Source organism: Cricetulus griseus, chromosome X, assembly GCF_003668045.3.
Source record: "Cricetulus griseus strain 17A/GY chromosome X, alternate assembly CriGri-PICRH-1.0, whole genome shotgun sequence".
Classification (NCBI taxonomy): Eukaryota; Metazoa; Chordata; class Mammalia; order Rodentia; family Cricetidae; genus Cricetulus; species Cricetulus griseus.
This window is the reverse complement of record NC_048604.1, coordinates 116,194,701-116,338,715: the sequence shown is the minus strand read 5'-3', so window position 1 is coordinate 116,338,715 and position 144,015 is coordinate 116,194,701. Positions and strand designations below refer to the sequence as shown.

Here is a 144,015-nt window from a genome sequence, read left to right as displayed (position 1 = left end):
GATTCAGGATCCCCATTCCTAAGAAGCAAAGCACTTTCTTTCTAATGTACGATCTTTCCCACTTCCCTCTCTGACTTCTAGCTAAGCAATATACTATCCACATCACTGTGATCTCACACAGAACTTTCTTTCTTTCCTTCTTTCTTTCTTTCTTTCTTTCTTTCTTTCTTTCTTCCTTCCTTCCTTCCTTCCTTTTATCTATCTATCTATCTATCTATCTATCTATCTATCTATCTATCTATCTATCTATCCCTATCTATTGTAATGTCAAATTGTTAGGATCTATCAACACATAGGGAGTAAACCTCTGGGCATGTTTATGGAAGTATCTAGATTGGGATAATTGAGGTGGGAAAAGGCATCATTCCATGGGTTGGGATCCCAGGAGAAATAAAAAGTAAAAACCAAGCCAAGCATCAACTTCATCACTCTCTGCTTCCTGATTGTGAAATCATGTGACCAGTTGCCTCACTGTCCTATCACCATGACCCACCCTACACACACAATGTAATGGTCCTTTAAGCTGTAAGCCAAAATAAGCCCTTTCCTTTCTTGAGTTGCTTTTGTCAGATGTTTTGACATAGACATAAGAAAAAATAGTTTACATTTCTCCATTTCTGAATTTGACTTGTCACTAGTTGAGAGCTCCATGAGAAAAGGACACACATATTTTTACATATATGCACTAAGTATTTAGCTTTCTGAGTGAAAAACCACCAGTTTTGTTCTTCAAAACACACACACACAGTAGTGATGTGTGGAAGAGATGGAATATTTTATAATTGGTTTCTGTTTATAATAGGTTATAAAATCATACATGGTTGTAGGTTTACTTGAAATAGAATTTTCAAAAACTGGCACTAATGCCATGTCCTATGTCTTGTGTTTGTCATTGAGTCTGATCTTTTAAATTTTTATAAACTTTTCATCATTTGAGAATTTCATAATACACATAATGTGTTTTGATAAAATCCACCATGCATTGCCTCCCCTAAAATTCCTCCCTTGTTCTCCCAACCCCTTTCCCTTTCCAACTTCATGTGCTTTTCTGAAACCCCATGGAGTCTACTTTGTGTTACTTCTGAGGGCATGGGTATAGGCTCACCAACTGGAGCATCAGTAGCTTCCCTGGAGCTGCATCCCTGTAGAAAACTAATTCCCCCCACCCCCAGAAGCCATCAATTGCCAGCTACCCAGGAGTAGAATTTTGTGAGCCCTCCCCCATTCATGTTGGGATTTTGGCTGGCCTAATCTGTTGTAAGTCTTGTGCATGCAGTCACAGCTGCTGTGAGTTCATGTGTGAAATGGCCCTGTCATGTCCAGTAAATACTGTTTCAGAGAAGATGTCTGCCACCTCTGCCACTTATACTCTTTCTGCCCACCTTCTACATGATGAGCCTTGAGGAGAGAGAATGTGATACCGATAACCCATCTGGAACCGGGTACATAACAGTCTCTTATTCTCTGCACCTTGACCAGTCGTGGGTCACTTTTCTTAGTCACCATTTACAGCAAAAAGAAGCTTCTCTGATGGGGGGCGAGAGATGCATTAATCTATAGTATAAAGCTAAGAACTATGTCCATTTAGCAGAACAATAGAAGTAATTTCTTCTCTAGGGCCTATTATCTAGTAGGCCACAGGATTTGGCCCTAGCAAACAAGAGTTCCATCTGGAACAGACCGTAAATCCAATCAGAAAGCACTTCACTGCTTTCCTAACATTTGTCCAATGGCTGAACCAGTAGGCAAGTCTTGCCAGGACTGTCATTGTCATTGCTCCAAGGAGTTACAAATGGGTCAAATGTTGATTACTCCCCTTGCCAGTAGTGTGCATAGACTCTCTCGGCTCCATCACAGATAGCCTATGGAGGCATGGCATTTTCAGATCTGTTCTGGCTTCATTTCTTCATGCCTTATGACAAGGTGTGATATCTCCAGTAATAGAGTCTTACTGACAAGGTATGGCAGTTAACCAAGAGCACTAGCAGTAGCTTGTGATGTCTGGGGGTATGTGGGACCCCATTGACCATCAACTCTAAAGGAGGTAACCCATTCCTAGTACTGGTCTTTTTTTAATTTGATAGGCAATGGGGTCTGGGATAAGAATTGTCTCTACTCTCTTGTTATGAGATACTTTCATATAAACTCTTTTTATGTATGTATAGATTTTAGGAATTTTCTACATTAAGTTTCCATATAACATTTCAAGGGTCTTTTTTGTTAGTGATCCCTCTGTATGCTCCTTCTTCTATTCTGCCCTACTATCCTCCACTATATTTAACCCCTTCCTGGTTCATTGAGCCCCTTCCCCCCATACCACCTGTGTTCAATTCCCCTTCTATTTAAGTCCCTACCCTGCTCCCTGAGTTTCCTTACTCCTATGAGTACTCCAGTTTAAACATATCTATCTAAAGATTTAATCTAACATTCACATATGAGAGAGAACATGATATGTTTGTCTTTCCTGGCCTTGGCTACTTCACTTAGTGTAATACTTCTGCTGTATACAAGAAACGCACCTCAACTTCAAAGACAGACATTATCTTAGAGTAAAGGGTTGGAATAAGACTTTCCAATCAAAGGGAACCAAGAAACAAGCTGGTGAAGCTATCCTAATATCTAGCAAATTAGACTTCAAACTAAAATCAATCAAAAGAGATAAAGAAGGTCATTTCATATTCACAGGAAAAATCCAGTAGGATGAAGTCTCAATTCTGAGCATCTATGCCCCAAATACAAAGAAACATAACTAAAATGCAAATCACACATAAAACCTCACACACATTTACAGGGGGAGGCTTCAACACCCCACTCTCACCACTGGACAGGACAACCAGACAGAAACTTAAGAAAGAAACAAAAGAACTAAGAGAAGTTATGGCCCAATTGGGTTTAACAGACATCTATAGAACATTCCATACAACAAAAAAAAGAATATACTTTCTTCTCAGCACCACATGGAACCGTCTCTAAAATGGACCACATACTTGGCAACTTAGCAAACCTCAACAGGTACAAAAAAATTGGAATAACCCCCTGTATCCTATCAGATCACCATGCTTTAAAGTTAGAATTCAACAACAACACAAATTGCAGAAACTCATGGAAACTGAACAACTCACAATTGCACCATTCCTGGGTCAAGGAATAAATAAAGAAATTAAAGACTTCCTAGAATTCAATGAAAATGAAGACACAACATACCCAAACTTATGGGGCACTTTGAATGTAGTACTAAGAGGAAAGTTCATAGCACTAAGTGCCCACATGAAGAAACTAGAGAATAGTCACACTAGAGAATTAACGGCATGACTGGAAGCTCTAGAAGAAAAGGAAGCAAACTCTCCCCGGAGGAGTAGACCCCAGGAAATAATCAACCTGAGGGCTGAAATCAATAAAGTAGAAACTAGGAAAACAATACGAAGAATCAATGTAACAAAGAGTTGGTTCTTCGAGAAAATCCACAAGATAGACAAACCTTTATCCAAGCTAACCAAAAGGCAGAGAGGGAACATACAAATTAACAAAATCAGAAATGCAAAGGGGGACATAACAACGGACACTAAGGAAATCCAGAGAATCGTCAGGTCATACTTTGAAAACATGTACTCCACAAAATTCGAAAATTTAAAGGAAATCAACAATTTCCTGGATGGATATCTGTTAGGATAAATTTTTCCACCACCCGCTTGAGTTCTGCCCACCACGTGGGTGGCCAAAATAATAAACAAGATTTATATTAGGTACAAATGCTGCTTGGCCAATGGCTAGGATTTCTCATCTGCTAGCTCAGTCTTAATTATCATAAATCTATATATTTTATAAGACTTATCTTATTGGACGCTAGTGGCAAGTGTCCTGTCTTCCTTGGCTCACATGGTGACTCTGGAGGAAGAGAGAAGAGGCCTACTTCCTTTCTACCCTTATTTATATATGAGACTCCCTGCTATATCACTTCCTAACTGGATCACCACTTCTTTACTACATTTCCCAGAATCCTCCTTGACGCCTAGTCCCAACTAACTTGCTGACTCATTGGCCAAACAGTACTTTATTTATCATCCAATAAGAAAAACACATTCCCAGAAGCACTTCCCTCAACAGATATCACTTACCAAAATTAAATCAATTTAATTAAAGATAAGCAATTTAAAAGACCTATAAGCACTAATGAAATAGAAGCAGTCATCAAAAGTTTCCCAACCAAAAAAAAAAAAAAAAAAAAGGCCCAGGGCCAGATGGTTTCAGTGCAGAATTCTACCAGAAATTCAAAGAAGAGCTAATACCAATACTCTTCAAATTGTTCTACACAATAGAAGCAGAGGGTTCATTGCCAAACTCTTTTTTTGCTTTTAATATTTTTATTTTAGAAATAATCTTATTTCATATATCAATCTGCCCATTCCTTCGCCCTCCCATCCTTCCACGCCCCCCCCCCACAGTCACCCACAACCCACCCCACACCCACACTCCAAGGATAGTGAGGCCTTCCATGGAGTATCATCAAAGTCTGTCACAACATTTTGGAGGGCCTAGGTCCTCGTTCCTGTATCTGGGCTGCAATAGTATCCCTCCATAGGGAATGGGGTCCCAAGGTCCATTTGTGCACTAGTCAAAAAGACTGGCTCCACTTTAGAGGTCCCATAGACTGCCCAGACCTCCTAGCTAGCACCCACATTCAGAGGACTTGGTTCGGTCCAATGCTGGTTCCCCACCTTTATGACTAGGGTCTCTGTGCTCTCACTAGGTCAGATCAACTGTTTCTGCAGATTTCTCCAGCATGGTCTTGACTCTTTTGTTCATCCCTCCTCCCTCTCCACAACTGGATTCCAGGAGTAACCTCAGAGCTTAGCTGCAGGTTCCTGCTTCTGCTTCCATTAGCTGCTGGATGAAGGCTCTAGGATAGCAATTAAGATAGTCATCAATCTGGTTATAGAGGAAGGGCATCAAAGGCAGCCTCTCCACTACTGCCTAGATTCTTAGGTGGGGTCATCCTTGTGGATCTCTGAACATTACCCTAGTGCCAGATTTCTCTTTAAAACTATACTGGCTCACTCTATTAAGGTATGTCTTTTATTACACTTCTCTATTCCTCCCCTGTCCCAGTCTTCCTGATCCCTCCTGTTATCCTTCCCCTCCTCTTCTCCCCTTCTCTTTTTCCTACCTCTGCCCTCTCCCCCCACAACATGCTTGAATTTTGGAAGCAACCTAGATGCTCCTCAACTTAAAAAAGGATGAAGAAAATATGGTACATTTACACAATGGAGTATTACTCAGCGGAAAATAACAACGAAATCTTGAAATTCTCAGGCAAATTGATGGAACTGGAAGAAAACATCCTGAATGAGGTAACCCAATCACAGAAAGACAAACATGGTATGTACTCACTTATATATAGATATTATACACAGAGCAAAGGACTACCAGCCTACAATCCACACTACCAGAGAAACTAGGAAATAAGGAGAACCCTAGGACAGAAAAACATAGTCCTCCAAAGAAGGGGAAAGGGACAAGAACCCCTGAGCAGATTGCCAAACTCTTCTTACGAGGCTACATTTGCCTTGGTACCCAAGTCACAAAAAGACACAACTAAGAAAGAGAACTACAGACCAATATCCCTCATGAACAATGACGCAAAAATACTCAATAAAATACTGGCAAATCGAATCCAAGAACACATCAGAGAAATCATCCAACATGATCAAGTAGGCTTCATCCCAGGGATGCAGGGATGGTTCAACATATGAAAATCTATCAATGTAATCTACCATATAAACAAACTGAAAAAAAAACCCACATGATCATCTCACTAGATGATGAAAAAACCTTTAAAAAATCCAACATCCCTTCATAATAAAGGTCTTGGAGAGATCAGGGATAACAGGAACCTACCTTAACATAATAAAAGCAATATACAGCAAACCGGCAACCAACATCAAATTTAATGGAGAGAAACTCAACGCAAATCCTCTAAAATCGGGGACAAGACAAGGCTGTCCAGTATCTCTCTATCTTTACAATATTGTACTTGAATTTCTAGCTAGAGCAATAAGACAAGAAAAGGAGATCAAGGGGATACAAATGGGAAAAGAAGAAGTCAAATTTATGATAGTTTACATAAGTGACCTGAAAAATTCTACCAGGGAACTCCTACAGCTGATAAACACTTTCAGCAAAGTGGCAGGTACAAGATTAACTCAAAAAAATCAGTAGTCCTACTATAAACAGATGATAAATGGGCTGAGAAAGAAATCAGAGAAACAGCACACTTCACAATAGCCACAAACAACATACAATATTTTGGGATAATGGTAACCAAACAAGTGAAAGACCTGTATAGCAAGAACTTTGAGTGTTTAAAGAAAGAAATTAAAGAAGATACCAGAAAATGGAAAGACCTCCCATGCTCTTGGATAGGTAAGGTCAACATAGCAAAAATAGCAATCTTGCCAAAAGCAATCTACAGATTCAATGCAATCCCCATCAAAATACCGGCACAATTCTTCACAGACCTTGAAAGAATAATACTCAACTTTATATGGAAAAAGAAAGAGCCAGGATAGCCCAAAAACCCTGTACAATAAAGGAACTTCTGGAGGCATCACCATCCCTGACTTCAAGTGATATTATACAGTTATAGTCCTGAAAACAGCTTGGTATTGGCACAAAAATAGACAGGTAGACCAATGGAATAGAAAACCCTGGTATTAACCCACACACCTACAAACACCTGATTTTGACAAAGAAGCTAAAATTATACATTGGAAAAAAGAAAGCATCTTCAACAAATGGTGCTGGCATAACAGAAAGATCCATATCTATCCCCATGCACAAAACTTAAGTGCAAATGGATCAAATACCTCAACATAAATCCAGCCACATGGAACCTCTTAGAAGAGAAAGTGGAAAGTACCTTTAAACGAATTGGTACAGGAGACTGCTTTCAGTAGCAGAGACACTGAGATCAACAATGAATAAATTGGACCTCCTGAAACTTAGAAGCTTCTGTAAGGCAAAGGACACAGTTTAGAAGACAAAACAGCAGCTCACATAATGGGAAAAGATATTCACCAACCCCACATCTGACAGAGGGCTGATTTCCAAAATATGCAAAGAACTCGAGAAGCTAGTAACCAAAACACCAAGCAATCCAATTAAAAAGTGGAGTCCAGAACTAAATAGAGAATTCTCAATAGAGGAATCTAAAATGGCTGACATACACTTAAGAAAGTTCTCAACATCCTTAGTCATCAGGGAAATGCAAATCAAAACAACTCTGAGTTACCTTCTTACTCCTGTCAGAATGGCTAAAATTCAATGACAGTTTATTCTGGAGAGAAGGTGGAGAAAGGGGAACAGTCCTCCATTGCTGGTGGGAGTGCCAACTCGTACAGCCACTTTGGAAATCAGTATGGTGGTTCCTCAGGAAAATGGGAATTATTCTACCAAAAGATCCATCAATTCCACTCTTAGGCATATACCCAAAGGATGCACATTCATACAACAAGGACATCTGTTCAGTTATGTTCATATCAGCATTATTTGTAATAGCAAGAACCTGGAAGCAACCTAGATACCACTCAACTAAAGAATGGATAAAGAAAATGTGGTACATTTACACAATGGAGTACCACTCAGCGGGAAAGAAAAACAATGGAGTCTTGAAAGTTGCAGGCAAATGGATGGAACTAGAAGAAACCATCCTGAGTGAGGTAACCCAGTCACAAAAAGAAAAACATAGTATGTACTCATGTATGGATTTTAGACACAGAGCAAATGATTATCAGCCTACAATCCACACCTCCAGAGAAGCTAAGAAACAAAGAGGACCCTACGAGAGATATATGTGGTCCCCAGAGAAGGAAGAAGGGACAAGATCTCATGAGCAAATTGGGAGCATGGGGGGAGAAGAGAGGGAGTTAAGGGAAAGAGGAGAGGAGAGGAGGACATGAGGGAGCAGGAAGATTGAGTCAGGGGGAGAATAGAGGAGAGCAAAAAAAGAGATACCCTAATAGAGTGAGCCATTATAGGTTTAAAGAGAAATCTGGCACTAGGGAAGTGTCCAGAGATCTACAAGGATGACACCCCAACTTACAATCTAATCAATAGTGGAGAGACTACCTTAAATGCCCTTGCCCGATAATGAAATTGATGATTACCTTATATGCCATCCTAGAGCCTTCATCTAGCAGTTGATGGAAGCAGAAGCAGACACCCACAGCTAAGCACTGAATCCAGTTGTGGAGAGTTTGGAGTGATGAACAAAGTGGTCAAGACCAGCCTGGATAAACCCATAGAAAATGGTGACCTGAACAAGGGGGATCTCATGGACCCCAGACTGATAGCTGCGAAATCAGCATTGGACCAACCCAGATCCCCTGAATGTGGGTGTCATTTAGGAGGAGTGGGCAATCTATGGGGCCCCTGGTAGTGGATCAGTATTTATCCCTAGTATACAAATGGACTTTGGGAGCCCACTGCACGTAGAGGGATACTCTCTCAGCCTAGACACACGGGGGAGGGTCTAGGCCCTGCTCCAAATGATATGACAGACTTTGAAGATCCCCCATGGAAGGCCTCACTCTCCCTGGGGAGCAGCAAGGGGTTGGGATGGGGAGCCTATGGGGGGGCAGGGGAGAAGGGGAGGGAGAGGGAACTGGGGTTGACATGTAAAACAAGCTTGTTTCAAATTTAAATTAAAAAGAGGGAAAAAGAGTAAACCAGCCATGATTGGCTTTTAACAAGATGATAATATTACAATCAGGATAAAGAGGAACCAAAGGCAAGCCAGGATCCTCTGTGCCTTCACACCACAACTGCTGTGGCCCCTGGGCCAATAAGTCCTGCCAATGGTTACTTAAGTATCCTACCAGGTAGAAGTGATCTCTCAATTATACATTGATGCCTGGCTTTTATTTTCATTTCGTGTGTGTGTGTGTGTGTGTGTGTGTGTGTGTGTGTGTGTGTGTGTGTGCGTGCGCGCGCGGACACATGCGTGTAAGTCTATGATGTTTGGTGTGAGATTTGTGTAAGTGTATGATATGTGTATATTCATGCTTTTTCATGTGTATGAATGTAGGTATGCATATGTCAGAGTGCATGTGTTGTCAGAGGACAAATTCCAGTGTCAGTCCTTATCTTTCACCTTGTTGGAGACAGGGTTTCTTGTTGTTTGCTGCTGCATACACCTAGGGTACCTGGCCTGTAAACTTCTGGGGATTCTTCTGTCTTTGACTCCTGTGTCATTGAAGCAGTACTAGAACTGCAGAAGTGCTCCATCACGTTCAAATTTACATGGGTTCTGGAGATTTGAACTCATGCTTGTACACTAAGCATTTTACTCACTGAACCATCTCCCCAGGTGTGTCCTGGACTTTTACAGAGAAGTAAGATACAAAGTCTATTTGAATTCTATGGGGCAATTGCAGCAGTTTGAAGCCACCAGTTCAGGATGAATTTGAATAACCCAGGAGCCAGCTTGTTTGTTTCTGCCCCCTAGCGGTTCATTTGGAGTGGCTGATATGTAACTTGAGCTGCTTTGAACGCTTTCTTGTCTATTGTTCAGGAAAGTGGAGAGAATTTTTCCTAGAAATGAAGAAAAGAATGTATTTGTGCTTAGATTTTTTCAACTAAAAACATGAATTTATGGAGCATATTTCATTTATTTGGTCTCCACCCATACGGACTCACTCCTTAACCTATAAAGAGCTACTTCAACTTTCACTTTACACAGCCTGGCCATACTTTCAAAACCTATCATGGTTTCTTCATTCTGATGAAACGTTTGGCACACTGGATTCATCACCTTCAGCCTGTTTAGAATTATTAGGGTGTGCTAGTCTGCTTGATCTCCCTTCTCTCTTAATCTTGGCCAGATTTGTGATTTGTAATCGTTATGTAACCAGCATTCTCAAATGATGTACATTTTGTTTTACATTAATCTGAAATGGAATGCTATTGGGTAAAATACCCCCTAGGGGTATAATGAAAGGGATCCATTAATTTTCAGAGCAAGAAGGCCAATTACTCCCCTCCCCCTTAAGTCTGTACTAATTGCTAATAACTTTTTATAGAATTGAGTACATGAAGCTAATTTTGATTTTTCTATTCAATGTACAGTATATCTGAAATGTTTGTACAGAATAAAAAGTTTTCGAAGTGCTTAACAAACAGGCTTTATGGTATTGCAGTTTGTAAATTAGTCAAAATTGAGCGAAATTTGGGGCTTTAAGAGGAAATAATCATGTTTTTAATGAAATGGAATGGTAATGGGGGTAACCTGAACATTTATGAGTGCATGTGTGAGCAATGCTTAATAGAGACCCTTTTTAAAAAATAAAGATGATGCAGTAGAGCATTCTGGGTAAGTTTCCATTGCTGTTCCTACTGATTCAGTGGGACCAGCTCCACCGCTGTAACCTCATGGAAAGTGGTTTCATTACTTGGTTTATTCATCTGTAAAATGGGAAGAAAAACACTCCCTAATTCATGTCCTTGTCATGAATATTAAATGAGATTTGCAAATCCTTGAAAACGCTAGCAAATATTGGGACCAACAATTTTAGCTATCAGTAGTAGTAGTATTCTTATAGTTATAGCATTTCCGATAGTCAACAGGTAGAATGTCCCCGGATGGACAAAATGTGTCAAACCAAATGAAACACACAATGTGGACTATCATTCATATTCAGCATAAAAGGAAAGCTAGTGTCTGTGACAACACATAGAAGCCTCCTGGAGGGAATTACACTAAGTGAAATAAGTTCACAAGGCCCAGTGCTACAGGATTGGATGTACATAAATCCTGTAATCAAATTGCTATAGACAGGGGAGTGATGCTTCACAGGGTCTCCGGAGAGGGGAGGGAAGGGATTTGATTAATGGATACAAAGTTTCAGGTCCCCAAGATGAAAAGGTTGCAGCATTCTGTTTCACAACTGTATGAATACACTTAACACTGTTAACCTTACACCAATAATGGGTAAGGTGGTAAAAATTATATAAGTAGTTTTACCAACAATAGAAAAAAAGGCATTTTGTTCTGAAAACCTGGGAGTTTCTGGGAACCTGTAATTATTTTGCTCTTGACATTGGTCGAAGTTTTTGGGTGTTGTGGGTTGTGAAATTTTGTCAAAACATGTTTTTAATCTTTTTAAAAAAGGAATCCCTATATGTCCTTTACACTAGTGAAAAGTTTTCAAAGAAAGGAATTCCCTTCCCTCATTGACTGGAGCTTGCAACCATGCAGCTAGGAAAAGTACCCAACTGTTGTAGAAACAATTTTCAATGTATTTACATACAGAAGTGATCATTCAGAGTCAGCATATTTGCTCAGAGTGTGAAGAGTTCCCACACATATCACATGCTATTACAATAAACCAAAGACAATGTGACAGTGCAACGGAGATAGAATTCTTACTCACTATGCAAAGGAGTTTTATTTGCTTTTCTTCTTTTTGGTTAAGACAGGGTTTCTCAATATAGCCCTGGCTGCCCTGGAGCTGGCTTTGTAGACCAGGCTGGACTTGAACTCACAGAGATACACCTGCCTCTGACTCCCAAGTGCTGGGATTAAAGGCGTGAACCACCACCACCACCTGGTTTATTTACTTTCTAAAAACCAATCGCTTGTAGGGAAAGACTCAGAAGAATTCAGTGACAAAACTATTTCCTTTAAAAAATCATTAATGATCATTAGTTGACACACTATTTTATAACAGCTTTCCTTTGTAGCACTATATTATGAACCATGTAAAGGCTATGATCCATGATTTTCACAGGTTCTCAGAGTTGGAGAGCTATTGGAACAACTAACTGTAGACCACTTTTATCATCTCATGGAGAAACTCCACACTCTACAGCAGTCTCCATTTCTCTCCAGTATTCACCACCACCCACTACAGGCAAGCACTACTATTTTCTGAGTTTATAAATATTATTTATAGCACAAGTAGAATCATACAGTACTTACCTTTCTGAATCTGGTGTCATGATTCTTCAAGGTTCATCCATGTACCAGTATTTCACTTCTTTGAGTAGTTGGGAAAATAGTCTATGGACATGCCATTCAAGTTATTTCAACTTTTTGGCTATAATGAAAAGTGCCATTGTGACCCTTTATGTTTGGAGAAGAGACGGTTTCATTTCCATCTAGTAGAATATACATATACATATTTGACATACAATAAATGAACCTACCAAAATGTATAAATTGGTAAGTGATGATGGGTATATACACACTTGAAACCAGAATAATCATGATCAGGAACTCATCTATCATGTCTACTTCCAAATCTCCCCATTCCCTTTCATCACTCTTTATCACCAGCACTACACTCAGACAATCTTTATTCTGGTTTTCATCACTATGAGGGGATTTATACTTTCCATAGTTTTATGTAAATGGAATCATAAAATATATACTCTTCTTTTGGCTGACTTCTTATGCTTGGTATTATGAAAGTAACCTGTGTTCCTTTTTGTATTAGTTGTTCATCACATTTTATTGTCCAATGTATAAATATTCTATAATTTGTTCACTCATTTACCTGCTAATGGACAATTCTATCTATAAAGGCATACCAAATGGTATGGTGGGTATGGTAATTAGCATTATATGGTAAAACTGTAGGCCAAGCTTTCGTAATTAATAAGAAATCTCTGTGTTGTGATTTGGGAGTTGGCTGGTGGGACAGAGAAATACTTGCTACACTATTAGGTATTGGTTTATACAATTATTATTTAAATTTCCATTTTCCTAGTGACTAATGTTATCAAGCATATCTGTATGCACTTATGTAGTATCTATGTGTCTTCCTTAGGGAAATGTCTGTTCAACTATTTTGCCCATGCTACTAGGATTGATTTCTTATTTGGTTTTGGGACTTTTAAAATATATTCAAGACCCAAGTCATTTATTTTACATGATTTTCAAAGACTTTATTCTAATCTATAGCTTGTCTTTTCATTTCTTTATTCTAAATTTATTTCATTTCATTTATTTCTTGTCTAAGAAATATTTCTGTGACATATGGTCCTATATTTTCCTGTAATTTTGCCACATTCAGCGTGGCTTGGTCCTGGAAATTTGACAAGGAAGATGAAGCAATGAAGAAAGGACAGACACACACAGAGAAAAGGGATCAAGGGGGCAGTGTTCACTCTGATGGTTCACACAACAACCCAGAATCTCAGAACACTTATCAAGTTCAGCATGAGAAGAAGGGGTTAGCTAGTCTTGTTGGAGATCTCTGTAGGAAAGCCATATTAGGTTGTAGTCATTCAGGAAGAAGCTATGCTTTTGCACACACTGGTCCATCATTTGTAAACAGTTGTATTTGAACCATAGGAAGGTTTTGCTATGCTCCTGAGCCTCATAGGTAGGAAAGCTTTTCCAGTTTCCATGATTCTGAGGTGTATTGGTCCTTGTCAATAATACACATTCACTCAGGACTTCATCCACTCCTTACACATTCACTCAAGACTTCCTTGGCTCCCACAGAGCTATTATAGTTTTAGGTATTACATTAAATGTATAATTAATTTTTATGACAGTGTGATTGTAAGTTCTTTGTGCATATAGCCATTCAAACCTTTTCACACTGTTTGATGAAAAGACAGTTATTTGTCCCTTTGCTTTTGAATCTTTGTGAAAACTCAGCCATCTGACATCTGTGTTTCTCTATTATTCAGACTTCCAAATCTCTTCAATTTTGTCAAAATTATTTTGGCTATTCTGAGTCTTTCATATTTCTATATGAGTTTTAATATCAAACATACATTTTTACAAAAGATAAGAAGCTTTTGAGAGTTTTTATTGATACTATATTGAATTTGTTAATTTATAGGAACTGACATCACTTTTGAGTCTTTAGAACAATTAACATGTATATATATCAATATATATTGATCTTCTATAATTTGTCAGCAATGATTTTTTAGTTTTCAGCTTATAGGTTTTGTAATCTTTTGTCAATTTTATCATTAAGACTTTAATTTTATTTGTTTTAAATTATTTTTCTACTTTTATCGATTCTTTGAAGATTTTGCATCATGCATTCTGATCCCACTCATCTCCCCATCCCTTGTATCCAATGTCTGCTCTTACAACTTCCCCAAAAAACTTTAAAGAAAAACCCAAACCAACTAAACCAAACCAAACACAAGAAAACAAATATAAACAAATCAGAACAACAACAAAAACAAGAAAAAGGGGCTCTCCCTGGGGCTCCTCTTTTATGTCCTGTTGCTGTCTTGTGGGGAACAGGGCTGGCTCACCTGCACCACTGCCAACAGGGTCAACTCTAGTGTACAGCTTTGGTGGGGTGGATGAAGAATTGAATTGAAGAAAAGAATTTTAAGTGATGTTTTTAAGATTTCAATTTCAGATTACTCATTGGCGATTCATTTATTTGTTCATAGCTCATGAGATTTCATCAGATTTCCTATATAGAAAATGCCTATGGTTGTTTCTTTGAGGAGATTTGGAAGTACACATGAAAGATGTGTTTATTCATGACTTCGATGACTTCAAGTGTGTATATACACATCATCAGATATCAATTTATACACTTTAGATAGGTTTATTTACTGTATATCAAACATGTATATGTGTATTCTAATCAGGTAAATATACAAGAGAAGTATAGGCCATAGGCCACACGGAATTTTCTTAGGAAAGTCATTGATAAGGAGATGAAAAGACTAGCTACTCTATCTGGAAAACTCTACTTACTTTGGTCTCCTGGAATCATCAACTGTCTGTTCACTTCAGGGCCTTGACTTCAGAGAGTTCCTTCTTCCTATATGATGACATCGAAACTCTCCAGAAGTAACCTGAGGATATCACAGGGTTCATCTCCTTTGATTCCTGCTTCTGGAGTTTCTGTTCCCATTTAAAAGTGACCTGAGGTATTGCTGTTTCTCATCACTTGATTTCAGCATCTTGACAACACTGTTCCATGCAGTTAGCTTGGTTTGCCATTTGTTTCAGGCACGAGGGTAAATCATTTTTTTGTTGAAATTGATAATTCCTTTTCTATAGTTCTTTTAAAATAGAAACAATCTTTTCCTTCTAACCCTTCCCTTCAAGGTAACATTCTTTCAATAATACATCGTCTTATTTAATTTATGCTGCTGTTACTATGAGTTTTGTGTTTTATAAATAATGTATCATTTTAATTAATGATTTTACACTTTGTACTTCCCTATCAGACATGGATTCATGCAAAAAGATAATACTCAAAAGATATCTTTCACTTTAGAAAGGTGCTTTATTGGAAACCCCGCCTATACTTGTGTGTCTGTGGATGTGCAGTGCCAGAAAAGCTGTACAAATGTTGATTTTTAAAACCTGTATGAATGGAAGCTCAATCTATACTGTCGTGCTCACTTTCTGGTCAGGGAGTTCTCACTTGGTTCCTGATTGTCTTAAGAACAAAGGATCCTGAAAGAACTTGAGAAGTCATTAGTTCAGGGTGTTTAGAACCATCTGTTTCCATTCTTATTTTGTAGATGAAGAATAGAAGTGTAAAACACTTAAAAGAGTCTGCAAGACTCAGAAAATTATTAGGCCTAAACTGAGACTTGTGTCTCTCTCAGCTCATTTCCTGGTCATATTCTGGATAGATGGTACCACAGCTCTCCTCACTAAACATGAATATGCTACAGTCTCAGTAATGACATTTCTGACACATTGCTACTTACTGACTGGTGTTGAATTTAACCTCCTTTTTGGTGCTACCTCACTTCTTGCTTGTGAGTAATTTAAGCACTGGATTTTGGTATATTATGCTTTGGCCTAAGAGCAGAAGAATGATGCATTTCCCAATCCTGAAGCAGAGTGGTCTAAAAACTAGACATTAGTGAAAATTGAATCAGGGATGTTTCTGAGGAGTTCATTTGGGAAGTACGGGTTCTCAAGATAGGATTTTAAAAATCTTTCCTCCCCATGTCTCAGTTAATGATGCATAATTGTCAATAAAAGTTATATATTTGAGGTATACAGTATGCTCCTTTGATATATGCATACATTGTGAAATGATTACCACAATCAAGGTAATTATCATTTCCATCCCCTCAGCTACTTTTGTGTATGTGATGAGAACATTAAGATCTCTCAGCATAGTTGAAGTATACATTATCAATTATAATCACTCTGCTATACATTCAACATCCAGAACTTACTGAAATTGAGCTTGTTCTATTAACCATAAAACCTATAACCCCTGCATCCTACCACTCTTTTCTATTTCCACACAGTTCACCAAGTTTGGATTTTTAAAACTCTAGCTGTAAAGTGAAATCATGCAATCAGGAGTTGTCATGTGATGTCTGGCTTATTTCACTTAGCATGCCTTCCAGGTTCATCTGTGTTATCAAACGCTAACGTTTCTCTATTTAAAAGACTTAATATTCCAACACACACACACACACACACACACACACACACACACACACACACACACACACACACACACACTTTCTTATCCATCCATCTTTGATGGACACATATGTGGTTTCCATATCTTGGTTTTATTGATAGTGCTGCAATGAGCATGAAAGACACATATTTCATTTTCTCTGGATATATAACCAGAAGTGGTATTGCTGGATCATATGGCAGTTCTAATTTCTTTTTCTGGCTCTTTGTAACCACTCTTGTGACTTCTAAGTATTGCTTAGATTTATCTACTCTTGAATTTCATATTATTAGAATAACATCCTCTTTTGTGTATTCTTTCACTTTATATTTTGCCTAAGATATTCATCCACATCACTGTGTGAAGGTTTGTTTTCTGTTATTGTTGTGTACAATTTGATTCATATAGTATAGTTTATTTATCCATTCTTCTATTAATGAATACTTGAGTTGATTCTAGTATGGGACCCTTGTAAATAAAGCTGCTATGAATATCCTTACTACAAAATTTTATTGAAAGTACACATTGAATATTTTACAACCTCTAAGGATGTATTTGGGCCTGTGTAGTGTCCCCTACATCTATCCTAATTCCTTATATCTCGCAATCAGCCTTGGAGGTTTTAAAATGAATCCATGTTTGGTTTTTGTTTGTTTTCACATGGATGGGATAGATGACAGCAGATCTTCAAAAATATGCCAGTGAACAAAACTGAATTGTTATCATCAGGGAAAAATGAAATGCCTGATTTTCTTCAGTTGAGACAGATATAGAGAAACAGCAAGCCAAATGCAAATGGTCATCAACATGATTATCTCTTCTCTGTAGGGAGGCCACCTTATCGTGGTTAATAAGTCATGGAACCTGAGGAACTTTGACTTGCTAGTTATGATTGTTTTTCTATTTGAAGGCACAAAACACTCAAGGCTGGGTGTACAGTTGCTGATTTCATTTCAGAGTGTGTCCCACATTTATTCATCAAGCACTGTTCAGAAGACAATACTGAATTTAGATCAACATCTGCTATGGTCAGAAAGCTCATCTCTTTATAATTTATGGCACTCTCTAGCTTATCTTGATTAATTTTCATAAGTAGTTATTTTGCACTTTGATTCTAGTATGGACCCCTTGTAAATAAAGCTGCTATGAATATCCTCACTACAAAATTTTATTGAAAGTACACATTGAATATTTTACAACCTCCTTTCCCCTAAATTTTAGGACTCTGTGAAATAGCCGCGTATCTTAAGTATTTCCATTGCCACCCTTCTCTTTTTCCTACTGCACTTTTTGGGTAGTCTCTACGACTAGTAGTGTGCAGGCTTAAATGTAAGAGATGGGTTGTAAAAGAGAAAGGTCTTTGGAGCTACACTTGGGCTCTCCTGCTGAAAGAATCCTTTTCCTTAGAACTTTAGTACAGTAGGTAGAATTGATGCTAGAAACAACTTGCTAAGTCTTGGGCTGACAGCTCAGACTCCATCACTGTATTTCAACTGTTGGCTGACAATCATGTTGCAGTGGATTGTTGGCTCAGAGAAACATGCTGGTATCTGGAATAGTCTACAAAATGGTTCACTTGCACAACTACATCCTCAAGGTAGCTAGGAGGACTGTTAGTCACCTAAAACTCATCAGGAAAGTGTAATGGTGACCTGGAACATGGTACATAATGTACTATGTGTTGGGAATTTTCAAACTCCTACAACTGACTCTATTTCTGATGGACTTTCCATTGGCAATGCTAACTTTGGCTTCATTTTTCTTTCTACCCATATTGACCACAACCTACCCTATGGAATTTAGTATATTGAATTGTTCAAAAACATCTTGTAATTTATTTTTAATGTTAAAACATGAACAGGGCTACAACTTTGTATGTATTCACCTCAGTGGTCAAATCACCCACCTCTGATTAATCTCTCCTCGTCCCTATGCCCCAGCTCATCATCCAGAAGCTTCCTAATTATTTTGCATGTTCACAAGAGTGTGGGTGCACAATTGTTTGGGTACACATGCATGTACATACGAAGACCAGAGATTCATGTCAGGTGTTGCCCTCCATCACTCTTTGCTAAGGCATGCTCTTTCACAGAACCTGAAGCTCACTGATTTGGCTAGTCTATCTACCCATCTTTTTATATGGATGCTGGGGATAATAAACTCTGATCCTCACGATTGCATGGCAAGTACTTTACACAACAGAGCCATCTCACTTTTGCTTCCTTTTCCCGATTCTTTCATTCAGTGTCATGAAGAGGGTATATGAAACATCAATAAGCAAAGTTTATACAAACAAATTTTATAATTAACATGCATAATTTTGTTTTCAGTATACAAAAACAATGGTGTTGCCATCTCCCTTTCTCACCACCACCACCATTTTTTGATCCGTTGAAAGCATAGATTCCTTGCGACAGTAAAGATATAAAGGAACTAGAATCACCAGGAAAACAAAATGTGAGAAATCTTCCATTCAGAATTCTATGCTATATACATTGTCTAGACGGGACTAAATGAAACAAAGGATACTGGGGAAACTGAAATTATTTTTTATACATTCTTGTTTTACTTTTATTTTTAGAAGATTGCTCTGTTTTTAATTGTGGTGTGTGTGTGTGTGTGTGTGTGTGTGTGTGTGTGTGTGTGTGTGTTCATCCATGGGAACTTAGACAAGGGAACTGGGAATTAGATCCCCTCGAACTGGAGTTATAGATTTTGGTGAGCCACGCACACTGGGTGCTGGGAACTAATTTTGGGTCCTGGGAAAGAAGAGTACACACTCTTAACCACTGAGACATCTCTCCAGCCCTATTTAAAAAGATCTTCATTGAAAACAATCTCATAGGATGCATGTTACTTGAGAGAAGAGTCAGGGTTGAGTCTTTTAGTGTCCGGCTTATGAAAAGTCCCAACACTTACCTCTAAAGAAGAACCACAGACATCATGGGAATGAATGATAAGACTGTGGAGAAAGTGGGTGGGGTCAAAAGCACTTGTAATAACCTATTTCCAGTGGGTCAGTTATGCTATATTTATTTATGAACCTAATGGGCAGTAGTAGACTTGCAGTGGGTATTTCCATGGTAAACTTACATTTAAAAAAATGGGACACATATCTGAGTTATGAATCCCAGAGTTGCTGTGTAAGCACATTTTGGCATTTTCACCCACCATGGACATTCAGTTTGGAAGACCACTGCGCTCAGAGGTATTAGTACTATCTTATCTGTCACATAAAGAACATTTACTCTCAATACCAGTTTTCACTTGTTATTACAAGCGTACATGCTTGAATCACAATGGAAAGCTCACTGTAGCCTGTCTTCTGAGCATCAAGATAAAATTTCATATATGCCTCCTTCTCACAATGTCTCTGTTAATGTAGCTTTAGGACCATGGGGAATTGAATATATTAGAATTCTTAAAGTAGTGTGTGGCTTGCGTGTTTCTATGATTTGATATTCATTTAAAAACCTGGAAGTACTCATATAGATTTAATTGTTCATATCACACTTCTGGGGGACAGACGGAGATGGAAGAAGGGTGCCCAGACCCAAAGGTATCCTTTTATGAATGTTTAGTAACTACTTTCCCTTGTCCACCAATCCTCTGCAGTTTGCTTTATGACTTAATGAATGCATAAGACCTTTCTATTTACTGTCTTCAGCAGCTTGAGCTAGCCATGTGGCTTCTTTCCCTGGAGGAATTTCACAGATAAATTATTGCATACAATTACATAAAATAAATTTGAACTGAATAGGGCGAGTAGCAGGCAGGCTAGTTTTTCTGAGTGTTTCTGTGGAGTTAATCCCTAGTGAAGAGGGAAAAAAATCACTGCATATAAATGAGATATCGCTGCTGTCTAATGCTGCTGATAAATGATTCCATCTGCTGGAAAGGAATTCTCAATGCCCTTGACACTTGTCCCACCCAGTTACCAGAATAGCCATTCTCCATTACTTACCAGCTTTCATGTGAAATGCTGAGGTTGGGTGAGGGGCTGTTATTTTCCTTCATTGGTAGTGGCTTGTGGCTGATATACTCACACTATAAATCTGCTTCTTTGGGTAGCCACGCAGCCCACATTTTTAGACACCAATCATATTAGGGCTCAAACTGTGGTCTAAATAGTACCCTAAAACTTGGCTGCACATCAGAATTCTCTGGAGAGCTAAACAAACAAACAAAAACAAAAACAAAACCATGCCCAGCCAATTACTCAGCTCTCAGGTCATTCTGAAGTACAGCTAAGTTTGGAAAACAGTGGCCTAAATCCTAAATAAGTACTTGTCAACTTTTTGTGAATATGAATCTCTAAAGTCTTTCCAAAACATGTAGATCCTAATTGAGTGTGGCTTGGGATTCTGCTGTTCAAACCAGGCTCTCACGTGATGCACAACACTGCTGATCAAGATCACATTTGTGTAGCTCGGAATCCTCTCACTAGCATCATAATCTAGCACAATGGTTTGAAGAAACACCTCTTCTTAAGGCTATTGGCATCCTTTCTTTAAATCCTCCCTCACAACAAAGCCTTATATGTAAAAAGAACACAGCTGGGGTAGTTCCAGGGGTGACAGGGCAGGGCTAGTGCACTAAGCTAATCAAGCAAGATCATAATATACTTCCATTTAACAATATTCTCACATGAACAGTAACTCATCCTTTACTGTCTGAAGTCAATTCTTCTATGCAACAGGATATCTAAGTATTGATTGACCTTCTTTCTGGAAGATCATTCAGGCTCCAAATTTGTGGGAGTTGTTAGCCTTGTTTATATTATTGTAAATAGCTTGTTTTAATACTTGTATTCCTTTGTAGCCAAATTGTCTCAGCCAAACCTTAGGTATATACCATCTGATTCCAGCCCAATTTTAAATGAACTCAGATGAGATAACAGAGCTTGACTGTCCAGATTCATGAATGAAACAGAAAGTTCAACTGCTAAAGTAGGGTCACTGATGCCACTCATTTACATTTATTACTTTAAAAAAATTTACTTGTTATATATACAGTGTTCTGCCTGCATATATGCCTGTAGGCCAGATCTAATTATGGATGGTTGTGAGCCACCATGTGGTTGCTGGTACTTGAACCTAAGACCTCTGGAAGAGTAGCCAGTGCTCTTAACTTCTAAGCCATCTCTCCAGTCCATTTATGCTATTTTTAAAGTATATCACTAGCTTTATTGAGCCCCACATTATTTGCCATCTTCTCTTTTAAAAAAAATAGTTTTTAAAAATTTTATATGTCTTGGTGTTTTGCCTGCATGTATGTCTATGTGATGGTGTCAGATTCCCTGGAACTAGAGTTTACAGTTGTGAGCGGCCATGTGGGTGCTTGGAATTGAACCCAGGTCCTCTGGAGTCAGACGCGCTACTATTGCATGATGAGGTCACGAACCCAGGTCCTCTGCAGCCAGTGCTCATAAGTCTGAGCCATTTCTTCAGCCCCTTGCCGTCTTTCACTAAAACATAAATTCCATATGGATAATGGCCTCACCTGTCTCGTCACCACTGTAGTCCCACACTGAAAGTGGTAGCTAGCACATAGCATTTGCCTTCAGAATTATTACAAAAAGGAGATCTACCCAAATTCTCATATCTTTTAGTTCAAATCACACTGATCTGGACCTCTCCTGGATTTGAGCCTGTTAGTCACATCATTATCCACACTCTCGATTTCTAGGCTCTTTCTGCATTGTGGTTGTTGGCAGCTGAACTATACACATTTGCAGTTCCCAAGAAGAGTGTGAGTTGGATAAATGAAAATGAAAGACATGGCCATCTATATGGTAATTGAAACAACCTGGATGGATAAAATTGACCAGGAGGTGATGACCAAGTTTGATTCCTCATGAACTCAATGTTTAAAAAAGAAAATAATTTTCTTCATTAACAGGTCCCATTGTCATATACACAAACCTGTCCAATGAGACTTGTCCTTCGCCTCAAAGATGACCCTCACAATTCTGAAACATACTTTTGACATCACTTTCCAGCTTGCCAATGTCCTCTTTCCAGTAGGATCTTACAGAGAGAAAATAACTCCAACATTTATTTGAATGCATCAACCATCATGTAAGAACATGAGTCCTAATAAAATAAAACTCATGAAGAAAGGATAAGATCAAACACCAAATAATTTACTTTTAATGAGTTCTTTGTGGGGGATATTTTTATCATGACATGTGTGGGAGTATGTAACTAAGTTCATTACTATATTTTTTTTAAAAAAATGAGAACACAGATATCCAGAAATTCAAAAATATTCCATGATAATAGAAAAATGGTTTTGATATATTTTTGGAACTTGTAGCATTTTATTCATTTACTTGAACTTTTAAATTCTGAAGAGATTTTTTGTTTTTGTTTTTGTTTTTTTGTTTTTTCGAGACAGGGTTTCTCTATGTAGCTTTGTAGCCTATTCTGGCACTCGCTCTGGAGAACAGGCTGGCCTCTGAACTCACGGAGATCTGCCTGCCTCTGCCTCTCGAGTGCTGAGATTAAAGGCGTGCACCACCAATGCCCAGCAAATTCTGAAGTGATTATTTGAGATTATTTTTAAAAAGCCTTGAGTCATCATAAAAGAAATAGAAAGCATTAAGATCCATGCCAATGTAGTATAAAGTTGGTGCAAAACATGCTTCTTGCTTAGTTTAGATCTATGTGAGTTTTGCAAAATCAAGTATAATTGTGGTAGCCCAGTGATCCTAACTGCCTAAGAACTCCAACTGTGCATCAACTTCTTCCCCATTTGTGAGCTACATTTATTCAAAGACTTCTAACAAATGAGTACTACAGAAGTGATATTAGGATAGAAAATCGTGCCTTCTGTCTCAGATACTCTTGCTTTGATTGCTCATCCAGGGGCAAAGCAACTGTTTAGTCAAAAGGTTACACTGTGGAGAATCACACATGGCAAGGGACCAAAGGCTGTCAACAAGTGACTGAGCTTAGAAGCTGATGTGCTCACCTCAAGTTGAGCTTTCACAGTAGGTTACAGTCCCAACCAACGGCATCACTATTACCTCATCAAAGAATTCTAGGGCCAGAAACTCTAGTTAAGCCAGACCAGGATGGTGATTCCCTCAAATCCATAATAACAAGTAGTTGTTATTTTAAAGTGATAAGAGATGGAATATGCTGTTATAAAGCAATAGATACCCAATGCAGTTGTACTTATAGATGGTATTGTATAAGATTTTTCACAGTCAACTGTTTAGTTCTGAATTACTCGAGCAGAAAGTCTATTAGCTTTCATAAGCTACACTATACACAGTAATTAATCACCATTGCTTGAAGGTGCATGCGATATTCTTTTTCACATGTCCTGCAGTCTAAATTCAGGACATTTTCAAATAGTCATTTTGAAGTTAAATTGTATGGCTCTTTGGAAACTATCTTGACTAAAATTTCTGTGCATGTATTGTATAGTACTATTTTCTGCAGATAGCCACTAGCACTAGTTCATTTGCCAATTCTCTCCTTTTCTTCTTGTCCATTAGCCAATTTATACATACCAGGTTCTGTTACAGGGCAGAACCTACCACATTTCCTCACTCAAGAAACAAAATCTAAAAAGTAAAATCTAGGGATATACTGTTAAGTCTACATAAAAGTTCAGATTGGATCATACCAGTATTACTCAAGCTCTTTATTGTGAAGGCGATGTTAAAAAAAAATGCCATACCAAGGAAGTAAAGATATGATTCATTAACCAGTAAAGAGGACACAACACAAAATAGAATACTATAGAATTCAAAATTCTAGAGTTAAAGCCACAAATAAGAAGCAAGGAAGAAACGAAACAAAGAAAATATATCCACATAAGACAAGTTAGTCTCCTGGCACACACCTAAAGATTGGGAGTGCATTCATTCATTATTCATGAAGAATCTGAGAACCCCAAAAGTGCTCAGTTCTGCATGTCATTGTAGGGATATAAAGGCACTGTTAGAGTGTCTTTGTTCTCAAGAAAACTATTCAAATATTTCCATCAAATGCCAGTGAAATTGCATGAGAAACAATTAGGGAAACCAGCAAGCACACTATGATACATTGAAAAGAATGTAAATAATAGGTCCTGGTAACAGGACATCCTGAAGAAAGATGGAACTACCTATCAAAGCAGAACTTTACAAGCTGGATAAAAATATGCTGGGCCATTCAATATGTATTGATAAATAAAACGTAAAGCAGACCATTGTTTTAGACTGAGGCCTTCTTTGTACTAGGTTCTAAAAGGTGAAACCAAAACAGAATGAAGTCACTCTTGTTAAACTAAATTTTCAAATGAGGACAATTTTCCAAACAAACTGTGGTCCTCCTTAAGAGCAGTTATGTGCACTTAAACACTAAGACAATGCTTCATCCCCTTAATTTAAAACTATCTTATCTTATCTTTTCTATGTTAGTATCTATCTATCTATCTATCTATCTATCTATCTATCTATCTATCTATCTATCTATCTATCTGTTTTAATTAAGTGTGTGTAAGGTGGCTACAAAGGCCAGAAAAGGGTTTTGGATCCCTGGAACTGGAATTAAGGTCATGTCTTAGCTACCTGGTGCTGGGAACCAAACTCTGGTCCTTTCCAAGAGTAGCAAGCACTCTTTAAGATAATCTCCCCCCACAACACACACACACCTAAAATGCAAAGGACTGAGATGAAAGAAGCAACCAGGAAGATGAGAGTGATACTCATTTAGGGATATTTAAATTATAAAGTCACTAATAGGATTAATTTTACACAATTGTAGAAATAAAATGTCAGGCAACAAGACCATGCCTGTGTCAGTTGATTGGGATCAAAATATTCCTGTCTTGGTGTCATTTTAGAGGAAGATGGTGATTCTGATTAACTTTAAATTTCAAATATACAAGTTAAGAAATTAATGTTAATCACTGAAGTGTAAATTACCTTATACTATAAATATGTAATGCATATTTTTTTCAAAAAAGAAATAGGATGACACCACAATTCAAGAGAAGACAAAAAGAGAAACACAATGTTGGAAAAAGTAACATGGTAGAAATAAAGTCAAGTGTGTCAGTAACAATAATGCCTAACTAGACCCAGCTGTCAATTAAGGCTGCCTCACACTGACCTACAGATCTAGTCATATGCCACTTGAAAAGCATATCTGAACTACACAGAAACACACATTCTTTTGGTAAATATAATTCAAAAGAAAGTGACTAGAACAACTCTAAGTTCAAACAAAGTGAACATTAAAGATAAATCAGTTAGTGGTAAATGGAAGCAAGTTCACCAAGAAGACATTAAACTTGCACATCTTCAACAGTACAGCTTAAAAATAAAGCAAAATGTGGCAAAATCCACATTTTTTTGTTTTGTTATTGTTGTTGTTGTTTTGAGACAGGGTTTCTCTGTGTAGTCCTGGCTGTCCTGGAACTCATCTATAGACCAGGCTGGTCTCGCATCAGAGATCCACCTGCCTCTGCTTCCCAAGTGCCACCACAGTCTGACTAAAATCCACAGTCTTAGTGGGGAGTCTTAAATATACATTCCCAGAAATGTATTAAACAGCTGACCCTTCATAAGAACATGGACTCAATATTTTAAGATTTATAAAATTTATTATTTGAATGTAGTTGCAGCTTCTTCTCACCTGACACCCAGCAACCAGAGAGCATATGTACTGTTAGGCACATATAAAACAAACATTGTACCCACTAGGGTGCAAAGCAGACCTCAACAAAAGGAGTTACTTCTTTCTGTGTAAAAAGGGGAAAACCAATTCCATCATAATAAGTACACAACAAATAAACGGCAAAATTTCATGAATTACCAATCAGTACTGTGGCATAACATATTACTCTTGCTAAGAAGAAAGGCCTTTTGCTATTTTGGACTATCTGTATCACTGTTTATCTTCTCTTGACAATTATAATTAAGTTCTCAGATAGGAAGTCCCTAGGGAGAAGAGCATTGTGGGACAATATTTTTGTACACTGTGAAGATGTGTCTCTGCCAAAGCACCTTCTGATTGGTTTAATAAACAGCTGAATGGCCAATAGATAGGCAAGAGAGGATAGGTGGGATTTCTGGGCAGAGATAGGAACTCTGGGAAGAAGAAAGGCAGGACTACATTAGCCAGACACAGAGGAAGTGGGACATACAGTACTGAGAAGAGGTAACAGGATTTGTGGCAGAACATTGATTAATATAAATGGGTTAATTTAAGTTTTAAGAGCTAGTTGAGAACAAGCCTAAGCTAAGGCCAAGATTTCATACTTGATAAGTTGTCAATGATAATCATCATTATTTGGGAGTTGGCAGTCCAAGACCTGCTACAGAAGAGATTTGCCACACATGCATCCAAGAGAGGACCTGTATCTAGAATATATGAATCAATGTATCTAGAATATACAAATCAATAAAGACAGATGAACTGTAGACAATCAAAAATACTTGAACACCTGTCAAGGGGATATCAAAATGGCTAATGGGAAGAAAATAAGTATTCAGTATTGTTACTCACAAGGAGAAGAGAAGTTAAAATAAGATTCCACTATGTATCCACTGGATAGCTAAAATAAAACATTGAGAAGAGTAAATGATAGGGAGGATATGGAACTAGAGAGCTTTTTGTACTGCTGGTTGGATTATTAGATCTATTTTAGAAAAAGTGTTAAGCAGTACCTTCTAACTTGGGAACATATATTACTTTGAAGTAATTCTACACATGTGTTTATGGTCATAGAGAAGGATGTGCCATAGTGTCCATTCTAGTTCCATTCATACTATCTAAAAACTGAAATAATGTCAATGCAGAATAATAAAACAGACAAATTGTGTCATATTTATGGAGTGGAATCCTATATGGCAATGAAGATGAGAGAATATACATGGAACAGTCCATATATATATATATATATATATATATATATATATATATATATATATATTATATTTTCATGACGTTTAAGAACAGACAAAAGCAACCTTTGGTAATAGCATACAGAGAAGTGGCTACTCCTAAGTGGGGATATGGAGTGTGGTTGCTAACAGAAGAAGAAACTTCAAGAGTGCTGAGAATATTTTGTACACTGGCTTCCACCATGTATAAGTTCAAAATGTATATTTAGCAACTTGTCTACCATTTCATTTCTAATGACTCAAAAAAGATACTAAATTTGTGTCTTTCAAATTTTTAAAGGGAGAATGTACATTGTTATTCAGAGTTGAAATGTGAATTCTTTAAATTTTGAAGTAAAACCAATCTCAGTCCAAAAGTTTCATATTAAAAGTATGTAATACAGAGATCTGAATTTAATTTTCAAAGGTTTCTTACCAAAACACATAAAATGCAAATTTAAAAATAAAAGTGAAAATGTTTTGGGAGGCGTATGTTTCTAAGACAGACCTTCCAAAGGGGACATCTGAATGTTTGGGCAATGTCCTTTGTATATCTTGTAGAGTTTATGGTGTACAAGAGTTCAGACTCACAAATGTATTAGCTGGAAAGCCACTGTTGTCCTAATTCCAGGCTGTTGTACAGGGAATAAGGGGGATTTCCAAATCCACTACCTTGCTAACTAATCAATTTAGGTTTTTACTGGCACTTCTCTTTTTGACGACTCATCAAAAAACAATGATTGGTGCTGGTTGTGGTGGCCCACGCCGGTAGGATCTGCTGAAAAACCAATGATTGGAATTAATGTGTCATACTATAACTATGCTAAAATGTCATTGATATAAAATGTGAGCATTTTATACTTTAATACAGATTAGGGCACTGGGGCATTGAATTGTGCCTTAGATCATGTATACTCAATCTGATCTAGAGGAGAACGTAAAGATAGAAGAACATATATTTATAGAAAGAAAGAAAGAAATAACAGATACTAATTTCATTTTAAAGCAGAATTGAGACTTTCAAAACCTGGATGAAGTCTTTGTATTTCTTTCAAGAATTGCAGAGGCATGAAGTACTTACTATGAAGTCTAACTCTGTGGCTAACAGTCTATCTTATTCTTGATAACATTTCAAGTTTCTGAGATATCCATGATAAAAAAAACCCCAACCCTCCAGCATTTTGGTTAGGTGGGAATACATGCAGAAAGCCCCATGTATAAAATGGGGCTTTCCCCTAATCCTTCAAAGAACAGGACAGAAAGGGAATATGTGTTCAAAGATTTTCATAACAACCAAAGAAGAAAACTATAACACAGCCATTTGTAATTGCTCTATTTATTAATACATATATCACAAATGTTCACAATATCAATGCATTCTTGTTGGCATGCTAGACAGAGGCATTATTTTTAGGATCTTTAAAAAATATTTTGACTTTCTTTTCCCCTCTACATTCACTTTTAAATTGATCTGATGAGGTCCTCCAAGTCTATAACATCAGTGCAAGGAAAAAAATACAGGAAGAAAAAGAAAGTAAAATAATAGAAATTAGTTGGGGCAAATCAGAAGCAGTATTTGTGCCTTCAGGGGGAGCAACAACATAACCTTGTAACAGGATTATACAGGTTTCATCTGAGAGGAAATCCTATACTAAGCTGTCTCTATACACCCACGTGTGGAACAATTATGAGCAAGGAGGCCACCTAATGCTTAACAACAGTTTCCACCATGCATGCCACATGCTGTTTTCTCCTCACAAATAACTCCTACTATGTCTCTCCACATGTCCTAGGCAGCCTAGAGAAGGTAGGAAAGAATCCCAGGAAAGGGAAAACCAAATCAAATCAGATTAAGCCAAAAAGATAACTACCATCTGCTTATTTACGGAAAGGTGCGTGGCATTCATGGACCACAGCGAGGGGCTGACTAAAACCCCCCTACTACATGCAGGGCCACAAGGGGCCAGTGATGATGTGATAACCAGTCACCTACAGTTGGACCAAGTACATGTGAGAGAGCTGGCACTCAAGGGGCCTTAGGGTGGGGTTCACTATGACTAGCTGCAGGGGGCATGGCTACACTGTGTGGCATAACAGGGCTTCACAAGATGGACACTACACATGATGTGGGCTGAAAGGCAGAGCATAGACTGGATAGGAGTGTCAGTTGCACACGGGGGTGGGCTTTGGGGAGTGGGTAGTGGGAGCAGGGCAGGGATGTTATGTACTGTGCTCTAACATTCTTTGGAAGTCTTTCAGAGATAGCGGCAGTTCCTTTTAAAAACAGGCCTCTTATTCCATAGTTCTTGAAAGACTGTGAGAAAGAGAAAGAGAAAATATGGGAGTTATTCGTATGCAAGGTGAAGGAAGAGTAAGCATCCCCAAGGTTTCACAACGGCATTTACCCCACCTCCTCCCCAGCATATGGATAGGAGATTTCCATACATGGATAACACCAGGTAGCTCAGCAGCTGAGCACTCTTCCTCCCACTTGAAGGGTAGTATGGGCACCAAATGGAAAAATATTCTCCACTGCCACTTACCTTCTCTTTACACCATCTCATACTGATTGGCAGTGATGAACCGGGACAGACAGCAAGCCAGCAGCATGCCAATCAACTGTTGCCAAGGAAAACAAATGAAGAAGAATCTCAAGTCACAGAGATACACCCATCTTCAGTTATAGATGGACTTAGTTTTGATATATAACAACTGTTTATATCTATCTGTCAACACAAAGAATTGTCATGATACTCATGGCTCTCTAGATATAACTTTTAGGAATAGAGGTTTTCTTATGTGGAAAGGGCAAAGGTAAGGAGTGAAGAACACATTGGATTTGAGGTAGTCTGAGTACTGGTATGGGGCCAGTGGGAAGTTCTTAAGTTGGCTACAAAGTCCAGAAGTAGTTCACTCTGGCCATTTCAGAACAACTTGTGATAGCAACTAGCATTAAAATATGATCATGTTGTGAGATTAATACAAAAAAATAATTAAATGACATGGAATTGGTGTGATATTAACAGAAAGGCTAAATTTTAATTCAAAGGCATAGCTTTGAATTATTTGGAAGGCTAAGTATATTTGGCAGACTTCTCAACACAGTATGTCTCTAGTTATACTTGGCTGACAGAATAGTGTTTTGTTTTTTCTTGGTACGAGAATAGAGACAATATTCTTGAATGGGTTCATTTGCCAGTGAGACAACAAAGTCATCACTTTAAGAGGTGGGTGGGGAGAGGGGAAATTGGAAAGTGGAGCTTTAAATGTCTCTTGTTTCTCAATCATGTAGCTATTACTGACCTAAACAGGCCCACATACATTCAGGGTCCACTTCCTAGTTTTCAGGGGGCACACAAAAACTACTCACAGCAGCCTTACCACTTCCACAGAGAACCCTGGTCTCCCCCTTCTTTGTGCCTTGGGTTAGCCTGTGGCACAGGTGAATCTGATGAAAAATGATTCTTGCAGTATCAAGACACCCTTAGTCACATCTTTATTAACCAATAGTCATAAATCAGGTGGATCAGAATTACTTGCAGAGGTGCTCAATGGTACACTTGAGCCCAGAGGCCATTTTCCTTTGGCTAATAGTGCTTTGTCTTTAAGAAACTGGCCATGTCCTGTTGTCTCATAGGTAACAGTCACCTCTAGAGATACAACTACATCATTCCATGCACTTACTGTGGAGTTGCCAAAGGTACCAGAGCTGTAACTTTCAGGTTATGTTGCTGAATGAGAACCTAAATCTAAATTCCTCCAGGAGTGCAAGAACTTTGAAACTTACAACATGTCTCTTTCTAAAAGACTGATAGTTTCCAAGATCAAGAGTTCCAGAATATATTTCACAGTGTCAAAATTAGATTCTAATAAAAAACTAAATAAGTATTGAAAGTGTATAACACATTCGAATATAATAAAATAAAGAATCATCTTTACTACAACTCTTTTTAATATTTTAATTTCAGCTTTCCAGATTTCTTAAGAAAATGGGTTTAATAGGTCAACTATCTTTCCCAAACTATACAGGTAGTCTTCATAAAGATGAATGTTGCAACAGCTCTGTATCTGAGACTAGCCCCACCTCTTTAGGCCCTATATACAGAAAAGGTAACAGGTCTTTTTAAGGGACACCTAAAGAATTACTGGTGTAGAAATAAATCATCCCATCAGATTGTAGGCTCCAATAAAGGCCCTGGAAGGAGGGGCAGGTCAGGAATGAATTGACAGGAATGGGTTCTGCATTTTTTTTGATAAATACCTTTTGCCTTTGAATTAAGGGATTTATTCTCTTTCTTAATAAAAGAAGGGCAAGACAGAAGGGAGAGAAGGAGGAGTGATGGAAAGAGAATAGAGACACATATTACCTCCCCCTTCACCTACTCCCCTCTCTATCCCCTCCTTTATTCCTGCCCAAGCTCCCTTTCTGAAGATGGTAGCTATCAAAACTATAGGGAAAAGACAGGTATGGTGGCTCACACCTATAACCTCAGCATTAGAGAGAGACACCAGGTCCATGTAGGAGGAATGCTTTGAATTGAGTTTAACCTGGGTTACACAGTGAGTTCCTGGAGAGTCTGGGATAAACTGTGAGACTGTTTCCTCCCAAAGAGGAGGAAAGAAACATCCCATCAAAGCATACTCAACTTCTTACAGTAAATTTATAAGGAAGGCAGGATGTGTCTCTCAAGCCCAGACAAATGTACTTTAATTGAGAGGAAAAAGGTAATATGGGCTCTGGGGAGTGCTAGTTCAAACTCTGCCATCCAAATAAGAGCTCTAAGCCAAGTTAGCTAACAAGGGACATGGTGCTTACAAATCAATCAAAAATCTGGACTTAGCACAGTTTTCCTCGAATCATTACACCACCTTTACTATCTGACACAATAGGTATGCAAGAGGCCAGAGTGTAGAAAAAGGGCAAGCAGAAGATGTAAAGTAGATGAAGAAAAGTGAAAGGGGGGAGGGACAGAGAGAGGTGGGAAGAGAGAAAAGCAGGGAGTAGATGCTGCTGATCTGTCCCCACACACTTTGGCATCTGTTTAGGAGAGGAGAGCCAAGGCATAACACGTTAATTCATATCAACCCGCATTTGTAAGGTTTGGCTCTACAGTATCTGAATGAAGTTCGTAAAGCTTGGCCTCTGGGATATTGACTAGGTTCCATGTGGTGATTCTTCCTGAACAGATGTCTTATAAGTGGTTAGCTACAATTGCCCCAGAGAGGTCCTGTATCTATTGGTATCTGGAAGCTGCCTCTTATTTAACAGAAATTTGGAGTTGATGGAGACATATCTAAATCACTGCTGTTGCTAGTACCTCTAGCCAGGAAGACCAGCCATGAACATCTATCCCCCTTCCTCCCATCTGGGAATAGCCAGCCATGCCCAATGTTGTAGAATATTATTTTAAGGTGTGTTACATTTGTTTATGCTCTGGAACACGTGTTTAATGATGTAGAGGTGTGGCTTTATTTATACTGCTTTTGTTTAACTCTGTGAAGCTGTGATTCTTTGTCTGTCTAAAATACCTGATGGTCTAATAAAGAGCTGAACCACCAATAGTGAGGCAGGAGAAAGGATAGGTGTGGCTGTCAGGTGGAGAGAATAAATAGGAGGAGATATCTGGGAGAAAAGGAGAAAGATAAAACAAGGAGAGGAGGACATCAGGGGCTAGCCACTCAGCAATCCAGCTAGCCAGAGTAAAAGTGAAAGTAAGATATACATACAGAAGTGAGAAAAGGAAAAAGCCCAGAGGCAAAAGGTAGCCAGGATAATTTATGTTAAGAAAAGTTGTTAGAAACCAGGCCAGGTATTTATAATTAAAAATAAGCCTCAGGTGTGATTTATTTGGGAGCTGAGTGGCAAGGCCTCCATAGAGCAAGAAGAGTAAAAAGAGTAAAACTACCAACCACCTACAACCATTTCCCCTCCAGGCACAAGCTGAGCACAGTAGGTGTCAAGTCTCTGCTCTTCATGACTATGCAAGTGAACGATTGGGAATGCACAGTGTTAGTGGGCTTTGTGATTTCTCTTCTTATCTCCACATCTGTGTGGCTCTCCAGTGAGACCTAAACCTGCTATAGTGTTTCTATTTTCCTGCTCCTTGGAGTCAAATCTCCTCTGTCAGTGTTCTAGTGTGTCACAAAGCATCTTCAACCATTCCCAAGCCACATATCTCTTTAAGACAGCACAGTTAGCCCAATGATCATCAGGTTAGTTAGCTATTTGTCAAAGAGTAAATTCCTTTACAGGGATGCTTGAGAGAAGCGTAGACAACACTTGACACATCTCATCGATGAATACAGGATCTTCCTACCGTTTCACTTACATACCCATGGCTGCATAGGTATATTCTTAGATAAGAAGCTTCAGCAACAAGATCCCAGGCTCACTGGAGTATTCTTTTCCTTATGTAGACTATCGACATTGTGTCACTTTACTTCTCTAGGGAAGTCAGTTAGGAAGACTTCAGGTGTGTGTGTGTGTGTGTGTGTGTGTGTGTGTGTGTGTGTGTGTGTGTGTACCATACTTCTATATTTCTGGTGTTAATAACCTGTGTTGAGGAAACTATATGCTCAAGGCTGTCAAGTGTATCCTTGCATTTGCATGAGTCACAAGGTTTGAGATCCTTGAAATAGTCCCTAGGCCATTATACAATGCTACTAACTGTTATTACTGAAATGATACAGCAATTGGGAGAAAGTTCAGGGCAGTAACTGCCTTTGAAATGTCTCTGGAGACTGAGTTAATTGCACTGTTTGTGAACCCACTCTGCTTTGTCTGTGTGTTGGCATTTCGGGGCTTTAATTCACTCCACCAGTGTGAAAACAATGAAGTATGTTTCAGGAGGATTTTGAAATTGCAACACAAGAGACACTTACAGTGACTTACTTCACATGCTCTTGGGAGATGACAAGTCACACAGGTTTTGATAACTACTTAGGAAGAAAAGCAGCTCACTTTCTTTAATGCTAAGCTCTGCTTGGCAGAGACATACTAACAAGTTAAGGATCTATTCCCTGGTCTAAGCAAGAGCCATGTAAGTAATAATTTACTAAACTATAAAGTTATAATTTAGCTACATTTGAACTTTCTATTTCAATAAAAACATCTCAGGAACAACCAGGAATAAAGAAAAACTGCATATATATTGCTAAGCAGAACAATAGATGCAGAAGGGGAAAATTAGACTTTGAGATAGCCTCTACAGACATGGAACTCTGAAGACATTACTGAGATATGAACTGGGATTTCTGTGAAAAAATAATCTGTTAGTGTGAAAAAAATCTGAGTTAAACATAAAGTTGTTATTAAGCTGCTAAGTATACATGTTAGTCCTTCTACCTACAGCAATATTATAACAAGGACATATCATTTTTTCAAGATCTCAGAAGCCAGAAAAACAGGACCTCACTGGCTAGAGCAAGGCTAAATTTCAGATTTATCTTAAATGTATTCTATCCTTTAGTATGTTTAGCTTACTTAATTGGCATAATTATGTACCCCACTGGCATGTAAAATGTGAATGGAGATAAAGAGATGGGCATTTTAATACACAAAAAATTAAGTTTCCTCTTAAGAAACACAAGAATCAAATCCAAAGATTAAAATAATGTTCACAATATAGAGATTGCTAACAAATATGAGCTTCCTTTAAAAGGAGCAATATTTAATTATTAGCAATATTTATTTAATTAGCAGAAACTAAAAGAACAAAAAAGGACAGGTCAACCAGGGAAAGACTCTCCCTCAAATCTACACCAGCTGGCTGATATTTGGAGTTGTTTACATTCTGATAAAGCCAGCACCTTGTTCTGTTACCCTCCATTTGACCTGTGAAGAAGCAAGTTGTTTTACTGGACGTAGTCATTAGTTGAACTGTAACCAGTATTCCCTTGACAGCAAAACTTCATTTAAGTTGAAAAAGAAAAAAAAATCAATAAACAGATGACCTGAGGCCTAATGAGCAAGGACCTCTGACCCCATCTATCAGCCTTCCCCAGAGCACAGAAAGACAGACTGAGACTCTGCAGGCCAGGGAGGCAAACAAGCCTGGGAGGCTGGGATAGGCATCACCATCTGAATACCTGGGAGAATGCGATTCCAAACGCCACTCCAGCGATGATCCCCATGTTAGTCTCCATGAAACTGGTCACCAGGTCATAACAGCCCTACAGAGGGAATACGGGAAGTCAAATAAATCATCCAACCAACCAACCAATCAGCCATCCATCCATCCAACCAACCAGCCAACCAACTAACCAACCAAAGCATTTAAACATACAAAAAGTATAGAGGATAGTAAAACAAACCCACACAGGACAGTTCCCCTAATATATATATTCTTGTTTCACTGAGACCTCCCCAATACACATTCCTTGGCAAATTCCAGACATAATTTCACCTATGAACATGTCATTAGTACTATTAAACTTATCAAGAAATACAAAAGTTCTATTAAGTAAACTCTGTAGAGGCATAAAAGGTAACATGCAAAGATCAAAGTTTATTCCAAAACTTTGAACTGAAAATTTCATGAACATAGTCATTAGGCTGGTCATTGTGGTGCACGCCTTTAATCCCAGCATTTGGGAGGCAGAGGCAGGTGTTTGGTTTATGTAGCAAGTTCTAAGCTAGCCAGGGGTAGACAGTGAGATTTTGTCTCAAAACAAAAACAAACACTGCTATTAGCATTTTGTTGATAAATGATGAACTCTTGGATAAAGAGAAATCCTTTGGTCAGAGAAAAGTATTCAAATAAATGCAAATTTTACAGAGTTTGAGTTCTTCCTAGGGAATCCCTTAAGATTTTTTTCTTAATAACAAAATCTACATTCTAGAATCAGGTTTGTCAATATTTACTATGTAACCTTGAGCAAGTCACTTTACCTTTCAGAATGTCACTAACCTTATCCATAAGACCAAGTAAATTTTCTCTTTATCTACAGTCTTCAAATACCATGATGAAATAGAGAAATTAACAGCATTTTTATGTCAAAATTAAGATGTTATTGAAGTAGATTATATTTTATCAACCAAGACCAGGTAGAAAACACCCACTTATTTTGCATGCCTTCTTTGTAGAAGGCAAAAACTGACTATTACTACTAAATACCCCACTTTTAGATCAAAAAGTAGGACTAGAAGTATGCATGTATATACATGTGCATGCATGTGTGTGTATAGATGTACATATATATGGAATTAATCAAATAAACCTATTTCCGAGTTGACTTATTCAGCAAAGAATATAGGGTCTTTTCCAGTAAAGCACTCTGACCTGAATATACAAATTGTGTGAAAAATAGAGACATTTAATGAAGAGAATCAAAGTGGTTTTTGTTTTTCTGGAAGTTTATATTAAGTCATAATATCATCTGAACAACCACCACCACCACCCACTGTCCTTTATTTTTAAATTCCAATTTTGTTTAACAAAGTTCATAGAATGTGGAAATACTGCCAATGCTCTCTGCTCTAAATGGTCTATCATATTCACAGCATCTTTACACAGAGAGAGTACATTAATGTAGAACAGTGCTATAATATTGTTTCAATGTAATTCACAAAACATACTCCTAACTATCTGATAGAAATATGAAGGGAAGTGCGTGCTGGTTCATGGGGGAGTTGTACAATTTGATTCTTTCCAGTAGAAGCTTGCTGATTTCACTTTTACTAGCAATATGAAACATCACATTACTTTCCAAAAGGAAGCAGGAGGGAGAAACACATGTGTTAGGAAGGCTTCAATAGGCAGGAAGATAAGCAGCTATTCTAACACTTTACCAAATGGTGTTGAAAGTGAGCTCCACATCGTCAGCATTAGATTGACCCAAAATATGAAAACACAAGCCTGATCATCCCACACAAATAGAAGCAACAGGGACCATTTTCTTAGTCTGTAAACCAGTTGGCAGAGATTTTTCTGCTCCATCCATCATGGCTTTTAATTCTGTACTTAAATCAAACCTGTGTTTCTTCAAGTATAAAGTATGGTTTCTACTCTTTTTTGGTGGAGAGGGGTGTTCATTTTTGTTTCTCCAGAGAGAAGACTGTAACACTGAGTCTCATATACTCAGCTCTGTTTTTGAACATTTCAAGAGTAACTTTGTTTTTGCTATGCTCATTGTCAGTCAGTAGGAGAAATCACAAACACAAGTAACTGCATGTCATGAGTTCAACACTGGCAAAATAGTTCTCCCTGTTACACCGTGTGTAGTTCTTGAATGAACATCATGGAACTTGTGAGAAATGCCAAACTGGAGGTCCTACCTCAGACTTGTGGAACCACCATCTGCCACATGCTTGGGTTATTCCTTTTTAATATTGTTTAGTGAATTTGAATTTATTTTAGGAAGCTCTCTGGATGTTTCATATGCTCATTACATTTTGAAAAGGAGCTACTCTTCTTTAAAAAAAAACAAAACAAAACCCTAAAAACCCACAAAAATTTACCTAGTTTTACTATAAGAAACCAGATTAATCCATACTATCAGTAATAAAGTAAACCAAAATGAGAAGATGAGAATGATTTATTTTCTCTATGATTCGTCATTTGGCCCTAAAGCCCATTTTCCAAGTAGCACAGCTCTGTAGATGCAAGAATTGCTATGATACTACAACCACAGGTCATGCAAACATTCAACCTCAAGTCCTGCACTAAAGTGTGAGCTTATCTACCCACAACCATCTCTCTCAATTTCCTAATATGAAAGTTTGGCTGTCAAGTATTAGATAAATCTAGAGATTTGCTGAGTCTCCTAGGAAACACTGAGAAACAGAACGGTTAATTTCCTCCCCCTCTCGGTGTATCTAAATCAAAAGTTGCCAATGGAAAAGCATCTGCCAGTGGCTATGTGGAGAAGGCAAGTTTCAGAAAAGTTCTGGAGGAATATCTATAGCTGCCAAACAGAGTCAGTCCTTCTTCCTCTTGCTCTTATAAACTGGCAAGACATTTCTATGGTAGGGCCTCAGCCAGTGCAGTTAGCTAACTGAACCTGCAGACATTTCACATCTTGCTAGCAAAAGAAAATAAATAAATCCTGTGTCCTGAGCCAAACAAGCAATACCCTGTGTAATAGTTCCCACCTGCTCCTACCTGTTCCCCACCAAAAATCTGTATAATAGAGGTTCCCCAGGTTAGCAAGTAAAAGTCAAAATTCATCCTTCTGCATTACCAGAGGGTAGGACACAAAATAGCAAATGATCTAGAGGTATGACCAGCTTATTCTAAAATGCAGGATCCCATAGATCGAGAATGTGACAGTAATTAAGCCCTTCTAAGGGGGAGGATGCAGATATTTATGAGCACCTATTACTACAGTCTCCATTCCATTCTCATCCCCCACTTGATATGGGTATCTGCAAGATGCCAAAAGGAGAAACAATTTGCACCAGAATGTCATGTAGTCATTGAATGAGAAAGTCTAATGAAATTCAGCAGACACATTTTAGCTGTATTCACTTTTTCTCTCCAGGATCCAGGTTAGAGAGAGTACAAAGACAGTGACAGAGTAGTTACATGATTTTCCCAAGTCTTTGGGGTATCTGGGGAACAATAAATTAGGACTGTAGTAGGGATAGGGAGTGAGGTTAAAGTATAGGCTGTCACCAAAATGGCAAAAAAACCCCACTACCTGTCTTTTCTTCTAGAAATAATTTTACAAGTTACAGATACAGTATAGGTTCCATGTTTCCTTGTACTTATTCAAGATGCACTTTGTTTTTTTAACGTGTATGTGGGTATTTACATGTGCACATGCTGTGGAGGCCATAAGAGGACATCAGGTTCCCTGGAGCTGGAGTTATAGGCAGTTGTGGGCCAGCCAACCTCAGTACTGGGAACTGAATTCCTGTCCTATACAATAGTGACAAGCTCTCTTAACCTCAGAGACATCTCTCCAGCCCCTAGCCTTCCTTTCAGAGGATAGTAGAAGGTATTACCTATAAGGGTCATTGTGAGCAACTAAAAGTAATTTCAACATTGTAGAGGTCACATTTGTATCACAGTTAATACCTAGAGTGTCCTCAGTCTGGCACTATGCTTTAGATAATTTATTTCACGCATTCCTCATATTAACTCCAAGGAAGAACTATTATAATCTATAATTTATAGATGGGAAAAACAAACCTAAGAAAGGCTAAGTAACTTTGCCAAGATCCCACAACCAGAAAGTGCCTGATTTAGGATTTAAACTGAGTCTAGCCTCTGAATTCAGATTTCTATGTCCTTAATTTTCACAAAGTATAATATTTGTGAAAAAAAATACCAAAATTTGATGGTGCTGTTTTCACAAGCTACATGAACCAATGCACTCACTTCCGTAGATCACTTCTTGCCATCTATAAATCAAAGTCTCTCATTTGCTAGGTATAGATACACACTCCATAAAATGGCAGCAAAATGATACATAGAGCTGGATACTCAGTTGAGATTACCCATGCAAAAGCCAGACATAATATTATGAGAAGCAAAGGCAGCCTCAAAGAATATTCCAATAGGAGTCAGTTGCTGTTCTTGAGGCTGGGATAGTCAATACCTAATCTTCCTGAATCATACCAACAGCAAAGTAAATTTCAGAATGATACAATGAGCTCCCAGATCAGCCACAACCTTGCAGCATTCCTGTTACAGATCCCAATATAAAATGGGTAAAATACAGAAATGACCTCATAATATTTTAATCTTGAGAGAATAGAATGGCTATCATCTCTTTATGAATTATTCAGTAGGTGGCCCAGATGACACAGAACTGTGAAGATATTAGTGAATAGAATGTTTTCTTGGTAAGAGAACAAAATTTGCCCCATGGTGGATTAACTATAGGCAAATCCAACAGTACATTCTGCTCCATTGTTTCTCAAATCACAGTTTATATAGGGCAGTTCTTTAAATGCTTAAGAATGCTGATAGCATCCCCACACAGTTGAACCATGTCTTCATTGTATTCTTTGAAAAGTGTAATCCAGGATTGATTTCCCTTCTCCCTGACTACTGGAAGTTCATCTCTCCCCTTTGCGCTATGAATGGACTTGCACATCTCTTTCCACCATCCTTTTTTTTTTCTCTGCTTCTTTGGGAATCAGGATGTTGACAGTGAGTTGAATTGGAGCTGTTCATTTCTTTTCCTACAACAGTGAAGTCCCTAAAATAAAGGCCACCCTCCTAGGAGAAGCAGACGCTGTCTGTCAACTCTACTCCATTCTTCCTGCCAAAGACTGGCACCCAGCTGTGAATAATTTCATGTTTCGATGGTATATTAAGTAGAAGAAAGGCACCCAGAAAGAAGAAAGCAAACCTTTTCTGTCTGACACGGGCATCAAGGTTAACAGAAACCATTTGCTAACCCTTCATAGCGGTGCCTGGTAGCTGCTTGCTGTGGGAGAGCCACGTGAGACCAATTGGAGGCACAGCTTCCTCTTTCAGAAGTGAGCAGCCTCAAGTCCTTCTCCTAGACAAGTAAGCACCACAAAGGAAGAAGCTCAACTCCCTCTGAGACTACCCTTTCTAACCTATTTGTCTTAATTTCACAAAAGGAACTGTCCTTGAGAGCACGCAGCACCTGCCTGTCCCACTAGGACTAGGAGGAAGAGATACCTTCTGGTTCACTTTGGTGGCGGCCACAGTCAGATTGTGCAGATCCAGGGGATTACAATCAGTTTCATTCATGCAGCAACTGGGGGGGATGCCGTGTTCCAGGAAGTAGGGGCTGCTGCTCCAGTTGGTATAGTTCTGCACGCCACAGCAGCTCAGCTGTTAACCGGAAAATTAAATGAATTTGAGAGTGCTCGAGCAAACACAGTGGCTTCCTTGCTTCCTGCCCTGAAACTTTTTTTTTTTTAAGACAAAGAGCAGCTAGGCTTCCAATATAGCACACCTACCTTAGGTATGGAAAAATGGACTCAATCTCTACTACCAATCTATCCTTTCCTTGGTGCCCATCTGAGAGCAGAGAAGGAAGTTGAGTCTGCATTATATTGGCTTTCTTACCATCTTCACAGTGAAGTACTAGGTCTTGGCCCTTGCTAAATGTCCACAATTGTTAAGAGTGCTATTAAACACTCAGATGCATACATTAATTCCAGCCAGAATACTGATAGACAGGTAATGGTTTCTCAAAGTTCTCCACTGGTTGCACAATAACCAGTCAATGAATAGCTTAGAGAAGATGGTGTATCTATGGGACAGAAAGGTGCTGTTGGTAATCTGTAGCCTATAACATGCCTGTTTCTGTAAAGGTGTTTTGAGAGCCAGCTATGCCTGTTTGTTTATGTATTGCCTATTGTCCATAGCTCCTCTTGTGCTGTGGTGGCAGAGTTGGTTGTGACACAGAGTATAAGGCACTCACCCATAGCCTAAAGTATTTTCTATTTCTCCCTTAGAAAAGGTTTTTGATCTCTCATGTAGAGATTTGGAAAGCAAATGAGACAAAAATGTTATTGATTGCTAAATCAGAGTATATAGTTCTTTATAGTTTTGAGGTTCCTGAAGTCTGAAATGTCATCAAAATAAAATTTAAAATCTTATTGTTTTAAAATGTAAAAAAAAAATTGAAGTTTAAATGTAATTTCATTGTTATCCCTTTTGCAGGCCATACCTGACAGATCCTTAGTTCCTGCTTGGTCCACTCTCCAGCCTTACTACAGGGCCCCAATAAGTAGATGCTGCTCACCTGATTCTAGAGAGCCAGCCTTCAGGAATGTGCTGTTAGCTAGACTGACACATACACACCACCTAGCTCCTTTCCAATGGTTCAGCTTTTAAGGACAAATGGAGTATTCTTGGCATGCTTAGCACTTTCACCAATACAAGACAGTGTGCTTTCTTGATCTTAACTTCCTAGAAAGACAAATCCTGGACAAATGTTCAGAATCAACTCTTCAGAACAGAACTGGACCAAGAGTTAGAGAATGAGAATGAACAGTATATGCAACTGGTCTAACCTACCAGGCCTAGAGGTCTAAGCCCAGAGTATTATATGCAAACTCCATTCTCAGCTCTTTTACTGAAACTTACACTGCGCTGAACATGGTCCACTGCCCGGCTCCTCTCATCATTGCCATTGTAGTTCTGCATGGCATCCGTGTAAGTCCTCAGGAAGGTATCCTTGATCTATGGAAGACAAAGGGGAATGTAGTTTCAGTCCTCTGTGCCGAAACTGCCCCAGCACCATTTCATTTCCCTGAAATTTTCTCAGGAAGTACTGACTAGGAAGGGAAAGCCCTGTTTTCTGAGACAAAGGAGCTCAGAAAATTCAGATTTAACTAGCCAAGGAATTTAAAGAAAAAAAAAGAGTTGGTTTCAACTACCAATTTAGAGGGAACAAGGCCTGTCAGATGGCACACTGAAGTCGCTAGGTGGCTTCTGAAATGACCATAAGGGTGACTGGCCAAACCTCAGGCATGGTTTTTCTAGTTACTTTTCTTTGAATTGATTCATACCAAACTTCCTTTCTATAGCCTTCTTTGACTTTATGCAGACAGAATTGTAGCAGACAGGCCACCAGCAGGGTGGGAAGACTGAGGTTTTAGCTCCAAACTGACCTCTATTCTACCTTACTGGAGTGGGACAAAAATCCATCATTCACTTAAACTGTAATTACCAAGGCCAAAAGAAAAGAGACTAAAAGACAAGTGCTTTTCTTGTTAGTAGAAAGTTAATGAAACCCTTTCTCATTGTCAGTGAACACATTTGCCTTTGGAATCATTTTTAAGTTCCATCTGTTTGAAAATCTGAGGAAGGTAAGGTGTTAGGTATATTACTAGGTCACGTGGCTTATGGTAAAACTAACCTGATTGATGAGATGCCTATGGATTAGGAAAACAGCAAGTGGTAATAATTATCTGGTGGCAAGCTTAAAGCTAAATATGTTAACTATCCCAATTAGGCATATTCCTTGCTAATTTCTGGAAGTAATGTCCATGGGATAGTTATAAGAGATAGACACTAGCTATGGGACAAGGGGAAGTGGCTACCAGACCCAACTCTGTCACCTCATTTTCCTCCTGTGTTGTTTCTCAGGGTGGGGAGTTGTATACAGAATAGACCGTGTATCACCCTGAAGACATATGTTCAAGAAACAAGACTGCAGCTTCCCAGTAGGCAATCCAGGCTTCTTTACAACATTAGTCCAAGTAAATGGTACCGGATGTGACCTACTGTTACCCCATGAGTTTCGACACTTAGCCAAAGTCAACCTTTATTTGTGATCAAGATGAGATTGCAATCCCTAGAGACTATGATGAAAGGGAGAAGAGGACTTCTGGTTTTTACACATGCACGTAGGCTATCTGTCAGGGCTTTTGAGGTCACAACTTCATCCCATTTCTCTTCATCTGATAGTAAGAATGGGAAGTCTACCTCTAGATTCAGCATCACAGATTCTGGAACTTAGCTTTGGCATTTGGGATACTACCTACAGTCAAGGGCAAAATCAGGACAATAGGGAAAGGAACAGAGCATATAAAAGGCATGTTCCCAGGAAATGTAACTCAGCATGCAAAAACAGGGCCTAGGAAAACATGCTGCTAGACATTAAGACTCAGTCACACTATTGCTCAGTGCATTCAACCCATGTGGTGTTATTTCTTCCGTTACTAAGCATCTGTCTACTACCATGTTCCTGGTCTTTATGTGCTATAATAATGGATTTATAAGCAAGACGATTATCTCAGCTTGCCTCTAGTGTCAGAAATCTTACAGACTCACACGTGTGCTTTGTGGAAATAGCTACTTTCAAAGGAATATGAAATCCATATTGGAAGTCCCTGCTTTAAAACAGAGAGGGTAATCATTTTATGAAAGCACTGCAGAGAACACTCAAGTGAGGATCCACGATGAAGAGTGTAAAAGCTCAGGGGAAGTTCCTGGCTAGCCTGTATGCACCCTTTACACATTCCATTCATTTTCAAAACTCCTCTTCACAAAGCCTCTTAAACTGAGTTGTCCACCACCAGTATACTTACCTCATGACGAAAGACAAATCCAGAAATGCCAGCTACAAGCTCAGCCAGGAACACCAGGGAGAGGAACATGGCATACTAAAATCAAAGCAAGCAAGCACAAAGTCACAAGGCAGGATTAAGAAGAGGGCTCAAAAGGGCTGAAAAAAATGGTTCATCAGTTAAGAGCACACGCTGCTTTTTAGAGGACCCAAGTTCAGTTCATAGCATCAATGTCAGGTCACTCACAACTGCCTCTAATTCTAGCTCCGAGGGTATCCAATGCCTCTTGCCTCTGTGGGATTGCACTCACATGTGCATATGAAAACACAGACACAGACCCCACCCCTCACACAGTGACAGAGACATAGACAGACAAAGACATACATACAGACAGACAGACAGACAGACAGACAGACAGACAGACAGACAGACACAGAGAAAAAATAAACCTTAAAAAGAGGGCTTTTTCAGGGTGAGCATCTTTCTGCTAGGGGCAATTAGACAACTCCTTATTATCCCTAGCGAAAATTCAGAAATGTAAATAGCTTTCTTGGAATTTCACACATGAGTATCAACATAGAAAACTGTCTTTTTAATATGCACAAACATTTTGGGGCTTGGATGTTGAGGAGAGCTCAACTGACACTGACACTGTGCCTATCAGCTCAGACTAATCAGTAGAAACCTGAAATGATCATCCACTCCAAAGTGTTACCTACCTTTAATATGAAAATATTTATGCTAGAACAAAATATTGGCTCTGCAGGTCATAGAATATAACTCTGTCTTGTTTGGGACACTTTTCAACTAACTTCTTCCTAATGGTGAGCTAGCAAGTGCAAAATCAACCTATGCAGATAACATTATTTCCTTTTTATGCTCTTTTTGCATGGACCTTAGGACCTCAGTACTATACCACTGAGCTGCCACCCCAACCCAGCCTGTTCTATTTTGTAACTGCTCCAATTACTGGAATAACTTCTATGCCCCTGGCCATACCTCTACCTTCTTCCAATTTCCATTTGCTAGTACTGGTTCTGCTTTCAGCAAGTAGTATACATATAGTAACCATTTGTACCTATGAACATGGCCAGGTTCCTGACACTTTGAATTTAGGCAAACTTCTCCAATTTATTGGGTACATATCATAGTAAGTGACTACAAACCCACTTAATTTGAAAGTGTACCTTCTTATCTGTTGTCAAAGGCCAGAATGTGTATAGAGGGATGTGCCTCTTCACTATTTTAGTTATCCTTGAACACTGTACCCTTAACAGGTGCTTGACTCTGGGTTGAATGGTATAGCCTCTAAGAAAGCAAGTATAAGACACTAATAATAATAATCCCAAGTCTTTCTCATCTATTCTACCTGCACTTCCCAATTTGAAACACACACACTCTTTGTCTATGTCTGTTTCTCCCTCTCTCTGTACACATTCAGGCAAACCTCTGAGTTCAAGGATGTTACACAGCACTCTGCATCATGAAGGCTTTCCCCCTATTCTGACTTTGCAAAACAGACAAAAGGAAGAGGAATTAATTCCTTATCAACAAGTCAGATGTCTTATGACCTGCTTCTTCTCTTATCAAAATGAAATATAGCAGTTCTGAATGTTTGTAATGACCCTAATTAATGATCTGAATGGACTACACAAGGCCATATAACTTACATATAATCTGTACATGTGACTTATAAGTATACAAATATGCATAGGATCATAATAATTATTCTTAGTGACACATACTTTAAAATAAGGAAGTACTGGATTAAAATAGTTATTTTTGTATGTATTAACAAAATTCTCAACAAACAGCACAATCAATAAAATGTAAAGCATGCGGTTATGATGACCTAGGTACATAATGTCTCTCTAAACCTCATAGAAACTTTGATCAGAGGTATCATTATTCTGTGGAGAGTCACATACAAAGCCTACCATCTACCCAAAAGTTCTGTGGGAAGATAACTATCAGAAGGCAGCTGGGAGAAAGGACATCTATCTCTGTGTTCAGACATCCTTTTTGGGCCTCCATATTGGACCAATTGTTATCATTCGTGATTTTTCAGTTATTAAGGCTAAGGCTAAGGAGGATCAAAAGATTCTAATGACTGCTAACAGCACAGTAAGAGTCTTTCAGCAGTCTGTCTTTACCTGGGGATACATCACTGCTCTGTCTACATGATTGTACAGGCCTTGGCAGCCAATTCTTGTCATTGCATCAGCACCTGAGTAAGTTTCTAGCTTAGTTCAAATCCCATAGCAATGGGCCAGAGAGTGTGAGTAGAGAGAAATGCATACACAGGCATCTTCACTTGACAAGACTCGAGGATGTAGGGAGGCCTGCTCCAATGGGATCTTGGACATGGAAGGCTGCTTGTGCTTGGGAAGATCCCTTGCTCACATCGAATGCCTGAGGAGATTTCCAAGCCAGAGTTCAACGCTAGCACAAGTCATGCCAAGAAGACATTAATCATCACTGGAATTGATGGCCAGTGCTTTGCCAATCTACCTCAGGAAGCTGGGACTATGTATATTGTGCCAGGCTGTGTCTGGGGTTGAAGGATGGATTAGTTAAGAGTCTGGTGTAAAATTAAAATCAATGAATATTGAAGTCTTCTTTCGTGTGTGTGGCTTCAAGAAGGGCTACTTAACCATCAGGTGGATTTATTGCCTTACAAAAATAACTGAGAAAGCACATTATTCTGAGACATACTTACCAGTTTCAGCATCCATGGGCTACCACGGCATGTAGCGAAGCATCCAAAGAGGCCAAAAACCACGATAGTGGTGCCGGTTCCAATGAGCACATAGGGAGCATTTGTGGAGTTCTCAGCAATCAGGGAGATATAGGTGCCCAAAGTAAGCTTTCCCCAGACTCCAACAGCCAACAGGATCACCCCAGTGATCTGCAAAAGGAGGAGAAGACAGCATGAAGCTATTGGCAAAAGAGGTGTCTTTGTTACTCTTCTATTGCTGTGAAAGAGAGACCATGATCAGGGCAACTTATAGAAGAGTCTACTGGGGGCTTACAGATGCATCATTATCATGGTGGGAAGCATGGAAGTGGGCAGTGAGGGACAGTATTGCAACGGTAGCTGAGAGCTGACATCCTGATCCATAAGCACAGGCAAAGAGGGAGAACTAAGAATGACATGGGATTTTGAAACCTCAAAGCCTGGCCCCAATGGCATACTTCCCCCAACAAGGCCATACCTCCTAATTGTTCCCAACCAGTTCTGTCAACAGAGGGAGTACAATTATACACAAATATAACATCCAAATTCATGGGCCATTCTCATTCAAACCACCATAGACATAGAGCAATGAGACCATAGTTCAAGAATCAAGCTTCCATGAAGCAAGATGTACTTGCTGACAGATTCCCTGAACAGCAAAAAAATGTCAGAGACCATTAGCCAAAACTGTCACAGAGTAAAGGCACATTGATTGGTGGGTAATTAGACCTGCCCCCTACATATCCTGAATGTAGTTTTTATATTAATTGGAAATCAAGTCAATAAAGGCCAATTTTAAAAAGCTGTTTAAAGAAGACACTTCTGAGAGACATTCCTCCAGTGTGCGCCCATCTGACACTGAGCTAGGCATGCTCCCAGAAAGAATGCTGGCTCCTTTCTTCAATGGGGTGTGGTAGTAGAGCTACCACATTTTATGAGCAAGGATATTCTCCTTGTCCATGAGCATCAAATCTATACAAAGAAAATAGTCTACATAGTTTTGAATCCCTGTTGCTGTGTCGCCTCACAATACTTTATTCATTACAAAGCAACGGAAGACTCTGAATATCCATCTCTTGGTATTGTTTAGAATGTGATTTGTCAAATGTCATCAACCATTTCGACTGAAAGCTTTCCAACATTCCCTTTGCATTTATCAGGCCCTTACCTATGGAAGTAGGCTTAGGGCTGTGTGTTTGGCCCTACTTTCCATTCCCTGTATGTTCCAGGCTTCAGAAATTATGACTGGTGAAGCCATGAGTTGCTTTGTGTCCTGACTACCCCACAGTTGCTATATTCTTCGACTCACTAATAGCTTTGTGACATATTCAAAAGTTTCAGTTTTCAAATACTACTACTTTGGCAACTGAGGCCAAGTATTTCCCCAGTTTGGTCCCACCTTACAGCTAGAGGTTTCCCATTTCAGACCTCAGATTCCTGCCAGTCTACTCAAAAGAAGAGGCAAGATGAGAAACTTGAGAAAACCAGCAACACACACACACACACACACACACACACACACACACACACACACACACACGATACATGACTTTTTGAAACAAGAAAAGGCATAGAGCAGTGTTAACACTGCACATTGTATAATTAGGCTTCACTTGAACTTTGATAAAATGCATATGAGATTTGTTATGGTGATAACTCCCTTGTCTTGCACCAGTAGCCTACTTTATATGTCAGTGTGCATGACAGAATTACGTATTGTGTGAGGAAAGAGTAAAGATATGGTGCAGACTTGAGGAGAAAGCATTTGACACTAATTTTGAGTGGGGGGGGGCACAGCGGAGGCTGAATGCCAATGGGAATGGTACTGTGAATTAAAACCAAGAATGCAGATATTGCCAAGAGTTTCACGTCCTCTGCTGACACCTGGTGGTCATTTTAAAAAAGCACCTTCACGGAACAGTTTTCCTTCGTCCTGGAGCCATCTCTCCAGCCAGTTTCCTTAGCCACACTCTGGCAAATAGAAACCTAAAAATGGTCTTTACCCACCAGAAATGCCTATGTTACTGGGGGTAAAGACAGACCACGCTGGGAAAATAAGATGCCTGCCACCAATCTTCTACTTGCCAATTAGCTACAAAGAATTCCACAGTAACTGAATTCTAGGATTTTCAACAGCAAGGGAAAGAAGGCCTGAGCATGGTACATATGACAACTGACATGTGTGTTGGATGGCTGCAGTGGTAGCCACAGGCAACACACACACACACACACACACACACACACACACACACACACACACACAGAGAGAGAGAGAGAGAGAGAGAGAGAGAGAGAGAGAGAGAGAGAGAGAGAGATTGTGATGGAGGCTAAGGGGAAAGTGTCAGTATAGTCTGGGCACAGCTCAAAGTTATACTACTAGCTTCTACTAATATAGATTCTGAAACAAGGCTGAATAAAACAATATTAGTAGCATTAGAAAAGGTGTATCAGTGCTGGGGGTATTAGCTCAGTCATACATTCCAGCATGAATGAAAATCTTAGTTCAATATCTAGTACAGGAGAGAAAAAAAAACTGAAACGTTAGATCAGACTTAAAAAATAGCATATGTTACTTTAAAATTATAATGAAAGAGAGTCATGGAGAGGTTTGGCCATATGCCACAGTATTCCCAAAGGCTCCTGGAAGAGACTCGCTAGGCTTCATTTTCATCATAAACTAGATATTTGAGAAGCAGGCAGCAGACATAAGTCATTCTCCTTGTTCCTATAGGTCATACCAAGTCGTATGATCTGGCAGGCTCCTTGCCAATTCTGCACCATCTTGATCTTTCTCAGGAGTCTGGAGTCATGTGATACCTTCCCACTCTGTCAGTGCATAGAGCGCAGATCTGACCGATTGCTATAGCTGTACACACGCTATGCCGGGTTTGAGTGTGAAAGGGCAGACACCCCAAGTCTTCACTCTAATTCCCTAACACCTAGCTTGGGAGCTCCACCCTCTGAATGAACATGGCCAATCACTCTAATAATGACATGAGTTCCTATTTAGCATATCAACAGTTAAGAAACATTTAAGCTGGGCGTTGGTGGTGCATGCCTTTAATCCCAGCACTCGGGAGGCAGAGGCAGGTGGATCTCTGTGAGTTTGAGGCCAGCCTGGTCTCCAGAGAGAGTGCCAGGACAGCCTCCAAAGCTACACAGAGAAACCCTGTCTTGAAAAACCAAAAAAGAGAAACATTTAAAAGGGTAACAAGGAATTAAGTTATAGGGGTATAAGCTACATCTAAGAGCCCCATCCTAAGATGCTGTGTGGGATCGAAGGCATTGTATTTAAGTACTAATAAAAAGAAACACCAAAGGGAGAGCAGGCAGAAATCTCAGCTGGATCACATTTCATGTGAAAGCTATGAATCGACCATCCCAGAACGTCACAGGTTAATTTGTTCTTGGTGACTACACATAGAAGTACCCTACACTATCCTTCTTCCACTCCCATGGCTCTGTAACTTGGAAAAATACAAGATGTAGAAAGTCTATGGCAATTATCAATATTTAAAATACAGTTCCCTCACATGTCAGATTTTAAGAGGAAAAGAAGGCATGGAAGTATTTTTGAACTTAGGTGAATGTGTTTGCATGTTTTCTGTAGCATTGGGGACATGACTGTGGTGGGTATTGAAAGGAGCCAGGCTAGCAAAGAAATTAGAAGCCTCCATTATCTTAGGACTTTTCTTTAAACTTTGAGAAGTATCCCCATTATATTTACAACTTTGCCTTTTTTTTACCAGTAATATATTTGTATACCTAGTATACTAAAGTGGACCAAGAATTAGAATACATAGAGGTTTCTAGTGGCTTGGGAATCCACTCAAGGATAGGCAACAAAAAGGGACTCAGTGTATTTAAAAGGGGGTATATTCTAGTATATGTCTAGGGGGTCAGGAGACAAGGGCTTGCAATACTCTAGGAAATTCTGTGACTTTGACCAAATCACCAAGGCTTTCTGGGTCTCAGTTCCCTCCCCAGGAAGACCAGGAGGTAAACAGATCTGATTTTCCAGCGACATGGTTCTAATATTCCGATTTGAGAAAGCTGAGTCTCAAACTTAAGGTGCTTACTAACTGCAATAAATTTATATGTGTGGTTTGGGGAAAATAAACAAAAGAAAGTTTACATGGTTGTCTTTGTGCTGGACAAACCATTAGCCACAGGATAAGCCAGTCAGTCCATTTCTCAATGTAAAGCTCTGTTTGGGCACCTTTCTGTGAGCCATCAAGCTCTCAGATCAGAGAAGGGAGGAAAATGAATACCCACTGAATTACATACATACTGCTATCCCAACAGCCATATGTTTCTTGGCATAACCACAGCTTTCCTTTTAACATAAAGATAGCTGTTATCTCAATAGCAATAAGACACTACTACAAACTCCTTCTTCCCGAGTAAGTTAATTTTGCCAATTCAATTCTTCAGCTTTACCTTATGCATGCACAGGTATGTGTGTGAACATGTAAGTGTGTATGCACAGCCATGCATCCATGTGCTTGCATGCATGTGCATGTAACAGCACAAATGTGGAAGGCAGCACATATTGCATGGCTGATACTTTATCATTATAAAGGAGCAGGGAAGGTGAGACCTGAGAAAAGAGACCACCTTAATTGCTGCTTTGTTCAAACTGAATTAGAGGACCAGTCAGAGCTCCAGAGCTCATGTGGTCCAGGCTGTTTTCTGTGTGGCTTGATAGGACCAAAGGCCATATATGTACCATGTTCAGAAGACAGTTGCAAGTATGGGGCTTGAGCTCATGAGTCAGTAATGGTTGCAGGTCTGGGGGAATCATGTTGTCTGGAAACAGAAGAGGAGAGTGGAAAGAAGGTCATGGTGTAGAGTGTTAGAAAATAATGCTGGAAGATGGAAATGGTGAGAGGATACAGAACCAAATGCCATGCCTATAAAGGGGGCTCTCAATATGAGAAGAAGCTATTGAAGAGAGGGATCACTCCTGCTTTAAATGCATTTTGGAAACAAAATACCAGCATATGTAGTATGTATCTATTGCTCAATGTTGCTCTCACTGGTAGTAGGTTTTAATTTATGTATGTTTACCTTTACTGGAATATACTTTGACATTTGTTATCATTGTATATAGTTTTTTCATCAGGCTTAAAACCTTCTTTAGACTAAAAGAGGAATTGTAGTGGCGTCTTGTCTGTAAACCTATAATGGTGGCCACACCCCTTTGGGCATGGCTTCAGGTGGACGGAGGTGGAAAGAGGAAAGCATGAGGTATGGTCTCTCTCACGCAGGCTCTTTCTCTTGGGTCAGCAGATCTGAATGGAAGGTCAGAGAAACATTGTGGTGGTTCTTTATTATTATCTGTCTAAGTTGTTCCCCAATAAACACCCATTTATCATTTATCTTGGGTCTAGTGAAATCATTAACCCTCACCTTCAAGCATAGTTTTCTGACTCCAGGAATGTTCAATAGCAGCTGCGGTACTCTTTCTTTACACATTCTGAAAAGCCTGTATCTTCCTTACATTTCTTTTATTGCTGTGAAGAGGCACTGTGACCAAGGCAACTTACTGAAGAAAGTTTATTGGAAGCTTGCAGATCTAGAGGGTTAGAGTCCATGACCATCATGGTGGGTAACATGGCAGCAGGCAGACACACACCCACACCCACACACCTACACACCCACACCCACACACCTACACCTACACACACACACACACACACACACACACACACACACACAGAGAGAGAGAGAGAGAGAGAGAGAGAGAGAGAGAGAGAGAGAGAGAGAGAGCAGACTAACTGGGAAAGGAATGGGCTTTTGAAACCTCTGCCAATGAGGCCACACCTTCCTAATCCTTCCTAAACGGTTCTACCAAATGGGGACCAATTATTTATACATATGAGCCTATGGGGGGCACCACAGCCCACTAAGACTATATTTTGCATGGAAATATCACTTCATCCTATACTAATTCAATAGACTTCAGATTTCCAGAAAAATATAATAATTTGTCACAATTTCTAACTACTATTTTGATTTTATGAGTGACCATATAGCCAACTTCTATAGTGCAGATTTCTTAACAGGTTATAGATCCTTTTGAAGATAAGAAAGATCTTTGAAAGACACTACAAAGAGTTCGAAATTCAGCTCTGGCTGTGCGTCCAGCAGACTTTTCATGTGCTTCGTGAAGCAGGTGATCATTTCACAGGAAATGGCTCCGGGCATGTTGTAAGACTAGCAAACTGTACTCCTTTTTCCAATTATCTTTTTAAGTTGTAGCCATCAGCTTGCATCAGTCAGGATGCACATATGTGCCTTAGCTTGCCATCTATAAAGTCACAAATCCAGACCCAGTGACATCTGCATGGCCCCTTATAGTGTTAGAGGGTTTTGTTTGTTTTGCTTTTGTTTTTGTTTCTTCTCTTCTTTGAAGTGCCCGTGGGGCCAAGATTTCACTCCAGTCAAGGAAACAGGTAGACTGATTACAGATCTTCACCTCTCCTTCAGCACCTCCAAATCCAATCCCCTAGTTTCATCTCCATCTCCGTAGCAGAACACCTGCTACATCTTCCACTCTCCCCACCCCATTTTCCATGAATCACACAGATCTTCCCCTTGAAACTCCCTTCCCTGCCATCCAATGTTTTATTCCAGTCCCCAACTCCAGCAGGCATTCTCTGGGAACCATTGGCCAGTCTAGTTACGGAAGCAGGTAGGCTAGCTACAGATCTTCACTTCTTCCTTAACTTCTCTAAATCCTATCCCCTGCCTTATCTCTAGCTCTGTACCAGACCACTTGCTGAGGCCTCCCTGACTCCACCTCCAGTGGATCACAAAGAATTCCCCCAACTCACTGCTTTATCTTAGCGCTGAACTCCAGCAGGCATTCCCTGGGAACCCTCAGGCCACCTCAGCCTGGGAAGCAGGTACACTAACTGCAGATCTAAGCCCTCTCCTCCAAATCTAACCACCAGTCTCATCCCCAGCTCTGCAGCAGAGCATCTGCTGTGGTCTCCCCTTCCTCTCTGATCCCTGTCTCCAGTAGATCACTAGACCTTCTCCAATCCTCAAAGCACATGTGAACTCACAGAGACTGAGGGAGCATGCACAGGACCTGCACAGGTCTGCACCAGATGGGGTGGCAGAGCTGAAAAAAGTAGACACATGCCCACATCCCCAACCCTGAAGTAATTTCCTATTGATACCCACTTTCAAATGAAAATTTATTTTCCTCCAAGGGAGTCTCACTGGAAGAAGAAACCACTCTTAAAGGTAGGCAGTATGCCCAGTAGTAGATGGCCAACAGAAAATAAACCCAGTGGCATCTTTGGAGACTCTTTGGCTCATCAAGTCATTGTGGGGATTTCTTTGTTTTAATTTTATCTTATTGTCTTCATTTTGTATTCTCTTCTCTCTTTTACCATATAAGTACTTTGTGTATCTATTATGACTTCCAATTTAGTGATTTTTATGGGATTCCTGACTGTGCAAACAAGTGAGTCTCTGATTCTTATGCCTTCTCTTGGGCCTTTTTTCATCTGCTTGTTTGTTTTGTCCTATGCCGATGTGTTAAGTTTTATTTTATCTTATTTTTATTATTATCCCTTATAAGCCTCATTGTTTGCTAGTGAGAGACAGAAAGGGGGTCATTCTGAATGGGAAGGATAATGGAGAGGAATTGGGAGGAATAAAGGGAGGGAGAATTATAAGCAGGGTATATTATATGAGAAAAATCTATTTCTAGTAAAAGGAGGAAGGAAGGGAAGAAGGAAGGAAGGAAGGAAGGAAGGAAGGAAGGAAGGAAGGAAGGAAGGAAGGAAGACCAATCAGCCAAGATTAACTGGTTTTTGGATTGCTAAATGCATTTGACAAGGGCCTGGACTGAGCCAGCTCTGTATTTAACCTGAAGGGGTTAACTGGAAACACTAGGGAGGAGTGTCAAGGAAGCTCATTGTGAGCTATATGCCATGATTCTTTTTTTTTTTATTAATAAGCACTGGTGAGTACTTGCAAAAGTTGAAAAGGTTTTTTACCTGCTCTAATAGAGAGTGTATTGCTTTTCTTCAACTGTCCAGAAACATCCAGAAGTATAAAAATGAGCATAAGACTATCCAGAATCAGCTCACACCTCTGGCTTCATGATGACCCAGATACGTAAATAGAAATCACACAGGTGAGCAAGGAATTGGAGCTAACAAAGCCACTTACAAGGAGATTTATGTACTTAGAATCTAGGACCAGCTGTAGTGGTTAAAGTGGCAGAAGCTTAATGTTGGGGGAATTCCCTCTATGGTACACCTCCCCCATGAAACTACTAAGTTGATCACTTGTTTTTAAAATCTGTTGGTGCAGCTTAACACACAAAGAACCCACATGAGTGCCAGCAGGACTAAAACGCTTAGTGACATTGGCAGGGAGCCAACCACCACTGAAGGAAGACTTGTGGGAGAGAAACCACTTCCCTGGATTCCATTCCTCATGGGACTGGCCCTGTGAGAAGATGATGGCTCAAATCCCACATTAGTAAGAAAGAGACTTCTTAAAAAGTTCACATCAAATACGTCTATAAGCAAGAGCTACAATGGTATTAATGTGCATTGAAAATGTCTGCAACCACATGTTCATCCCATTCTTTATTCCTGTGTACACATCAAGGTTTTAAGGGTCATGTGAAGGAGAATGAAGTCTTTTGCTTCTCTATAGCACTTAGTGTCTCAGCCACATCCTGTGTCTGATTTTCCAAGACAACATGCCATTCATTCTGTCCTAATATCTTTTCAGCAAAACCACTGCTTGTTTGGTTATGAGTCCAAATTTTCAATTTGAAAACCAGTCACTGTGCCTATAGTGCAATGTCCCTCCAGGGCCCATAAAGAGAATTGGACAACTACAGGATAAATCTTAGCAATGCTCCCTTCATGGGCTGCATCCTCAGGAGGTATCAGATGGGAACATACCTGAATTAACTCATCCTAACAGTTATCTATAAATATGAACCTAATCAATAACCTGTGACAGAGTACCATGCATGTCATGATTATGTCATTAAACACATTGCTGTTCCGGGGTATCATTATTTCCAAAAGAGAGATTTGTTGCATAGCTTTTTGATGGAATTATCATCTCTAAGTCACAAAATAAAACTTTTTCTGAATATATATGGTATACATACATATGGAAATTGGAAGAAGAACCCAAACAGTAGGCATTCAGTTCCCATACTCTCTGTGACTGTCAGATGTCTGTTTATATTTAAGTGCTTAGCGTGTTTGTTAAATGCTGTAATACATGATTAATAGTAGGTTCTTAGGCCATGAATTATGTTTACACTAGCCAAATATGAGGCCTGACTCTTAGATGACCCATGTATCTATTTTAACATAAAAACAACAAAAATAATAAAAAATCAAACCTGTTCTTTTGCTTCCAATCCAGCACAAGACTTTTTAAATATCTGCTTTGAACCACAAGAGGGACTAAATGAGAAAGCATGGGAATGGGTAATTCCCACTAATGGAAAAGTAATTTGAAGCTCTAATATCTTTCATCTTCCACAGTGGCTGCAATTAATGGGCAGGAGCCTAGAGAATGGATAGTGCTTATACTAGTGAGATTTCTCTTTTCTCAAAAATTGTACCATCAGGACCCAGTACTGGGCATTATGTTAAGGGCTTTCATATGACCCAGTCTGCTGGATGAGCTGAAAATTTTTGCCAACCTGCTGGACAAACCAAAAAAATTTTGCCCTAGGTTATTTATCACTAATAGGAATAAAGGAACACAAAAACTCCTGACCCTCAATCCTTAATGTACTCTTTAGCCTGTCTTTAGGAATTTCTTCCCATCCCTTTACTTTAGTTCTATATTAAGAACTCACAAGACAGTGTGGTCCATCTTGAAAGAACCTTGAGAACTTGACTGACACCACTAAAAATTAAGATCTGCAGGCATGGGCACTAATCTGTTAGTAAGTACATCTCCAGAAATGAAAATACATTATAGTTCGATTCTTTAAGAGCTAGGTCAAGGAATATACTCTTGTATATGTGGGAATAAACTAGAGATGTTGAACATTACAAGGAGCAGATGCAAACCTGTGGAATAATCAATCTGAAGATTCCAGCCCAGTTTGACATATAAACAAAAACCAAAGTGTCATGAGTACTGTTTTCTGTCAAACATACTCTGAGGGGAAACATGGCAAACTAAAATGTATCTGGTTTGAGCCCTGAGAAGAAAAAGAAGGAACAGTAGCTGAAATAATAGAAAGAAAACCCTGAATCTGCAGAACCACCTGACTTTCAAGGAAGTTCTCATCCAACGTAATGGGTTGAGTCGCATCAAATCTATTCTCCCTATGCCCTAGCGTGGAATCTGATTTGTTTCCCAACTAAGCATACACAGTCTAGAAACAACAGTTCATGGAGTATGTGTGTGATAAATGGCATTTATTGAGCAAACTGTGTTCCTGCTATGCTTCATCACATGTATTCTCAATCTCTGTCTTACAGATGCTAACCCGAGGCATCAGGTTCAACAACTTGCTCAAAGTCATGGAGCAAATAAATGGTACACCCTGGAGTCAAGTTCATTGTCCAACTGGAGGCAGTTTTCTAAGCCATTATGATACTCTGCCTGCTGTAGCCAGGTAAGAAAACCCAGGAGGAGTGGAGGGCCGAGTTCCTCCTCATTCAATATTGCCCAGTTACCCACTCTCTGACAGCTAAATAAGAGTCATAAAGGAAAGCCCTATTTTCTCAAACTTTTCTAGGTGTTCCTGACAGTGAGTTATGAGGAAGGCAGCCCTCTGAACTATTTTCTAAGCCAGTTTATAACTGTGAATACTGCGGAAAAAAGATAGAGTAGGGAGACATACCTCTACAGACTGACTCTATGAGCACTTATCTGGTCCCTTCTCCTTTCCTTGGATATTTCTCCCCTATTGGGCATGCTTCAATGGATGAGCAGGGTTGTGTTCCAGAATATTATTTATCCATGACTTGTTTGGAAATGCAACTGCTTTTCTTGGGGGAATAGTGCTATAAATGGTTGCTGTGTTCCTATGCCAGTATTCAAAAGTCTATATTTAAGCCAGTATTAGGGAAAGCTATAGTAAAACAGATTTTTGGCTCAATATAAAGTTTTTAAATAATAGACATTATCCCAAATAGTGTGTTGGCCTTGAGAGGTGTTATAACAGAAGGTAAACAGCTTTCTGCTATCTCCACGGAGCCTACAGAGCTAAAATGTCCAGGCTGAAATGCACTGATTCTCAGAAGCTCTTGTCATCCTCTCTGTCATCCAGGAAGCCTTATGATTTCTCCCCAATTATTTCCTCCCTCAATTTTCATACACGAATGAGCAGGAACTATGGCAATGTAAGAACCACTGAAACCATTTGCTCAGGCCCCCAAGGTTCATTTCCTTTGAAATCCCAAAGGAAATGATAGGCCACAGACTTCTGTTGCATGAAGAGCAATAGAAATACCTGCTCAGTGTAATGAGGTTGCAACTAAAATGAGCTGTGTTCTGCACTTGAAGGAGCATTTGCCCTGTTATCTTCAAACCTCTATTTTCTCTAGGCAAATACACTCTTTCCCATTTCTCAGCTATAGGCAGAAATCATGTGTGACTTTAAGAATCAGTCAAGCAGGTTAAAGGTAAGTTTTCAAAAGCTGTAGAGGCAACTTGCATAATTTTAACATATATATAAAGATTCCTTTTTTAAAAAAAACCATCATATACACTGGAATTAGAGGGCTCCTATGAATAATGGTCTATTTCATTAGAGAGCCATTTCTTTAAAATGATTATAGAGTTCTTTAGATGGCAACAAAGCAAAACCAGCTGTAGCCTTTACTGATCAGTAAGACAAATGCTAAGCTGTCTCCTACAGAATGCATTCTGTTTTTCCCTTCAAACACAAGTCAACTCTGTTCCACGAAGGATTTTTCTGACAACAAATGCAAAGACAATAAACCCCTCTGAACCTCTGAATGGGCTTAGGATTTTCTATATATTTCTCATGTATGGAATTTCACCTTGCATTCTGAAACTCTATGAATATATTATTTGCATTCTCAGTTACCTTGTCCTCAAGAACACAGGAATCTCTCTGGAACTATATTCTTAAATATAAACACACACACACACACACACACACACACACACACACACACACACACACAATCTTGTGACATCCAGTGTCTGCCTTTGATATTGAAACACTATTAGCAAGTGGCCTTTATTGCAAGTAGCTTTTACCCAGGAAAATAAATGTCCACATTGTCTCCTAGGTTGCTAAAAGGGCTCATGATGAAATATAAGTGGGTCATATGACCTGAAAGGTGGTGTCTGTGTGTGTGTGTGGGGGGGGGTACTAGAGAGACATGATAGTCAAGGGTGGTATGAGTATTAAAGCTGTTGCTACTTGTTTTATGTTTTGCTTAAAAAATACAATGTCTACAGTGGTCTTGGGCAAATTAGTAGTTCAGAAATGCACAACTTAGTGATCAGGTCCCCAACCTCGAGGCTACTGATATAAGCATCTTCTCCCCCAACAAATGCTATGACTAATTTATATTAGAAAACTGGACTGACCTGAAAAAGTGGTGGTAGCTGGAGAGACGGCCTTGCTGACCACTCTGTATAAAGAAGCACCTAATTGTATTGCACATTATTTAACAACCAAGTGCATGCTTCCACAAGAACACCAGTGGGTCTTACCAGACTTTCATATTCAAAATCAAGAGTCCTTCAAAGTTGTAGTACACATGGTACTATGTCACAGGACTGTACTTGCTCACTGGTATGGTGGGCCAGGAGGCCCTGCGATCAATGGCTGTTATTTTCACTAACTCTCCCAATACAGCTTGTCTTTCATTGTTCATTCACGAAGCCCTAAGAAATAGAAGTCATATATGCTACCTTGACTAAAGGGAATGATTCCTAGGGGGTCACAAGCACTTATCTGGTGGGGAAGTAAATGCAATTGGTAACTTGGGAGACAAACCAGAGGAACTATCTCTTACTGCAAGGGTTTAGGCTATGCGCATTTTATGTTTCATTTATTTGTGTGTGTGTGCACGTGCATGCTTGTGTGTGTGTGTGTGTGTGTGTGTGTGTGTGTGTGTGTGTAATGTGTACAGATGTGTATCAGAGGACAACTTCGTGGAGTTCTCTTTTCACCTTTATATGGAATCTGGGGATTTGAACTTGGGTCTTAACGCCTGCACAATAAGCACCTTTTGCATGGTCCTTGTTTTTATATTTCTGACACCTTCTTCCCTATATGCATAGATCATCTTTCCATATACAGTATCAAAGCTTCTGATTAGATCACCTACCAATCCAAACATCCAACAGAGACCAATGAGTGACCTCAGACAGTAATTTCAAATCCAGGGAAGAGAAACTATGAGGGATCTCAAGTCAGGTGACCTCTTTGGTGCCACAGGAAGAGCCTAGTCCCAAGGCACCATCATATCTGTAAGTGCTGGGAAAACAGTGATCAAAGCAACTCAGGAATGCCTGTTATATGTGATTTTCCTCCTGGAACAGAGTACAGGTAGGTGTTCAGCTTGATGTGAAACAGTCTATAGTCTATGTAGAATGAGAAAATTCCAGTGTCAGATCAATTACTGGCAGAAGCCTTTGATCAGAAGAGACTCTAGGGAACCCCCAATCAGGTATCTAGGACCAGTCTTCAAGAGTGGGAGCCCTGGCTTGTTAACCAGACTGAGTGAGGGAAGATGCAGCAAGGCAACTCTAAAAAACTCCCTTCACTCAGCCTTGTCCAAAGCATGGCTCCATGCCAAATGATCACAAATAAATCAAGACATGTTAAAATAAATGATCTGTTGCCAAACTCACCATATACTATGTACCGTTTAAAGAACATCTCTCTTAAATGATCCAATGGCAATGGTGGGATTCTAAGGACATCCTTTAACTCACAGCAACACTCTCACATCTGGTTAGATACCACCCATTTCTAACTTGCAAGTTCAGCCCACAGCTGCTGCCATTACTGGAGCACATGAGAACAAGGTCTTGGCTGATAAGAGAGACAGAAATATAGTGTAGGGGCTGAAGACATGTCTCAAGAGTAAAAAGTGCTTGCTATTCTTGCAGAGGATCTGGGTTCTGTTCCTAGAACCCATGTCAGGTGACACACAATAACCTGTAACTCCAGTTTCACGGAAGCTGACACCCTTGTCTGGTCTCTATTGGTAACTGGCACTCAACATGGTTCATAGACCTACATGTCAGCAAAATAAACACACACACACAAACACACACATATGCAAAGAATATAGAATATACAAAGATGCCACATTGCACAATTTGCTATAGTATTCATTTGGGAAGTCAAAAGGTCTACCTACCAAGCAGATAACATTTGTTACTCAGGGACTTGGTTCTTAGAACCTCAGTGTAAACCAAAAGTTTCCTAAGTTCCAGTTTCTTATATAAGAAACCACACCTTGTCCTGAATACCTTGAAACAGCCATAGATTATTTGTGCTAGTTAATGTAAAGCAAATGCGGTGTAAATAGCTTTTATACTGTATTGTTCATGATATTATGATGAAGCAGAGAGTCTGCATGTATTCAATCAGGGTTGTGAGGAAGGACTCATGATACAAGCAGAAAGAATGAGTGCAGAAACGTTAACACATGGTCACTGACAGCAGGAGAAAGAAAATGGATCTTGACAATATAAACTATCCTGTAGCATTTGCAAGGTGCTCTACAATTTGTACAGTATTTTCACTCACAAAATTCCACTTCCCACAGCAGCCATCCACGAAGCCCACATAATTAGCATGCCTGGTTATCAGATGAGGAAGCAAGCTCAGAGAAAACAAAATGCTATCCCAAGTCCCACAGTCTCTAAGGGACCAAGAATAAAAAGGTAATACTCTGACTCTTAGGCCAAGTCCTTTGGACTACACTAGGCTGGGAATATTTATAAATTCAGTTTGCTTACTTGCTTTAACTCACTGTATTTTGCATATCTGATTTCCACTGATCTGCCTCAAAGTTGTTAGGTCCCTGGAGCAATAAGTTTATTAACATCACCATTACCTAAACATACATGGATTAAGTCTACAAACTACTGCATTCCATTGGGTCTAACACCGAGTACCACAGGCTATCCAGTAATCAAACTACAATATTAAAAGCTGATAATCAATGGGTTAAAATAAATCCTATTCAATTAATACCACAACTATGTTTCTCCGTGGACTATAGTTTCAACTTGTTATATCTTCTTGAATGTCAATCTGGTCCTCTTGACAGGCCGAATCATTTTATACTTCCAGGAGCATGTAGCATGGTGGTTTCCATATAGTATACACTCAATAAACTTCTGTTTTGTAATAATTTTGGTACCTTCTAGTATGTGTGTTAAGAAGACAGTTCTCTGGCATGAAACTTGATACCACAGAACAAAAGGATTTCAGTAAAACTCAGGGCAATATAGGCTCTTCCCCTTTAACCCAAGTAGGGGAATCATTTGCAGAGCTTCACTAAAGCAATGCAGTTAGCAAAACCAACTTTTAGAAATGTAGTGAGCACAATAGAAAGGCATAGTTTTTAAATGGATACATTTGCTACCAAGTGTCATAACAAGCATATGTATAGGCAGGGTGAAGCCCTCTCAACTGTGATGTGGGCCTTCTCCTGTAATGCAGCCCTGTTCTCACAGCACCACAGGTGCCTTTAAGGTTGAGTTACCTCAAAGAGGCTTGTGAGCACTGTTGTTCATAAGTAGAACACTAGGGAATTTGAGCACTGAGCTCAGTGAGGGACTGGGAATGGAGAAAACAAGCTGCTCTCCTGTGGCCACCAATATCTGGCAGCCTGAAGACACAAAAATCCCAGAAGTCAATGGAAAAGGCGATAAAGCTACTTCAGCTCTTGTTTTCTCTCTTAAAAGCTGATTTTGAAAAGCTGTGCCACACTTCCAAATCCCATCACCTCAATGCAAAATTTGAAATTCAAAATAAATTCACCCCATGCAAATGCACACATTTAGAGCATCTAAATCATACAGCATGCCCTTCAACCTAGAAACAACTAGAGATTCTAAGTTTCAGACTTCTCCTTTTGGCAAACTCATCATGGCTCCAGCCCCCCTTGATGTTTAGAACTTCAGAAGCTTTTCCAGGAAACGACACAAGGAATATCCACCCGAGCTTTCGGACATCTCCTGCTTTCATGGCTATTCATCCCTCTCCATCTTTCTGTTTGATTACACTGTCACCAAGGAAAGCCCAAACTAACCACCATTCATTCTAAGACCCCAAAGCTATACATATTATGTATGTGAGGCAAGCTTCCATACAATATGTTAAATGAAGGCATTGCCACATCCCACTTGCCACACAAGCATGTAGCTTTTACTTCCTTGGGCAAATGTGCAATACAAAAGGGACAACAGCAGAAGCTCAGTGTCATTGCCTCTGCATCCACTGTGAGGTGCCTTTCCCCCAATGCTTCATTGTTTTTACAGGCTTTGTTAGAAAGCATACCAACTGTTACTAATGAAAAACAGAATCTGAAATCTGTTTGGCCAACAGAAGTCAGGAATTTTCCAGGTCAGTAACACATTACCAGGGATTGGCAGGAAGTATACCAACTTAAATATAAGTTAGGCTGACACCAAAACCAACCTAGAAAAAACCCATAGCCCTGTTAGTTCAAATTTCACATGTGCAAACTAGCTGGACTTTCTATTTCCCATGAGTGCTGAGCAAGACAGAACTGCTGACCAACTCAGCAGGTACCCAGGCTTGGGAAGCAGGAAATTTTAAATGGAAGCTGTGTCTTTCCTGTTGTCATATTACTGTTATCCTGTTGACATTATTGAGCAGGTCTGAGTATTTCCATAGCTATGCCTATTACTGAGAATCTGTACTATCTCAAATCCCTTTATATTTTTATTGCTTCTTGAGAACAGTCTTTATTCAGTTAGGTACCCAGAGAGTTATGAATCCAGAGGTCTGCTTTAGATTTCAGGGAAAATAAGCTTTCCTGTTTTGCAGCTAGAGAATACCGAGGGCCCCATTTTCTGCACAGCCATTTCTAACTCACTATCCCAGAGAAAGCTTGCTACCACTTATTTTTAATCAGTGAGCATTAGATGTCTTAAAAATGAGCTTGTAGAAAGGGAATGGAGTTTGTCAGCATTTTCATCTGCAGGCTAACCTTAGGATCTACCTGGTAGTGTCAGTGGGAGTATCAAATGAATTGATGCATCTCAACTACTCAAAATAATACTTCATGCACCGGAAGCTTCTGACTAATGTCAGTCACTGTTTTTGTCAACATCAACATCAAGATGAATCCTTACAATTTCACAGATGAGAAGATTGGGGTCCAAAGCAAAGTACTTGCACAAGAACACACAGTAAGTTAGAGACATCGCCAAAATTAGAACCCAAGACCTTCATGAATCTGTATACATGCCATCAAAATGTTGCTTTTGAGTTTCCAGGTACCTTGTGCTGTAAAGACTCTGGGTTGCCTGGACAGAGTTATCAGGACTGTTTGTAGTAATATTTTCATATAATATATTTATAATTATATAAATATAATATTTATATATAATAACAGAATATTTATAATTATGAGTCATAATATTGTGAAAATAATCTGAGATTCACTTTATTAAGGAAATGCAAAAATAGAAATCAAAAGGATATATGAAATAGTTGAAAAACAAACTAGAGTATGTTGCTTTAAGATTTATTTTCATAGTAGTGTGCCTTCTCTTATTCTTATTCACTATTTGGTGGTCACACCAACTTTTTGAGTTTGAGATAAGAATTAATAGCAGGAAATACCATAAGAACAACAGTGCTGGTATTTCTTAAACACGAGGTTAGAAGCATCAGCTCTTGCCAGAAAAAGGTCCCTCCAAACAGACAGCTGGAAATAATTTTAGCCTATAGCTCACTCTATGGAATTAAACCCTCTCTCTGAAGCATAGTTTACAGAGGGCAACAGAGTCTTGAAAGTGTGTGGCTTGAGGGGTGGGAGTTGGGCTCTGCTAAATTTTCACACCTATAGAAACAACTGTCCCATTCTGAGAGCAACACTTACCACATCAGAGCCAAAGAAGCATAGGCACCTACTGACAGGCTCTCATTAACCCCAGAGTTACCTATTGGTCTTTTATAGCAAAGACAGCATCCTTAGAGAATGTCAGTCAGTGGTAGAGCAGTTGTACAAAATACACACGGCCCCGAGTCTTTCATTCCTACCATCTCTCATTCATTACCACCATAGGAAAATGGGTATGCATTCCCAAATTGCTTTAAATATCTTAATTATGTCTTTGTCCCCTTATAAACAATACATTTCCTCTCATATCTAGCTTCCTAAGCAGCAATTTTGCTTTCCTTAGCAGAACAGAGGAAGTTCTAGTTTGTTACAGGCCAAATATCATGCTGCAGTATTAAATATTTTCTTTGAGTCTCAACAACCAAAGACTGCAGAAACATTTAACCCTTCTTGACCTTTTTTTGTTGTATGGAAAAACTCTTTTATAATTATTTGATGATATGATTTTTATATAGTATCCCTATTCTGAAATAGTATTTATTCTACTAATCTTTGAAAGTCTAACCATGGTCACTTTTTCCACAGGATTTAAATGTCCTGCGCTCAAATCCGATATCACAAAAATATCCAAATATCCCCAGCCCATCATGTCATTCTGCACCTCTTCTCTTTGTGGCCTAGAAATTACAATGTGGCAGGTAGAAATAACTTCCCACCAGTCTCCATCACAGTATTGAGCACAGTGAGAACTCAATTATTTTATGAATACCCATAGGAAGATGGGATGGTATTTACCTTGCCATGAGTTTCCCAGTTAATTATAGTCACCACGAATGCTACACTTAGTCTTGACACACCCTTGCCATAGCTGTCTTACATAATGGCATTTGCAAACTAGACATGTGTACCTTTTAATGTAGGGGATCACAAATGAGAGTTACACATAAACTGCAGATTGGCTCTCAAAATACATCCACACCCATAAACAGAACACAAGAAACTGCTAATGACTTCCAAGAAAACACAAGTATCTAGGATAAAAGTGGTCTTTTGTTTGTATATTATGTTTTCTAATTTTGTGTTTTTACAGTGTGTGGTTTTTTCTTTGTTTTTTAAAATTTTTGTTTGTTTGCCTCTGTGTCGGGGGTGGAGGCAAGAAAGGGCATAGATTTGAGTGGTTTGGGAGATGGGGAGGAGTTGGGAAAGAAGAAACAGTGATCAGAATATACTGTTTGAAAAAAAGGTTTTTTTCAATGACAATGAGAAAAGGAGACCTTTTCCTACCCAAGAGAGGTCACTAGCTCACAGTTGGTAATGGAAACGAAGCTGACAATGCAGCATGAGGCTGAACAGTGGAGACAGTTCCCAATGTGGAGATGAGATGACGAGAACTTCCTCTTGTAGAGGAAAAGGTCACAGAGAAAGGCATTTTTTTCTTTTTTTTTTTTGGCTCCTGTCTATGGTTTCCCTTTTCATCTGACCTTGGCCACTTCCTTGCTGTGATCCTGGCTAATATTGATGATTCAACCTTCAATCTGTAAAATGAAGAGGCTACTTGCTTTGTTGGGGGCAACATGGGAGGGCATCCTGAATTTTAGCAAATTTCAAAACTTGCTGTTCATAGGAGTTTGAGGAAGTCTGAAAGAAATTTAAAGAAAGGATCAAACAGTGAAGTAAGAGGGAAAAATAAAAGAAATGAAGGATGGAAGGGAAGGATGGTTTCTTCCTTTTCTGGTTATAGCATCAGAAAACATGATAAATGTCCTACTTCTGCATGGACTGTTCAGAGGACAGCTGCTTCTTTCGGGAGGGGGCTTTTGGACTCATTTCCTCAGTTAGCTCTGGTAACACCACTTTGAAGGTAAAGATAAGAGAGAATTTTGGTTCAGCAAGTTAACTGGCAAGAGAGCTGGCATTACTCATACTCATGTCACAAAATTTTCTTTGTTCCTCAACTACAAACAAACATCAGAAAGGACAAACTTTCACTTGCAGAAGTCTCCAGCCTTTCTTCGGAATGGCAGAGGGAAGAAATACTTGGGGTATTGCACTCAGTAAGCATCAGTCACTACAGAAACATCTGAGGCCTCCCACTGTGAGGTTGTACACTAGTCTCCAAGGTGAAAAATTTACAAACAAATTCCCTCAGAGAAAGACCAAGTATTGGGAGCTGCAAAGTCCATCTCCCATCAATCCCTCACATGTGAACTTGGGCAAAACCTTCCTCACTTAATGTGCCTATTAAAAATAATCTATAGCTCATGAGCACCCAAATCATGAACACCCATATAAAAGCTAAGCAGGGCAGTGTGCACCCATAACCTTAGTTCTGGAGGATGGAGACAGGTAGATCCCATGGACACAATGACCAGACAGTCTAGCAAAAGCCATGAGCTCCACATTCAGTGAGAGATCCTGTTTCAGAAAAAGAAGGTGGAGAAGGGATTAAGGAAGATATTCTAACACCAGCCTCTAGCATCCACATGTATGTGCACAAATAACCAGATCCCACATGATTACATACACACACACACACACACACACACACACACACACACACACACACAAGCTAGCTACAATATTCTCTAACCCATGCCATTAGTCCACTGCAGATGTTGTTTATAGAGAGCTGAAGCTATTTCTCCATGTACCCTAGGGAGCTCATATCTAGTAAACCATGAAAACAAAAGGCACCGAGTCCCTTCCCAGCAAGGCCCTGGCTTTCAACACTTGTATCCTAGACAGAAGCTAAAAATGACAAAAAATATGTTTACCAGGGGTTCACTGAGTATTCTCAGTAGCCAAGTATTAATATAAAACCAATTTGTCTTAACTCAAAAATCCCTTAAGTCAATGTATGTACTCGTCGCCTTATAAAATGCAGAGTGGCCAAAATTTCATCTGTTTGTGATGGTTTATCATCTGGGTGCTAGCCCAGGTAATTAAAGATAATTAAAGAAGGTTCCACATAAGTGACACTTTGAAGATCAAGATCTGGACCAACTGCAAAAACAAATTGCTAGGTGAAGAAAGATAGTTTGAGAAGAAGGAAGAGACAGGGCCCTCGAAGTCAGGTTTTTCAGACTTGACTGTGAACCACCTAAAAAATAAGCTTTATCTGGGTATGTTGACATGTGTCTGTGATCCAAACATTCACGAGGCTAATACAGGAAGATCACTGGGTTTTCAGATGAGCCTGGGATACTAGCCAACTCCAGGCCAGCCTGTGCTACAGTGTGAGAACCTGGCTTGAAAAAAAACCAAAAAATTATAAAGCCTTACACACACACACACACACACACACACACACACACACACACACACACACACACACGTACTGAGGGCTTCTTACTTAGCTTCACTATGAACACATACGCATTTTCTACCCTATGTATTTCAGTTTTCAATGGCTAGAAATCCCAAAGTCTGATAAACCTTCTCATAGATAGCACCTGGGGTTGGACCATAGGGGGCCTACCTGTAATTCCAGAGGCAAAGAAAGTAAGTCAATACAAGTCCACTTAAGAAAAACATGAAGAGCCATGTGTAGTCAAATATCTGATCCTGAAACACTAGGGAGGCTGAAGGAGATAGATCCCCAAATCCAAGCTAGTCAGAGCTCCAGGCTATCCTGGGCTACTTATGGAGAGGCTACTTCAAAGAAGAAAAAGAAAACAATGGAAGGAAGGTTAAAGGCTGCAATATTTTCCTGAATTGGAAGGTTGGTGAGGAAGAAGACAGAGTTTAGGGTTGCTCCTACTCTCCCCTTCACAGATCTGGCCACACAATGCCTTCCATGGTAAGAATGGCAAATTCTTACTGGCACCATTCAATAGATTTGCCATAGGCATCGGAGCCTCTCTAGTGGCTCCAAGTATGTGATGAGAGCCAGACAACTCTGTTGGGTCTGGGGCAACTCATTACCTCTGGAGAGACCTACAGCATATTGTAACACTGACAGATCCTTTGCCCCAGAATAAGCAAAACAAACAAAAACAACAAAACAAAAACCACTGCAGTGTGAAAACATTTTTCATCACCCAAGCAACACACATGTCTGTGGGAACCCCAAGTATATTTCAGGCACTTGGCCATAAAAGAGTTTCTATCAATGGGATCCTGCTGTGTTGCTGGCTACCTGGGTTGCATAGTACTGCTGTCCAGAGAAAAAATAAAGTTATTGCAACTAGGAGAAAACTGTTGGCAGCCACCCATGCTGGCAAACTGCTGTGTGCATGTGCACAAAGAACGATTTCCTGTCAGCAGGGGCTTTCTGTCCTGTGAGGAAAGATGGCTATGTTTCAAGAGGCAGCGGGAAGGAAAAAATGACTTCAGCATCTTCACCAATAACTAAGTACCATATGAAGGAAGAGAAGCTCTGTGGACCTGACCCCCTCCAGGGAATCTGGAGCTGTAGCAGCAAGTAGCAGGGCATTTCTAAGTCTTAGACCAAGGACTTCAGATTAGACATCACTTAGAATAGACTAACCTTAAGCTCATAAACCAGACACAAACTCTGGAAGGAGTCTTAAAGGAAACAAACATTGCCAGGGGTCACAAGATCAGGGTGACTTGAGTAATTGTATTCATAAGAATACGCAGGACACATGAAATTGAAACAGCACTTTTGGAATTTTACAGGAAGGAGACTGGCCCATCAGAACCCCCAAAGACCAGTTTTCAAGATACCAAAATGCAGCAGTAAGCTGAAATCCTAGACACGGACACAGGAACTTCCAGTGTGGCAGGGTAAGAGAACACCTTCCAGAAAGTCAGGATGAAACAATGAGCCAGGATTATGAAGAGTTTTTTTTCTTACAGCCATAGGATTTGTAGTATCTTGGCTAGCTGCCCAAATTTTTTCAATAGGACCATAGTTTTATTGGAGAAGTTATAGGGGACAAATCCATGTCCACTCACTTACTCTGAGTTTGTGAGCCACTTAAATTTCCAGAAAGAAAGGAGGAAAGAGAGAAAGAAGGAAAGAAAAAGGAAAGAAAGAAAGAAAGAAAGAAAGAAAGAAAGAGAAATAATTAGAGAAAGAAACAAAAAGAAAGGAAGGAAGGAGGAAGGAAGGAAGGAAGGAAGGAAGGAAGGAAGGAAGGAAGGAAGGAAGAAAGAAAGAAAGAAAGAAAGTTATGTCAGTCAGTCCTAATTAGTGAGCATAAATAAATTTATTAGTGCTGCCATTATGGAATTTCAAAAGTACTGTCTAAACATAAATAACTAAATCCTCAGCTAGAAATGAGATGTTTGGAACAAACTTTACAATGTGGTCTTCATAAAAGGAGGCCTGTGTTGCATCTCTGAAGTTCCAAATACAGTGTCCATGCTAAGCAACAGCCCACCTCAAACGAAGGAGCCCACACAGCTGTGCTAACAGCTGCACAGGCAGAAATGCAGAACAGTCTCTCTCCATAGTCTGCTGTTGTAGAAACGAGGACAAGTGACTTATTCTCTCCCTCAGTGTCCTCATCCACTGAATGGCAATAGCATTACTACCATCACTGTGATCTTCAGAAAGATGTCTCAACAACTGAGGTTCTCAGTCAATGGTGAATGTCCAGGTCCTTTGAGGCATATGGTAAACATTCAAGAGATAGTGTTATCATTATTACTTTAGGTAATACACAGTGAACTTTATTTACTTTATGTAATACACAGTGAACTTTATTTCCATCTTTCTGAAAATAAAGTATCATTAGTAATCATCAATAGAAATGGGAAACAGTATCTATTTCTTAAGAAATGCCATCCAATATCTACATAATCTTCCTCAGGAAATGAAACTGTTACCGAAGAACACTTTATGACACCACCTCTGTTCCCCTAAGTCTTACCAACATTTAACAGAAGAGACATTTCATAACCTTTTCTTCCTTTGAAGGCCTCGTGGCCTCTTCTAGAATGCCTGGCTCCCAAGCTAATATGGAAAATGCAAACTCAATCATGCCACGTACTTCCTTTAGAATTTATTTAAAACTAATTTCTGAATGGATTGATTAGCCTTTCTCATGTATAATATTCAGAATTTCAGTTGAAGAGGTTGTCTATTTCTGCTAAGGGGAGTGATAAGTCACAGAAGTGCCCCCCAAATGCACAGCTGGAAAAGGACATGGACAGAAAGGACAATCTGAAGCAGGAGCACTCAAGACTACTGCCTGGAAGTTCAGCTTGGATTGGGAACCAGACCTTTGTCCTCTGTCTGGAGTGCTTCATCCTGCTTCCCTGTGGTTTTTACCCTAGATAAACGTCCGTCCTTACTTTATGCTTTGCAGAGAGCTCACTTCCTGGTTTCCACTTGAGCATGGCTTCTTAGCAGCCTCTGCTCTCAAGCAGGAATTTAGGAGGATGAGTCGCTTGAGTTTCAAGCACTCATTCTTGCATCTCTGAGTCTTCTCCTGCTCAAGGTTGGGAAAGAGTCTGGAGAGGAACCACTGGACACTGTAGTGAACTGTGTCAAAAGGAAGTTCCTTGCACCAAAGAAAAGATGGGCACAATCAAAGTACAAAACATACACATATAGGAATATCACAATGAAATCCATTAGCCAGCATACTCAATATGATAACTGTAATAAAATATTCATTAAAATATTACAATAAGAAAATCAAACTACCAATATTACAAACCAAGAAAACCAGATTGGCATATATTGAGGAGCATAATATAAGTGGTCACAGAATAAACTGAAAGAAATATCAGGGGTTTGAGAGATGGCTCATCAGATAAAACCACCTGTTTTTCTTGCCTACACATGGGTACAGTTCACAGAACCCACATGGCTGCTAGCAACCACCTGTAAGCCCATTCCCAGAAGATACAATGCAATTTTTAGCCTCTGCAAGCACCACATGCATATGGTGAACAGGTATATATGCAGGAAAAATACCCATACACAAAAGAATAAATAAATCTCCTTAGAAATCAATATAGTCGCCAGGCGTTGGTGGTGCACACCTTTAATCCCAGCACTCGGGAGGCAGAGGCAGAAGGATCTCTGTGAGTTCGAGGCCATCCTGGTCTCCAGAGCAAGTGCCAGGATAGGCTCCAAAGCTACACAGAGAAACCCTGTCTCAAAAAACCAAAAAAATCAATATATTCTACATTACTAAAGTAGCCCCTTTATGGTCTACATCATCCAAATTGAGAAAACCCTTGGAAATTTAACAAGCAAATACAATTTAAGAAATCATAAGTTTCATAAAAAGTTCTTGTTGATATAAAGTGTCAAAAATTTCAATTGTGTAACAATTAAAGGTCAAAGACTTTTGTGACTGTCTACCACCACTGAAGAAAATGTTCATAATTTAGTTAGCATGTTAGACTTCCATGAAGAAGTAGTTATCACTACCTCAGTTAACCCTGCAAATATAATAGTTAACATGGCATTTTAAGAGAAACAAGTACTTTACTGAAAGAACTAGAGATGTCATAAAAAATTATTGGTTTTGTGTTCCTTTTTCATTGCTACTTGTGCTTATAGCTTTTGTTAGCCAAGTTTTTTTAAGGTCAAATTCAGGCATTACTTAACTTTCTAAGACCTTATCAAAGTTTGGGCTCAATTACTACATAGTGGTTGAATAGTAAGGCCCTAAAACAAATGCAAATATTTTCCCTGACAAATACTTTAACATACCTTAGCTTCAACTTCTTTAAGTGCACTCAAATGTTTATGATGTAAGTGTAAATATACACATTGTGCTTTGTTCTTCTATGCAAAATGAAGACTGAAAAGATTGCCATTTCAAGACATTTGAGAAAAGATCCCAGTAAACAAATCTGTGACACTCTGCCTCAAAACTACTAAGCAGATGGTGTGACCTCCATTTCTGGAGATTGGATGCTAGGAAATGCTAAGAGTGACTTAACAGTTAATGAATGGACTAAGTTATTGGGGGATATTTGACCACACTGTGAACCCCAAATTTGCATTTGTGTTAATTAAACAAATTGGGTCAGGAGACTGAGTTAGCAACTAGTTAACAGAAAGTAATCATAGAGCATCAGGGGGCATCTGGAAGAGTACCAGAAGCAGTAGGGAGGGATCTGGAGTTGTGTGCTTTGTTTTGTTTGGTGGAGTGGAAGAATGTTCTCTTTTGGAGATAGAAGGTTAGCTAGTAGCTACTCAATTTCTCTGAGCTAGCCAGTTTTTACCCCAGACTTTGAATCTCAAGTCTTATTTAGTTAGAGATTTAGTTAAAGCTGCCTTTAGGGGCAATGGCAGAGCCAGTGCCTGCAGGAACAGAATTCCTGCCAGGTTGTGGCCTGAGTGGCCAGAGTTGCAATTGCTGGCTGAAATAGTAGCAGGTTAATAGTGCAGTCACTGTGCTAAAGTTAAAACACCAGGTAGCCTTGGTGACATGTCCTCCTTAAGTTTACTCTCTTAGAGATCTTCTTTCCTCTCTTTCAGTTATTGGTCTTGGTCATATTCTTGAGTTCTAGAACAACATACACAAAATGTATTTTCTAACAGATAAAAACAAACATTGAATATTTAAGTTTCATATGGTCCCCTCCTTGCCAACAGCCATTTTGTAGATACCCATGTGTGTAATACTTGGTAGATTTACTTCCCGGATGTTGTAATGGGGTCAAACTATAGTCAATGAACAAGCTGACAATACATCTTGAACTGGAATAAACTTCCTCAACTTTTCTCCAAATAAACCAAATGTCACAAGGCTAACCTCTCAACTCCTACTTTCTGGCTGTCAGCAGACAGGTAAAAGTGAACGCTTGAAGGCAGAATAGCTCAACAGACTCAGTGGTTGCAATTAATTCTGTTCTTGTTAACACACCCCCCTCCCCTGTTCCCTGGTTAAAACATGGAAAAAAATTGCCTTTTTGTATTTTTTGAAAAGAAATCAATTAACATGGATTTTTAGAGAAGTTAAGTAGAGAAGATGAATTTTTGGCAAACTGAACAAAATATGCAGCAGCCAAGAATCCTATAGCTCAGTCCAGGGGCATTTTACTAATTAGTGCAATCATTGCTACAGGTACAATATGCCGCTTAACTGTCTAGGACAGCTTTAGGATTCAGTGCTCTTGAAACTTCAATAGCATTAGCACAATTAGAGGGTGAGCAGTTTACACCAATTAAAGAAGGTCTAAATTTAGACCCAATACGCTAGAGGATGTGCTCTAAGTAATATGTCTTCTTCACACTTTACCATGGGGCAGGGCATAAGAGCTATTAATAAAAAATAATTACAAACAATATATTTGTAAAATAGCAGAGAAACCCTTTGGAAAATTTATACATACTAAAAAATGTTTTCATAGGATAGTGTCACACCGAGAAAGTAACTGTTTTTATCAATCCACATTCCTCAAATTAGGGGTGCAACAGACAATAAAAATGAATTTATTCTAAACCTTAAGTTCTGCTAGAAACAATAATATAAAAGTAAGAGAGTAAACTGTGCTTACTGAAATAGTCTTTATATAAATAGGGGCAAAGTGAAATTCCCGAAGGATGCAGTGATTTGAAATCACAACCACCCTAACCCCAAATGCTTTAACGTATTTTATGAACTTAACATCCCCAAAAGAAATGACAACATCCCTACTACGATATCAGAATTGAAATCTGATTCATAGTCAATGTAAGATCCAAATGAAGTAAAAAAAAATTGATAAAGATACCATGACATATATACATGAAGTTTTAGTCAGCCACAAAGAAAATTGAAATTGTATCTCTCTCAATTTTTTTTTTTTTTGGTTTTTCAAGACAGGGCTTCTCTGTGTAGCATTGGCTGTCCAGAAACTTACTCTGTAGACCAGGTTGTCGTGCCTCGGGCTCCCGAGTGCTGGGATTAAAGCCAAGCACTACCACCCTGCAGCTGAAATTATGTCATTTTAAATTGAGTAGAACTGCTTATTACCATGGTAAGGGCCATTAGCCATATTCTGAAAGACAAGTATCAATGTTTCATTCATATATGTTATCTAGATTTTAAAAAAGTGTGTGTGTGTGTGTGTGTGTGTGTGTGTGTGTGTGTGTGTGTGTGTGTGCATGCTTGAGTGCTAAAAGTAAAAGTGGGACTATTTAGGAAGGAGAATAGGGCATTGTAGTTCAAGAGAGGCAATGGGGAGGTAATCTCATCAAAGTGCATGATACTTACGTATTATGAATGCTACACTGAAGCCCATTCTTCCTATAGTGAATATAGTATGCTAATGAAGAATATAAAGAAATAAAACAGAGACCTAGATGGCTGACAGGCAAACAAAAGATTCAAGTTGAAAATACGCACTTCAATTTTGATAGAATAAAAATTTTAGAGCAATTTATTTAAAAGGAGTTCATGTTTTTAAAAATTATATATATATATATACATACATACATACATACATATATATATATAGTTAATGGAAAAATTTAGCTAATTGATCTTCTACTGTCTAATTTGTCTAATATAAGGAAAATAATTTATTCTTCCTCTTTCCCCCAAAGAAGTGTGTAAGTGGGTAGCACAAGCTCAAAAGCTAGGATTTATAACAGTCCTGTTCTTGGTGCTGTTTCTGCTCTCCCAATGGGCAGAGGTAAGCATCATCTGTACTCACTTGCCATTAGAGATGGGACATTGCTGTGCCATTTTGCTGCTCTTTCACAGGAGTCTTCTCTAGGCATTTCAAATACAAAAGGAGATCATCTGGAATGCCCTAGGTGGGACTGATGGGGTATACCTGTAATCCCACTCAGCACTAGGGAAGATAGGGAGTTTAAAGAAAATCTGGACTACAAAAGAGACCTCATCTCCAAAACAAAAACAAATAAACAACAACAAAAACCCTACTATCCCAAAACAATAAACAAAACAAAAAGAAATTGCTAAAGTTGGAAGAAAAATAGGAGAAAGATGAAAAAGGGCATGCTAGCTCCCTAAATCACCTGAGGGCATAAGTAAACAAAACATAACAATAGCAGAATATACAAAATGCCACACTATACATATTTGATAACCATTTATATTTTTCACATTTTTAAAATAATGTTATAGCAAGGATGCTGTCATTTACAAAACTAGTCAAACCCAGACCAAAGAGGCCCAACTTTGAATCTAGAAGGAAACAAAGTCAGTCACACTATAGGATATTTAAATTTCAATTTTAAAATGTAAATTTGTCAGATTAGTCACTGTTAGGAGAAGCCTCAGTGATCCCTATACTGTAAGCCAATGCTTATTGATTTTCAAAAAGCATTAATATAAAGATAACTAGAAAAAAAGAGACATCATCTACTCTCAACAGTTACATATTTGGCAATAAATCAAACCCATAAAGCATAGTGAGCAGTGACAGTACTTTTTAGTCTACATGAAGGATACCATCATTTCCTAATATATTTTGGAATATATCTTAACATAAGAAAAACTAAACTCCAGTCTTCTACATGCCAGTCACAAAAAGACAAACATGGTATGTACTCACTCATATGTAGATTTTAGACATAGAGCAAAGGATTACCAGCCTACAATCCACACCACCAGAGAAGCTGGTAAACAAGGAGGACCCTAAGAGAGACATAGATGGTCCCCTGGAGAAGGGGAAAGGGACAAGATCTCCTGAGCAAATTGGGAGCATGGGGGGAGGGGAGAGGGAGCTAGGACAATGAGAAGGGGAGAAGAGGAGGGGTGAGGAGGACATAAGGGAGCAGGAAGGTTGAGTCAAGGGAAGAATAGAAGAGAGCAAGATAAGAGATACCATAATAAAGGGAGCTATTATAGGTTTAAAGAGAAATCAGGCACTAGGGAAATGTCCAGAGATCTACAATGATGACACTAACTAACAATCTAAGCAACAGTGGAGAGGCTACCTTTAATGTCCTCCCCTAATAATGAGATTGATGACTAACTTATATGTCATCCCAGAGCCTTCATCCGGCAGCTGATGGAAGTAGAAGCAAACACCCACAGCTAAACACTGAACTGAACTGGAACCCAGTTGCAGAGAAGGAGGAGGGATGAGCAAAGGGGTCAAGATCAGGCTGGTAAAACCCACAGAAACAGCTGACCTGAACAAGGGGGAGGTCATGTTCCCCAGACTGATAGCTGGGAAACAAGATAGGTCCGATTCACACCCCTTGAATGTGGGTATCAGTTTGGAGGCCTGGGCAATCTATGGGGCCTCCTGTAGATCAGTACTTATCCCTAGCATAGGAATGGACTTTAGGAGCCCACTCCACATAGAGGGATACTCCCTCAGCCTAGACACACGGGCGTGGGCCTAGGCCCTATTCCAATGGATATGACAGACTTTTAAGATACCCTATGGAAGGCCTCACTCTCCCTGGGGAGCAGAAAGGGTATGGAATAGGTAGGGTATTGGGGGGGGCGGGGAGGAGGGGAGGGAGAGGGAACTGGGGTTGGCATGTAAAACAATCTTGTTTCTAATTTAAATAAAAATGGGAAAAAAGAAAACCTGAACTAATAAGTAAGCATCATCATTAGTTGTCCTGTTTCCCCCAGAAGCATTCTAAATATTGAAAATCTCTCGTTTCAAGAATAACCACAAACATCCTAAATCATCAATAGTATAAGATTATGTTAGATGCCAAACTTTCAAGTCATAAATATCCAACTGCCCATTCCAGAGTTGATGCAAAGGAACCAGTGATATTGAGACTAGAAGTAACTGATCTCCAGAGTTGAAATACAGGGCTCTGAAGGCCATTCTACCATTGGAGAACAGCAAATACTAAACTGAATATACCTCAAATGAAACAAGTCTGGATCAGAATATATATCACGAGACATCACAAACGTCTGGAAATCCTATATGCTCCTATTTACATGTGTGATGGTAGCCATCCCTCAGGTTGCTGGAGGGCCTCAAGTCAAAGCAGCATTAAATTGAACCAGCTCTAATATACTTAGACATTTTCACCCCCCTCTCATCTCCTTGAGAGTGACTGATGTAGTGAGATTTTAATCATGTCTATGTATCTACATGAGTGGTGTCCCTCACTACAGCTAGCCCTAAAACTTCACCCTAGCTTTTCCATTAGGAGACATTTTCAGATCAGTATCTTGTGGACTTTCTCATGTAGAATTTAGATTTTTTTAAAAAAATGACATGAAATCAGAGGGAGGAGAAAAGGCACCCAGCAGGAGGATGAAGAGCATAAGAGGGCAATGGGGAGTACTAAGAGCAAAGGATAATAATACAGGTGTATGAATGGGCCATAATCAAACCCATTATTTTATGTTAATACAATATTAATTTAAAAAGCCTTTTTAGAGATATCACTTGTGCTCATTTTTTTTCTCAAATGTTAAAAGCAACATAGTGTGGAAGAGTGAAGGATGAGATAGTCATGGATGCAGGTTAAGTGCTTCAGGTGATCTGTCCTCAATTTAAACAAGATGCTGCTCCTAAGAAAAAAATATGAGAAAACTATACCAGAATACTCCACAGGAACTGTGAGAAAAGACTCTCCACATTGTATCACAGATACTTCTTTTTTCTTTTTTTGAGACAGGATCTCACTCTGTGGCTCAGGCTGGCTTGGAAGTAAAAAATTCTCCTCTCCCTTCCTCCTGAGAAACAGGATTACAGATGTGTGCCAATGCTCCTGAATGCATGCCTTCTCAATTTCATAGCATAGTGCTAACCATGACACTACCATTTGCCACAGGAGTTCCTGAGTATGTCAAATGTGGCTGGAAGGGTAAAATATACATTGGATTTCAGCAAATGAGAAATTCAGAATACAAAACACCTAATCCCCTTTACCTGCTTTTTAATTTTGAATATGGGTACTAGAACATCCAATATATATTACATTCCTAACGAATAAAACTTCTATAGATCTCTTTGAAAAGAAAACAGAAATATCAAAGAGATACATTTGAAATTTGTAGTATGATTCTTGACTATACATATATCTGCTACTTAGCACAAGCTCAAATACTATTTAAGGCTTAAAACTTAATGGCCACTATAAGTAGCTGTCAAAATGCAAAGACCCCTGCATTGCACTATCCTGATGTCACAGTTTCTTAATTTTACTTATAAATAAAGGAAGCCCTCTTGGTGTCTCTCAGTCTAACTCCTCATTATGATATGAAAACAACTAGATAGGTGGTATAAAAATAAAGGAGTGACAGAAACAGGGTGCATCACATGATTTGTGAAGAAAATGCCCTGGGCGTAAATCAGGCTATACTACAGCCATTAACCTTAGCAGAATATGGTGGCTGAGTGACAGAGAAGCCAAGGACAAACTCCTCCCGGGAACTGTAGACCTCTGAGACCATTGTGCTATCTCTTGGGATACCACAGTGACAATACGCCCTGCTCTAGTTCCCATGAATCCTGTTCTATGCCACAATGCTCAAGAGCAGAAATATTTTCTTAAACATGCAAGTAGTAAATAGGCTGGCTATACTTTGAGTTTCTGAATTGTTTGCCAGATTTCTATAGTATGTCTGTATTCTAGCATATCTGTAAACAGGTTGGATTGTAGTAAAGATATAAAGGTTCACAGTAGGAATTCACACATTACCAACTTGAGGCCAATAGTGAGTTGCATATTTATTTCTAAAATAAATGACAGCAATTTCACTTTATAGATACCAGCTTTTATATCCACCCATATGTCAGTTTCATAAAGCAAGTCTAAACACACAATAGCTAGTGCATGGAGTTCCTCTTTAAGATGACATCATAAAACCTCAGAAAACAAATGTTTAGCAACCATGAAGTAGAATCAAGTTAATAACTTTATAAATATGAATATTTTAAGTAACCCAGTGTTCAAAATCCACCAATGAATGGCCAAGAAACTCTAGGCATTAAGAACTACACGAACAGACTGGCTTCAGGCTTGGCTTTGAGAAACTGGCACCAATGGTCTTGTGTCCTGTGCTTTGAGAAGAGTCTAGCAAGAAAACTACAACATGGAGGCAGTGACTTATGATGATGTGCACATCAAATTTACTCAGGAGGAGTGGTCTTTGTTGAATCCTTCCCAGAAAATTCTCTACAAAGATGTGATGCTAGACACCTACAGGAACCTCACTGACACAGGCTACAGTTGGGAAGACCATAATATTGAAGAACATTGTCTAATTTCTAGAAGACATAGAAGACATCTTCAAAGGCATGATAAAAGTCATACTGGGGAGAAACTATATGAAAGCATTCAATATGCCAAAGTCTTTGTATGTCACAGTTGTCTCTATCTCCATAAAAGAAGACATACTGGAGAGAAAACCCATGAATGTAATCAATGTGGTAAAGCATTTATAAGAAATGGTGTGCTTAAAAGACATATAAGAACACATACTGGAGAGAGACCCTTTATATGTAATCAATGTAGTAAAGCATTTTCACAGCACAGTAATTTGTAAGTACATCAAAGAACACATAGCAGAGAGAAACCCTATGAATGTAATCAATGTGGTAAAGCATTTTTACAACACTGTAAACTCCAAATACATAAAAGAACACATGCAGGTGAGAAACCCTATATATGTAATCAGTGTGGTAAAGCCTTTGCATAGGTCAGTAGTCTACAAGCACATAACAGAAGACATAATGGAGAGAAACGCTATCAATGTAATCAATGTGGTAAAGCCTATGCACATGTCAGCACTCTACAAACACACAAAAGAACACATACTGGAGAGAGACCCTATGAATGTAATCAATGTTTTAAAGCTTTTGCACGTCATGGTGATCTTAAGAAACATAAAAGAACACATACTGGAGAGAAACCTTATTAATGCCATCAGTGTGGTAAAGCCTTTTCACAACACTGCAGTCTTGCAAGTCATAGAAGAACACATGTTTGAGAGAGACCCTTTGAATGTGATCAATGCGGTAAAGCCTTTGTCTGTATCATCAGTCTTTAAAATCATGAAAAAATTATACTGCAGAGAAATCCTATAAATGTAAGCAGAGTGGTAAAGTTGTACACTGCATATCACAATAATCTTTGAGGACCTGAGAAAATTCATACTGAAATGAATCTTACTATAAAGGATTTGGTAACATCTTCAGCCAACACATATCTAGTTAAACAAGATTCTGGAGGGAAAAAATTCTGACAAGTGTCAACAATATGATCAAGCATTATGATGTCTCTATTTTGTTGTCACCTGCAAATTCATATGGACAAAAGTCCTATGAATTCATTAATAAGGTAAACCTTTTTGACTTCACACTTTTCTTTAATTACACAAAAACCTCATTCAGATGGATTGATTTCTCTAAGTTTAATCCAAAGTTAAGGGCTTTCCTTCTGTTACATAAACAAATTCACAATGTAGGAAAACTGTTAAAGACATTAAATGCCACAACTCCTGGATTACAGGAATGACTGCTTACAAGAGAAAATATTCAGGTTTGAAAATCTGCTTGGTTAGAGACTTGATTAATTTTAATTATGCCATGTCAGTGTGTGGGTTTTTGACTTTCATGCTTGTCCCAAGAAGGTTAGACCCTTGAGTATTCCTATAGCAGGAACTACAGAAAGTTCTCAAAAACCTGACCTTGGTCCTGGCAATGAACTTGTCATAAATTTTCCCATCCATATCTCTAGCCCTGTACATGTATAAGTACTTTTTGTATCATCTTGATATCATATAATAGGGAAGAACTCATGGAAGAGAAAACCCAATTCATGTAAATAATTTGGTAAAGACTTCATTCTTGACTTTAGTTTCAATAAAAAAATGTTTCATGTGAATTTGGTGTGTTAATAAGTTCACTAGACCAATGACAAATGATAAATGGGTGAACCACCCCAATTAAGTGTGTTCTTTATAAGAGTTGTGGTGGTGATTTTGTTTATTTACAGCAATGAAAATCCTTATTAACACGGAAAAAAGAACTACAAGAACAGCTGGCTGCCAGCTGAATAGAAAACAAGTAGCTTTAACATCCAACTCTAATACTGACCTGAGATGACTCACATAATAAGGCAACCGTACCAGTGAGCATGTGCAATTTTTACTATGCCAGCTAAGCAAAATGCATGGCATTCATTGGCAAGCCTTCGCAAATAAATACCATGCACCAAAGCACACAGCACACAGGAAAGGTCTCTTTGCTATTGAGCAAAAGAGAATAGAAGGTAACACCAAGCCATCAAAATGGCCACCATAAATGTATCTGAGGTGAAAAATTCACATTTGGCATAGTGCTTCATAGTCACAAGCATGTCCTTGTTCAGAGATGTAACTGTGATGACTCCAAGAGTCACCTGAACATCTGACTCCATGACCAGTTACAAACACAGCCCTCATACACTATGGTTGGCAATGAGATGAGGCATAGGAACACTTAATACGAATGCCACCAGAGCCTTGGTCCAGGACAACTATCAGGTGTCCTGCATCTGAAAATCCTGTCTAGACAGCAAGAAAGTTATCCTTGAGCCACAGGTTAGAAAGCCAGCCCAGCAAAGCATTCTGGGAGTTAGATATATTTGTTACCATTATTCAAGTCCAGAGCAGGTTCTCAGAAGAAAACTCATGCAGAGGCCTATACTATAGGCCAGCTGAGGCTATATAGAGAGCACTGCCCTCTAGAGGAGATAGATGTTACTATAGGCTGAGAATCAGTATTACTGGGTAAAGTCTGTGTTATGGATAAGTGTGTCCCTCAAAGGTTCATGTAATTACAAACCACTCTAATCATTTTTGAAAAGTAGCAGATGTTCAAGAGGTGGGTCCCAGTGTGGGGAGATGGTTCAGTGGTTAAGAACAGTGGCTGCCCTTCCAGAGGACCTGGGTTCAATTTCCAGCACCCACATGGCAGCTCACAACCATCTGTACCTCCAGTTCCAGGGGATCTGACACCCTTACATAGACATATATGCAGGCAAAACACCGATGTACACAAAATAAAAGTTAAAATAAAAAATATGTGGAGTCCTACAAGAGGGCGATTTGGTTCTAGGGCCATCACATTCAGATGGTATTACTGTTCTTACAGGGCCAGGTTAGTCCACGAGAGTGGATTGTTATGAAAGAGTAAACCTGGTCCTGCCCCCAATGTCTTGCTTCTTCTCTCATTATGTGAATTCTTCACCATGTGCCCTGCTCTTACCTACACATGCTCCTCTGGTACCATTAGTCACGCTGTGTCACAGCCATAAGTACCTCATCAGAGGGCAAGCAACTCAGGTCTTTCGCCCTCTAAAACTATAATCTGATTAAACCTTTTTTCTTTTTTCTTTTTTTTTTTTTTACAAGAACTTTATTATGAAAAACAACCTCAGCACCAGGTATTTTTTTGTTACAGTAAAAACAGAATAGACTAATACAGAGTCATTAGGGCAATATACCCTAAGGACAAAAATCTACTCAATTGGATGGCCTAAAAAATAAGGATTCTTTTCAAGACATTTGTGGTTTGAGTCACTGCAGTATTCTTAGGGCTTTGATACCACTAGAGAGAAAATTAGGTAGTAATTTGGCCACAACATTGTTTAAAGTGGCTCTGCTTATCTTGGCCAGACTTACATACCTGGGTGTCAGCCAATTGTCAGTTGATCTGTATGGGAAAAGAGGGAGAGGTATGTTCTATACCTGGTATTATGCACAATTATGCATAATATGCACAATTATTATCTCAGTGTAACCCAACAATTTGCTAAAAATGTCAAAATCTGTACTTACTACAGAAGAACGAAAGCAAAAAAGGGTAAGCAGATCCAATGTCAGGCTAAGAGAGCACAGGCAGTCTGTCCCTATCAATCAAGGTGACTATGGAAACTGATGCTTCTACAGCTAAATAGCATTCCTGCTTCACGTACCAGTTGTTGCTCATCCATAGGTGGGAACTTTCCCAGTTATAGTCTTCAACTCCTCTCCTTGTCCACTTTCCCAACATGTGGCAGATGGCAAAAATGGCCTTGATTGTCTACCTTGCCTAACGTTCCTACCCTTTGCCATACAACTATATCATTTACCCGGAGCCTAGCTACATTTTTAGACAACAGGATGTTAGCAAATATAACCCAAGCAGAGACTTGAAAGGGATTGAGCACTTGAACTTGTTCTTAACCTTGTCCTCCTCTTTTCTGATAAGGCCATGTCCAGACAAGTTCACTGGTCCCAGGGGGGTGGATGAGATACACACAGAGTACATTCAAGTGCCTCCAGCCCAAGCCAGCAGAGATCATCTGACAGCTAGTTAACTCCCAGGCATGTGATTAAACCCAGCCAAAAAATCACCACAGCCATGCAAGTGACTCCCATTTAATTCCAAAAATTGACACAATAAATATGCAATAAACACTTACTGTTGTATGCTCCTGAGGTTTTATGGTTTCTTGTTATGCAGCAGTAATCTGGCAAGGAATACTGATGCATACTGAGCACCAACCCCCGTTGTCTTTTCTAGTATAAATCATTCCTTTGTTGAGGAATAAGCTCCTGTCTTCTGAAAGTGCCACTCACAGTTAGTTCTACTCAGAGAGTACTGTGTCTTTTGTTCCATTTCTCTTACTTTCAACACATTCATTGCCTTTAGACACAGTTGGCTTCTTCATGGTGTCCTGGTGCAACTTCTAGACCACTGTCCTTCCACTCCATAACAGCTAACCTTCTTCCCTAATGCTCGGACCATCTGGCTATACCACCTATCACAATCTATGTTTTTCTATTAGTTTCAGCTATCAGTCCTTTTATGACTTTAGAAGTACTGAGAGCTGGTTAATCGTTGTTCTCTCCATTCCATGCCCTATCATCCAGGTAACTTCTTTTTGGTACCTTACTCCAAAGTATCTCTAATGGCAATGATCTTTACCTCCACTCCATACCTGGTATATAGCCTTATGTCCACAACATTAGATTTGCTAGCACTTGGAAATAATTTACTTCTAGAATAGTCAATTACAAATCACACTTTTTGCCCATTGCCCTCTCTTTGTTTTGGTTCTCATTTCTCCAGTGCCACTATATTTACTCATCAATCATCAATCAATTATTTATTCAGAACCTGACACTTACCGGCATCATACAAAGCACTGGAGAAACAGCATTGAGCAAGAACATCTTTGCAGTGACAAATTCACATCTTAAATAAACTAGATTACTGACACTGACCACTACCTACCATCTCCTTTGTATCTCTTTTCCAGTCTCATATTTATAAGGGCACTACTGTAGAGAATTTCTACCACTGGTTCCATATTAGCACCACCCGAGGAACTTTTGAAATTCAGGTGCCTGTGGGCAACATCCGAAGACAATAAAATCAGACTCTTTGGTTGTGAGCCCTAGGTATCAGCACTCTTTAAGCACCTCCAATGATGCAAATGTGAAGCTAGTGTAGATAATCACAATCTTAGAGACAAGTACATTTAATCTGTTGTTTGCCTCTTAGTTCAAGTGAGCAACATGAAGAAACGTCAAATATGGCACTTAGGACCAGACTTGGTGATCCTACCTTAATCATTTGTTTCTTAATCCTTTAGGCTCTAGGGACTATTTATAGGTAATTCTTCTGGCTTAGTAAACATCAATAACTGAATTGCATTTCTATGTGCCCTATAAGATTACTAAGCACTAAAAAGACTCTGCAAAGAGATTTCAACGTTTATTGGGCAAAAAGCAGAGAAGCCTCTCAAATGTTAATAGAATAACTTGATGACCTAATCATAAGTACAGTAATCTGCTCCTCCCAAGCACCTCACCTCATGACTCAAAGGCCTCAGAGCCAATCTGACTCTAATAGGTTGGCTTGATTAAACTCTATGATTCAGTGTTTTAATAATAGAATTTTGTGGGCTGGAGGTTATAGCTTACCAGGTAGAAAGAAAAATGCTGAAAAGAAAATTATAGCTATATATCACTGCTTATCTCTCTTGCTTGGATTCAGCCTGGGAGACCCCATCTTTATGAAGGATCATCCTGGATGGCTCTGGAAACACAAAATCATCTTTCAAATCATCACAGAGTTCTTTTACAAGAGAAGAAGAATCTACATAATTTGAAAACATGGCCTCTGGTCTGTTTCCTTGTCCTTAAAATCTGAGGGATAGGTAACATTTGTATTGTGTTTCAGTTCTAATGCTTTTCTTGCCCTTGGCACTGAATGAGAGTATGAGAAGAAGAGGGATGCAGAAAATAATTTTGGAGAGAAAGAAGTGGATGTTTAAGGATGGGTGCACTGTAGGTAGAGCTGGAATTGTTTTGCTTTGAGGGGAAAAGACCATCTGAGTTCAGGAACACACTGAGCTTCAAATATCAAAGCTATAAGCCTCGGCATCAAGATAAAGTCAGGTTTTAAGATTGAGATGATATTTAAAATCATAAGGCTGGATGACGTCATCAAGGAGTGGAGGCTTGGGACCCACCCTAATGGGAGAAATTAGGGCAAAGGGTAGAGCTAGTAAAGGAGGTTGAGAAAGAATAACAAATGATGTAAGAAGAAAACTAAGTGAGCAGTATACTCTGAAAGGTTAAGAAGAGAAAGCTCCAGAAGGTATCACATACAAGTTTCAGGGATTAAAGGTGCATCTTCTTTTGGCTTATTTGGAGGAATGGAACTTTTGATCTTACCATGCAAAAAATTAGCATCAGCAGCCTGTCTCATCATTGCAATAAAATCCATGTATAAAACCAAAAGGCCTGCTGCTGGCAGATCTCATGAAGAAGAGTAAACAAAACTGACAATGCTCACACTTCAATAAAGACAAAGGGCTGCTTCTTAGAGCTTCCCTTGGATCTCCACAACTTCCCCATGGTGGAGAAAGGTTGGCTTCAATTTTGAAGACCAAAAACCCTTCATCGCCTACAACTCAATAGAGTTAAGACCAACCATTGACTGTTGAAAAGATGGACTAGCATTTGGATCTTCTTACCTTAGATCTTTGGTCCTGCCTCCCATACTATAAGAGCTGTTATACAAATGATGAAAACTCAGCTTTTTAGCCTTGATAAGCAAGAAAATCTCAAACACAGAAATAAGCACACAAATAAAATCTGTTGTTCTGTTTTGTATGAGAGATAGAGTTTCAGCATGATTTCCAGACTGGCCTCATGCTTATGGTCCTCCTGTCTCAGTCTCTTGGCTGCTGTAATTACAAGTACATGTCACATGGCTGGCCACAAAGAATATTTGCATACTCCCTTTCAGATCATATTAGTGGCATGGCCAGTATCAGGAAAAGGGGAAAATAACTAAGTCTGAATTGATCAAGTTTGGAGAACCAAAACTAATGATGGACATGAGGTCTAACACGGTTTTCTTTGCCTTTCATGGTTCTATTTTACTTTCAGTCAAGGGGGGGGATGGCTAACCTTGTAATCAATTCACTTTATCAGGGCCCAATCATGATCAAGATAGCACATGCCAGTCAGTCAGACACCTTATCAAAGGTGTGGAAACAGAGCCAAGAAATTCAGTCCTTCTGAGCTTTTCAAGTCTAGACAAACCAAAGAATGCTATACTCTATAACTAATCATCAACAGTTTCATGTTGTCATAAAGAACTATGTTCCATGCCAATAATTTGCATGGTCGAGATCTGGAAATCTGAAAGTTTTCTTAGCTTAATAAGTTTGTTTAGATTGGATACTATTAGCTATAAGAAGGCAAATGGTGCGTTGCAAAGGATCTATATGACACAGGTGTTTGCACGAGGTCACATGTGTGAGCTAGCATGAGTACACACACACACACACACACACACACACACACACACACACAGAGAGAGAGAGAGAGAGAGGGGGGGGTAGGAGAGAGAGATCTGAGTAGTTATATCACATATCATTGGTTTAAATCGCTTAAATGCTTTAGTGATTTTTTTAAAATTTCATCTCCCAATGTATGTTGTTGTTTTTATATTTAGACAAAGGCCTACACTGTAGCTCCAGCTGATGACCATAACTCACTATGCGCCCAGACTGGCATCATACTCAATGGTAATCCTGCAGCTTCAGACTCCCAATTGCAGGCTTACAGGTGTGAGCTACCATGCCCAATTCCCAATATAAGGTTTTAAAAGATTTTATTTATTATTATATCGGCCTACAAAAAAGATAATTTTTGCAATGTTAGAAAGTCTCAATAGTCCTAAAAATTCACTTGTAAATTTTAGATAAAGATTTGTGGCTTAAATCCCATATTAATTATAGCATTATTCACAATGGTGAAGACATAGAGCTAAGTATCTATCAATGGAAATATAGGCTTAAAAACTATCACATGTAAACATAAACACATACACACACACAAATGGATTAGTATTATTCATCCATAAAACCAAAAAATGTTGTTACTTATGGCAACACAGAAAAACCTAGAAGATATTAAAGTAAAATAAAGTAGGTACAGAAAGACAGATGCTTTATGTTTTTAGTCATATGTACAATCAAAAAGTCATATTCATATCAGTAGAGAATAAAATGGAGGTTTCTAGAGGCTAAAAATGGATAGCATAAGGAGAGACATATTGGTTAATGGGAACAAAGTTCTATTAGATAAGAGGAATGAGTTCTAGTGCCCTATTGCTCACAACAGTGACTATTGCTAACAAAATGTATTACATATCTCAAAACAGCCAAGAGGACTTTTATCTGTCCTTATCACAAACAACTAGTCCAGGTGATAGATATGCCAACTGACTTGGTTTGATCATCTCACAATACACACATGTATCAAAGCATTGCACTGTAAGACACACACACACACACACACACACACACACACACACACACACACACACACACACTATCTGGCAATTAAAAACAAAACATAAAATAAAATTTATAAAACAGAGATCGAGATTCAACTTGATTTGATCATTCTGTGTGCAGGCAACACTTGGACACGAAACTATGAATGTGGATGCTATGGCAGTCACAAAGCCATTCAGATTCTCGGTCTAAATTGGGAACTAAAGATTATGAGTAGAAAATGGCAACAAGTGCCACCTGAAAACAGGTTCTTGTCTTGCATGCTGCTCTCAGCCTCCTTACGGGTTCTGTGGCCAAAACTCTAATAACCTGCAGGAAAATGACTGTTTCAGAGACAGACAAGAAGAAGTCCTGTCCTGTAGTGCTTAGAGACAGACTGAAGGACAAGCCTGGAGTTATAGTGATAAGCATACACTGGGGACAGACTTTGGCTTCTAAACAAGATGAGAGCACACTGCGTGTGGAAAAAGAATATAGCACATTTGCTGTGCTCTTTTAAGAAATACCAAGTACTGAGAGCAGGCTGAACCCAGCAGGAGGACTGCATACCACATCCCAGCAGGCCAGATTTCAGCGTCCATTCCTGATGCCCCAAGAGTGCAAACAGCTGCTCCAACTGCTGCTTTTTTGCCTCTCACCAAGCAAGAGGATTGAGATATGGTAGTGGCCAACAGTGGCTGAGGAACACAGTCTTATTCTTTAGGATCTTGACCCTAACCAAAAATCACACTTCTGGCCTGTCTAAGTTCTCAAAATGAATAGTAAATTGATAGTCCCAGGAAAATTGGCAAGTCCTAAGATCACACGTCAGGGAAAAGACACTCTTGGGATGGAATCCTTAACAAGATATAGGGGCATGGTAGCACAATGTGCTCAAGTCAGTTTCCCTTCCAGAAAGAAAAAAGCCCCCTTGCCTTCTCCAACTTTCAGTAAACCCTCAAGTGCTTTGCCCCACAGTATTTACCACCCTGGCATACCTTCCCTCTATGTCTCTCCACAGAGACACTACACTCACAAGCCTGAACCCTGTGATCTGTATCAATGGTTTGTTGAACCTCTTGGACATAGCATGACGTCTTTCAGAACAGGATGGGGAAATGTCTGCCTTTTGCTTTTAAGCTCGTCAAGCAAGGAGATTCACATAAAGGTTCTTGGCCTAGTATGAAATTGCACCATTCTCAACGTAGCTCTATGACAGTTAGGTAGACTTGGAGAAGGCAAACTACTTTAACCAAACTTTCCCTACCATTCTGCCAGTATTCCTACATGTGAGGAATGTTTCCACAGGAAATAACACCAGAGGCGCAAATTTTGCTCCCTCTACCCTAACTTAACCATAATTTACAAACACTCTATCATAAACAGCCACGCATCCACCTGTCTATTGTATTGCATTCTCACACTAAGCAATGTGTGCAAAGGAAAGTATGGGTAGGAAGGAGCTTTCTGAACATCCTTTGTTTAGAAATGCAGGAGTCGGGTTTGCTCTTCTATCCAGGAAGGAACAGTATTCCCCATAGCAGAACAGCTTCTACAATTGAGTTCTGCAAGAACATAAGTGTATACAGGGCTGCCAAGTTAAGGAGTTCTTGCCTCCTTGACCTATTTACTGAAGTCTCTGTCTTCTGGACTATTTACAAATTCCTGCTTGTTCCTATCCCAGCCTGTGCAACATGACAGTCCTGCTCAGAGGTAGCCTGTTTTTCCCTATTTCCATTCCTTCTCCTTCTTATAACTGCACCAAGAACTTTCAAGGTTTAGTTTCTTTCCAGTGCAAACATATTGTTCTTGGTCTATCTAAAATATTTTTATGATCAATACAAGTCATATCTCTTTCCATATTTTTGATCCTTCTCTTTGACATGAGCAAATAGAAAGGTAAAAGGATGAGATTTTCTCCAACATGCAATTTTCCTCTGTCTCCATTACCCCCTACAAAAAAATGAAGAAAGAAAAGAGCAAACCATTTGTCATCCATTTGGTCAAATGGAAAGGTGAGCTTCACAATGAAGAGCTGAATTTCCTTAACTCAGGAGACATGTTCAGGACACAAAGGATGAAGATCCTGTAAGCAAGGGAGATATACACACTGCTGCTCCAAGTGTGGCATGGAGCCCTCCTGCTTCACCAAATCTTGCTTTCTCAATTTGTTAAAAATTGTAATGAAGTAGTCTCTAGGCTGTCTAAACCACTCACTTCAAAGAAAAACTGGATTGTCTCAAAGGATACATCCATGTTTCCAAGTTCTAAGCCCTCCTTGCATTTTTATAAATTATAGGCCACTGACAGATATAAAAAAAAAAACCTGCCATTTTTCACCCTGCAAGGGGAAAAAGTCAGTTTTGCCTTCATTTGCAATTCAGTTCTTTTACTCAATATAAATTTGTGCATTCTGACTTCCCCCCTTTAAACTATTTGTAGCATCAGCCAGATTTCCTCACACGAATAAAATGAAATGTTTAACTCCAAGTTCAATTTTATCTGTATGAAAGTAATGACTTTGCTTTTTTATGAATATTATCATTGAAAAGGGACAAGTCCAGGAAACTCTATTTTTAAAAGGTGATTCTTCAGCAATACAAAGTGGGGAAGCCAGCACTGTAAGACAGGGTCAGCAAAAGACAGCTCTTAGGCAGATGGCACTCAGCCAGGCTCTTAGTAAATAAAGTTTTCGTGGCACAAAGCCACGAACACTGTCTGTGACTGTTTTGCAGCTATAGCAAAGTAGTACCAGAGACCTTATGTCTTGCAAAGCCGAAAAAGTTACTATCAGGCACTTTCCCGAAGAAATTGGCTAACCCCTGCTCTTAGGAAATAGTTTTTAAAGGTCTCCATTGAGCAAATATTTCACACCCACCACAAGGTGTTTATAGTCAGGTTGAAATGCTTAGTAAAACTATCAGCACAAGATTTGACAAAGCACTCAGGTTGAAATGCTTAGTAAAACTATCAGCACAAGATTTGACAAAGCACTTGGAGGTGAGAGGATAATTGTAGAGGTTTGCTGCGGAAGTTGAACACAGCAGCTCAGGTGTGGGGAACCCAGAGTTGCCTCAGTAGGTTATGGAAATGTCTTTGTCCACTTACACATTATACACTTATGGAGGACTCATCACCGCTTATAGTTGGCAAATGAAAGGACAGGAGCACTGTCCTACTGATGAACACAAGTAAGCACACCATTCTTAACCACTTGCTGTGTAGGAGTAAAGAAAGAGCAGACTATCTGACTGGAAAGACCAGCTCTCCCACTTACAGGCAGTACAACCTCCACTTTCTATGCTTCAACTTTCTCCTCCATAAAGTGGAAATACTAACATAATGCCTACCACAGAGATGGTATGTTAATAACACAACATTCTTACAACACAGGTTAACATGCACAAAGTACTGGTGATCAGAGCCATGGCTATGATTAGAGCCCCCAGTTATACTATAGTTGTTCGACTATATGCACCAGGGATGCTTTTTTCTAAACTTCACATTAACCATTCAGACTTCAGTTGTCCTCGCTTTATAATGTAGCATAAGCCTAGAGAGGTAAAAGAACTTTTCTTAGACTATAAGACGGAGTCAGACTCAAAACCTAAGTCTAATTCCTAAGTCCAATGTAAACTCTCTCATGGGAGATTTGAAGTAACCATACTCGCAAAAATCCCTTTATATTTTCAGCTATTTATGGGTATTTTATATTATATTTTTCTAAGCAAAAGGCTATCTATAGGTATGGAAAAAGCATACAGACAGAATCTTATGCTAATAACTAAGCAACCATGCAGAGAAGGTTCTCTGCAGTTGAAAATTAAAAATTAAATCCTTGATACTCAGAAAATGTATTTGTCAATAGTTCTAATACTCTAACATACAAACATATCTAGCTCTTTGGTGCTTAAGTATTTCTGATACATAATTTGGTTGGTTTAACAAAGGTCTGCACAAAATACCTAATAGCAAGTAATTAAATCTGCAAAGACTCTGAAGATCACATTAATAGCTGTATTCATTTTTTTGGATCAATGGCTTCCTACTGCTGCACAAAGAAAGCAAAGCCTCAATAGGGAATTGAGTGAGATGCTGATGCCCATGACATTGAATGGATAATGAGTTACCTAGCCTTGTACTCATATAGAAAATGGAGCCTTCATGACAGCACAATCTCACTTATAGGACATATATTCCACTAGGTGGGCCAGAATGTCATGTGTATTTTGTTCTCTGCACAGATAGCATAACAGTGGCCATGAATGTCAGCTACACAGTAAGGTAGCAGGGAGAGAGTTTCTGCAGCTGGGGAAAGCAGACACCTGACTCTCATGCTTTCTGGGGACTCCATTTGCTTCCAGAAAGGGGAAGCAAGGTTGGTCAACTCCAAGCATACTGGAATGCTTTTCTCCTTCAAAGCCCAGGTAACTCATGCTGGTCCCTGATAGGATTCACAGGCATGATTACAAACCAACCCATTAGCCCAATGCTTTCACGGGGTTTGGAACCACATCTTGGATTACATTCATTTCATTCTTTCTTTTTTTCCTTTCTTTCCTTTTTTTTTGAGGCAGGGTCTCTCTACACTGCACTGATTGTCCTGGAACTCAATTTGTAGATCAGGCTGGCCTCAAACTCAAGGAAGTTCTATATTGTTTTTTTTAAACAACTTCCATTATTACTTTAGACTATGTGTATAAGTGTTTTTGCCTGCCTGTATGCCTGTGCACCAAGTGGGTACCTGGGACATACAGAGGCAAGAATGGGGTATCAGATCCTCTGGGATGGAACTAACAGATGATTGTGGACTGCCATGATGGTGACTGGGAATTGAATCTGGTTCCTCTGGAAGAACAGCCAGTGCTCTTAACAGCTGAGAAATCTCTCTGATACATCTCTGGCCCATTTATTTACATTTAGATTCACCTTGGGAGTAGCACTTTATTGGAAATTTCATTTTGATTTTTGTCTTTTGTAATGTAAGAATGGCATTCATTCAACAGGCCTCTCTCCACACACAAAGGGCTGAACAGTACCTGGCCCAAAGACATAAAGAACCAGAAGCCTTGACTTTGAATCATCAAAACTGAACTAGATTCACATAATACGAAAGGGAAAACAAAACCCCAGATACCAAGATGGACAGAACACATACATATAATTTCATTCCCTTGACACCACACTGAGATCACCAAAAGGGATTATCCGTCTCTTTTTTCTAACAAGATAAACTCAGGAGGTGGAAGCAGGTGCTAACAGCACCAATGCTTTAGAAGCTGAAAGGTAAACAATGAGCAGCTCAACAGGCAGTGTGGAAAAAAACATCTCAAACCAGAGGGGAGGAAAACTGACAATGGGTGGCTGAAACTGGGGTGAAGAGGATGGCAGAAGTAGTATATGAGCTGGAAAGAAAGCCAATTACACCTCCTGCCCCATTTTATTCCATGGAGGGACTGCCTATCCCCACCAAGGAAAGCATCCAGGCCTGGGAGGCAGAGGCAGAGGCAGGCCATGAGCATGCTACTGGAACAATGGCATGAAGTGATCAGATGCATGCCAAATTCTGCATGTTGAGACATTCTCTAAGTCCTCTCGCCCCAAGCGTCTCCCAGACTGGACACCAGACCTAACTTCAGCAGCTTCTCTGGTTCATGTAAGTGACCTAAGGGAAAGGAATGACCTGAAGATATAAACCGTCAAGTTTCCAAATAAGTGCCCAGCCCAGATCAAATTTTAAAAGTTCCACCCACCTATTTAGAGCTTCAGCAGCTGTCTGGTTTCCAAGCAACCAAGGATTATCAGATATCTGAGGAAAGCTTCTGCCAAGGAAGACAGATCAAAACAAGCACACAAAAGAACAACGAAAATGGAATAGGGACTACACAGCTAGGATAAAAACAAACAAATATATATCCATTTTAGCCTCAAAGAGACAATACACATTATCCATGGCATAAAATTAAAACAAAAAACTAAATGTTTTTGGAAATGAAAAAATACTGAGACATCCAAAAACAACAGAAATACTAGCAACTACCCCCTATGAGAATGCTGGAGTAAACATAACAATATTAAAAATATGAGAAAAGGTTGAGTATGGTAGCACATACTTATTATAGCCCTAGCATATGGGAAGTAGAACCAAGAAAGCCAAGGGTTTAAGGCCACCCTAGCTCACTCCAGCTTCTGGAGATGAGTTTCAGAATGAAAAGAGAAAAGTAGAAAAAATAAAATACTTTGAGAAATTTTTCTAATCCTCCAGGAATTGAGCTGTGAGAATCACAAATAACTCCAAACAGTAGATGAAAACAAACCCATACCATGACCCTTTACTGTGGTATTTAAGTGCCTTGGAATCAAAAGATTTCATATGCTCACACAAAGAAAAAGAAGTCAGGTTATAGTAGCCCATCAGGAATCCAATCGCCTTACATTCTCTTATAACTAACAACAATAAAAATAGAAAACAACAGAGAGCAATGTGCAAGCTTTCATTAGAAATTTGATTTCTACTTCATTTTAGATGCTAGGGATGAACACAGGGCTCACACAGGATAAAGCCATGTTCTATCACTGAACCTCAGTCCCCAGGTTTCTACTTCAGAATTCTCCCAACTCCTCATGAAATGCTAGAAAACTAGATATTTTTTTAAAGTAAAGACTCAAAAGTATATTTCCCATGTACGCTTTCTCTGAAAGTTACTGGAAGATGTATTCCAGTAAACTTTAAAAAAGACTAACACACAATAAAATAAGGTTTAACACAGGATAGAGGTTGAGGGGGGAGCTATTCATAAAAGTAAAGAATGGACATCTGCACCAAAAGTAGGGAAGCCAATTCAAACTGAAGCACTGTCACTCAAAAGATAGGCACCAAAGGGACTGTTATCACAAGTTATATGCCTACTGTCTTTGAAGTGTAAAACAATGATCAAGTGAACTAAACCCAGATTTTTCTGTTTGGCTTTTGGGGGCTATAGGCTGATGCGACTTCCTGCTCTTTTGTCCTGTTTGGAGAAGTGAGGGCCCTCATTTTACTTCACTGCAGTGTTCTGCGTTAACCCATTCCTGAGAGCTGGAAAGGGCTATTTGTGAGCTCAAGAGCAGGTAATAAGAAATGACCTGTATCTGTGACTACATTCTTGCCAACATTATACACAGCCCACTCTATATGGTAGTCAGATGCAAGGAATCCCATCTTCGCCAGATTCACCCAGAGTTTCATACAGCAGTTTCCCTACACAGAAACTCATAGAAGCTGAAGTCAATAGTCTCTAAGAGACTGAGTTTACATTTTACCTTCCCTTTGAGGTTTTTCATTGCATGCAATGTCTCCCCTTCTTTACAAAGCTAGATTTATGTTGAATGCTGTTTAGCAGAAGCAATGACACACAGCAGACATCTTTAAATAACTATTCTTATTCCATTTTATTAAACTGGGTGCTGGATGCACAAGCATGTACTTTATTATTCTTTATACTGCACCTTTGTTAATTGCTTTTTATATTTCCATTACATCTCACAATTTAAAAATAAGTCAAGTCAGAGACTATGCCACAGAGGTTATCACAATCTGTGCTATTTGTCTCTGCTCTCCCCACAAACAGCAATGGTAGTACATTTTTACCACCACAAATTCAGAGACAGCAGTCACCAAAACTCAAGTCTGGAAGACACTTTAGGCAGGAACAAACAGCAAGAGGACTGTCTGTAATTAGCTTTCATGTACAGCCATAATTAGAAAGATGCCTTCATGCTCTTTAGTCCAGAGGATCCCTGCAAGCTGGCCAGCTTCTAAGAACAGCAGACTAGTGTTTGTTCAAAGGGCACTGAATGCTCTTACCTTTTTCCTCAACACCACTTAGTCTTGTTTGAACAAAAGGGAGCTCCAAAATAAATTCCCTAAACAACAAATTCACTTTCCCAGTGTGACTGAGATAAAGCTGAGAAAAAAATGTTTTGCATTAACTACTGAGCCCTGCTTGATTAGTTTCTTTAAATGCTATATATTCTATGCTTACACAGTGACCAAGAGCCACAGTTCTTCAGAGGAGTTTTGCTGTTTCATTTTACTAAGTTGCTCTAATGGAAAAATTCTTCCCAAATATTCATGTGCTGAATGTTTGGCCAGTCAGACAAAGGAATGGACAACTGTACAGCACTCACAGAGGCCAGAAGTTGCTCATGCCTCATATTGTTCCTCTATCTAGCTGAAACACGGCCAGCCTGTCCTACCATCACTGGTTTTCTTTTCTTTTAGATCCATCTCCAAGTCCAAATGTAGAAAATTCAAACCAACTAGCTACTGATTTAAATAAGAGCAGCATAATCCAGCCACCAAATTAATAAGTAGAAATATCTGGTTGATGTATGCTAGTACAAATGAATCCACATTCTGACTTTTCTATAATGCTACAGAAACAGAATCTTCAGATGGAATGGTTTTTCCCAACCTTCAACAACCACCTGTGATGGGAGAAGAGTGGCCCTTTGAGAACAGGTTTTCATCTCTTAGACTAAGACCCAGTGATAATTTTCATCAGAAATTTCTGACGAAGTATAGCCCATCAGAAAATGTCTCTTCTCTGAGATCAGAGTTTCTTAATCTTGGCTGCCACTAGAATCATTCCGGGAGCTTTTAAAACTCCTAGTTTCTGGATTTCACCTTCTGAGCATGAGTGCCCAGATAGGAGGCCAGCTTATCCTACTTCAGTCTCCCTCCCTCCCTCCCTCCTCCCTCCCTCCCTCCCTCCCTCCCTCCTCCCTCCCTCCTCCCTCCCTCCCCCCTCCCTTCTTTCCTTTCTTTCTTTCTTTCTTTCTTTCTTTCTTTCTTTCTTTCTTTTTCTTTCCCTCTCTTCCCCTATCTCTTCTTTTTTCTTGAGTTTTTCAAAGGTAAGCCTAATGACCAGCCAGTCAAGACTAAAAACAAGGATTTTTTTGGGGGGGACAAGGGTAACAATTTTCCTCTTACCAAAATGTCATTTGCAAGAAAACAGATGCTGAAATTGGATGGACATCATCCTGTCAAGCAAAATAAGTCAGACTCAGAACATGAATATCAGATGTTTTCTCTCACTTGGAAGCAAGATAATATGCCATGTATAGGACACGAAAGTCCAAAGGGGACTACATGGAAAAGGGAAGGAAACTAGCAGAAGTGAGAGGGAGCAGTGAGGGTAATGGGCTGAATATGTTCAAAATACATGATATATCTGAATGGAAATGTTATTATAAAACTCACTATTTTATATTATGAACATGTCAATAAAGTAAAGGTACATATATAATTTAAAGTTCATAAATTACTATTTTTAAAAGGAACTGTCATGGTTTTATCAAACTATATAAATGCCAGGAAGTTCAGGCTGCCACACAATTTGGACTACAAAATCGTCATGCATTGGCTAGGGGATTCTGAACAATTTGTCAAGGACCCTGTGCATCTGCTTCCTCATCTGCAAACTGGCCTAATATGAGTAGGCATTAACTTAGTTGATGCTTATCAGTTTCTCAAAATTACTGAGATCTGCAATATGCCACAGAAATACCAAATGACTGACTACTAGTTAGTCATTACTTTCTGCCAATTATTTTTTCTTAAAAGTTCCTGGAGGTTAGAGATGGCTCAGCAGCTAAGAACACTTGCTGTTATTGCAGAGGACCCAGGTTCAGTTCCCAGAATCTACACTGTGGCTCACAACCATATGTAACTTCAGCTCCGGGGATCTAATGCCTCTTGTAGCCTCCATAGCTATCAGGCATGTACATGGCTATATACATGCAAATAGCTACTAATACACATAAAATTTAAAAATTGCAAAAAACCTCAGCAATTGAATTAACAACAAATCATAGAATCAAGTGGAATTTTCTTAGAGATACTATATGCATAAATGGGGAATAAAAATTTCTCAAACTTCGTGAACAACCTCATATAAAAGAATTTTAGTTTTGGTAAAGGGAGAAATTTTGAGATCCAAGATGGGAATTTAACACCACACACAGACATTCTTGCTATATTCGCCCTTCTCTTCCCCACTTCAGGCATCCGTGTCTTTGTTAATAATTTGCTGTGAAATCTGAGCACTGCATTTGCAAAGATTGGCAAGACTATAGACTTGAAGGTGCCACAGCCTCACTTGAAAAATAAAGGAGCATTTTATGCTCAAAGGCCTCTCTGCATCCTTGCAAGAAGCAGAGGTCCCTGAATTTTCTTACTGTAATTGTTCTCCACCCCCCTCCACAGACACCCAAAAAACTGCAGATAAACACAGTGCACAGAAATTCATTAATTCTAAATGATATCAAAGTTAGCAATCAAAACTGAAGGCAGTCTTGAAATGAATGTGTGAGCAGATAGTTGGCTGCATAATCTTTCCAACTACAGATAAATATAAAATAGTATTTAAGGAAAACTCTTTCCATAGACGAAGCTCTAAACACAGCGGAACTCTGGTGGTAAACATTTGGTGTCTCTCACACTGTCTTCCACTAAGAATAGAACCCGTTCCTTATCCCAGCACTGCACAAATGCTGCAAGGGGGTTGTATGACGACAGGAAGCTCCAGTAATATTCTCCAGAAACACTTCAGACACATTCTGCTTCTTAACACTTCCATTCAAGAAACCAACCCCAATGCTTTCGACTGCTGTGAAATCCCTTCTTAAAAATAAGTCACTCAATTATAGCACACAGGCTGCTTCAGACACTACTAAGAGATTGTGAGAGGACCTGCACTTCTACAGGGCACTGGGCACCAAAAGCAATTTAAAGCATGCCTATCTCTAACTGAAGATTCAGCTTCTAGGTTGTTTTCCTGGGGAAATAAGGAGTGACACTCCTGGAAAAATGCACTTTCAGGGAGGGTCATTCCAACATGGCATAATGGCCAAAAAAAAAGGAAGGAAAAAAGAAAAGAAAAGTGGGACCAAGAGTATCATAGAGCATTGGTTACCTACAGGATAATGTATTTATGTAACACTATCCAGACATGTCAATATAATAATGTAAGAAATGCAAGCACACAATATTATTCTCAGGAAAGGGTAGTTATATGATTTGAGTAGCAGGGCTCCATTTTGAAAGCACTGAAGAAAATGGGAGTACAGCAAATATTAAATATGACAAGATGTTAAATTAATTAAAACAGATTCACAGAATAATATAGTATGTATCAAAGGGGAGGGAAGGGAGAATCACACACACACACACACACACACACACACACACACACACACACACACACACATTTCTCAGAAATTATTTACAATAAGCTCAAGCAATAGCATCTCATAAAGTTGCCATGGATGTGATAATTCCCCAAGAAAGGGCCAGAAAACCAAAGCAGCAGCACCAAGCATTCAAAATAAACCATGTCTCTTGGAAGGACAGGTGCCTACCGTGGTTAAATTCTGCTGCCCTGCTGGCGGGCAGACACACTATTTGGTATGTTAGCTTGCCTAGATCATAACTGAGGGCAAACCTATCAGTTCCATTTGTTCTTTTTACACAGCATCATCTTCAGAAAGCCACTGAACATTCATGCTAAAGGAAACCCATGTTTAAAAGCATGCCCCGATGTCCTTGATGACAACTCTCAGCCCTGCCTGTAACCTCAGTGTTTGCTTTATTTATCTCCTAATTTCCTGCACTTCCAAATCACTTCAGTACTTTCCTACCCCTTCCAGCTAAGCAAGAGGAGTTTCAGGAGATTTCAGGTGATGCCAAAAAAGAAAAATGATAGAGCCTTGGAAGACATTCAAAACTCACTGGAGAATCTTAATTTCAGTTCAAAACCAGCTTTGTGTGGTTCCCACGGATTTTTCCCCACTCACAGCCCTAATTCGGCGACAGAGCAGCCTTTCTGCACACAGTAACCATGGCCATGCTTTGGTCTCTGCAGGGTCAGAAGGACAATGTGTCTTCAGAGCCAGTTAAATGAGCAGCGCTCATCTTCAGTCTCAAGCATGTGTCTCAGATACCCAAACATGAATTCACAAACTAAAGGACTCTAGAGTTGAAACTAATTTGCTAAATTTTATAGATGAGCAGCAGCTTAGCAGTTGCAGGAGAATCAGTCACAACATTGCTTGGTTATTTATTGAAAATGTCCACTTTATAGCCTCCCCACAGGAACAAGTGTGGGGTCTACACATCTCCATGCATACAACCTCTCCAGGAGCTTGGGTTCTGCATCTGTGAACATTATTACTTCAGTACAAGAAACTCAAGTCAAGTGAGAATCTAACTTTTTATCTCACAAACGATAAATAAAAAAGCAGTTATTCTAAGTGGGACAGCTAAATACAGTTACAATTCTTTTTCCTCTTCCATGATCTGCAATGCCATGCCCATATGTCTCTGAGTCATCTTGCATTCCTAGCTTTTTTCTGATTTTTTCACTTCACTGTATTTGGAGAAACTGGTGACCAATACCAGGCAGCTCAATGCAGTCTCTGGAGCATGAAGAATTGGTTAATTCAAGCTCCTTTTGTAAATTACCAGATTAATGAAATTCATCACACATGGATGTTCTAGGATGTCAGCTGCATGCAAATCACATCTAACAAGCTACAGTGCACATCTCTATATCAACTCCCAGAACGTTGGGAATGGGGACTTGACAGTGACTATATTTTAACCTAAATAAGATAGTTTCTTTAACTTTGTAGATTATCTCCCCTGAATAAAAGCAGTTCCACCTCACCAATAAGATTCTATGTGAGACATTTATTTGAAGCCTGGGCACATTCTTTATAGCATGTAATAGATTATCTGAAATCATACTACACTTGCAACAAACTGCCATGTTAGTTAAACTGAATTGGTTTTTTTTTTTAAATGTGGATTCTTATGGAAAATACTCAAGCTCCAGATAAAGCACAGCTTCTACAGGGGGGAACTGCAAGGTATGGGGTCACAGCAGTAACTCTGATAAGACAGAGATGTGGGGGAAGGTGTCCTCTGTTACGTGCATAACCTCCAGGTTGTAAAGCACTGATAGTATGGGACTTAAGATTCTCGATCCACGACGAAGAAAGTACAGTCATCCTACCAACTAGTATCCCAGAAACTATGACCTGATGCATTCAAGAGCTCTGGCTCTTCTAGTTCCTGAGGCCTTACCTTGCAGGTTCCCAATCCTCCATATACCCCCACCCTAAAGCAAATACTTACTACTACTTACTACTGGTTCTATAGAACCTATTTGAAAATTTTATATTAGTAGAGTAACAAAAGGCATGGACTTTCATGACTGGTGTTTTTACTCAGTATATTTTCAAGGTTCATCCATGGTGTAGCACAGGTCAACATTCCATTCTTTTAAACTGTCAAATAATAATTTTACTTTAAATACAGTAACTGTTATTAATAATCAATTGGTGAATGTTTGCATTGTTTTCATTCTGGAACTATTGTGAATAAACATTTCTATATAATTGATTGCATAAAAGTGTTTTTAAAACATCCTCTTCACTTCCTCTCCTCTCTGGACCCACTCCCTTTCTATCTCTCACTAGAAAAGAAAAAAGAATAGGCTTTGGGAGATGGAGAGTCAGCTCAGGGGTTAAGAGCATTTGTTGTTCTTGCAGAGGACCTGGGTTCAATTGCCAGTACCAACATGGTGGCTAACAATCACCTGTAACAGCAGTCACAGGGGCATCTAGTCTCCAATGGTACTGTATGTATGTGGTTCAGACATACATGTAGATAAAACAACCATACACAGGCTTCTACTGATCTTGCCCTTACTTTTCTTTATGATAAACTATGATAAGAACATGTAAGGCAAATTAATCCTTTCTTCCCCTGACCCACAAAACATGCTTTAAAAGACTTCTATTTATAGGTATATGTTTGTCTGTGTGCATGTTCATATACATGTGAATGCCCATGGAGACTATAAGAGGGCTTTGGATCACTTGAATTATGGGTGGTTGTTTGCCACCCAACAATGATGCTAGAAACTGAATTTCAGTCCCCTGGAAAAGCAGCATAGGCTCTTAATCACTGAGCCATCTCTCCAGCCCCATGAAAGTGATTTCAATTCTCTTGGGTCTATAATCTAACAGTAGAACTGTTGGCACAGGAGAACTCTGTATCATTCATTTAAAGAAATGCCAGACTATGTTCCAAAGCATCTGTACCATTGTAAATCCTGCCAGCAATGCATAAGAGTTCCAATTTTTTCATATCCTTACTAAGAAAGACTTTGCTTATTATAGACATTAGAATCATGTAGTTTTGATTTGCATTTTCCTAATAATTAACAATGTAATAATATTAAGTACTGTTCATGTATTCATTGACTTTTACAGACACTCTTCAGTGAAATATTTGTTCATATCCTTTGCCTTCTCACTGGAATTAATTTTTAAGAATATTGCTCATTTGTCTGCCATCAGTAATTTTCCCAGTTTGTGTTTTCCTTCTTTATTTATATCATGGTGTTTGCTTTATAACATTTCCTCGTTAGTATGCATATCTGTAAATTTATTCACTAACTTTGGTGCCTTGTCTTCCAAAGAATACACAGAACTGACTAGGCTATATACTTATGACAATTTTAGAAAATGCTCCTGCTAAACTGTCCTATGATTTATCTTGCAGAAATTACATTGATCATATCAATTCAGAACCTTGACATTCCTTAGTGTCTTCAGCTCTCATGCCTTATCCCAGCAACCAGAGTGTGGTTTTCTCTATTGAAATCATTTGGCAACCTGATGTTCCACCCTGAAGATGAATACATTAACAATCCAATGGGTGACCCCTCCTTATAGTCAACCCCCCTCCTTATAGTCAACCCCTTGTCTAGTCTATCCTCCTAAAATGGTACTGAGATTAAAGATATTCACTTGCTTTGGCAAGTGAAACATGGGAAAATGTTATGTAAATGGAGGCATGAAGAATGCTTATACATTACTACTCTATGAGATCATCTGCTATGGTGTGGAATAAACCTAAACTTGCCTTGATGGGAGAGAAACATGGAGAGACATCAGCTGAAGAACCACAAGCATGAGCCCAGATTGACACCATGTGAAGCAGAGATGGTCCATTCCAATGGACTCTACATCAATAACAGTATTCTGAACAAATAAATTATGGTTTAGATGCTAAATTTGGGGATCAATTTAGACACAGCAATAACTAATTGTTCCCTTACTGATACTACATACAGCACAATTCATTAAAGGATCATACAGCCAAGTATACCTTTCAACACACACACACATATACACACATTTCATATATGTCATATCTATATCTATATAAAACATTTGTATGCTGAGTATCTTAGTTATGTTATCATTCACTGACATAAAATACCCTAGCCAAAGCAACTTAAGGAAGAAAGATTTCTTAGGGCGTATAGTTCCAGGGGAACTCCAGCATAGTCAGGAAGGCACAGTGGCAGAAGCAAGAGGCTTCTGGTCTCACTGAATCTATAGTGAGAAAGCAGAGAGCAATGAATGCTAATGCCCGGCTAGCTTCCTAGAAGTGCAGAACCAAATTATGCCACCTACATTCAGGGTATGTATTCCCACTCCAATTAGCCTACTTAAGACATCTCTCATAAGCCTGATCAAGGGTTAATCCAGAGGCTTGTCTTGTGGGAAACTCTGGATCTTGTCAAATTGACAGTCAACACTGACCACTGGGCCATAGAAAAATTATGTAGGATACATATTTTTGTAGATGGAGATTTATTAAATGGCATATCATCTCTTGCAATTTCCATAATTACTAACTGCATTTATGTTGATCGCCGTCATCATTATTATTGACATAGGGCCTCATACACATCCCAGGCTAACCTCAAATTCACTATGTAACTAAGTGCATCCTTGAACTTCTGATCCTCCTATCCTATCTTCTCAAGTGCTAGGATTATAGGTATATACGATAATGTCTAGCTTATGCAGTGTTTGGAATAAAAGCCAGTAATTCATACATGCTAGGCAAGTACTCTATAAATATGCTATATCTCAGGCCCGAAATTTCTATGTATTATTTCACTCATTTGAACTTTTTAAGTTTGTAAACTGAAATTCTTTCAGGGAAAAAAAAAACTTTAAGATAGATTTGCATTGTTTATAATCTATGGTTTCTCCTAAAACTGTGCCTTATTTTTGGCAGGTGCCATTATCTTGACCAATGTATACTCAGGAATGAATCCTGCAAATTTTATTTAAATTAGAAACAAGGTTCTTTTACATGTCAATCTCAGTTCCTTCTCCCTCCTCTGCTCCCCTGCCCCCGACTAACACCCTACCTATCCCATCCCCTTTCTGCTCCTCAGTGAGGGTAAGGCCGTCCATGGGGGATCTACAAAGTCTGTCATATCATTTGGAGCAGGGCCTAGACCCTCCCCAGTGTGTCCAGGCTGAGAGAGTATCCCTCAATGTGGAGAGGGCTCCCAAAGTTCATTTGTGTACTAGGGATAAATACTGATCCACTACCAGTGGCCCCATAGATTGTCCAGACATCTGAACTGATTTCCTCCTTCAAGGGGTCTGGAACAGTCCTATGCTGGTTTCCCAGCTATCAGTCTGGGGTCCATGAACTCCCCCTTGTTCAGGTCAGCTGTTTCTGTGGGTTTCTGCAGCCTGGTCTTGACTCCTTTGCTCATCACTCCTCCCTCTCTGCAACTGGATTCCAGAATTTAGCTCAATGTTTAGCTGTGGGTGTCTGCTTCTGCTTCCATCAGCTACTAGATCAAGGCACTAGGATGGCATTTAAAGTAGTCATTAATCTCGTTATCAGAGAAGGGCTTTTAAAGTGGCCTCTTGACTATTGCTTAGATTGTTAGTTGGGGTCAACCTTGTAGATCTTTGGACATTTCCCTAGTGTCAGAATTCTCTTTAAACCTATAATGGCTCCATCTATGATGATATCTCTTTTCTTGCTCTCCTCTATTCTTCCCCTGACTAGATCTTCCTGTTCTCTCATGTCCTCCTCTCCCCTCCTCTTCTCCCCTTCTCTTTCTTCTAACTCCCTCTCCCCTTGCCCCATCATCCCCATTAGCTTAGAAGATCTTGTCCCTTTCCCCTTTTCCAAGGGACCATGTACGTGTCTCTTAGGGTCCTTCTTGTTTCCTAGCTTCTCTGGCGGTGTGGATTGTAGGCTGCTACTTCTTTGCTCTAGATCAAAAATCCATATATGAGTAAGTACATACCATGTTTGTCTTTTTGTGATTGGGTTACCTCACTCAGGATGGTTTCTTCTAGTTCCATCCATTTGCCTGCGAATTTCAAGGAATCCTACAATTTTTATTTAAGCAGGTTTTTATTATTTAAAATGCCCAAAATGAAATGAGTTCATAATTACATACATGTCCTATACAGCATACACTTCTAGAAAGTGAAATATTTCTGCTTTAATAATTAATAACTACATAGCTTATTCACTTCCAATTCCAAATGCACCAGAATAGCATGTTCTGCGTTTTCTACTAGCTATTCCTGACCCTGTTCCTAGGGTGTTCATAGGAAGCCACCCTCTGCAAAAGTGATATGGGAATGACAAACCAAATACCTACTCAGGACACTTCTCCCTGTATCAAATAAATGGAAATTCAAATAGTGCAACTTGATGCCGTATCAATTGATGATGGTGTTCAAGTTGGCCCTAAATGGACAAGTTAACCTGTGTCAGGAAGACAGCAGAAACAAAACACCTTACCAGCATCTTTAAATTAAAGCAACAACAATGGATAAAACAAAACATGACAAAACACACACACACACACAAAACCCACTACCTCCAAAAAACAAACAAACAAAAATTCAGTTTAAGTCCTGCATGTGATCTGGAGAGATGTTGACATCATGCCCAGATGCAACTAGAAAGAATACAAAAAGGCTTTCCTATTTATCAGAACAAACAAACAAATAAATAAAATCACCAGTTTTAGATAGAAACTACTACAACTAAGCACAAAGAAAGAAGTTTGGAAAACAAGAAAGGCAAGTGAAATTATGCCCTGCTCAGGCTATTTATAGCTGGTCAAATCATCAGATTCTCCTCTTCGATTGGCCAGACAGACGTGACAAAAACAGCATAATATCTCTGGAAGTGACAAACAGCTGGCAGAGCTTATGTGCTTCTTTCACTGACAGAAGAAGCAGAACAAAGGAGCAGATAACTGTGGCTAGTAAGTCTTTTGGGGGTGGTGGTGATACATACAAGTGCACTATCCATTTCTGTGCTTTTCAGAAAAAAAAAGTAGAGGATGGGGGAAAACAAGATCAAAGGAAACTTATAATCCTTTGTATGTTTAGCTTTTCCAGCTGGGTATATAGCTCACCCAAATAGCCATCCTCCCCTGCTGTTACTCAAAATACATGGGTTAGCTGTTCTGGGAAGAAAATGGCTGCACATCACCACGGAGACAGGAAGACCCCCATGATAGTCTTTAATGACCTGGGACTCTAAACAATAGCCAGTTCCTCTCTCTGGTTCTCTGATTCTGTCCGGAGGTTAACTAAAGTGCCTGGCTCATAATGAGAAAACTGATTCCCAGACAGAATTTTGTCTGTTCACAGCTGATGCTGGGAATCAGCAAAATCTGAAGTGCCTTAAAACCAGCTCATTGTGAAGGCAGACATTCTGGCATGGCAACTAGGAAAGCTGTCACCAAAATAAATGCACATTGTCTTGTACCAGCTGATACTAAAAAAAGCAATTTCAAGGATTCAAGTAGAAAAGAGAAGTAGGATTGACAAGAAATTGAAAAAGAAAATGGAGGATGAGTACTGCTGGAAGAAATGGGAAGGAGAATGACTTCCCAATAAAGGGTATTTTTCATAAAATAAGAAGGTGAGGGCTTCTTTCTGTGATGTGGAATGTAGAAGAAATAGGATGACTATTCTCTGTATAAGCCTTGAACAGTTGCTTTACTTTGAACAGTTCTCTTTGCTTCCTCCCTGCTGCCAAGAAAATGTAGGACAAGCTAATACAAGCCCCACAAAATGGGACTCCATTACAGTTGATTGTAATTCATCTCCATACTCCCAGTCCCTGATTGACTCAAAAAGGCCAGCTTTCTGTAGTACTCCCAATATTTTCTTATTTTCGTAATGTCCATTGTCTTTGAACTCACCACTAATACTACATTTGATATTTGATCAGTTTGCTTCTTTCCCCCCTCCACACACAAAACACACACAATTCTTATGGATGTGATTAATTCAATGTCTTAATAGGGGAAAGGGTTGGAAGCTCCCTAAGTAGTCCCTGAGAGGGAGATTTTGAAATGTGGTGTTCTAGTGATGAGAAATGAATAAACCATATTAACTTAAATCTCTGATGCATAATCCACTCACAATGACCTTGTTTACTTGTGTTTATCATGTTAACATACACATATATACAGACTCAGTGTTCAACAGAAACTACGTCATGGACAAAACCTCACCTTCCTCTATGTAATCCTCTCCATCTCGTCACCCTACCTTCATCCTAAGACACCACTATCAGGAATCATGTGTGTGTCTGTCAAACATCCCATGTTACCCTGATGCTTTACTTTACATTCATCTACAGTGTTGCATATTGTAATGGTTTCAGGTCAGCCAGAGCTACACAGTGAGAACCTGTATCAAAACAAACAAACAAACAAACAACACAAAGAGGAACATTAGCAGATTAAGACTTTACTGCATCAGTTTACTCTATGTTCTTTACTTCTTATCAATTATTATACTCCACATCATTAGATGGAAAATAATTGGCCACAGAAACCAAGTTACCAGTGTTCTATCTGTCCTTCAACCTCAGCTGTTTTTTACACTGTCCAATAGCAAATGCTTATATGCTCTATACCATGGAGCAGACTCAAGCTGCTGATAAAAGAAGTTCATATTACTCAAGTTAGACTTACCAGTAAATTCTGATTTACTAAGCAGCTCCTACAATGTCATGGTTAGACTATCCTACACAAGGTAAAGAGGACTGTTGAAACCAAGCTGAACAAAACCATTCCTGTACCTCAAAGCTCTCACTGACTAATACAGGACTGCAATAAGAAACCTACAGTAGCACAATGGGCAATGTATAGTCTTAGCCTGTAGGACCACCTCCAGATACATGAAAAAGAAATGAGGTACCAAGTGGAAGGACAGATTGTACAAAATTACACAGTTGGGAGATGTATTAAGCAGTCAGATGCCTTCAAGCACAGCAGCAAGCTTGGGGTGAAATCTCAGATCATCTGGAACTTTATTCCAACGTAATATTATCTCAGAGGACACACAGATTTCAGATAGAGGAGGTTAGGATAGTATTACCAGAAAACGGGGGGGGGGCAGTGCACAGTGGGCCATAGTAAGAGCTGTTGGGACCCTAATCTAGGGTTCTGTTATCAGTGAGATGAACCTGAACTAAGGCAGCTATTAGGATCATGGTACAGGAAAAGAGGATAGAGGAGTTTATGATGTTTATTCATCAAAGTTGATACAGAACCTTCTAAAATAAATCCATAATTTTAAAAAATGGGCTTCACATAGAAACTGGTTATTCTGGAGCACTAGCAATATAAATGTCTCAAATACCATGTCCAAAAGAATGTAATTTCATCCTCAGGACAGTAAGACCCTCCCTGAAATACTGCTTTATCACAAGAACATCCACAAAGATTGAAATGTGCTTTTGGAAATTACAAAGTTTATTTATTTGTTATTGTGCTTAGAATATAACCAAAACCTTCTATCCCATCTCATTGTCAAGTACCAAAGAGAAAAAGATTGCAAGGTGAAATTCTAATTCTAGTCCAGTTGTTTTCTATCAAGTTCCCTGCCATTGTTTGTAGCAGTTAAGTTCTACAAAGTCACTTCAAATACTGAAGTATCTATGAAAACACTGTTCCTTGGGAAAAGGTTTTATTAGGGTCCAGCAAGCCTTTGGTCATCACAGTAAGTGACCAATACATGAGCCTTCCTGAATGTATGTTTCTGTTTAAACCTACCTTATTTAATATATGCTGTTTATATGGTTAGTTCCTTGACATTACCTCACAGACACTACTATTATCACTTATGCCTGAAGGAGGCTTATGCAACACATATTTTCCCTGTAAAGTATAACACCGCCCTTTAGACTTAGAAACAATAAACAGATCTTTAACATTATGCTTGGAGGCTACTATAAATAGCAAAGGCCAGAAACAAAACTATGGGGAACATACTACTACAGTGACTGTAAAAAGGGCATGTGTTGTATAATGAGAGGTAGAACAATAAGGCAGGGTACTGTCTTATTTGACCTTACCCAGATGTGTTTGTTAGGCGATTCATTTTTTGTTCACTTCTATGTATGTCTATGAGTGGCTGAAAATGCATTGCAAATATTGATTTGGGGATACAAATAAATTCTATCAAGTAGGCAAATTCTTAAATGCACAATCTGCAATCAGTGAGGATTGATTCCATTTCAAGAAACCACGGCCTGCTTCATCCATTGAATGAGCAGAGCAAAGCAACAGCAATGTCAGTTCTTTAGGTATATGCTCTCCTTGAGTTCACAAGTTCACAGGAGATCTCTAGACCTTATAGCCCTTCACTCCTTTCCCATGTGCCTGGGAAAAATGTAGCTTACAAATGATATTTAAATGAGAAAAATCAAAACTCTAGAAAATTGTGAAACATGCTGTTATAGTCAGAGAGAGAGAGGGAAAGAGAGAGAGAGAGAGAGAGAGAGAGAGAGAGAGAGAGAGAGAGAGAGGATATGCAGACTCTCTGATTCCTAAGCAGGTTTTCCACTTCCTTCACTGGTAGTTTTTCTCACACTGTGCCATGCTCATTCCCCTTGGTGAGGTTGTAAGTAGTTTAACTGTTGAGTCTGAAGTGATAATGTCTGAGGATCTGGACCCAGCTCTGAGAAAATGCTGATGGGGCACATTCTTTGAGTAATAAGGGTGTAGATCACAAGCTCCCTCAAGAAATTTATCAGTGCCAACATGGGCGTATGTCCCACTGATGATAACTGCTTGGGGGAAAATTCTTCTGCTCATGAATACATAGTACATAATTTAAAAATAAGCTGTTAGAATGTCAACAGACACACAAGTATTCTATAATAGACAATTATATCTGTCTAAATCTATCAATGTGAAGAAGATAAAACAATGTATAGTAGGATCTCATTATTGCTTCCCAAATAGGACCTCCCAACTGAAGGCTTTCTTCTTCTTCTTCTTCTTCTTCTTCTTCTTCTTCTTCTTCTTCTTCTTCTTCTTCTTCTTCTTCTTCTTCTTCTTCTTCTTCTTCTCCTCCTCCTCCTCCTCCTTCTCCTCCTCCTCCTCCTTCTCCCTCTCCTTCTTCCAGACTGTTACCAGAATTAAGAAAGCCAAGGAGCAACCATATGAATGGCACAGAATGCTTAGTTTGCAGGCAGCTGACACTAACAGGCAAAAACACCCCTTGTCTGTTTTAACATGAAGATAAAGGTTGGGGTTATTAGGAAGCTGTTATCTGCAGATGAGGATACTGCTTCTCACAGGCTCCATGCACTTACCCTGTGCGGTACACAGTAAATCAAAGACAGATTTGGGAAATAAGTGAAGTAAAGTGCAGATCAGGCAGCCTGTCATTTTGCAAGGAAGTCTGGCACCAAAGAGCCTGGGAGAAGGGCAGTTTGAAGCAAACACCCCAGTGGAAATTTGATCTATAAGATATAAACCAGAAGAACACAAAGATTTGCAGAGCTACAAACACAAGCACAAAGCAGATGAAAAAGAAGAATGGGTTCGTGGGAACTTCAAATGGCAGACATCTGAGGGAGGCTGAGGTTAAGAAAGGCCTTTGGGACACTTAGCACTCATTCTTTCACATCACTGAGTTCAACTTGATAGTTTGTGTTTAATAATTGAAAAACTTAAAGTTCAATTAGAGATCAAACATAGGCTTAGCCACCATTTAAGCCAGTTTGATTTTCCACCCTACTGGAGAACCCTCCACAGCTGTCTTTTCCCCTTACACCAAATTTCTTTCTGTACATGTGGTTCCACAAAAGTAACAGTTTGCATTTAATTGTATCTCAATAATGTAAAATTGCTGGTGTTACATTTTTTTATTTGACAAGATACAAAAACAAAATGTTCACAATTGTAAGCAAATCTCAGGTCAAGCTACAACTGAGAACATTTTAGAACTTAAGAGAATTATATGAAAAGTGATGATTAAAAGGAGGGGAAATGATTTTAAAAATCTAATAATCAAAGGAAAATGTTAAATATTAGGAAGAGTACTGCAAGAATCCTGTTTATAGCCCCATACAAATTTGGCTTTGCTTTACTGAAAATTGTGGGAGGAACCTTCTATTCTCTGATACAAATAAAAAAATTTTTAAGGAATCTGAGGGACATAAAGATCTGTTTCTCTCAGGATTCTGGCTGCTAAGACTTCACACAAGGAGATGGACAGGTGGCTTAGTGGTTAAGACACTAGACTATTCTTCCAGAGGACCAGGGTTGGGTTCCAGCACCCACAGGGTGACTCAAAATCACCTGAAACTTCAACTCCAGGGAATCTGATGCCCTCTTCTGACCCCTGCAGGCAACACACCACATGCACAGATGTACACACACACACACACACACACACACACACACACACACACACACACATTAATAAACTGTTTTAGAAAGTAGCTCTATTAAGGAAATATCCTCAATAGGAAAATGTAGATATGCGAGATTATTCATTGAAAATTCATTTGAAATTATAAAATATTGTAAACTAACAAAATTGCTCATAATATAGATAACAGTCATTATAGCACAGCACATGATAGAGCAATATGCTTGTATCAAAATAATGAAAATCTATCTTTAGAAACAATATAAAATAATTTACAGGAGAAATTGTTAAATGAAAATAGCAAAGTGTACATTTGAAATGTTCTCACCATACCTCATATTGGTAATTTGTAAGAGAAAAGATACAAATTACCAATATGAAGATTAAGAAATACATGTTGAAATCATAATTACAAAATATTAGGTTAGTCAATATTTTATGCTCATAAATCTAATAACCTATTATAGATAAAATGAACTAATTCCTTGAAAGATAGAAACAACCATACCACACTGACAAAAATGTAGATAACATAAATTGCTCTATTAAAGAGGTTGAATTCATAGTTAATCACTTCTTTGCAAATCAAACCCTAGGCTTAAGTAGCTTTACTGGTGAAATCTACTTATCAGTTAAAGAAGACTGAATTCTAGTACTGCAAATCACATCCATAAAATAGTATAAAACAAAATGCTTACTAACTTGGTTTATGAGGCCAGCACAGAGACAAAATATAGGAAACTTACTCAACAATAACTCTCAAAGACATGGATGTATAAATCCTCCCACCCAAGTATTAAGCATGCCTGACCTCGGGTACCTTCCAAGATTATACAAGCCCAGTTTTATTCAGGGTGGTATAGCCATATCCTAGTTGTAAACATTTTCATCATGGTTTAGAGTATTGAACACCACAATATGTAGAAAATAAAACATTGTAATGAAGTCTTTTTTCCAGGAGTGAATTAGAAAAAAGGATGATGAAAATTTTGAGTAGACTAGAATCAAAAGAGACCATGATTCCCAGTCATGATGCCTTAACAGTAGGCCTAGTTAGGGCTTTATATGAAGGTTATTGGTCATTAATTTCTAAGTAATCTTTAATATTCCATATATATATATATATATATGTGTGTGTGTGTGTGTGTGTGTGTGAACATATATATGTGTGTGTATGCATGCATTTATGCCCTTCTCCATCAAATGCAGTTTAGACAGCATCAACATTAAAACTATAAGAAAAATGGGAAAATTAGTAATCTGCAATAAAACATTAGATAATTAACTTAAATTTATTTACTTTTATTTCATCTGCATTGATATTTTGCCTGCATAGCATGTATGCCTGTGTGAGGGTGTCAGAGTTAGAGACAGTTGTTAGGTGCCATGTGAGTGCTGGGAATTGAACTCAGGTCCTCTGGAGGAGCAGTTAGTGCTTTTAACCACTGAGCCCTCTCCAATCAGCTAATACAGCACTTGTTGAGTCCCAGATCCCTATTAGCTTTAATTTATATACACAGTCTACAAAAGAATCAAACACTATTAGCAGTGAGAGCAATACAATAGACAACCTATAATAGCAAAGATTACCTAACTTTACCTTATAATTAAGAAGTCATACATAAATTATCACTTTTAAAATCTGTGAATTACAAAGTTCAAAGACTTTGGTTGATGGGAAACAATCTTGTACTTGGGATATTTTTGTGCACTTAACTGAAAGTTACTGGCAAGAATCCTTTCAGAAAGCTCCTCCAATTAAAGCTTTCAGCATCTGGAAACATACTTATTTCTACCTCAACGGAGCTAGCTAAAGGAAATAATGAAATGTGAAGGGATCAGTTTAAGTGCTACCACTCACAATCTTACCAAAAAATTAGAACCAACACACGCACACTAGTTGTATAAATTGTGAGTTTGAGAAAACAAAGAATAAATTCATAATAGATCTATTGTTACAGAGGCCTTTGAACATGATATTCTTTAATCTTTCTATAGAGGTCTAGCTAGGCATAATTCTGAAATATGCATGCACATGTACATACACACACTATCTATATATTGCATATATATATATATACATATATATATATATATGAAAAAGAAAGGAAATTGCTAAGTGGACTTCAATTATAGAAAAACAGATGATAATCTAATAATATTTCTTTGATTTTTAAAAAATTCCTACTATATATTTTGATCACATTTTCTTCAACTCCAACCAAATCCCTCCATGACCCAACTTCATGTTCTTTCTCTCTATGCCCACCAAAAAAAAAAAATCAAACAAGAAAACAAACAAACAAATAAAATCCCCAAAAGACAAAAATCCACCAAGGCATAACAAAAGCAATCACACTCAAACATGAAGTCCATTTTGCATTAGACAACTATTGCTAACCATGAGGCCTGTTCTGGAGAATGGCTGATATTCCCAGTGTCAGTCCATTGAAGAAAACTGATCCCCCCCACCCCCGCCCTGGCAGCTATCTACTACAAATATTTACTTGCTTAGGTAAGGGACTTTCTGCCTACTTCCTCTTATCAGTAAAACAATTAGAATCATTTTGTTTAAAGTTTATTTTTTTAAGAAGGTCATTTTAAATTTTCACTTCCACTGGATAAGACAGCTATTCTTGAACTTCAACTGCCTAGGAAAAGATGACACCTGAGGTTCGGAGACCAAGAAGTATATTCATTTAATTTTATATTTAAGTGTTTTCTAACATATATACAAGTGCACCACAAGTGTGTTTGATGCCCATGGAGGTCAGAAAATGGTATTGGATTCCCTGAAAGTAGAGTTACATACAAATGGCTGTGGATCACCATGTGTGGGTGCTGGCAAATGAACCAGGGTCCTTTGAAAGAGTAACAGATGCTCTAACCACTGATCCATCTTTCCAGTCCCTCCCTCAAAAGTCTTTTCTTGCCATTTGAAACACTGTGCCATGATAGCCCTGATTTTGTCAAGTTAGGAGGCTATTTTCATCAGAAATGTTCTGAAATACTCGTTACCATGTAGAACCACACAAATAATCCCAAGATTACATAGTAGATATGGTAGGATTATTCCAGTATGATTTCTTTCTCCCACGGTTCCTGGTTGCTGGGTAAGTTCAAGAGGGGAAAAAACAGCAAGCACAACATTTTCAATTTGTGCGCACATTCTTTTTTTCTTTCACATAGTTAGTGCTGTTGATAGTTGGCCTACAATAATCCGCCCAAATAAAACCAGAAACATTCACATGATTACTGCAAGCCATAGCTAACAGTGTTAGCATGTAGTTAAATATCTCTAACAGCTTTAGTGCTCTGATGTGCACTTTACTTTTGCCAACATCTGAGAATTGGTGTCGTCTCATTATAACACAAATAGAAGAACATAAATCAAGAATAACAGCTAGCCATCTTTCTTCTAAATTTTCTGTCTTTTCTTCTAGAGATACATTAGCAAGCTTACCCCAGAATAATGAAAGAAAATTCCACAATGACTAGAAAAGAACTTAAAGGGAATGAGAAAATACCTGTCAAGCAAGCAGACTCACTTACCATTTCAAGATCCATCAAAACCAGCTCCCAAATGTTATTTGTGGTGCTTAGTGGTCAAGGAAATCTCTCACTGTAAGAAAGTAATCAGCTATGGAAATAAGAGCTCTCATCTGCTTCACCACAGAAAACTAGCTGCCACTACCTATCAAAGCCAAATTCAGCCTCCCAAACAGCCAACATTCTGGAAAGTATCCTTTAGAAAGAAACTATGCACTCTGGTTTTTGCATCAGATACTTAGTTTTATTTTACAGTTGCAGAAAAAACATTTGGCTCTAGAAAATGCCATGAAAACCCAAAAACTTGTAGCCATAAAACTTGGCACTTTCTGAGATAGGCTAAATGCAGAGTTTCTATTTTGTAATGTGAAATGCATCTTCTCTGCTAATCATCCAGATGTCTAAATGTGACCCTTTAGTAAAATAAAGAAGCATCAAGTTAAAATTAAGAGAGAGTGAAAATGCCACACTGTCCTGTGGGCATTTTCCTTAATTACCACATATATGATACCTATTTTTTCACAAGCTACCAATCATTACTTGGACTACAAGTATCCTTCTGATATAGAATGTAATGCCATTTCACTAAGACATACTTGAAACTCTACAACTAAAATGTAAAAATACTAATATTGTGGTTGTTGTTCAGAACTAGGAATTGACTTAAAGGCCTTAGGTGTGTTAGGTAAGGGAACCACCACTGTGCTTAAGTTTCACCTCTATACACAAAATTTCATGATTATGTTAGTGTTCCCCAAACACATACATACAGACATGTGCATTGTGTTTATGTCAAAATTCAAATTCATGCAATTCTGTGATTGTGGACATGTGTATATATACAAAATCTCCAAAACAAAGCTGATCAAGCAATATTAATTAGCATGTCATAGAACATGAATATCAACTAATAATTAACTCACAAAACATGGAAATAACACCAGGAAAAAGCAAAGAGGAAAAATTTATTACATTTGAGTGTAGTTTCTCAGGCTCAGCACTCCTAATATTTGGGGCTACATAATTCTTTTCCATACAACAGTGATGGCCACTGTGTGATGCTATTCATGCATTCATAGCATTCCTAGTCTGTACTCACTACATGCCATTCATACTTTCCTCCACCAATTGTGACAAACAAAACTCTTTCCAGACACTATCAAATGACTATGGGGGCAGAATGGGAACATAACTAACAACCCTTCAAAAATGCATGCATTTGATATCCACTACAAAGTGTAAATTATAAATGCTGCTAAAGACCAAGTTGAAAGGTAACAACTTCAGAGAAAGGGGAATAAATGAAGAATGATGATGGCTTAACAATCATTTGGGACACCTTCAAATACAGGCAATCGATGTAGCCGTTTCTTCTCTAGATAATGTGAATATACAAGTTTGGAAACACCTCAAGTACACTTTTCAAGAGCTGTCATGAAGCTCACGTGATAAATCTTATAATCATTAATCACTGTCATTGACTACCTCTCCCAAGTAGCTGATAGGTCATTTGTTCCATCAGAGCATGGAGGAATTCAGAGAATGTATCCTGCCCCCTACACTGATGAGAGAATGATAACACATATTAGACTTTTAATAAATACACTTTCAAGAAATTAGCTTTTTAAACTCTAATTTCAACATTCAGTCCAGTAAAGAAAAATCCATAGTACTCTTAACAACTAATTGTGCCACAAAACGCCTACTAAATAAAGCCTCGTGTGGGACAGACTCTGTGTAAATAGCAAATCTGATCTTTTTATTTCTTAGCATACACCATACCAGCTTTAAAGAAATACACTGTTACATAACTTCACATTTGGAAATTTATTTAAGGAAATAACCTTCCCTCAAAACAAGGCTAAAAATATTCAAAGCACTGCTACTTATCAAATATTCTACAGCTCCTAATGCTGCAGATGGAGACAAGGCAACACAAAATGGTGGCTGAAAAGGATCTGAACAAGCCATGATAAGTCTCTGTACCACGGAGCAGATAGAAATGAGTAGAAGGCAGCACACTTGGCACCTTTAGGACGTTAAAAAGAAATGCACAGGCCAACACTCCATGTAATGGCACTCAGCTGCAAGTGAAGTAAGCAGAGCCAGATGACGACCTAATGAACAGTTTTCTAGCCATATAGATACTGCAGTATACACAAACCACAGTTGCATTTAAACAAACACTGTATACAAACACAATTAGAATAGTAGAATTGCTGGCCCCTTTTGGTTTGGGGGTTGTTTGTTTTGAGAACAGGCTCTCACTAAGGAGGGACCGGGCTTGAAATCATGATCCTTTCATCTCATCTCAAATAACAGTTGTGTGCCTTCATGCCCAGTTCAAACATTCCTTCTTAAAAATATAACTTCTTATTGAAAAATCTTTCGAATCATAAGAGTTAGGGAAAATAAGATGTCTTAAGGAAAAATGAAATATGGAACCAAATTGACATGAGAATTAATATCAAAGATGGTAAATACATATTTCTTCATTATCAACCAGGAAGATACACAACCAAAGCACTACAATGTTATTACATATCTGTTAGAATGGAAGAATACTGAACAGTTTAACAAGAACACATGAATACAATTATCACCAATATATATTTTCCAAATCAGAGGGTTTTTTTTGCTTGCTTTTCTTTTCTTGATTGCTTTCTTGTTCTTCCTTCCTCTTTGATGTAATTTTGAACATTATGAAAACTAAATAGTCTTCCATGCCTTCTGATTTCACAGAAAATCCAATTCTAGACAAAGTCAAGATGAAGATAAGACATCTTTATAGACTCTCCTGGGACACTGGATAGAGGAACAAGAAGGATATATCCCAGGAACTTAGATGGCTTCTGGAGGCACCAATAATTTAACTACATTATTACTTGATTTTTAATTATTTTAAAAGTAGGCATAAATATTGTACGCTCCCACAAAATAAACACTGCATCTCAGACACAAAACAAGAGACCCAACCATTTAGTCACACCCACATGCACACCTGAATGGCACTAGCTGGGCAAAGCAGAATTCCATGTGTTCAGCAAGATTCTAACTACACTACTAGGAAGGTATGAGAACAGAGACCACAAGAGAATTGGAAGTGCTTTGGTGGTCAAGATCTTGATGTGTTTTTTTTTCCTGCAGGAGTGCTTAAGTTCATAATTTCAAAACAATTTGATTGGTGTCACATAACAGATTAACTCTAGAGGTGGTAGTATTAAAAAAATCAATATACGGAAGAGATTCAACTGCCAATGTGTTTAGGATAATTAAAGCCTGAACTGATGCTTAATAGGCAATTTCAGATGGCAAACAGGCAAGGTGGATTTGGGAAACTTAAGACTGTGTACATAAGCCTCCATGTGGGTCACATCTACAAATGAAAAACATTAGCCATATACAACCATATACTGACAACTCTATTTCATGACAAAAATGTTTTTCTTGTCATTACAAAGCAGGATACCAATTACCCAAAATTAGGTTCATGTGTTTTGTTTTGTTTTGCACATACAAGAATTAATCTTTAGGAGGGCAAATCTAGCCCAGCTGTCAATAGGAGTCAAGTAATAGCAATTCAAGCCGTAAATTGACTTCTAAATTGCTTGCTTCAGCTCAGATAACTGGAGTAATCAGCTTAACAATGGATAGCAAATAACAAAAATCACACTGGATTCTGAAACGTCTAAATCTACAATGCGAGCCTCCTTATCCCTCTGGCTTCATCTTAAATGCTACCTCCTTCGAGAGACCTTTCATGATATCTCCATTAAGTACAGCCCTATACCATCACTTCCTGAACTATTCATTCAGCACTTATCACTGCTTGAAATTATCTTCTTTATTTTCTTGTTTATTGTCTATTCCTGCCCTTCACAAGGGATAATCTTGTTCATTTTGTTCAGTTGAATCCCAGCCCTGAGCATTTAGTAAGCCCTCAGAATTCTGAGTAAACCTCCTGCATAAAAGCAGAGAATGATCAAGGAGGGCTGACAGGTAAGCAAACAAACGATTACGATACAACAAGAGTAATAGAATAGCTGGGCAAAGTTCAAAGCGACAGACTGGTTCCACGGTGGAGGGAGAGATTCCAAATGGCTTCCTAGGGACTAGGACAGCTGAATGAAATCTTGAAGACTAGTTGAGAGTAACCAGAGAACTGGGGACAGTGACCTGAATGGAAGCTAAAAATAGGAAAGGGAGGGTGTGTAGGGATCCTAATGTTTTATCAGTACACAAAAATATTTGAACTTGGTTTTACAGGTAAAATAAAAATAGTAGCTGTTTTTTTTATATCTTGGCTTTTTAGAAATCATACTGCTTTATTTAGAATAAAAATCACAACAGCATAGATAGCAGTGAAATGAGGGGGTTTTGGGTAGGGAATACATATTGCTATAATGGTCCAAGAGCAAGAGAAAAATTGGTAGCACCTATTTTATTGTTATATATCATGTTTTTGTACAATATAAACGAAAATGAACAATAAAAAATTAAACCTAGTGGCAAAGAGATGGAGAGAAGGGACAGATGCAAAGATTTTCTGAGGGCACTACCAGATAAATTTAGGACTAGAAAGCTTTCAGTCCATATGCTTTGGACAGAAATGAAGACTAGAAGACTAGGTACAGCTATTTCTATTAATTACAATCCCTAAAGTCTTAAAAAGAGAGAGACTCAGTAGGATGTTTTTGTACTGTATGAGAGGACAGCCAAACAAAAGTTTAGGGTTTTACGGCAGTGGCTCTCAACTTCCTAATGCTTCAAACCTTTAATACAGCTATTCATTTTGTGGTGACCTCAACCATAAAATTTTTGTTATTACTTCATAACCATAATTTTGCTATTGCTATGAATCATAATAAAACATCTGATATGCAGGATATCTGATATGGACCACCAAAGGGGTCATGACCCACAGATTGAGGACTGTTGGTTTAAGGTAAGTGGATAAAACAGACACAATAGAGATTTGGTGAAGCTAAAAATGAGATGGGAGAAAATAAAGACAAACTATCTCTTTTTATTGCTGGAAATATACACAGGGAGCTACTTTAAATACAAAAGCAATACAACTCTATATATTCTGCTCAATTCAGGCTTAATCTGAATGCAGTGTTCTAGCTCTGGTCCATGACCCCAGTCTACAAATAGTTTTTAGTACTTTAATTTACATGTATTTATTTTGTGTGGGGGTGGACACATACCAAGCATGAATGTGGAAGTCAGAGGACAACTTTTGAGAGTGAGTTCTCTTTTATCGTATAGGTCATGGAATTGAACTCATCATTTACTGGATGAGCCATTCAGCTGGCCCTACAAATAGATTTTTTAATTATAAATATTCCAAAATCAATATTAATCAAAACTTTATAATTATAGAGACTTGATATAGAGGGAAGTCACACACACACACACACACACACACACACACACACACACACACACACACACACACACACTTCCATAGTTAGACAGGAACATTGACTCAAGCCAGGCCCATTAAAGCTAGGTCCAAGTTGACATGCCCTAACAATAATTTAGAATTACCTTTTACCATATATGAGGTGGAAACTGGAGAAGGAGGATAGTATTCAGTTTTCTTTGGTGAACATACTGATATTACTAGTATTTTAAAGAATAATTCCTACTGTCAACTTCGTGTTTATAAAGCATGGTGAAGTATTATCATTGTTGCTACTGTAGAGTTGCTCTTACAAGCAGAAAATGGAAAGGTCTATCCACAAATGTCATATTTTTTTTTAACCTGGACCTTAGTAGCCTTGGGAAATTTGTTTTTGAACTAGATTTTCTCCAATGTTCTGTAATGCCTTAAGTTCTTCTCACAAGAGATAATGCAGCTAATTAACTTTATCCAGGCAAAGCTTCCCATCAATATTCACAGAAGTTATGAATGGCTTAAAAACAGATTCAGTGAAAGGAAACAAGATCACATCAACTGACAAACCCTGAGTTGGCAACTGTGCAAAGGAGCCTTATCTGTGCCCCTGTGTGGGTTAGATAAGTGTTCATCTAGTGTCAGCTCCAAAGGAAAATGTCTGGTGGTTCCTGATGCTTTTAGCATTCTTTGGGGCAAAGACAGAGGGAAAAGTTGCATCTCTAGCAGTTTTTAATGCTTTGGCTTCTGGCTTGTTCCAAGTGGTCTGGGGCTTCTTGCCACAGTAATCAAGTGCATATGTGTACCATATTTCATAGAAGCAGGATAAATAATATTCATGTACTTTGGGGCAACAATCTAGACTCTTTTAGGCATACAATAAATTTATCTTAATTGTCAGAGTGAGAGTATCATCTATCCCCATAGATATGTCATACCTACCTACATCAGCCATGAACTAAAAAGAAAGGTTTGTTATAGATTCAAACTTTTCAGAGAGAACCAGTTGCTCAGTTGCCGGTATTACAGTCCCTTAGCCTGTACCTAGTCTGTAAAGCATTATCATTCTTACTAGGGAAACTGAAGCTTAGAACTATAAGGACAGAAAAGATGTGAGTATCTCTATGAAAACATAAATCAAAATAATTACAGCCACTAGAACTGTAAGCTTGGACCATCCAGGAAATCAGAGGATACTCTCTTGTGCAGGTGGCAAAAGAAATCTAAACAACAATAAGGTACTGTCTCCTTTCAAATGGCTAAATAAAACACCTAGAAGCTAATGGGGCAATATCTATCTTGGATTTACTATTTCTAACTGTGAAAAATAGGATCAAAATGCATAAAAGTTGAGTTGGTTAATGTTAGTATTCAATATGCTATTTTGGAGATCTTCAAACTCACACAGTAAGAAGATAGCCAGAACATATATGTGTATGTGTGTGTATCAAAAATATCACCAAAATATGACTTCTTATAAGTAATGGAGAGAAGAAAGAATGAATAAGCAATGGCATATCCACACAGAACTCTGTAAAGGGACAGATAGTAAATATTTTAGGTTTTCCTTGGCATACAGTGAAGGAGGTCAGACCATACCATCCCAAAGATGCTCACTGGTTATACTGATCATCTCAATCTAGACACACCTAAGAAACTGTAGCTTCAGAAGAATTGTCTGTCAGCCTCTTTGTACAGGTAGCAAACCATAAAGATTCCTTTGCAGGGAATGTATTGCCATACCAGGATAAGAAATAACCCATAATTGCTAGTGATTGCGAATTGATGCCACAATGGACTCATACAAATAAACTTAGTGTAATAACCCTTATCTTCTACTAGTTTCACACCCCCATGTCTCCTAGTGACATCAGTAGAATTCACTGTCTCTTGTCTAGATCTCTTTGTTCCATCATTTATTCACATATTTATTGGTATTTCTTTTAAAAGTATAAAAGCTTCCTGCTTTGATTATGTCTTCAGGTTACCGCTCTCTTGTGAAGGTCCCTACATATATGTAAAGTCAATACAATGTGTATATATCCTCCTGTTGATCTGCCTTGTGTCAACTTTACTGAGTTTTTAATCTCAGACAAAGATCACATTATTGAAGTAGGATGGGCGAAGGTGTTCTTCAGCCTCCATACAACAGTCTTCTGTGGTAACTGTTATGGCATGAAAGCATCCATAAAGCTTGTTTCCAAAAAGAGGTGGCTGTAGATTTGACCCATAGTTTAAAAATCCCTATGGCTGAGCCAAGTCTATCAACATGGAAACCCACCAGAAAATGTTAAACCAAAATGTCAAGTTTCAAAACATTATGCTTAAAATGATTCATTCATGTGGAGTTTAAAAGATATAAAAATATTACTTTACAGTAATTATAGGTATAGAATATGATTAAATATATAAAATGGACTCAATTGATGAACTGTAAGACATAGTGGACATGATAGGGCACAAATTTTAATTTTTTCCATATTTCTTTAAGAACTGATTGGTTAAGGCAAAAACAGCAAACAAGCAATTATCATATTATTCCCAACACAAAAAGTTAATGCCCAATAGGAACAGACATTTGCCTTTATTTTGAAGAAGTAAGTCTTAAAAGTCAAGTTAAATTTGGTTTTGATCTGCATTAACTTAACCCAATCACAAAATAGAGTGGGTTGATGAACTGCTCCGTGATAAAGAAGATGGCATACATTTAAAAATCATTCCATCATTGAGAAATAAAATCATATACTACACAATGTATAGAGTGTCTTTTTAAGGCATCTCCTGCTTTCTTCATTATAAAAATAGTGCATTCTTCATGAAATGAGAGTTAAAACCTTGGAAAATACAGTAAAAAGGACCTCACAAATTCTTCTGCCTCTGAACCATAACTGCTAACATTTTATGTGGAGACTTCATCAGTATTTGTTCCATGCACTCAGTTTTCTTTACAACATCAGCAAATCATATCACACGCTGTTTGTTTAGACACCTCATTTGAATAGCTTCTTAGAATATTCATTTTCAAACCCCTCTTTGTCTATATTTATCTAAAAGATATTTGAGATGCTCTACACCCAGGGTCACTTCTCACATCTCACATTCTGACCAGCTTCCCTGAGAATATGGAGATTCTCCAATGGTCATTTAGACTTCAAGGAGGTCCCCTCTACTGCCTGCCACCCCCAAGTGCAAGGGGCCACTGAGGCACCACTCAAAGTTGCCCTTTTGGAACCATTTATAGACCTATCAGGGTGGGTAATCGCACTGTATTCTAGGCCTTTATGTTTTGAAAAATACACCACACAAAGCAGTTACTTGTTTGTCCTTCAAACATCTTTGAAGAATACAAACTCAAAGAGCTGCAAAGCTCATTTCCCCAAAAGAGCAGCTGCTATTAAGGAGCTTAATAAGTAACTTGCCCAAATTAATTTGCTACATGAAGGAGGACCTTTATCCCTTAGACAGGACTTACTGGAAACACAGGCTTCCTTTAGCACTGGTGGCGCAATGCTTTGCTACACCTATTATCAACAAGCAACGTAGCATTAACTGTGCTTAGAATTCTGGGCGTAGCACATGTTTGAAAAGGATAACTTTACTATCTAATGCCTCTTAAATGACCTTATGGGCTTTCCCCAACCTTGTCCAACAACCCCACATGGCTCTTATAATGCTCTTGTAATTCCACCCCTGTCTTTCTAACCACTTCAAACATCTACCTCATCACCTTTCCTGGTCAGACAAGAAATTTAAGAGAAGAAGAACTGAGGAGCCTAGAAGTCACTCCCCAGTTGGGCAGATCTCCCCAGAAAAGTGAAAAGCCACTTCCAGGCTGGAAGGGAAATGCCTGGGCTGTTCAGGAACCTACACGAGTTACTGACTGCGACTTCACAGGGTCCATTCCAGCCCTCCAGCATGCATGTGTCTGCTATTATCTTGCCCTGGGTTTCTTTCTCCTGCCTGACATCAACAAAGTGTTCTCTATTCTTCTATTGAACATCCAAAAGCATAAAAAAGCTGTTTCTGTTCCGCTTGCCTAATAAAACGTTTCACCGACCAGCCTACATACACACAGCCAACCAACTGTGACCATGGAGGGTGGGAGGTATGTAGTGCCATACAGTACAGAGATGGCCAAATCAAAGAACTTCACCAGTATCAGCCAGAAAACAGAGCAAACTTCTGAGACTCAAGCTTTCCTTCAAAGTTACTGCTCTTTCAAACTAAACATACATAATGCAACACAGCCCATAAATCCTGAAACAGCCCCTTAGGGTCTGCATTGTCATGAGGGTATCAATGTCAGCCAGGTTTTTAAGCACAAAACACTGGCATTCATTCTTACTAATGCCCTTGCCATATTCTAAAGAATCCATCTTCTGTCTTCCATTGCTCATTCTTGTCACCCTGTATTAGACCTCAGCTCCTAGCTAGGCAATCTGGTTTCACATCCTCTAGACCTCTGAAGTGTAGCTCTCATCTACGTGTTCAAAACTATGGACAAGTCTCCTTTATGCCAGCTAAACAGTCCTAGTCAACTCATAATAAAGCCTCTGGCTAACTGATTTACCACACACCTTTATCTTTAGTACAACTAAACTCATTTTGGTTCCAACAAGCAGGAATATACCTATACCACTTCTAGCTCAGTGCTATCCCAAAGAGGTAGAGTGGCAAGCCATATTTTTTTAAGACACGGTCTCACATTGTAGCCCATGTTGGCCTGGAACTCTCTATGTAGCCTAGACTGGACTGTATTCATGGCAACCCTGCTCTGACCTCATGAATACAGGAACTATAGCTATAAACTACCACACCCAGCTCACATTTATACCTTTAAATATCTGAATGACACTCAAGTAAAAAGGAATCATGAAATTAAACTTACTAATATTTTTTTCTTAAACCAATAGATTGAAACTTTTAGCACTTCAATATGCAATTAATAAGAAATGATATATTTTGCATTTTGTACTAAATCTTCAAAATCTGCTGTGAAGTTTAAACTTACAGCACGTTTTACTTTGAAATATTCACATCTGAAGTAATTTAGTGGTTACTTGGTTGGACATGGAACAAGTAGCCTTTTCAAGGTAGAAAATGGGAGGCTTGCTTAATACATACTCCCACAGGCCCATGGTAGAATTTCCATTGTAATCATTGAAGGTAAGGATGGGACTTCCCTTATATCTGCATCCTATATGGAAGAGGTCAATCAATTTCAGCCCATGAGTCAAATCTAGCTGGCCATCTTCTTTGTTAAATATAATTTGGTTAGGTTATAGTCTTACTCATTTATCTACACTATCATCTATGCAGCACAGGCTTCATTTAACACTGCTGGTGCTAATTAGATGCATGGCCCATGAAACCAAAAATATTTACTGTTTGGCCCTGTACAGAAAAGCTGTGCCAGCTGTTTCTCTAAAGCAGCAATTCCTCATGTATACTCAGTGCTGGTCAGAAAACTGAGTCACTGGTCTGTATTGAGAAAAGACTTCTATTGGGAAGGTAAATAAGAGCTTTTGCGTAGATGTCTAAATGAAGAAAGCAGAATACTAGTTGTTTGACAGGAGTTCTTTACCTCACCACAATCTAGTTGACTTTATTACAAATTTGCTACATACTTTAAAAGTTGATAACCAAATACATCAATATTTTATGTGCTTCTGAGTGTAATTTAGTAAGCTATCTCTCTCACGCCTGCACTATACCTATGAGTTGTTTGTTTGTTTTTCCTCTGTGTAGTCCTGGCTGTCCTGGAACTCCCTCTGTAGACCATGCTGGGCTTGAACTCAGAGATTCACCTGCCTCTGCCTCCCAAATGCTGGGATTAAAGGTGTGCACCAGGAAGCCTGGCTATACCTATTACTTCTATATAAAAATATTTATATATTAAACATATAAAATATAATTTGGATTTATTTTATATTTGGACACTTTAACCGAAAATTTTTGTGTAGTTTAAGCAAAATTTCCCATTATTCTCCCAATCTAGTAGTACCAGCAGCATTTAATACTAGCTTTCTCCTACTAGAAAGAACATAGTGATTCATTTACTAAGTAATATACACACATAATTATTTCTGGTCTCCTCGGTGTCCTATTAATTTATTTACCTTTATCTCAACCAACATTATACTGAATTGATTAGTGACTTTCTAGTTGTGTCATGTATTATTTCATAATAATATTAGTAATGCCAAAATACAGATGCTGGAAACAAAATACATTTATTATTTCATAGATTTTGTGGGGTCTCTAGTCTAAGTGATATTGTCTGCCTTTGGTTTCACAATACTTCCTTTAAAGCATCAGGTAGGGCTGTAGTCTGGTGGGAAGCTCAAATTGGTGAAAGAATCTGTTTCCAAGATCACCCAATTGTTGGCAGTTGCTTACATATTGCCGAACTGGAGGTTTCCTTTTCTTGCTGGTTGTCAAGGCAGAGCTCCTCACTATGTGACCCTCTCCACAAGGCAGCTCTCAACAAGGTAGTTTAAGACAGAAAGAGACAGAACCTCTCAGCAAGACTGACTGTAAAAACCTACATAATGTCATTGTACAGCAAATTTATTATATTTAGTATATTCGATGAGAAGCTAGTCATAGATCCTCCTGACACTGAAACAGAAGGGGTGGTACACAGGCATGAATGCCAGGAGTTGAGGATTATATAGTTCTTTGTCTTCCCCCGAACAGTATATTCTGTTAACATGTAAGGGACACACTACCCAATTTACTATAAATTTCTGTTATTTGTTTCTTACATTAACAATAAAATGTAATCAAACACTACCTCTCTCTCCCCAAATTCTACCAGGATTTTATATGAAAAATATATATCAAACAAATCTTTAGAAAACTGGTAATTTTATGATAGTACATCTCCCAACTCAAGAATAGGTGTCTTTCAATCTGTTCACGTCTTATTTTCAATGAAATTTCTGTTCCATTCCATCACATCAGAGACTTCTTTGCATTTCTTATTAACTTTATTCTGCAAAAGTCATGATTCTTGATGGTACTGCAAATGAACTATTTTCCTCTTCTAAGGCTTGCATGATGAACTAGTGAAAGGCAGCTAGTATTTTACCCTTACCTTATATCTAGCCAGCATATAAAATTCTTAGCTTTTTGCTACTCTCTGGAAGTTTTGGTATATAACAATTATAGCCATTAAAAAGATATTTTTTTATCTTTTTTCTATCTTAATGTTTTGTATTTCTGCATTTGAAAGACGCATCAAATCATAAATAATAGTGGTACATGATGACTTGTTTCTATAATCCCAGCACTTTGGAGACACAAGTTTGAAGTCAGCCCAGTGGGGTTTAAGGTCAGTGAAGCCATGTCTCCCAAGTCCAAAGTAAGTAAATAAACACATGTAATCAAAATTATTTTCTAATTCCTGATGGACTAAAATTATGTTAGCATTTTACTGTTCATACATTTGTGTGAATGGAAATCATTTCTGTTAAAAGTAATAGTTGGTACTCCTTCCTCAAGAGTACAGAGTTAGAACTTTGGGTTTTGAATCATCCCACAAACACCATTTGAGAATTTATTGTTTCCAGTAATTGGACAAGGACTTCCTATGGGTTGAAAGTGAACCCAAAATTTTCTAAAACTGAGACTGTATGAGAATCTGCATTTCCCATCTCTGCTTGGGTTCAAGTACCATTTTTGATGAAGCTTTTAAGCATTGCACCTAATTTCTTCTTCATATTCTACTATATCACTCAGTTATAATTCTTTTGACTATTGACTTCTATTGAAGGGAATTTCAAACTATATTTATGTGAAGTCTTGATTTGGACATGAGCTTCTGTTCTTTCTTCAGAGTTTAGAATATCTGTGCTTACCCACCATAATCAGGTGTTGGTGATCATGAACTTGTAAAGGAACTTGTAATATCTAGAGCTGGGTGTGGTGGCACATACCTTTAATTCTAGAACTCAGGAGGCAGAGAAAGGAGGATCTCTGTGAGTTTGAGGCCAGCATGGTCTACATAGTGAGTTCCAGGGCAATTAGAGCTATACAATGAGACTCTTTCTCAAAAAAATAAAGAAAAAGAAAAAAGAAAAGAAAAACAAAATCTGATATCTATTTCTTTTAGCAACAATATAATTTAGCATATTTAATGCTACCAAAAGTTCTACACATGAAAATCATATTTCAAAAATGGGATGCAATCTCATAACACAACGAGCTGGTATCTTAAGACAACTGGAAGTCTCTGTAGTCCTACTTGGGGATAAAAATTTATCACTTAATGGATACAGTGAGCAACAGTTACCCCAACCTCAACTTTTAAACCTATTTTGATGGATGACAATTCATTTCAGTACAATTATGACAGCCAATTTGCTTTAGGGACCACATTCAGAATTATAAGGAACAACCTCATTCAGTTCAATACCAAACAATCATCAGCAGACAAACATGCTTGACACAATAAAGAACAGCCTTGGATAGTGACATGGCTCAGTGGTCATGGGCCCTTGCCACCCAGTAATGAAAACCTGTACCCCTATATGCACAACATGTGCATACAAGCATACTAAGGATACTGAAGATGATGATGATGAACAATCTCATCAAACTGTGATGTTTGTAATGACAAGAGCAGCAACTCATATCTCCATAATTAAAACCTTTCCAATACGATGATCCAATCAAAAGATATGCTTTAATTATAAACTATGATTAACTAATGCAGCTTTCTCTTCCTTTGGTAAATAAGGAATTCATATTTTTGCATTATATATTAGATGATGGCCATGTGTGGGCGTGTGCTTGTGCGCGCACGCGCGCCGCACGCCCGCACCCACCCACCCACCCACCCACCCACCCCCACACACACACACACAGGCATGCATAAGCATACATGTCAATGTGTTTGCATGGATATGTAGCCAGGAGAGTTACAACAGGTGTTTCCCTCAGTTCTGTGCCCATTTTTTTAACAGGGTCTCTTACTAAATCTGAAGCTTACCAATTCAGCTAAAGTAGTTAGCCAGTGTACTTCAAGGATCCTCTCTTGTTTCCACTTCCCCAGCAACCGGATTACAAATGCATACCAAAATTACCCAGGTGTTAACATGTGTATTAGGGTTGAACTCAGGTCTTCCTCTCATACTTCCAAAGCCATCACTTTACCCACCCACTGAGTCATCTCCACCGTGCAGGCCTCATCTTTTGACAAAAGCAAAGTTGCCTTCTTAACTTTGAAAGGCAACTCTGAACAACAATCAATTTGCCCTAAGGAACGGAAAGAACTCCAATCTCCAAGAATTCATCTGTAAACATTTCCCAGATAGCACTTCTGTGGGTACAAAACCCAAAACTGTGTCCATTATGTCTACCTATGAAAATTCCATCAATAACTTATTACATATAATTAATAGCTACATCCCAAGCAGGCATCAGATACACTTTGAGGGTTTTTCTTTTTAATGCACATACCCAGTCCCCTCTCCATATCTATTAAAATAAAAGTTTTAATTTAAGTTCTAAAATCATGAGTGGGAATTTATGCTTTAAGAAGACCTTTGGTGGGCCAGCAAAATTGCTCAGCAGGTAAAGGCACTTGCTGCCAAGCATAAACAACTGAATTATATCCCAAGAACCCACATGATGCAAAAGAAGTAACCTGTGAATGTTGTACTGTTACTTCCATTTACAAATTGTGATGTACCACCAGCCGAATAAATAAATAAATGCCAAAAAGAAGATCCTTGATGATTAGATAAGCATTTATTCATTTAGCAATGATAAGCACAGTCTTTTATAGATGACACAGCTATTTTAGTTTTGGGGAAGACACTGCAGATCTTACCCCAGACAAAGAAGATTCAATCAGTAAGTCCTTTCTGGATACTTCCTAACTACCTTCAAATTGAGGAGACTCAAGATGAAACCCCCTGCTGTTAGCTATTATGTGTTCTCATGTCAGGGGTTTACAATACAATCCTAATTGCACAGTTGAATCTCTAGGTACTTATTTCAAAACTATTCGTGCTGGAACCCCATCCAGACCAACTGAATCATAGTATCTTAGAATGTAGTTTAGACATTTACTTTAGGGAAAATTAAGGCAATTCTTCTGATTGACAAAATGGGTTAAGAATTACTGATTTAAGATGTTCAATTAGTATCTATTCCAAACCCGACCAATCATCTCTTAATGTGGATACCTACAAACTTCTCCTAAAACAGAAGATGATGGGAAATGCTCACCTTCAAAAATCATTACAGAAAATATTTCAAGGCAGAATAGGATCCTTGATTTTATTGTTAGATTGTTTAAAATGCTTACATATTCAACTGGTCAACAAACAAAATGGAAAAAAATGGAAAACTCCTATTTCCCTTCCCTTCCCCTTCATCGTATTCTTGATGGATATTAAGGCACTATATAAAAGAGAATAACATGCTCTGCCAAGAATGAAAATCATTTTGTCTCAGCAAGTGGGATAACAGCCAACAGAAGGAATTTATGGATCAATCCAATGACCTGCTTTCTACCATGAGATGATAACTCCTATCAGAAGCTGCTGTGATGGAACCAAAGGAGAAGAACTTAAGGATATGTTTTTAAAGAGTATTTCCAGTTGGTTTGGCAGTACATTAGTCATCGATCTCAAGGGTTTAATGTGTTTAAACAAAGAAAGAGTCACAAATGATTTCCCGTTCTCAGCACCTTCTGAGATACTTTCTTAAAACAGGATATAATGCTGAAGAGCCAATGAGTCATCATAACACATCACACAGTGAGGTCAAATCAATAGCTCTTGCTGAGATCAAAATGAAATGACTTTCATTAGATTCTGATAAAAATTCATTGAGTTTCTAAGCAACTGCTAAGTAGGAAGAGCTTAATGTTCCCCAAATGGTATGGAAGACAGTACGCATGTCCTAACTTCACATTGTATATGGGAAATAGGTTGACTAAAGAAGGGAAGATTGCAGATTATTATATGCATGTCCCATAACCATAAGAGCATAAAATAGTGATTTAACAACAAGTCTCCCACCACACAGATATCATAGGCTCAACTATTATGCAACCACATTAAGTTAGTCTAGTAGAGTCTGAATGAAGTCAGAAAACACCACATTGAGTTGTTTCCTAGTGGGAAGAAATGAGAAGTGAAGACAAGTTACCAGAAACCTTCAGAGATTCATCCCTATTTGTTCTGTCCCTGATAACCAGATGACCTTTTCAGGAATGTGTTTTAGCAAGCCTATTCCATCACAGAATATTTTCTTTGTCATTCAAAGGGCATTTCCCCCCAACATATATTAATAGGATAAAGTGCTTGCCTAGCATGCCTAAAACTATAGGTCTCTCTCTCTCTCTCTCTCTCTCTCTCTCTCTCTCTCTCTCTCTCTCTCTCTCTCTCTGTGTGTGTGTGTGTGTGTGTGTGTGTGTGTGTGTTTATACCAAAAACATGATAACCCAACTATTACCATTTTAGATTTTCTATACAGTCACTGAGAATCAACTGCTTATTTAATTAATAGCATATAAAATTGAGATATAGATAAAAAGGACTCCTAGTTAAAGATGATAGACTGAACACATCCACTTACCTTGGCTAATTCCCAAAATTTCACCAACATGACACTAAAAGGATCTTTTATAAAAAAATCTACAATAATAAACAGAGTGGAAGAGAGAACCATATTGGCATCCTGAAAGCTAACAAAAATATGGCAGTAGCTTTGGCAAAGCCTAAAATAAAGTATTTATACCCAAGCACCTCCAGAAGACATAGACAGCTGAAGTTAGGAAAGAGAGGAGACTGAAATAAGAGGGATCTACTCTACTAAAACACTTTTTTAAATTTTTAAATCATTTTTATTTGAATTAGAAACAAGATTGTTTTATATGACAATCCCAGTTCCCTTCTCCCTCCCATCCTCTCCCACCACCCCCCCAATTAAAACCCTATCACATATCCTTTCTTCTATTCTTCCCCTGACTCAATCTTTCTGCTTCCTCATGACCTCGGCAACCTTCATCTTCTTCCCTTCTCATTCTCGTAGCTCCCTCCCCCCTCTTCCTGTGCTCTCAATTTGCTCAGGGGATCTTGTCCCTTTCCCCTTCTCTAGGGGACCATGTATGTCTCTCTTAGGATCCTCCTTGGTAAAACAGTTTTTGAACAGCAATTAGGAAACCTCCAAATTTCTGTCTCTGGTTTTTCTCTCATTCTACCATACATTCAGAGATGTATTCTTCAGAGAGTGAAACAGAGTCTCTGAACCAGGAACAGAAGCAGATGGGCATTTGTATACTGCATATGGTCTCTCTCACATCCCTACCTCTTGTTCAGAGAGAAATGAAAGGATTCTCCTGTAGGCCATCTGATTAGACTAACAGAAAAACAAAAGGCATAAAAATACCAATCTTGGTTCTAAAACTTACCTGGCTCAACAAAGCCACACAACTTACAACCAAGAAATATAGGAGTAGACCATGCTAATAGCTTCTAAATGTGTTTAAAATGACCCCTCTTAAACATACATAAATCAGCAGCAATATGTTATTATAACATGGTCTAAAACAAAATAGTTTGGAAGAAACAATGAAGAAATAAAGAAAAAAATTATTTATTTGTTTGTTTGTTTGTTTTCAAGACAGGGTTTCTCTGCGGCTTTGGAGGCTGTTCTGGAACTAGCTCTTATAGTCCAGGCTGGTCTCAAACTCACAGAGATCTGCCTGCCTCTGCCTCCCGAAGCCTGGGATTAAAGGCATATGCCACCACCACCAGGCAGGAAATTTTTTTTAAAAAATAAAAATGCCTAATATCTTCAGAGAGAAATTTCAGAGCAGTGTAAATATGCAAGAAAAAAAACCTTCCAGAGAGGAAAACAGGATACAAGAAGAATTATAATAATATATTATTTTCATCATTAATAACAAGAAGATATCGGTAGACAGTAGATAGTAAAAATTTGAGGGTAAATGCTTTCTAAACTACAATTATACACTCATCCAAGCCATCATGCTAAATATAAGCATCAAATAAGAGTTCTAAATTTGTAAAGGCTTCCCTATATGACTTCCCATATACTCCTTTCCTTTGCTCTACCAAAATGAAGAGAAAAAATTCAAGAAAGAAAACAAACATCTAGGAACTTTGAGGATTCAACATAGCAGAAGCCTAGAGAACATTTGTCTAAGTTGAAACTCAAAATGATACAAGAGAAATGACTCCAACACTAGGCCACACCAATGATGCATGCAGTGCTTGAATAGACTGAGCAAAGAAATATAATTCTTGAAAAAGAATATGAAAATGAATTTTAGTAAATACACTAGATGCAAAGGAAAAAGTAAGGTGGTTGGTAACTACAGGGAAAACATCTATACTACATGGCTCCACTATGAAAAGATTTTCCTAGTCACCTCCTAACAGCCCACTGCTTAAACAAAATGATGTGTGAAAAACTGATAACATCTTAGGCAGATGTGAACATGAGAGAAAAGGAAGAGTTCAATGGAACTAAATTCCCATCTTTTGTAGTGTGACAACAATTTAGAAAATACCTAAAAATGAACAATTTGCAAGTGAGTATATTACTGATAAATCCAACTAAGATGGCAAATGCAGCATTCAGTGAGCAGATAACACCTTATAGGATAAATGATATCTGGTACATGACAGACATTCAATGAATGTTTGTTGACCTGAACTGACATGTGAAAAATTTTGGCAGGAGTATGTGCCCATCTCAACCACTCTGTAAATGTTAGGGCCTTCTCTAAGATTTTTTCCTCTTTATTAAACCTAATGACTGAACTTTCAAGATGAAAAGAGAGAAAAATAATAATATTTTTTAATTACCCCCAAATGATTAATGAAGTTTTACAAAGGAAAAGAGAAATCTCTGGTATTTCACCACGAAAAGATTGAACAATACCATTAGTAAGCTACTTGCATTCTTAGACAATAAAATAATCAAATCCAATATTTATTAGAATACAGCAAAGCATATTTCTCTTCAAAGTACTGTTCAGATGTAGTCAACTTAAGTCTTACCTTAGAACTCAGATGAGTACTCAAAGTTCATAGAAATTTATTAATCAAAAAAGTTTTCTGGTAACATATTTAGAAGGTTTTCTTGTTTGCTTCTGAATTATATTTCTCATGAAAATTAGAACCTTCATTTTATAAGGACCAAGACAGACATTTTTTATCCAAATTTAAGTTACAAGTTACTACACTATCTGATAAAAGAGATCACAATATAATTTTAAGTCCCCCAGTCATCTATCAACATGTGAATAGGACGAACACATTTAATCATCAACAGATAGACTGAAACTAGTACCCTTTCAAAGCTCTACCCAGCCGTAGTATGGAACAAAAAAAAAAAAAGGCAGGAGTAGTTGCTATATTTCAGTTGTCATTCATTATTAAGAACGTAAATATTTCCCAAGTAAACCACTAGGTAATACTGTTTCTAGTCTTTAAAGCACTGGAGAACTTACTCCTAGGTGTTTTTTCCCTCTAGCACCAAACCTGAAAATAAAACATACAAATCAAGGAAAATAAGAATGTGCTATTAGCATGCAGGTGATGTCATTGAACTGGGAGGGAAACCATCCTATCCATTAGAACACAATCTGTAAAGAGTCACTTACCTTTAATCTTCAAACAAACAATTATGGCAAATCATAGAGAATGTTTTTCTTCTGACACGTAATTGTGTTGAGCATGCTGTGGTATGGTAAATAGAGTGAATTCACATTAGGTTCTCCTTTTCTTCCCAGCACAGTTCCAACAAAGTAAAGGTAACCAGCACCATTAACCTTTTGAACCAGATACTGGACAGGCTCAACCCCTACAAGGAGTCATCAGGTAGCTGTTTGGCAACATCTGTGGTCTCTATCCACTAAATGCCCGTGGAACTCATGCCAGATGAAACAAAAATGTCTTTAGACATGGCCAAATATGGAAAGATTGTCCCCTGTTGAGAATCAGAGCTTTAGCAAAATATGGCAGCCAGGAAGAATGACTGTAAACAAAAGAATACAGATAAAGGCTCACAGTAGTGGCCCAAGCCTTTAATCCTAGCAGAGGCAGGTGGATCTCTGTGAGTTCGAGCACAGCCAGTCTACAGAGTAAGTTCCAGGACAGCCAGGGCTACACAGAGAACTCTATCTTGAAAAACAAAAGAAAAAAATAAAAGAATACAGATAAAAAATGATATCTTTTTCATAACAGTAGTCTGTTGCTTTGGTATATAGGTCAAAATACTTCTTGATGCTACTAACCTATGATCATTTTAAGATGAAATACCTTCTACTCCTAAACCTAAATTGAAGTGAAAGAAGTGCAATTAAGACAATTCACAAAGAACACAATGGAAATAATTCTGACTAATCATCTCTCCACATTCCCCTTTAAAAAAATCTGGAGTACTTACCATGTGCCAGGCATAGTACTTGGTATTCAAGAAATTGTCATATATTAATTATATTTACTGAATTGAGAAATAACTCTTATAAACAGTTTTTAACAGGTTATTCTTGTGATCTTTGTCAAAGGGTTCTTACATATGAGATCAAAAGCATGACCAATGCAACAAACAAAAAGTCAATTCATTAATATACACACACACACACACACACACACACACCACACACAATATATATTATATATATATATATATACACACATATTCATAGTTCAAAAGACAATTAGAGGAAGGGAACCTACAGAATGGAAAAAATTCTTGCAAAAGTTTCAAACTGATGTGTGATTATACCTAGAATATGTGAGTGATTAATAAAAAGATAAATAGCCCAAATAAAATAGTCAAAGAATATGAACATGTATCTCTTCAAGAGATGACTAACAACCATTAAGCATTTTAAAATACTCAACATTAACATTCATTAAGGTAATTCAAAGCAGAATCACAGTAAGATACATAAATGCACATGTACTAGGATGGCTACAATTAAATATCCAGATAGTAACAAATGCTGGCAAGCATATGGAAAAACTGGGACCCTAACTGCTGAAGGAAATATAAAATGGAACACTTGCTCTGAAAGACAGTATAATCATTCTTTAAAAAATTAACCATAGAGTTATATGGTTATGATAATTTCATGCAGATATATAGCCAAGAAAAATGAAAATGTAGGCATACATAGACACAGACACACATACACACAGAGAGAGAGCACATAAATCATTATAACCTCATCATCTATAACAGTCAAATGGCTCATCAATGGATACATAAATAGATAAATAAAATATAGCATATTCACAAAATGAAATTCCATTTGACGGTGAAACTGAATGAAGTACTGATACGCACTAACAACATGGATGAATCATGAAGATCTCAAGCTAACTGAAACCATTCAGTCACAAAAGGGCAAATATGTGACCTCACTTATATGAAATGTTCAGAATAGTAAAATCTATAGCAATTGAAAGAGATTTGTGGTTGCCTAGGGCAAGTACCAGGAGAGGGACTAAGTGGGAGAGAAAATGGGAGCTATAAGACAGGACAGGGTTTCTTTTCATCATTTTCAATGACGAAAAAAATCAAAAATGGACTGTAGTAATGGATGTATCCGTGAATACACTAAATTGATAAAATGCAAACTATATGTTAAGAATATATTTATATAGCATACTTTAAATGGGTGGCATATGTCATAGAAATCATATCTGAATAGAGCTGCTTTGTTCAAAATAGCATTCAAGGTACAGTTTTTAAAAACCATCAGCATTTGAATGATGGCTTATTAAGAAAAACATCTTTAAAATGTCCTGTCATCTGGTGAGAGCTCATTCTTTTTATTATAAAGTACGAAATGATCATTAAATCCTGTTTAAATTATTGAAAATACTTTGGGTAAATACTTAAGAATATGAAAATCCTATGAGTACAAAAAATAAATTTAAGTGTCAGAATGAGGAAATTTTAGAGGCGTACAACACCGTGACTATTTTAGGAGTCATTAAGCAATTGGGTTCATGTCAGGGGGTGGAGGCTGTGAAACAAAAAGAGTTAAATAATCCATATGAAATTCGGAAGCCTGGAACAACCCCTTCTTCACCAGGCTTCAGAGATGCTCAGAAAACAACCTTCCTTCCTTCCCCCACACCATAAACCTTCTTTTTCAAGATCCTAAGATAATCATCCATAGATTTTTCTACAGTAACAAATAGGAAGTATGCGTAACAAAGGGCAAAACAAAACAGATTGAAGGCGATATATAAAGAGCTAAACCAGTTCCCAGCAATGGCTACTGCGAAGTTGGACAGTCACCAAACCTTACTGCTTTTTCCAGGGATACATAACAAGATCCTTGAATGTACAGCAACTAGCCCACAGTTCCACTACTGATTCAACCTGTGCCATTTCCAGTCCAAAAAAAAAAAAAAAAAGTCAGCTCCTATGTTTCTCTTATGTGGTCTCTCGATCATGCTACTCTGTCTCATTGCAGAGCCCTGGTTTGCGTTGTCGCCACACTCCACAATTTTCCAGACCTTAAGTTTCAACAATGTCAGTGGCAACGAAAAGCCTAGACACATTAGGGATTTTTAAAATGCATAATAAATCTCAGCTCCTGTCTTGGCTATTGCAAACAATCCAGTTTCCCATCAGTCGAATATAGGTACCTCATTCAATACTGTGCTCCACTTTTGAAGCAAAAGCAGGGCTAATATTGGGGTGGGAAATGCAAGAAAAAAAAGGCAAGATTTTTTTTTTTAACAGAGCCTCAGGTTTCAAAACGACTGCGTTGGAAGCTGGAATGACCCAGATTTGGGGGGGGGGCAGGTATTCATTGCTTTGCAGGGTAGCTGTGGCTTGAGATGGGAAGAGGGAACTAGGGGTGGGGGGCATCTACGTGGTGAGAGAAAGAATTGGGAATGGTCTTTAGGTACCACCCACCTCTGCAAATGAATCACTGCAGTGTCAACCCTGCACTGATTCCATGAATTGTCAAACAGGATGAGGTAAGGCATAAGCCCGGAGCCCCCTCCTCCCCCTTTTTCCCCTCCTCCTGCGCACAGAAGGGCGCATCCCTCAGCGAGGTGCACCACCGCAGCCCATCGCCGGCCGGGGCTGAAGGGCTGACGTCACCTTTCTGCATTGGGCTCAAGGACTAGTAGCAGTACCAATTAGGTGGGGAACAGAGTTGGGGCACTACCGCAACCACCAGGTGGTAGGGGTCCTCCCCTTAGGTACTGCAGATTAGATTCACACAGTAAACACAATGACCAGGTGGAAACAGTAAACGGTGGAAAGGCACCAGAAAAGGGGTCGTAAGACCCAGCAGCTGAGTAAGCTCAAAGATACCCCTGGCTTATGTAAGACCCTCTCCGTGCGCCTCCACGCGGTGGCGGCGCCTGCCCCGCATTAGTGCGCTTGGGAGACTGATCGCCCTTGTCCAGGCAGGCAGAGGGCTCCCAGCGACTCTTAGCCCGCAGCCCCACCGAGTCGGGACTAAGTCAGAATCTGGGATCAAACCCTACCGTCCTGTGCCCGCTCCCAGCCCGCCACAGGTTAGATCCAACAGGCCCCCAAAACTGGCTGGGAAGGTAGGGAGGGGAGTCCAGAAAAGAAAACAGACAAACCCGCAACTTTCCCCAGGGGCTGACCCTGTCCTGGGAGCTTAAGAAATTAATGCATTAAAAAAATAGTTTTGGAAAGGTTAAAAATCTGCAACCACCGCCACCACGTAGCTCACTACAGCTTTCGACAGGCAAAATCGAGGGTCGGAGCAGCCGTCCGGCAGCCCGGCGCCTGTCTCCTCATCCGCCCGCTAAGATTGGGTTTGGGGTTTGGGTTTTCCTTCCACCTTTCTTTCTAAGAGCATCACCACACGGTCTGATGGACCGTGTCCCGGCCAGCAGCCAGGCGTGGGCACTCACCCAGAAGACGAAGGAGTAGATGATGAGGAGGGTTTTGAGACAGGTTATCACAGGTTTGGTCTCCATTCTCCTCGATGCCATACTACAGAGCTCCAGCGGCGGCAGTGGCGGCGGGCTGCGGGCGGGCGCGAGGGAGGGGGAGGAGGCGGGGCCAAGGGAGGCGGGGCGGGGGGGGTGCGCGTGCATCCCGTGCACGCGCAGGCTAAGCGACGCGCGTGCATTAGCGCGCGCCCTGTGGGGCTTGGACAGAAGGAGCAGACAGGCTGACGACTCCATGCTGCGAATGAAGCCCGAAGCTGCACTCCTGCGCGGGCACAAACCCCCAGCGAGGTGGAGGCTGTACTGGTTCCTGGAGGCCGGTTGGAGGTCAGGGCAAAACTCAGGCCACCCCAGCATTAAGATTTCGGCTTTGTACGAAGCAGGGCCTGCACCTGGCTACACAGAGATTGTGTAGTGTGTTCCTGTGTTTGGACACTCAGGAGTCATGTCCCTGGTGATAAGCACACCTGGTCTGTGCCAGGAACAGACTGTGACAGCCAGAGAGACAGCTGGAAAGATAGCAGAGACCCCCAAATGCTTGCTATTTCACTGGTATCTATAGGTTCCCTTTGAACTCGATAGTTTTTTATTTCTTCACACTTGGAAATGAAAAAAGCACAAAATTAAAAGATGTAACACTACATACATACATACATACATACATACATACATACATGATGTTTAACAGATAACAATCAACAAAAATCATTTAAACTACCAGAGAATCACTTGCCTCACCTAGTGAACACAATCTCACTCCTTCGAAGCCACACTGCAGCAAAGAAGCATTGAAAAGTAACTTGATATTTCCTCCAAAAGTTGAATGGAGAGTCACTGTAAGAATTCTACTAGCTATCTACCCAAGAGAAAGGAAGGCACAAGTCCAGGTGAAAACTTGGATGTGGCCATGTATAACATCAATTCATACTAGTAACAAGTGGGATCAACTGATAAATGCGTGATGGACTCATTCATACAATGGAAAACTATTCCTCTGTAAAATAGGAATGAGGTACTGCTGGTACATGCTTGAAACTGAATGAGCTTTCAAACTATGCAGAGTGAAAGAAGCCAGACACAGAAAGATCATATACTGAACGATCCACATCTAAAACAAACCCATAGAGAAAAAAATAAATGAGTGGTTAGTAGGGGACAGGAATAAGGAAGGAGTAACTATTGATGGGTTAGGTGGTTGCTTTGATTTTTGGATTGATGAAAGTGTTGTGAAATTACATAATCGTGGTGGCTGCATGGTTTAATGAGAATAATAAAAACTAATGAACAGCATAACTTTTTGGGGGGTTTTTCGAGACAGGGTTTCTCTGTGTAGCTTTGGAGCCTATCCTGGCACTCACTCTGTAGACCAGGCTGGCCTCAAACTCACAGAGATCCGCCTGCCTCTGCCTCCCGAGTGCTGGGACAGTATAACTTTTTAAGAATGACTTTTATGGCATGTGGTTTATTTCAGAATAGAAAATAATATACACTATACCTAGATTTTTCTGTGGCTAGTTCAAAGAAGAACACATAGTATAGATTCTGTCAGAGAGTTAATCTTGTTCCCCAGAGAAAGTACTATAGGAAGCACCTGTAGCACAGGCTAGCTCCATGTGAACATGGATAATAATACATTCTGTGAAAGAATAAAATCAGAGTCAATAAAGCTTGGCAAAGCCTTTCAAGAACAGCTGTGGCTAGTCTAATTATTACCTGCAATAAATTAGACATGGTTGCAGGTCAGTAAAGTCACTGTACAAACAAGAAACAAATATGAGAAAGAAGACATGGTGAAGAAAATGTCCAATTATAAGAAAGACTCTTAAGTGAAAGAAAGGGAGACTTTGCAACAATTCTCAATGATTGCTGCTCATTTGTACCACCTGCATTGCTGAAAAGACACAGTGAATGCCCCTGCCCATTCCTAGCTAATTGGAATTATTTGGCATGAACTGAAGACTCAGAGCCTTTAAAGCTCTTCAGCAGGTTCTAATACTAAACAAAACTTGAGGGCCATTGTTCTTGTTGTGATGAAATTAAAGTCCTCTTGACAAAAGAGCTTCCTTCTTCACCTTGAGAAGTTGTAGACTGATTCCTACAACTCTCTGGAGGAACAGGGAAAGGCTTCTAATAACTTTAGGCTTATAGCTGAAAAATACCTTGGCCATGTATAAGTGATTCTGTAAAGTCAAAAATCCTAACATCTCCTCAAGGATAATTTGATGAGCTTATACAGACGAGAGGATATTTGTGGATGAAAAAAATCTGCTTCAACTTGCTCACCACTTCAATTTGGAGCTTTATTTTGTAATGTCTAATTAAGTCTAATTGCTTGAAAACTTAGATTATTCTACACCAAAGAATGTATAATATATATATATATATATATCATAAGTAAAATAACTAATAAGTAAATTAAAATCTTTTGTAGCCAGCCTTGCTAACAAACAAATCGTGATCTGTGATTTGGAGTTAAAAACAATCATTCTAGTTTTACAAGGACTGAGGATTTCTTTGCATCTACAAGTTTCATTGCTAAATCCAGAAATGTCTTGTCCACAAAGAGGACAAGTTGGTCTTGATGAAACAGATAGGGACCTCTGCAAAGGGACAAAAGGCAAAAGGCCTCAGGGCCATTAACTTATCATGTATTCTCTTCTGCCTTTTTCCTCCTACTTTGCCAACAGCTTTGTTCTGTCAAAGGCCAGAAGGCCAAAATGTTTACAGACTGGGAGCCCCTTAAGACTGAACCAAGCTAAAATTAGTGTGGTCTGAGATAACAACACAAATAAAAAACAAAGATAAGAAGGAACTGTCATTGAAGACAAATCTAACTAAGCTCTCTGGCTTCAATTGTTCTTAGTTGATCTAAATAGCACTGATTTCAGGGGTTGAATACATGTTTTTAATACAATGCTTCCACTGCCTTGTTGGAGATAATGCATCTGGCATATGAATTATAATGGTTGGCTTGTTCAATTCACAAACACTTTAAGACTGCCTTTGCTGCTAAAAAAAAAAAAAGAAACTGATTCCTTAAAAAAAGCCTACATATATCCCATTGGAGTGGGATGATAAGCTTGGTAACTCCATCTTCATATCATTCTCGAACCTTTGCTGCCTTAATCTGTGTGTCAAACTCTATTTGGTTCTGCATGTGGACATGTTGACTAATTGAGAAGCTTTTCATCCAAGACTATAATACAGAGCTGACTCAGCCTATTGACTCTTGGGGCAGCTATACTTTTTGTGTTCTACCCTTGTGATTCTTCAGCAGCTCAAGCACTGATAATCCTTCAGTTGTTATAAAGCAAGAACATCTATGTGACATGATGATGCCACTGGTAGCTCAGTTCTTACTGATTTAGCCCCCTGACCCTTAGCCCACAAATCTAAGATGTCAATGCCCAAGAAGGGAAGTATCTCTTGAAACTATGCCCATGACTAATGGACAATTACCAAATTCTAGCCCACCCCCACCAAATATATGAAAGTTTCTGCTCTAGTTTGTCCAACAAGCAGCAACAAGGCTCTCCTCTTGATCATTATGGTCTCCCTCCAGTTCCAGGTCCTAATACAGCTTTGCCTGTTTGATTTGCCTGTCTGATCCTGCCATCTGGTGTCAACCCTATCCCTGAACTAGTAGCACTGGCACCCATTAGGAGAGTCTGTTGAAAATGTGAAATGTCAAGGCCACATTGCAATTCCATGTTAAAAATTCCCAGGATTTAGCTACAGAGAAGTGCCTGGCAGGGGTCACTGATATGTATGTTCTGGACCGATGTCTTCAGGACTGTGGACAGAGCCAGCCGTACAGTCCCGG

At 38.8% G+C, this 144,015-nt stretch overlaps 2 protein-coding genes across 2 annotated transcripts; one reads left to right on the top strand and one right to left on the bottom strand.

Moving 5' to 3' along the window:
* Positions 1-28,625: 28,625 nt before the first annotated feature.
* On the bottom strand, positions 28,626-140,286 carry Tspan7 (tetraspanin 7). The gene is made up of 8 exons (XM_027433244.2): positions 140,154-140,286; positions 46,977-47,165; positions 44,279-44,353; positions 42,330-42,425; positions 40,911-41,066; positions 35,398-35,481; positions 29,853-29,928; positions 28,626-29,623 (listed from the first exon to the last, which is right to left on the bottom strand). Exons 1-7 carry the CDS (start codon positions 140,232-140,234, stop codon positions 29,860-29,862), a joined length of 750 nt encoding a protein of 249 aa, XP_027289045.1. The 5' UTR covers positions 140,235-140,286; the 3' UTR covers positions 28,626-29,623; positions 29,853-29,859.
* LOC113837750 (zinc finger protein 431-like) lies at positions 79,966-80,418 on the top strand. The gene has a single exon (XM_035450093.1). It carries the CDS (start codon positions 79,966-79,968, stop codon positions 80,416-80,418), a length of 453 nt encoding a protein of 150 aa, XP_035305984.1.
* Positions 140,287-144,015: the final 3,729 nt, after the last annotated feature.

Excerpts from the sequence above, each read along its gene's own strand:
- LOC113837750 (XM_035450093.1), top strand. The coding sequence starts at position 79,966 with ATGGAGGCAGTGACTTATGATGATGTGCACATCAAATTTACTCAGGAG.
- Tspan7 (XM_027433244.2), bottom strand. The coding sequence starts at position 140,234 with ATGGCATCGAGGAGAATGGAGACCAAACCTGTGATAACCTGTCTCAAA. Across the intron at positions 47,166-140,153 it reads TCTACTCCTTCGTCTTCTGG|ATCACTGGGGTGATCCTGTT; the intron begins GTGAGTGCCCAC and ends CTCCTTTTGCAG. Across the intron at positions 44,354-46,976 it reads GCCCATGGATGCTGAAACTG|TATGCCATGTTCCTCTCCCT; the intron begins GTAAGTATGTCT and ends CTTTGATTTTAG.